The sequence below is a fragment of the Microchirus variegatus genome (genome assembly GCF_963457635.1).
Source record: "Microchirus variegatus genome assembly, chromosome: 2".
Classification (NCBI taxonomy): domain Eukaryota; kingdom Metazoa; phylum Chordata; class Actinopteri; order Pleuronectiformes; family Soleidae; genus Microchirus; species Microchirus variegatus.
Window position 1 is genome coordinate 16,520,970 of NC_139803.1, and position 122,221 is coordinate 16,643,190.

Here is a 122,221-nt window from a genome sequence, read left to right on the forward strand (position 1 = left end):
ATCCACAGAATCCAATGCAGCACTGAGATCCAATAATAAGACCAGATGTGGCCCTGTGGAAAAACAAGAAGACAAAAGTTGTTAATATTCATAAAAAACATTAATACATAATGTGTTTTTTAAAAAGGTACTACTTGATTATTAAAACTACTCAAATGTTTTGAATGGAATGTCATGTTCAATGTCTTGTATTGTGTTACCGGATTTAAAATGTATATTTAGTTTCTTTTGTATTAAGCCATATTAGGTTGGGAATTATTTTGAGAAAGAAATTCACATTTATGTTTGTTATTTTCTGAGCCAATGAGTAGCGAGTCGTAGGCATGGATGTATTAAATGAACTGGATAGAGCGGGTCATGTGTCAGGAAGAGAGGGCGGTGGAGAGCAAGTTCGACGTGACGGTTGCTGCGGTGCTAAATAATACAAGTTATCCGTGGAAATACGTAACCCACATATTTCCTTAAAATTGTTGCGGTTATATCGGAGTACACAAAACGTGAACTATACATGTTCAATGGAGGGACTGTTGTGAACACTTTCATCCCACAACGAGTCTATGTTCAGACTGTTAGCCACCTGCGTTAGCCTAGCTCTGCGAACAAGAAGCTAGCACGCTGCGATGCTAAGGGATGTATGTTCCCGACATTGGGAACTCGACACATCGGAGTGACCTCAATGAAGCTGGAGCATCATCGGGAAATGCTGTGAGGAGCTTTGTGGACACAGGGAAATGTGAGTTGCTATCGTTTGTTGCCTTCTTTTAACTCGGCAGAGTCAAGCAGCTACCTGTTGGGTTAGCCATTAGCTACTAGGTACGCAAGCTGCGCATTAGGCCTGCAATGAACTAAACTTTTTATAAGTATGTATTTATAAATATTTTGCCGGCTATTAACGACGTTTAAAGGAATCGTTATTTGAGTGTGTAATGTGAAGTGTGTTTTTGTTTGTTGTGGGTTCTAAAGATGTTAATTGGAACCCAATTGAACAACGCTGTTTTCTTTTAATTTGACCATTTACACCTGGTGAATATCGATTTGATTATTTGACTGCCCTGATTTAAATGTGTATAGAAGTAAACTGTCAGGTTTATTGGCATATTATCATAATCTAAATGTGTTTTACTGTTCTATTGGCCATTGCTCACAGTGAAAAGACTAATATTTATAGTTCGAGATAACTCTTTGTTTGATGAACCCAAGGCAGTCCCCACCACTTCTACCCAAAGTGACAAACTGCGGTCAAGCCAGCCGTGGTTCGCGTTAGCCTGGTCAAATCAGCCGCACGTTTTTTCCATGGATGTATAATATTATGAACTGGATAGAGCACCGCCCCCTCTGCCTTGAAGACAATTTTCGCATGGTGGCCACTGTGGGTACTGCAACAAAAAATCCCATGGAGACCAAAAAGCTATTTTTCCATTGACCACAATAGTAAAAGAGACGCCTGTAAGAGTGTCCACAGGACACCTCGAGACATGGACACGGGCTTTTATAAATCTTGATATTATGTATTTTTAGTTAATGGAATTTCATGTTTTAAAAACATTCCTAAAGGCCATAAAAAGCCCAGACAAATCTTATTTCTCAGAGTGACGTCACAGATGTGTACGAGCACAGCAAAGCGCGGTCATGTGGCGTCTCGGGAACAGCGCTGCTGTTAGTGAACCGTACGATATGAAAACTTCATGAGAAATGTGAATAAATGAAGACAATGAGGGGGTTTCGTTTACATTTTTTAAATATTATGACAAAGCAGGTTTTAGTTGTTGATTCGGCGCTCATTAACATTTATTTTCAAACGTATTATCGATGTATTAACGCGCTGCTTTGTGGATTCATTGAGGAGAGGAGACTGACATGCTGCACTTTATCACTGTGTTCAGTCCCGGACATCGTGACACTGATGACGGTGTGGACTGTGGAGCTGTGACCGTGTGATGCACTGAGACCTGCGGTCACTTCACCACTGATTCCCGGGGAGGATGTTTGTCTTATCGTCACTATCAGTTCATGAAGTTACTGTTAAATGTGATGAACACGCAAATTATAGTTGAATATAAACGTGTTGAGTGAAATAATCGGGAGTTATAAACCTACTTTAACACGTTGTTATTGTTACTAATAATAATTATATAAGTATATAAGGGAAATCAGACAAAAACAACACGATTCCTGTAACTGCATATAAAGTAATAATCACGGTCCTAACCCAAATAAACCATTTTTATTGATCGTTTTAATCTTTAACTCCGTCATTGTACTTTCAGCTTCACTATATTCACTTCGATATCGTTGATTTTACATTTATTTACAAATCCATGGTTTAAAGCCGAAGTTAATGTGACGCCGGTATTCATGAAATCCGCTAGCGCACGTTATTAGCATATTCCCATCATGCCTTTCGCTGTTCATGTACGCGCCGAGCAAGTCGATAACGCGGACGGCTCGTTCACATAGCCGAGAAGAATGATGGTAGGGACACTACTGCGCATGCTCTATGGGCCCCATAACCCGGAAATAAACGCGGAAGTCAAAACATTTTTTGGCATATGCGCTGGGTGAGCAGCTTCATAGGAATGAACGGAAGCGAAGGGGCGGTGCTCTATCCAGTTCATATTATACATCCATGGTTTTTTCTAGTGCGCGAATCTACTAACGTTTACGGTAATCGTAATGAAACGGCACTGTACACACAGTCACTCCCAGCTACATGTAGTGCAGCCCCGGAGAGCAACAACAACCTGGAACAACACCCCGGCGTTATGGACTTTTTTTATCTATATATCCAATCTATATCTATATCTATATATCTATATAGATATAGATATATATCTATATAGATAGATATATCTATATCTATATATAGATATAGATCTATATATATAAACTTTGTTTACACCCGAAACAGAGGATTCCGCCAGAAAACTCAAAGAAGAGGAACAAACTAACAGAAAACTACAAACTAGTGAACTAAATACTCCGCAGACTACCTGCAAGCATAATATGAAGTACTTTTACTGTGTACTTTTTGAGTAATCCTCTGTCAAAATCCTCTACAGAGGACAATATTAAGTCGATTTCACCCAACTTTAACATGGAATAAAAGGCTTATTTCCCATAAGTAGTCAAAGATTCATACACGACTGAATTAAGTTAAAGTGATAGTTCGGAATTTTGGACATAAGAACTATCCGAACTATCACTTTAACTTAATTCAGTCGTGTATGAATCTTTGACTACTTAAGATGTAATTTCAGAAAAGTGTTGCTATCTGGCCTTGAACAACTCATAGTTAAAATTACAAGGGCTTTGTTTGTAGAGGTCATTGTGAATAGTTTTTCTCCTGTTCTCCTGCAATCTTATTTCAAGGCCTTTACCATCGTAGTGTTTCTCCATGGTGTTTTCTGCTTCCTTATGTTTGTGCAATAGTATCATCACATTTGAGATTTTGGAGTTAAAATTATTCATCAACTGTCTCTGCACTCACTGGTAGTGACATAGTTATGGCCTCCTTAAAATTAACCCTGGTATTCTGTGGTATGTACCTTTTATTAAAGGTCACATAGAGTGGTCCTGTTGCACATATATGTGAGTTATGAGGTCTACTTACATATATTAAGTGGTTTTTATGGTCAAAATCCTCCTAGTTGATGTAAACGAGCCGATTGAAATCTGTCCTTTTCGAAGCGATTGTCAGTCGCGCTATTTCAGCCATAAATCTCGCCCGAGAAGACAGAGTGTGTTGTGATTGGCCAGCCAGCGTAGAGCCTTCCCACCTGTGTTGTGATTGGCCAGGTATCTGGAAGTGACGTAATCTATCACGTCAGCTCTCAGAAGCGCAGCTCCCTCTCTGGAGCGGTGGATGCATTGCTACTCATTATCAAAACATTGTTTTAACAGTGTTTAAAAATAGCTTCTTCACGACTCCCCGCCGCAGTCCCTTTATGACTTTAAACCGGAGTCAGACCCAGAGTCAGAAGACACTGTTGCTCGTGAAACACCTCCACAACGGACGTTATTCTTCTTCTGCGGTTCAATGTACGCAACCGGATGTGCCCGGACTACCGCCCGGAGCAGGACGATCGGTTGTTCAGGAGAACCGCTGCTTGCGTAACTATAACGGGATTTTCAGTGATCTCGTTGAGCCCCGAGATTACAATAAAACACAACGTTCTCAGCAATGGCTGAACTGTTTGTTTCGAACCGTCAGGCTTCATAAACAAGGTAATGACGCAGATACACACCAAAAAAAACAGCGAGAATAGGAACTTCCGGTCTAGTTCCGCTTTAACAGACACTGAGGTTAATTGGACATTTGGAATGATCTGTAGGTGAAAGTACACACAGAAATGATCAGAAAGACGCCATAAAATCAACAGAAGAATTGTCAACACCTTCAGCGAGAACCAGATCCAGAGTGTGGCCTTGAATATGTGTCAAGTAGAACAGACCTTTGGTATTACTGTCCATTTCATTGTCTGCAAATAAAAGTTGTAGTGACTGACAGCAGTTCAGCAAACTTGTCAATGAATTTTCTAGTGTGTCTTGGAGGTCTATAAATAATTAAAAATAGAACTTTGGGATCACCTTGTACTAGAAAACAGATTATTCACAATCCAAATCACCAAATGTAACTTCCCTTCACATAAACACAGAGATGGCAGCAACTCTCTCCCTCCACCTTTCTGGCCAGTTTGACATTGTGTTCATAAAACGCATACAGTTTGTTGGTGTTGCCTCACTCTTCCTCATTTATCAAATGTTATGTGCATACACCAAAAAAGTGGGTATGCACTCATTTCCATGCATATGCTGAAGAGCTGCATGTATCAATATGGACGTCGGCTTAACGATTAAATCTCACCCCATCTACTGGAGGGGCGCCAGACCAAAAATAAATAAATAATGTGTACGTGTGTGTGTGTGTGTGTGTGTTCAAAGTCTTAAGACACACAAGCTGGCCTTACTTCCTATCCTGTGGATAATGAGCTCTACAGGCCTCCCTCATTTCCCCATTACCCCTCACCCCTCCAGTCACCCCTGATCAACATTTTTCACATTGTTAATCACTTATGTCAGCTGCTGGCAATTAAAGCCAATTAATCATGTGGGATTCACTCCCTCTCTGTCAGCTTTGCGCTCCACGCTGCGTCAAGGTAAACGACAAAGGAGAGACGGCCTTTATTAAGGACGCGTGAACTCCCTGGTGATAAGCGGGATGTTGCAGAGCTTTGGTGTGTAGTTGTTTGTGGCAAATGATAGGAGCCAGGTGGAGATTAAATTTACATTAATTTCTTTGCCAGGAGCTCTGACCCACAGGCACTTACAAGATAATGGAGAGGTGTGAGGACTAAAAAAAAAAAAAATCAGGCTGATCATCTCAAGTCAACAATCGCACACACACACACACACACACACACATCTGTACTGCCTGTAATTTGAACTTGTGGTTCTGGTCTCTCAATCAAAACAGTAATAATTTGATTATGTTGTAGCAGGGTGGGATCATGGCAATTAATGGATAGTTGTGATCCATTAGTAGAAAATACACACAATAAAGTATATAATACACGCTGGCTAACTAACAGCACCAAATATTTCCTTCCTCACTCTGACGTTTGATGGAGCGGTCGACTCACACATAGTCAAGTGGATGACGTCATTAAAAGCTCTAATTATTAAACCGTCACTTTTTAAAAAAAAACAACAGGGTATACACACCTCGTCTGGCAAACAAAGATATGCAAACAGTGTGTTATCAACATTCACAGTATCAGTATCGGCCAGTCCGTTACCGAGCATGCTGTAGTCTTTCCTGCGATACTGTAATGTTTTAATCCTTTTAGTGCAAGAGTCACAAGTTTACGAGAAGCTCTGCACACCAACGTTTTGTGAAGATGTCCTCCATGTTGCGCTTCGTGGTTCTTGCTAGTGTGATAGGTAATTGCACTTCAACTACTTCCTTGTGTTTTATTAATTTATTTTAGTACAGAATCGTCTGACAAGTTTTTTTGTTTTGTAGGATGGGTCGAGCTGATCACAGTCAGGACGCCAGAGAAATTCATCAATGTGACAGTGGGTGGAAGTGTCCTCCTCCAATGCATGTTCCAGACCACTCCTGAGACCACCAGCCTCACCATTCAGTGGGAATTTGTTTCGTCAAAGCTTCAGCAGGTAGATACACATTACGGCTGCTCAAATCACAGCGTTGCACCAAGTGAGTCACCATCATTAGCCTTAAATGGACAGAAAATGTCCAAACCAACAAGGTTTTGAATATATTTTTTTCTTTAACATCATTTACAGCGACTTTCTTCAATAAAAAATGTGTATTACTTTTTATAATCTGTCCCTATACATCTGATTAAAGTTGAGTGTTATATCTCTTCCAAAACACATATTTTTGCAGATGTTGATTACTTGTCATGCCCGAAATAAACGATTCATTCATTCATTCATTCAACATTTTTTACTGTATGAGTTTCTTCATAATTAAATCAATGTTTTAAGACCATTACCTATTTTCCTGTGCATCTGATTAGGGTTGAGTCACTCCAAGTGTTTGGTTATTACTGTACAAGGCTGTAAAATAGATGTAAAAAATTAATATGTATCAGGAAAACGGTATGATTGACTCTTTTAAAACACATTGCTTTTTGTTTGTTTCATCTGAATTACAGTAATATCTTTTTGTCAAGGCTTGGACGTGAACTTTAGTTAATCTTATGTATTCAAACGCTTACCCTTGACAAACGTGTACTTGCTCTTTGCACACCGTTCTTCACGTTCAGTCTGGAGGAGGCACACCTCTCTGAGAAAACAAACGTGTGGCTGAGAAATCAGATAAGAGCCGGTTTTGAGCTAAATTCAACATCCTAATGGTGATTAATTCACACAGTCGGCTTACATTTCTTAACTCCATGGTCACTCCTGCACCATTTGTTTTTTTTGTTTGCCGAATTTCTATGTTCATAGTACGCAGAGAAATGGAAAACGACCAACAGTCGTATTAACATGCTTTTTACCACTCATGTATGTATTGTCAGTTCTAAGAAAGGGTAAAAAATGTTGTCTGAATAATCTAAAATTAACAATTATATGGAAATAATTGTGAGTCATTTATGTTTTTCCCATTCTTTTTTCAGGTCTATTATTATCAGGCAGGAAAGGAATTTATTCCAGACGCGTACAGGGACAGGATTCAGCCTCCTTCCTCTCCCGCTACAACCAGAAACGCTTCAATAATAATAAGCAACATGCAGCCAACTGATGGTGGCGTCTACACATGTGACGTTCACAACTTTCCTGATGTGGACGGACAGTCCCAGGCCAGTATCGTTGTAAATGTGCTTGGTAAGAGTCGTACCAGTTTGTGACCCATAAACACATTGAAATAATGGCTAAAGACATGAGGAAGGAAGAGGGTAGAAAGGTCAAATTCAGGTCAGTTTGCCATGTTGACACTATGACCTGGGATTAGTACAAAAACATGAGCTGCAGCCAATGTTTGAAACACTATTCAGATATCTCAATATATATAAGATATCTAGAATTATTTAATATGCTAAAATAAATAATAATCTGTGGTTGGTTGGTTTGATTATGCCTTGGGCATAATTTGGTTGAAACAACAGTAAAACTCGAGATCAACCCTCTACTTACTACTTCTTCCTGTGGTTGTGGGGGTGTGAGCATAGGGGAGCGCAAAAGCACAATCTAAGTAGATTAGCCCGTTTGTACGCACATTTCTGATTTGTGCATAAACAGAAATACAGAAAATGTGTATTTATGCAAAAAAGACAGGTTGATGCGTCTATAAAAGGTAAATAAGATGAATTATATGATCGAAACTTCTATTATACAATTGTGATCCACTTTGTGCCACCTGCTGCTCATTTTGTAGAACTAACCCCCAATGATTGCTAAGCAGCAGTGGATACAAACACATGAATGCACATTTTCTTTCACAGAATTTTTATATTTTAGGATTAAAATTTGTTTCTTAAAGGTCGAGTTGGAGATCCTGCAAAAACAGTTATAATGCAAATTTATGAGCAATGCACAGCATTGCTAACTTTCGGTACTTTACAGATTTTTTTTATTTCTGTGACAATGCATTAATGAATTGGTTGCAATCAGGGTGTGAAGAGGATTTTAAGCAATACAGCAAAAGAAATATCCAGAAAATAATCTCCCACCCCGCCTTTAAATCTTTTATAGTCGTTACTTTTGCTTGAGTTCTTTGCAGCATGGGTGGTTTTTGAACAAAACAAACTACTACTGCTAACTACTTTTTGATCTCCCCTCAGCACTCTTTATTTGTGTGTTCACCAATCGCCTTTATATCCATCTTGACCTGCTTTTGTGCAACCTTTTATGTTTCTTATCGGGCTCAACTTTGAAGTCACAATATTTGCTGGAACAGGAGTGGATGTAAACACACATGAATGCAATTTTCTTCCACCAAATTTTTAAAAATTCACTTCATATATGCAATACATTCTAATAGAAAGCTATTATTACTTGTTTGTAACTTACCATTGTGTTATTTTTATGTTTTCATGTTGTGTGTTCAAGTCTGTCACTCTGATGCATGTTATATGTGACGGCAATGTGCCTGCTAGAGCCTGTAAATGGTCACTTCCAAATGCTAACTGCTGTTAGCTCCCAGTAGCCTCTGCATGTCACAGACATGTTCATTAGGGAACTAGGTTAACTTGGGAGAAATAGGGTATAATATGGGACCTTTAAGTCAATTCCAAGTGTGAAATACAACAGGCTCAATTTAGAATATTTCAACATAAATCATTTCAATTCTTTTTTCCCCCACATGTGACATTATCCTGTGTATTAACAGTGCAGCGATATTAGCAGATTTTATTTAAATGGCTAAACCCTGAATATACATGAATCAGGAATTACATTCAGTTTGAAACCTCTCATTCGCCGAGTTACCAGGACAACATTGCAGGTCTTGGTATCCTCACTAGTTTCCATGGCTACTGTAGCAGTCTCCCTCATTGTCAGTGTGGAAAATTAGAGTTGGTGACTGTGACTGTGCATCCTTGTATTGCATAAATACTGTGTACCAGCTGAATGTTTAGCACATGTTTTGGCATCTAAGCTTGGTCGATATATGAATGGTTGCACGGCTGTTTTTTTCTACTCGCATAATCACAGTACATGCATGAGTTGGTGCTGTATGAATATGTATAACTGTTCTGGTGCACAGATGATTTTTATCCTTGCCAACTACACAGATACCAGAGTCTTGAGTCTGTCATAAATAACAAACAGGCACGAGCACTTCACCGCCTGCTGTTATATTGTATGTTTACAGTGAAGTGTCATTTTAACAACCAAACGGGAAGTTATTTCATGTCATTTCACAGACATTGCAGCAGAACTGAAACCCTAGTGAACGGTATAGGCAGACACGAGATTCACACGTCCTCCTTCTAGAAAGATGTGTGACGTCCTGTTTCTTTAACGGCAAGCGAAGGAACTCCCATTTCCTTAACGTGACGCTGGCAGACACATTATCATGCATGCATGCACACCTCCATGATTTCTGTTTGGTGTGACCTGTATATCCTGTTTTCACTGAACACAGCGAACTTAAATGATGACATCCTGTTGTTTTCACGTGTTTTAAGAAATGCCTTCATTTTGATTTCAGTGATTGTGATGTCCGGTACTAGTTTAGTACATTAACACACGTCCTGTCATGTATCTGTGGTTTTGTTATTTGCAACATTTGAGGAAGATCATTGTTTTTAAGTCGCTAAATAGGCCTGGAATGTCTACTTACTAAAGACTAGACTATATTAGATTAGATTAATAGTGATGTTAATGGCAGTTGGCATGTGTAATGTTGTAATTCTGCCCTCTTCTGTCATCTATTACTTCCTAATTCTTATTAGATTATATTAGTCTATTCTGGATTCTGTCATTGATTGCTTCTTAATTGTTGTTAGATTAGATTAAATTATATTAGATTAGCAGTGGTAGATGTCAACTGCTTAGACATCTGTAATGTTGTATTACTGCCCTCACCTGGAGTCAGTCACCCATTACTTTTAAATTCTTATTAGATTAGCTTTTTGATTTTGTTTATGTCTGTTTTTAACTTCCTTTCTAGATCTTAATCTTTAAGTAAATTGGAATAAATAAAGGCTCATCACATACGATCATGTTAATCATTTGACTCATGTTGAAGAGCACTGTTTTTAACTTTAGCATTATAAAAGTAGATTTAAATGACCGCATCCTATATAAAGTGACATTATAAAGCCTTGCATCTTCCGTTTCATCTGTCAGAGAGACCGTCTGCTCCTTACTGTTCCGTCCACGGTGACGTTGAATCGGGTCACCTGGTCACTCTGACCTGCCACAGTGAGCAGGGAAGTCCAACTCCTGTGTACACTTGGACCAGACTGGACCAGACAAAGACCAGAAGGCCTATACTCGGGATAAGTGAGTGATCTATTGGTTAATATGATATAAGTAGCTGCCTTTTTATAATTGTGCTCATGTTCCCTCAGCAACTACAAATGGAGTATTGAGATTCAGCAACATATCCCAGTTTGAGTTTGGCGAGTACCAGTGCAACGCAACCAATATGGTGGGCTTTTCAACTTGCTCAGTAGAGCTCAGTCCTGGTATGATTATATTTGTTTTTGTTTCATAATGCATGCGCTATATGGTAAACATATTATGTTTACCATCAAAAATACATGAAAAAGGGGTTTCATATGTTGGATACAAGATGTGAATTTGTATTGTACAGAAGTGGCAAATGGAGTGATAGTTGGTGCGGTGATCGGTGCATTGCTCGGGTGCGTCCTAATCATCCTGGCTGTGTGGTTCATAGTTCACACTGTGAAGAGGCACAGATACAAGGCAGTGAAAGCGTCGGAAGCCGCAGAGATGAAGTAAGTTTTCCTGTTTTAATCCTGGTGTTTTCCACACGTCATCGATTCAGTGACGTTGCGTCATTCCTCCCCTCCTTGTCCATTAGGAGGAGCTCTCACCAAGCCCAGGAAGCCGCAGAGATTGTTCCTGTGGCAACCGCAGCAGGAAACGTCCATGCTGTGGAAGGCGAGCCACAAGCCTAGAAAAGGCATGGTGGAAACAACTGGAGCAACGTCACTAATGTGAACAATAGCGTGTCCAGGAGTTTCAGTCTTTAGAATGTGTTATTGTCAGATTTGATGAGGCCTGTTGAGCATTCTTTTCTGACCTTTTTTTTTTTTAATCCAAAGGGCTCTTTCTGTGGCACAGTCAAAGTTTAACTGCTGGTTGACACATTTATGGAGCCAAAGGGTGCTTACACCACCACAGTTTGAATAAGTCTGACCAAAGGACTCATCTCAGCCGACAACAACTCCTGCCAACCTTATTTAGAACAGCATAAAACACCATATTGAAGCACAGCTGCAGTAGATGAAATAGAGATCGTAAAAGATTTGTCTAGCTGAATTTAGTGATAGTTTAATTTCCCGAGCAAGAAATCATTTTGAGTCGAGGATATAAATGCAGTTTTGGCATGTCATATTTTAAGTGATGAGCATGACTAATTCAAGCTTGGGTGATGGTTTTTATAATAAAAAAAGATATTGTGAAATTTCTCAAATAATTAATTCTCTATTTTCTTCAAGCTTCTCCTGCCCTGTAGGTGGTGCTGTGCTTCCGTCAACTTAAATCCCCTTCAAGTGAACCTCAAGAATTCCTCTAAGGGTAGGAACACTGACTAGTGTTTCTCAGTAAAATTACATTTTAGCAAAAATAAAGCAAACGAATTGAAAGGTACACAAACTGAAATGGATGCTGCATGTAGCTGTATACCAAAAATGCAGTCTGGCGAAAACTAGACGAAAATCTATCTGTTTTACTAGTGAAATGTATTTATGTACTCCAAATAATCCTTATGTACAATCTGATCTAATACAATCTACGTATGCCTCGTAAAAAGTTATAAGAAACGTTGATGGAATCAACTTAATATACATCGCCATGAGTAGCTATTGGTCAAAAGATGTTATTTTGACTTCTTCTGGATTCATTAATTGAATACTTAAAAGGAGACAATCTACAGTATATCTTCTTCCTGGTTCCAGGTCTCTTTTCTGATGTGGACAGATCCAGGCATAATGCCTTATAGCATTATTCCCTTATAGGGCTTAATTTGAAATTAAAGAAATGTGCCACTGTCTCTAAGCCGTACATCATAGCAGCTCTCACTGCTGCCTTCGAGACAAAATTAAGCAACGGTGGTTATCAATATGATGAAGATGATGATGCCACATAAGAAAGACATCACAACATAAAACGGCTCCAGCAAGTCGCAGAAGTACGGCCTCTTCTTATCAGGCTTCTTAGTGTGTGTCTGCATGCACACAGCGATCACAGCCTCTATATCCTGATACTGCTCAAGCAGCATGTACCTTACATTGTCGCCGAATTTCTTCCGAAGCTCTTTGATGACTTCCTTTGCCACCGTCTTGGCCTTGTAGATGTTTGGAAAGTGGCCCTCGACGTCAGTGAGTCCCATGCTCGTTTTGGTCACTAGACGTGATATGTAGAAGACCTTCTCCTCATCAGAGAGTCCCTCGAATGCACCGGTCCTTTGGAAAACATGGAAGATCGTTGAGGTGAGGAAGAGAAGGTCCCGCTCCTCTAATTTGACCTTCATGTCCCCTGAGGAACTTTGCTTTCCTTTTCCTCTGGAAAAATTACTGATTTTCATGGAGATCTGTTTTTGGCAAATACTTGTTTCTTGTTCTTCTTTAACCTCTGTAATACCTTCTGTATTCTTCTACAGTGAGATCAAAGTCAGGTGACTCATCACAATGATGATACTGTGCTGTGAGCCTAACCAAGTGAGATGATGTACACTTGTACATCATGGAGACAGGACGTGACCATGTGGTCGAGCAAATGTTCTGAATGTGTGGTTCCAGACATGTAAAGTCGGATATTTGTTAATATCATGACACAGCACTGACATGGAAATCTATCTATAAAGCAAATTGCGTCTGTGTGTCCGTCTGTGACAGGCATAGCTCGGTGACCATTAGTCATATCGCTCTAAGACTTTGGATATGGGTTGAGCATGGCCCGATGTGCATCCTTGATTTTCAAATCTTTTGAAGGAATTGGCATTTCCACTGATTTACCATGGTGCACTTTTGCCTATTCATCACGCTACACCAAGCAGGTAGCGGCTCATCAGCAGCAGCTGCGCTGTGTGGAGCGGGGGAGGTGGGAGTGAAGAGGTTGTCCTCACGGTGGGTGAGACATTTTCACACGGTTCACCGCAGAACATGGTGTTGCTACTACTTTGCGGCTAACTGGGCGAACCTGTTTCCAAAGGCAAGCTAGCGAGGCTACGATTAGCATTAGCGCAGGGCTAACATAATACAAACACTGGGCAACCTCATTAGGAACAACGCAAATTTTTTATTATGTTCATGTTGTGACTGTCAGCCACGCCAGTGGCTAATGCTCGAATTGAAAATGAAAACATTTGCGTTGTGCCTAATGAGGTTGCAGAGTGTTTGTATTATGTTAGCCTTTACATTCTTAATCGAACGAAAAGTCATGCAGTATTCAGAGCCTTTATTCTGAAAGAAGAGCAGTTTTAAGACGCAAACTGCTCTTAAATTTGCCATTTTGTACAATATTGAATAGTTTAGATCAGGGGTCACCAACCTTTTTGAGTCAGAGAGCTACCTTAAGGGTAAAAAATAATATGGAGGGCTACCATATAATATTTTTTTGTTTGTTTACCATTTAAATGATTAATATTATGCATTCAACTGCATACACATTCCTTCCAGTGCTTACTCCTAACGATTACCAGTTTTTATAAACAATATCAAAGATATTTTACTGACAGATCATAAGGATACATGCAAGTGAGGTGAAGTGAAGTGAGCCCGCGGGCACCGTATTGGCTGCCCGCGGGCTACCAGGTGCCCGCGGGCACCACGTTGGTGACCCCTGGTTTAGATTGTAAAATAAAAATGGTTTCGCCTGATGAAGCTATGATGTTTTTGGCCCAGTAGTCATTAATTGCTTAGAAAAACATATCTGGAATGTGATTTAAAAACAAGAAAGATTCATGAGAAAATGATGAGCAAGGATCAGCAGTCAGTATCCAGTCCAGGATCAGGCCTGCAGATCGAGGCTGCGTGCGGTGCTGAGGATATCGTCCCTGGTCAGGTAACATCCACAGAGCTGCCTCACACCAGTAAATGACTCTCTCCCATGCATGACCCTCCAGTTGTCTATGAAAATCACCTGATGAAGAAAAAGTACATTTAAACTTAAGATATACAGTAGATGTTCACTCGGGTCCAAGCTTGAGCACTGCAGGACATTTTTGAACGCAAAAATAACAAGCGTAACTTTCTTACTTTCCCTGGTGTCAGTTTCACCCACAGCTCGTTTTCTGGCCTCCTTAGTTCTGTTGTCAGCTCTCGATGTGCCACATACCATTTCTGAACAATGTCATGGGGGACGGTGTTAATCACTGACCGGTCGTAGTTGTTGTATCTGTTGTTGGGGAAGGAGGAAAAATACAATTTTAACAAGAATAGTCATTTTTTAATGGAAATAAACCAGTTCATTATAGAGACCAAATACTTAAACTATAAAGTAATACAATTATTGATGGTAAAATACAAATACAAATACAGCAAGTTTGCATAAATTGTAGTTTGTGCTGTGCTGATATTTTAAGGATAGCCGTACCTGATAAGATAGAGCTCTTTGTTCCAAGGGTAAACGTTAAGCACGTGGCCGACGCTTTCCATGTGATTGCGATGGGTTTCGCCCTTCTCGATGTACTCATGCCTGATGGGCACGTGGGTAAGCAGCTCAAAGTTTTCAGGTGACTGCTGCCGCAATTTTTCGGCAGCATAGAACCCATCCACGAGAAGTGTCCTCCCGCCAGTTCCCTCGTGCTTTAGGCAGTGAAAAACCTGAATACTACAAACAGTGGCAATAAAGTAAAAATAAAAAAGGTTTGTTACTAAACTTAGGGTGTTATAGTGAAAGAATGTCCCCTTTTTTGATTTAGAGAGGCTTCATAGCTCAATTTTGATATAACCCAATCCTTTCTTTCTGTAAATGTACCTTATAAAAGGGTGCAGGGATTTTTTGAGATTGTAAAAAATGGTTTCCTTATTTTGTGTTATAGTTATGGTTGTGGCATCTGATCACCCAGAGCGCAATAACACCTTTCTTTTCCATCTGGCTGAATGCTGAATTGTTTCCAAATGGATGATGTAACGTTTGTTTTTTCCACCAGCGCAGCTACGATTGTGTCCATCTGAACTGGTCTGGACACAAGTGTTTCGACTGGTTGTTGCTATGACGACGTCTTCCTTTTAATCTGGCCAGATGGAAAAGTGACAGGTAAGATGTTTATTGTTTTTCTATTATGTTTATTTCTAGTTAGATGTGTTTGTTTGTTATTTTGGACTATGCCCATCCTGATAACTATTTTTTTGAGTCGAGGAAGGCTTCAGCCTCCCCAAGACACACAAGGCACGGTCACATCCTGTCACTTTTGGTTGTGATGGTGCTTGTTACAAATGCCCTATTCTTCACGATTTACTTTTCTTTGCTTCAAAACACAAGACATCACTTTTTGAAATCCCAAATCAGTCCACCCATAGCGCACTTACCCACATGGTTCTTGGAAGTAAGAGGTGTCGGTGTGACGATCCAGGGCCAACTGGCTGTAGGCGGTGTCTCCCCTGGAATGATCTGAAGTAAAGCTCCACATTCCTCCATATGTTGTCTCCCTTATAAGTGACGCACAAAACACAAGTGTATTAGCAGTAGGGGGACAAGGATGGATGTCTTCTGTGTTGTTTGTAAAAGCTGTAATAGGTCATAAGAAGCCTGTGTTACCTGATGAGACTGACCCTCTTGGATACGGCCTCTGTGGCCTCCACTGTTGCAGGGACGCCATCTACAAAAGCGATCCCATACAAAACATAGTTCTGAAGAAACTTCTTCAGCTCGTCGTCACAGCTCATGAACGTCTCCCATTTGGCCGTGGGTACGTTTGCATTTTGGTAGATGTCCGAGTTCCACAGGATGCGTGGCTGGATGGTGCTCTCCTTCTTTACTTCATAGCTGTTGTCAGCCAACCAGTTGAGGCAGTACTTCGACACGTGTCCACCAGGCCCTGTGACACAGACAATGGAGCATTTTGTTATGAGGTGCACTTCACAGATCGTGCATTTAAAACTGTGTCTGACCTGATTTTCACTGATATAGTGCAGACCCCATTGTGCCCACAGAGCAAAAGCAGTGCGATTTCCAAGCTGCTGAATAGACTGATATGGTGTTAGCGACTTGTGGTGATTATGTTCCGATTATAATACTTGTTTTCAGGAATTGAATGTTTCAGGAATATAATTATCTTTCTGCTCTGTGCTGGAGCTTGGACTGTTAGGAGTGTACATTTCAGTAACAGTGAAACGCACGTTTCTCTTTATTTACCTGGCTGCTTAGCGACCATTAAACCCACCTTCCTCAAAACAAGACAAACTATATCACTAATGGCCTACTTTGCCTTTGCATATAGGAACAGGCTGCTTGTGGATACAGAATTACCATAGCCTATAGTTTTCCTGGTGCCTTGTGAAGCTAAATTAGTGAAAAATTAGCTTCTACTTGTCTGCTCTTCTTTCTCAACATGATATCAATTTTGTAAATTAGAGGGAAATAGACAATAAAAATATGGCACATATGAGTGGACACCATCAGTGTGATTTAAATTTGCAACTCCCAGCACCAGACAAGAGATTTTAGCATACTCGCTAACAACGTTTGAATGGGTTTGAAAGGTTAGAAAGAAGTGCTGTACATTGATGGGCTGTGAGTGAGTATGAATGGTTGAACTGTACTGTAAAGCAGCTTTAAGGGTCATCAAGACTGGAAAAGCGCTGTATAAACACAGACCAGTATTTTACAATGCATGTATTTTATATGAGGTATTAGAGTAAGTCAGTGGATCCTATTCACATTGCTGAGCACAAAGGTGACTTACATGTGAGGATGAGTTGACCATCTTCCACCGCTGTATGGTCAGGACGGATGTTTAGGTCTATGCTCCCAGTGTCCAAGTTCCTCTGGTTAGTTTTTGAGTTGTAGGACGAGGTGGAACGGCAGTGATCCCGCAGCCACACGTAGTTCAGGTGCATCACATTCCCTCCATAGTTGACCTCTGGAGATTTGTCAAAGAGATAGTTCAGATTTGTTTGAGGTCGGTGTGCATGAGATACATTTGCATCATCGGAGTTACACAAAATTAAACAGGAACACAATTACACTTTGTTTTGAAGGAGGACAACACATGATTTGTGAGAGAGTTTGCCATGGTGTTAGATAGCTTTTTTAGGCACCGGACATAAACACTGGCTTTTCATTTTTGATGTATATTCACTGTAAATAAAAACACTGTTATAGCATCAGCGTTACATAATAATCACATCTCCTCGTTCTAGTTGTTCATTTGCAGAATTTGCGTCAAGAGTCTGGGTGTCATCCTGTCCTTTACATAAACTATATAACCCGAAGCGCCTACTTTCATCGCCGCAATATAAACCGCCTCCGTCACTCACTCAAAATACCACTGGCACCCTGCCATTATAAATGGTTTACCTCGCAACTCTCTCCATAAACTTGCACTGGTTCGAACTCAGTCGCATCTCTCCCCCATTAGCATTATTAATACTACAACACTATTTGGAAAACAAAAGAAAATATTCATGATTTTGGCATGAAAAAGTAACTGTGTAAATACCTAATATCATCACTTTAATACAGTGCAGGGTCCGAAATCTATGGTGGCCCTGAAGTGCAAATCACCAACACAAAAGGAAAAACCAAAACAGCATTAACTGGAACACATGTTCTCCTGTATTATTACACTACAACATCTCCATACTTTATAAATAAAAATAAAATAGTGGGGTATTTTTCTCCCCCAAGTAGGTGTTGTTGCATAATCTAGAGGAGACAAATTAATTGTGTAACCATTTTAGAGACAATACACTGTATTATGGTGAAGATATTGAACATTTGCTTTGCGGGTGTTGCAATTTGTAGACGGTCCCTGTGCGCTGGCAACAGCTGTTCGGCAAGAAAAATCCACCAATAATAAAGACACTTGTTATGAATGCGTGGCCACGTGACGTCACTTCCCGGGCTCCACACACACTCACCGAGGTGATCCTGATGTAAGCGATGGGCAGCGGGAGTCGCAGCACAGCCGCGGGTCTGCAACGTGGGTGTTAATGGCGTCCGTGTGTTTCTCAGTGCGGACAGCCGCTGAATGTGCGTCAGCGCAGGTCGGACGTTCTTCAGCAGCACAGAAAACATATTGAGTAATTAAGGCACCCGAAAAAAAAGAAGCTAAAGCGGCACCGTTGAGCCGCACAACGGAGCTAGCGAAGGATACGTTGTCCGTCTGTGGTTAACCAATGATTCAGAAGAGTGGAGTCAAGTTGGACAGACGGTTTCGGACCTCCCTAATTAAAAAATGATTAAAATGCTCCATCGATAAACATTAACTGTGGGCCACTCAAACAACTCCGTCTCGCAGAGAGATAACGCGGTTCATCATGCTAGGTCGTAAACCCCCCCCCCCCCCTTTTTTTTATTATGTCATGAACACAAATTAATCCTTTTAAATACTATAGTAACGTTAATTTAAGGCACAATGCCAGTTGTGGGTTGTTTAAACGTCAATCAATGTGTTGTTTTTAAAAGTATTGCAAGATTACTACCCCCCTATGGTCAGTGGTTTGGTCCACTCTCTCCTGCGGGAGGGGCTCACAGCTCCGCCAAACTACAGTGCTGCAGACGGCGCGGTAAGGATTACGCTGCGCGTGGTATGCAGTGTTCAGCCATACGTTTATTAAAATTGTCATGAGTTAGTGGACAATAAGTCGTTTATCACTCCACTCTGCCGGCATGTTTTGCATAACCACATCGAGCTGCCTGGTGAAGCTTGACTGAACATGAGGGCTCATCAACAACTGAAAGACACGTTTCAAATGAGAGTAAGGTAGAAAGCTTAAAAAATAACAACAACAACCGTATTTTGTTAGGTCATCCACAGGACACATTTCACTGTTTACTGACTCTCCCTACAGTGAACAGGTTAGCAAATCTGAGATTTAATGTGAGAGCGGTAGAGTAATGTTCAGGGACCATCTGCAAAGTGCAACACCGAAAAGTCCATGAAAACAACAACACGTGCTCCTCCCAAAACCATGTCCTGAGACATTTGGGGGACACTCTGGGAAAGTCTCCACTGTTGTGGTATATCTTTCATTTTCTATACATTAAGGCTCTGTTTATTTATTAGTTTATGTATTTGATGGGGACAAAGACTTAATGATCCAGTGAGTATAATTTAAGTGAAATTTGTTTCACTTGGCAGAAGTTAAACATAATAGAATTATACTTTTTTGCAGTTCTTGGTTGGGCTTTTATGTATAAAATATACAAAAACAAAATTAAAACCAACACTAGGAATTTGAAATCAGAGCTCCTGTATTTCATTCTGTATGGGCTTGACATTTTCCAGATGTATGTTTCCAAATGGAGAAAGTTTTTTCTCATGTTTTCTCATGATTTCTCATGTGTTCATGTTGCAGCCACAGGTGGACATGTATAGATGACTCCAACATCTGCATAAAGCTGGCACTCAGAACAACGTAGAGTAAAGAGCAATGCCCCAAAAACTGAACTTTGGAATCTATATAAATCTACATATTGATTTACCAGAGTTATGCAGTGAACTGAGCTCCTCATTGTATGGGCTGTTAGTCATCACTTTAGATAACAAACAACGTTTTCATTCTGTATTTTGAGGTAGTCTATAGATTTGTTTTGTGACGCACAGTAAAGGCTCCTTCTTACTGAATACTGAAATATTCTACTCAAGTGAAAGTACCATTTTGTTACCTTTAGTTGTATTTGTGTTACAGGACCTTTTGTCCTTTGTGTTTTGTCAAACATTACTTTTCCTTATTAGAAAAAACAACTTATTTCCAAAAACACCTGGTTATTTGATGTTGCTTTCCTCCCCCTTCTCGAGCTGGCTCTAACAGTGACCCTGCTGGCAGCCATGTTCTTTTCAGTTTGTCTCAAGCTGGTTCTCAGTGCAGTGGGTGCACACTGCGCAGTCAGCGCTGACCCCGTGTCAGTGCAGTTCAAGTGCGTTTGTGTGACAAAGCTCTTTGATGTTGTCTCTAATGCATCTGCCACCTGCAGGAAATAACAAGGAAATGTTATTGTGGCTTGAATTATCTGAATATGACCCCCCCAACCCTCTCAACTACCTTGTTGGCAACCGTGCTGAATGTTAAATGCTATCATCCTCTGGTCACTTTTGATATTTTCATGAAATGTCTTTTGTTATAAATATATATTATCCATCAGTCACACATCAGCTGGGTGCGTCATCCCCAGTGAGCTGTCACAATCAGTGCGACTCCGTTATTTTGCTTTGTAGCCTGATTGTGCAGCCCTGCTGCGGTAACGATGCGTTCAATAACCATGGGAAATTTGAAAGCGTTGTGTCTGTTGCGCATACACTGCTTGAAATAAACGGATCTCAATACCGCTATACAGAGAAAGACGGAGTCGTGTGGAGCAGATAGGGTCAATCAGCATTGTGTGAACTAATTTGACATAGTTTTAATTTAACGGACATTTTTTTATTCTTGTGAACACGTATGCCCTGTCTCTATGTATTTAGCGTAAAAATGCGTATAAACTAAATACAATCCATGCTAATACGTGCATATATTTTGGAAATGGGCATGTATAAACGGCCAGCTAATTTATTGTTTTTTTAAAATGAAAGCAAGCCCCGTCGAAGAAGGGGGATGTTAAAGTAAAGGGGGTGTACAGGTTAAATTCCTTGAATATTAACTGCTGTTAAACACCAAAGACACAGAAACAACGCTGTTGCAGGCGCTAACAGCTGGAGTGCTGTGATCTCGGAGCTCAAAGGCGGTCCTTGAAGGCAGCACGAGCCTGCCCCTCTGAGCAGGCAGCTGTAGCATGTTTACTAGCTTTGTCAGCGGAGTCTCTGCAGCACATCTCCACTGTGTCTTCACCTGCTGCAGTCGCCGCAGCTCGTCACCTTGGACTTTTGCTCTCAGACACTGACTTTATCTCTATCGTCCTTATCAGCAGCCTCCGCTCCCGCAAGCGTTTTATTTTCGTCCCCACTTAATTTTTTTATTTCCCCTCCTTGCCTTCGCTTCTCGTGGACCTTGGGCGAAGGCACACCTGGTTTATAATTAATTTATTTTTCTTTCTGTTTTTTCCCCCCCTTCATCGTCTTCCCGCTAACAGGGAAATATGACGTTAAAATCCAATAAAAACGAACCCGCTGTCGTTCTGGACACTGTGAGCAGCGTCAGGACAGCGCTCTCCGATCTCTACCTGGAGCAGCTCCTTCAAAACAAAGCAAAGTCTGAAAAGGTAAGCTTCAACTTTCTCTAAATTACTTGTATATTTTTTTCTCGAGCCACCTCTGTATTTTTTTTCTACATTTTTCCCCTGTTTTGCCTTATGGTGTTCATGTTTGCTTCCGGGAAGGGGCGCATGACTGTTGTTTGTTCGTCGACTACGTCTCTAAAAATAGACACCGCAACTCTTATTCCAAAATAACAACTACGTGTTTTCCACCATCTTTACATGTAGGTCTTTCTCCGACCTTCTCCTCTAAACAAGGCTCCATACCACCAATACATTAGTTATCTACTATACAGTTGTTTACATTTAAGCTAAGCTTCAAAACACATTACTCTGTAACTAATATTCTGCTCCCATAAAGAAGAAGTTGTCTCCCCACAGCACAGTATCACATGTTGCTGATTCTCATGCATGTTTTTCCACAATTGGTGCCTCTTTATTTCACTTTTTTCGACATTTAATTCAGTGATTTTGACCAGTATTGTGTCAGAATGAGGCAGCATGTTACTCGGTGTCAGTATCGGTCTGAGAATGGCCATAATGATTGGATTGAATATCAGTGAACCCAGAGTATCATTTCAATACCAATATCAATGTTTGTCTCTACAGGATGTGAGAGGGGGCTGCAAATATCTACAACACATCATATGTATTATGTTTTTGAAATGTTTGTTTATAGCTACATGGTAAATATATCAGCACAAAATGTATTATTAACAGCAAAGGTGTCTAAAAAAGTACTACAATATTGTATATTATTGGTCTGATACTGAGTTTTATTCTGGCTCATCCATACCATGCACCTCTCAGTATTGCCGAGTCAGCATCTGCTGTCGTCCAGCGGCACTGGCAATTTCACTTCTGCATTTCCACCGCAACTCGTGCGAAGACACATGACAGAAGTGGAGAAACAAGGTGGTGTCCCAAGAGCAGGATTCACCGCATATAAGCACAGCAGATTAAATGCTGTATTAATAATATGACATATGTCATATACATATACATCAAACCACTGAGGGAAAAACAGAATCCTTAATGGATATGTACGAGGGTATAGATATTTAGGGGTTAGGATTAGAATCGAATAAGGCAAGACCTTGCTATTTAATTTCTGATTTACATAAATGTTTTTTTCATCAATGTGTTCCAAAACATATGAAATCAAACTTATCACTAACCCTCTGGCAGCATGCCATGTACCCCCCCTTTTTCAGAACCACTGGTATAAACAGGTTGCTTCACTACAGGCCCTTCAGTTTTGAACAGTGTGCAAAATATTATCAGACGTATGGAGGCTAAACAAAGTCAGTGTCATTCCACGTTAAGCGTGTCGGTGTCATTCTGCCTGCGGCTATGGCTGCAACTGTAGGAAAGAATGCCAACAGTGAGGGAGGCTGTGTCTGGTGTTTACGATATCCCACTGTCCCAGGCGTTTGTTCAGACTTGTTTCAAGTCTGATCCTTTTGTCAAACTGTCAAAACGGCGTACGCCTCAGGGCAGGGTTAAAAGATATTATGACATGTCATGGTGTTGATTTGCAATGTCATTTTATTTTGGTTTCAAGCTTTAGTTCAGCTGTCAGTGATAGATTTAAAAAAGAAAGACGCGTTACCACTTCACACTTAAATACTATAATTAGGGTTGTAAGACATATTGTTACATTCAAATATTGCAGTATCTCTTGGTGTGATACTGTATTCATTATTTGAAGTGCTGCGCATGGAAATGTTCTTTACATTCTTGAATATTAGTGACAGTTATCTACTGTATTTAAGCGCTTGATCATGTGTTTCCAAAACTTTCTATATTGGGGCTGTTACGACCCCAGTCTTGACCCCAAATTACATTCCAAATCAAGACAAGACCAAATTTGTGCAGAATGTAAAGTTACAGCCATATCTGCAATACCTGATATCAATTTTATTTCCAAGATATGTTTGGTAAATGAAATGAATGAAGGTTGGGAAAAGTTTGCATATTTTTTTGGGGACCCACAAAAAATCTCCTGCAACCCATCTGTGTGTCCTGACCCAGTCTTTGCGTATATTACTTTTACTATAGGAGCTTTTCTCAAAATCAGAGATAGATTTGGCCGATACAAAAGAAAAAATGCCTTCAATATATGAATTGGTTCCAAATGTACTTTGTATTTTTTTTTTATTGGGGCCAGGACTCCACAGTCACTGATACTGAGGGAACTCTTATTCACTTGTGTGAATGTGAAAAGTCAGCACTGAGCTCCTCTAAGGAAATGGCTCAGGGAGGAAACTCCTTTATTCTAATGTCAGCAGTTTTTGTTTTTTTTGTTTGTTTCTTTGTTCAAAAGCCTTGAGCTATGTGAACTTGCCGGCGTGTTCTTCTGATCACATGACGTGTGAGCGGGTGATGTGTACCAGGGGTGACTCAACTGTATTTTCAGGACGCTTTGTAGTTGCGATAAGATGAGTTCAGAGACATCTCCAAATGCCTCAGACTCCAGAACTGTTCAATCCATGCACACTATTTAAACAACACAGCTGCACGACACGGATGTCAGCAATGTTTTATTTCACTGGTTTCAGCTTTTCTTCAAAGAGCCTGTATAGCTGCTCTTTTAGGACTGTAATCTGCACTGTTTGTTCTCACATCGGTCAAATATTGATCTGCTACTGTGTTCCTTCAGGAGATCAATTCTCCTCACCCTGTTTCCACCCTAAACCCTTACAGGGGGACGGGTTTAATAATTAATGTATCTTGACTTGAACGGCAAAACATTTCAAGGGAAACAAAAGATAACACCGAGACAGATTGTACTGTAACGTAATCAGTCATATTAAGGGATTGTGCCAAATGTGAGTGGAACAAAAGGAACAAGTTTGAGGTATAAAGATATCTGAAATGTACTCATTACAGTCCATTTGATCTCTGTAAGATAAAGTGATGACTGGCTGTGCAGAAGAGGAACCACTGTTCTCTCCTCTGAATGCATTTGGCCTTTGTTTGTTGGATAAGCCCCACACCCAGAACTGGTATTCAGGTTTCTGAAAGGGTTTTCTTGGCCCCACTTTTACTGACACTGTGTTGACTGTTAACACACGAGTGTTAACAGACTGACTTGCCAGAGGAAAACCTCCTAAAAGTGTGTGTATCTTTTCAGTGCCAAGTCAGCCAGTCATCTGGATTAAACGGCCAATTTAATAACTAATACATATCTGATCTCTAACATGCAGTGGTAAAAATGTAATCTTATGCTGGGGTCAGGTTTTTGAAGTGTGGTTTTGAAGGTGCTGGCACCTTTCCTGCATTCCTGCACCAGGAACCAGCTTTACAGATTGCTTGCTCTTCCCGAAATCATCTCTGCCACTAATGCTGATTTGGGGATACAAGGGAAAACGGATTTAAGCCTCTTCATACGAGGCAAACCTAAAAAGATCTATGCCAGTTTAAGTTTCTGAAATTGTGAGCATATGTTTCCATCTTTATCTTGTTGTTAGACAGCCTTTTTCACCAGGTAACTTTGACCATGACACAGTACATTTGCTAATATACGTAGTTGCTTATACAATTATATAACAAGGCTAAGAAACCGCAATGAGAAATATGATCCCCGTATTTAATTACCTCATGACGTTGGAGCAGCTCTAAATTAAAATGATTTTGCTCATAGACTATAAATAACAAGCACTGCAAGTATATATTCTTGTGATTGCTTTATCTGTGGTGCTATTGCTCCACAGGGACCTTTCATCTGAAGGTGTAATTTCATCCATTCAACCATGGGGCCTGATTCAAAAGCACATTCCTGGATCAGCCCTGACATAACAGCAGTAAGTGCTGGTAAATAAATACTGTAACTAGGTCCGGTTTCAAAAATGAATCCATCGTGTAATATGTGCCATTGAATGTACCCTCTGCACATAATCTCTCAAGACTATCATGGTCGCGCAAAGACTCGACAACAGTTTCTTGAGACCGTGAGCTGTTATGCACGGTGGAGCTAACAGCCAAATAACAGCTGTTGCTTTTTTTTTAGATTGTTGATCTTGTGATTGTCTGCTCAAAGGACAGTAGGGCCGAAACAATTAATCGATTATTAATAAATTAATCTGCAACAATCTTTTTAAAATCTGAATATTTTGTGGTCCACACAACAAAGAAATCATTAAAACAAAACAAAAAATTTAGTGATGAGAACATCATCATTTTTAGGCTTTGGAAATACCGATCGACATTGTTACATTTTATGGACCAAACAATATATAGAGATTAATCATGAAAATAATTGTCAGATTATTGATTATGAAAATAACTTTCAGTTGCAGTCCTAGAGGCCTATTTAGTTGTGTTCTCCATTGTCATTGGCAAAACAGCATGATTGCACTATTGTCTTCTTAAGAATGAGGTTCTATTCAGTTACTTCAAACTGCCTGATGCGCACTTGTGCTGTATTTTCAGAAAAAAATTTCAGGTTGGAGTTTGAATTCAATTAGCAGCATCGTTTGGTGAGAATATCTTCCACAACCAAGCAACATTGGTATAGAAACTGAAAAAAATGATCTCTCAATTAATTAATAGTAAGTTCAATTGAAGTGAATTGCGAATGGAACTGTAGTGTAGGTATCCTGCTGGACACTAAACAATATGCTATTGACTTGACTTCAAATGTATAACTGGTCGACTGCTAATCGGAAGGTTATTTTAGTCCATACAGACAGTTGTGGTACATTCTCACTCTCACTCACCTTACCACACTGCTGTTATGAGCTGTATTGTGGACCTGAGGTGAAGGAAGGTGAAGGAGGGTGATAATGATATTTATTGGTTTATTGGCGTGCTGATGCTGGAAGATAGATCATTTTTTTCCCCCATTATTTTTGCCCAAGAACTGATGTGTTGTCATTTTTGGACAGACGTGTAGCGTCTTTGACACTATGCATCATATATTGCTTTGTTTTACAATACACACAAGTGCTGTGCACAGCAAGAATTCCTTCTATGGGCTAGAACTGCAGTTGGGCCATGAGGTAGTTTTATAGAAGGTAGTAAAATAAATTATTAATTTACAGTTTTGCAGATAAACTTCAAGAACTGTAAAATACTGAAATACTGCTGCCTTACCACTAGATGTCACTTATTCCTACACACTGGACCTTTTAGAAAGTAATCACAGATCATCAAATGAAGCCTTAGCACCCTCTGCTGAACCACATTGTAATTACTTCAGTCAGATGCACATCAAGGCTGTATATTTTGAATGTTGTTTTTTAAAATTTGAAATCTCCAGTACAGACACGCAAGTTTTGAATGGAAATCGGAATTTTGGATCAAAAGTGACAGCCCTAATATAGAGCAATAGCACAATAGTATAATTTCTGCAAGATGGTCCTGAGCTCCTCTCATCAGATTAGCACAGATGATAAGGTGTTCCATCCATCCCTGAAACCCTGTGCTGATACTGATAAGCATTCTATTGTGATTTTGTGCAACCCTTTTATATTAATTTCCATTCTCTTTCTGAACTGCCCATGACTCTTCTGATTTAGTTTTGAGGATTTAAACTGAGCCCAGTGATCTCCCTGATTTCTTAATTTACATTTTAAGTTTTTATGCAATTATTGATCAATAACGCTGGGAAAAGAAAAGCCCACTGACTTCAAGTTTTTGAATCAAAATCACAGAACAAATCCACAGTCAGCATTTGTGATTTTCTTTGCTTATTCACAATAATGTTTGACAGACATGGGACATTTTCGAAGCTGATTCAGTTTTCTTGCATTAATTGATGCGTCTCACTTTGATGTGATGACCTGATGGTCTGGTGGTATCCATGACCACATGAACCTGGTGGACCAGATCAGTGGATGAGGTTAATGAGGTGTTATAACACTGGGTTAATTTTCAACCCTGGACATATGTTGAAACTGCAACACATCAGCAGGCTGCAGTTATTGGGGATAAGATAACGATCTATTCTTCCCATGTTAACCCACTCTGAGCCTTTGAACCATTCTAACCCTAACCCAATTTTTATAATAATCATATAAAAGCTAATGTTAAATGTATTTTCCTGTCTTTCTTCTTTTTTAACAGGCAGCTATGCAAACCTATGAGAATAAGGGAGCTGAGCTTTACACCAATGGCAGTGCTGGACACATGACCTGCACAGAGCTGACCAGGATGAGAGAAGTTTCTTTTGAAAAGAATCCGTCAGAGCCGATGGTATATACTGTGTGCCTCAACACACACACACACACACACACACACACACACACACACACACACACACAAACACAAACACAAACACACACAAGGGCTGAATGATATGGGGAATATATCTACTTGAAATGTTCTTACAGATAATGAATTTAAGATTTAAAATGTAAAATTTAGATTTTGAAGAAAATAAGGTATGTTTATAGATGTGTGTTTCTGATTCCACCTCCCTGACTGTTCTTTCTCTTTAGGGAGTCACTCTGAAGCTTAATGACAAAAAAAGATGTGTGGTGGCCAGAATATTACATGGGGGTATGATCCATAGAGAAGGTAATAAATCTTTTTTTTGTTTGTTTGTTTTTGTTTTCTTACCAGTAGGATAATAGATGTTTGTTTTTATGTGTGTACATATTAAACGGATAGTTCAAGTTTTTGAAATGTGGTTGTTTGAGGCAGAGAGGTAGTTGGCATGATCAGAAATTGCAGATTTTCTCAATGGACCTGAGAGCAGAGAGTACGAGCTTTAAAAACATCAAACACAAACAGTTTCCAGTCAAACAAGGCTGACTATCGGTTCCATAAAACTTATTAATCGGGGTTCTCGCTAGTGCATGGTAGTGTATTTGGCTCGATTGAGGGCTGATTTTTAATCAGCATAATGGTATTTTGACTGTATTTACTTGTGTAATAATGCCAGATCAAATGTGCATTAGCAGCATGTAATATCTCTAAATTTCCCCTGCAAGCGAGTAGAACAAAGGCACTGTGATGTCAATCACTGCATAGCAACTACCAAGCCCATGGAAACCATTCCCAGCAGTGTTGCGCTTTCCATTAGATTCCAAGAACTAATCATGATGTTAGCATACATTAACCATATTTGGAAGGCAGGGCCGCCTAGACTGCTGCTTGCTGAAGTGTATCAACCCTTAGAATGGCCAATTCTCACCTTAAATGTTCAATATTTCCCTGGGTCGCTGCGCTCCCTCACCATTACCATTGTACTAAAATAAAATCCTGGCTATAACTGGTTCATGACATATCTTAGACTTAACAAAACATGTATTTTAACAAGTGTGCCTTTTGTTAAGTGGCTATAATCTGTTTTCCATTGTGTCCTCCTCACTGGCGTGCCAGTCTTATGCTGGATCTCAGCACAGGGGGACTTCAAAAACCTGAACTGCCACTTTAATAACTACAATTACAGAGACTGAGCTGGACATGCTGTGGTTTTGTTTTCTGCAGGCTACTTAAACGAAGGGGATGAAATAGTCGAAATCAATGGGAAAAGTGTAACAGACCACACTGTTGACCAGCTACAGAAGATTCTGGTTAGTCAATACCCTTTGTAAAGTTTTTTTGTGAAATAATAATTCAGACACTCTAATCGTTAATGCTAATTTTAATATTTATTTCCCCGTCTTCCGCTTCCAGAAAGAAGCCAACGGAGATATCACAATGAAGGTCATTCCCAAACAGCAGAGTCGATCCCGATCCTGTGAGGTAATAATGTGAGCAGAAGAATGATGATGGCACCAACATTAAATATACTTATTTGAAATATGTTATTGGTGATGCTTTTGCCTTAATAGATATGCATTCATTTCTGTCTTTGTTGTGAACAGTGATAGCAGTCTTACTAAAAACTGGTTAATTTGTAGGCTTCCTTTTAAAGAAAAATTTTGAATGTTGATTTCCCAGTGAATACTATTTTTGGTTACCAAAAATCCAGTGCACCTATTTTAAATTTTATACGGTGTAATTAGAGTGAACAGTCATAATCATTTTGTGATCTTTGATAATTTAGTAAGGCTGTGTTTGTAAGCTCTTTTTTCTTGTGTATTAACTTAGAAATAGTACAGATGGAGTTTTCGAAAAAAAATAAATAAATTAATGCTAATTTTAGCATCCAAGCTCATTTAAATCTAAGATATTTAAGGAATATATTTGATGCTTCGTCTTGCCGTGAGACTGCAAACTTTGACTGTTCACTCTCTACACCAAAGTCCAAAAAAATTAGATTTCCAGGAGTCAATTGTGTTTGTTTTATGATTTTGGTGTTTGAAATCCTTTGTTCAGAATTATTTACACGACAAAATCAATCCAAAAAAGGTAAGCAGTAGAACAGCAGCTCCGGAGAGTGAGTTACAACAGCTAGCTACGCTAATGCTAATCGAAAATTGTGTTGTGCCTTGTGAGGTTGCACAGTGTTTGTATTATATTAGCCCTGCGCTAATGCTAATTCTAGCCTTGCTAGCTTACCTTTGGAAACAGGTTCACCGCAAAATGGTGGCATGCTAATGCTAAATAAATATGTGCTTGCGTATTGGTGAATGGACACAGACTTTGTTGTTTCAATATAACACCATGAACCGCGTGAAAATGTCTCACCCACCATGAGGACAGCCTCTTCACTCCCACCACCCCGCTCCAGACAACGCAGCTGCTGCTGATGAGCCGCTGCCTGCCTGGTGTAGTGAGATAAATCGGCAAAAATTAAAATTACTGCAAAAAATGTACAAATCAAAAATGCACACCCTCAGGCCATGTTCAACCCATATCCAAAATCATAGGGCAATCTGACTAACCGTCAGCGAGATATGCCTGTCACAGACCGACACACAGACACAACTTGCTTTATCGATAGATAACTATATTGAGGTTATGTATTATCATTTGTTTCAAGTTCAAAAAGTTTTAGATATTTCACATTCAGAGTATGTGTTAACTTTCAGATGTACATGAAGGCCCAGTTTGACTATGACCCCTCGACGGACGACCTCATCCCGTGCAAAGAAGCAGGTCTGAAGTTTCAAACTGGTGACATCATTCAGATCATCAACAAGCAGGACCCCAACTGGTGGCAAGGCAGATTGGAGAGTAATGCCACTCACTTCGCTGGACTGATTCCCTCCCCAGAGCTCCAAGAATGGTAAACGCCGCAGTCATTTACATCCTGGAGTACTTGAAGGGATAGCACAGGATTTTCTGGATTGGTTGTAAGACGTACTGAAAGACAGCTCCTAGAATCAGTGTTCATTTTGACAGAAGATTTAATCAACTAAAATGTAATAGGTTTGTTTGTATTGTATAAATGTTTCTTTATCATCCTATCTATTAATGTTATTGTAGGGGTTTATATATTAATTATATAGGTTTGAATTTACAACACAGATATAACGGTTTTAATATGAGACATTTTTATTTGTCATGACAATTAAAGTGATTCAAATAGTTTATATAAATTACACTTGAGATCATTATCTAGCAGGTCAATTGACATTTTTATTTAAAATCCATAATTTTCAGCATTGGTGCTACATTTTAAATTTTGCAACGTCACAACAGCTGAGCTGATAAAATAAGCGTTAGTCTTTACTGAACCTTTGCATGGATTTGTGCTCCTTCAGGTTCGCTTTACTGCTTTTTTTCTTTAAATATGTCAGAGCGTTGTATTCTGATACATCATATGTGAAATTCAACCATATGTTGTCACTCCTCTTTCTTCTATCCAACTATCCTCTGTACCTTGCAAAGAGATTAGTCTGATTGGATTATTATTATTCCTCTCTTCTGATTGGTTCTCTCCCCAGTTCACCTCGCCTTAACATTTCTGTCTAGTTTTCATTCGTTGACGATTTGTCAGTGTCAGTAGATTTCGTCATAGTTTTTGTCAAAAATGTTTATTTTTATTTACTAACGTCTCGTCAAGGGTAGATGATGAACATATTTCTTCATAGTTTTCGTGAAAGAACGATGTGGCATCAGTGCTCGGAATCCTGGCTGGATAAACTGATTTTAGCCACTTAAGAAAATGCTCACTTGATAAAATGTATGCCAATTTTTAGTATATGATATTTTAAGAGAAAGATTGCTGCTTTATCTTGTAATTAGACAGCCTTTTTGGAAACTGAAGTTTGTGTCACTTGCAAAAATGCTCACTCTGGACGCCAAAGTCCATGGAAAAAATCAGCAATTTTACATCAGGCAACACAGGAGTTGTTGATCCACTGCTACCTACACATATACATTCAAATGTGTTTTGTGTTTTGGTGTCTTTGATGTACTCCGATTTACTTAAGTGGCACAAACTTACCATATGAGGCACCAGTAGACCAGCAGCTCCTTGTCCCCATGAGCTAAAAACGCTTGATTTTCTATATGGACTTTGGTCTGGGAGAATCAGCGGTTTACAAATGTAAGTTTCCTGTTCAAAATAGTTGTCTAATAGTGAGATTATGTGGCAAACATACTTTCAAGAAATTATCTTAAGATTTCATTAAATGAGTGGCTAAAATCTAGTTTTCCTTGTGTCCCTGCTGCTCCAGGTCTCAAGCTAGTAACTATGTGTCAATTCCTTATACAGCACACTGAACTATCACTTTTAACTTTCACACTAAAAACTTCGAACTATACAATCTATTCCCAGACTGACCTAAATCTCTGTTTCTACCACAGGAGGGTGGCAAGTAAAAGCAAGGCCAGAGGGGGCAGTCAGTCCTGCAGCCCATTTGGAAAGAAAAAGAAGTGCAAAGACAAGTACCTGGCTAAACATAGTTCCAGTGAGTGTAACTTTGTCATGGTTCTGTGCACATTCTCTTAAATGTAAACTGTTGTATGATTTTTGTGTCAAATAACATCTCTTGATTTGCAGTTTTTGACCAGTTGGATGTGATTTCTTATGAGGAGGTTGTTCAGCTCCCTGCTTTCAAAAGGAAAACACTTGTGCTCATCGGTATGCTTCCACTATCACTTGCTTTGTTGTTGTCAAATTCTTAAATTATACAATTCTGATCTTCCGTACTGATCCACATGTTCTTAATAAATGATTGCGTGTATTTGGATACCACTTTAAATCAACGGAAGTAAAAGAAATCTGCTTTTGTTTAGGTGCACCTGGTGTAGGAAGAAGGCACATCAAAAGTGCACTATTGACCAAATATCCAGAGAAATTTTCCTACCCTGCACCACGTAAGTTGACTCCACACAAGCATGTCGCTACAGTACGCTTTCCACGTTGTTTTTTGACTAATTTTTGAGTATTCATTCCAACTCAGACACCACTAGACCCCAACGTAAGGACGAGGAGAACGGGCAGGGGTACTATTTCTTCTCCAACGAGGAATTGACCAAAGGCATCGCAGAGAATGAGTTCCTGGAGTACGGCAGCTTTCAGGGATTCATGTTTGGCACCAAAACTGAAACCGTCCGTAAGATCCACGAGCAGGGAAAAATTGCTGTGCTGGACGTGGAACCACAGGTTAGAATAGCGAGAACATGTAAATTTACCCCAATCTGGAATAACTGAGGCATCCTGATAAATAAAGTAACGTTAAAAATAAGGCACTTAGAGCAAATAATCCAAGATGACAAATTCATCCTATTTATAATCTGGTGGAACAATATGACAGTAGTATGATTTTTGATTACCTGGTTTAGAACTAGCAAATTGGACCAAGAGCTACTTCCAATGATAAAACAATGTCTAAACCTCACATCTGTTTAATGTTATCTAAGATGCATGCATTATTAAAGGTATGGTTGGAAACCCGAGGAAAAACAGTCCCACCCGACTACAAAATGAGAGACAGGTTTTCTATCAGCCCAAAATTTAGGATACTATCTAATACGTTCAAAATGATCAAAACCCCAGACCTGCAACCTATACCATTCAAAATCTTACACAGAATTCATTTCAAAGGACAAAAGATGTTCAGAATGGGGTTCTCACGATCTCAACACCTGCACAAACTGCAGATAATTACCTGCGTGCTATATAACTGTCCACCTGTAAATACATTATGGTGTAGGGTATGTGAGGAACTTTCTTCGAGAAAGGGTTTTTCAGAAGCAAATGGCTCCAGGTAGAACCTCAGCCATTGTAGAAGGACCCCTCTAAGAGTTTCCCGGGTAATCATTAGCCTAAACATCGCTAAGAAAACTATCCTCATGAATTGGAAAAACAAATAAAACATAATCATAAGCCAATAAAGGAACCTATATCCTCATCTCTATGGAGAGAATGTCTGCTTACTTGGGGCAGATTGGGGCCTGCATCCTAGGGTCATAAACACAATGACATCTTGCAGTGTATTTGTCTGAATATTATCTCATTAAACGATTAAAGCTCTCCCTCTAGAATAACTCCAGAGCTGGGCATATCCATGATATGTATATATCTTTTTATTTCTTTTTTTCCCCCCATTTTAATGCAGAACCTGAAAGTCTTATGGACTGGTGATTTCGCACCCCTCGTGGTGTTCATCGCCCCGACCAACGTAGCTTCTCAGGTGCAGGTTCACTTTTGATACTGAATACACTCGAATATCGTCAAACATTATCAGCTCCGACATCGTCCAGCTGCTCATCCTCTTGTGTCTTGTCTCCCTAGACGGAAAACCTGCTGATGATCCACAAAGAGTCGGAAGCCATTCGGACCACGTACGGACACTATTTTGACATGGTCATCGTCAACAATGACGTAGATGAAAGTGTCAAAGGTGTGGAGGAGGCCATCGAGTGTGCCACCTCCAGCCCTCAGTGGGTGCCAGTGTCATGGGTTTACTGACGGAGGTGTAGCGCCGATGTTTGTACCCGTTAGTTTGATTAAAAGCAGTGCAATATCACACTCACTTTTACACAAAACCTCTCAGTTAGTGATCTCCCAGGTGTGGACGGGATTGTGTGGTTAATGTTAATTGTCACGTTGAGATTCTTATTGCACAAATGCATCCAAAAAAAAAAAAAAAAAAGCAATATATAGGAATATTTTAGAAAGTTGATTTGGTTGTTTGTGCTTTTGGCTTTTCGGGATTGTTCTGGTGCTGCACACCTTTTTTTGTTTGTTTGTGATTGTCGGGAACGTGGCGTGAGCGAGTGCAAAACTGGACCACGACTGTGAATGAAATCCTCGATGGGGGATTTTGTCAAGTGAAACATTACATTCTGGATGCATCCTCTTTAGTTTATTTTTTCCATCACTCCCGTTAGATTTGCCATATAATTGATATTCTGAACATGTTCGTTCAACGCAGCGTGTGTATGTAACTCCGTTTGACGATGATGTCAGTCAGTAACGGCCTTTTCTCATCAAAACTGTATACCTCATGGGAAACTGTAAAGGCACTTTTGATCGGAAAATAAATCCCCTGCTCTATTGCAACTGTCTCTCATGGAAATGTGTTTGTCAAAGCCCTTAATGTAAATTCTAGCGGTTAATATGTGAATATGAAATCCTCTAAACACAGATAATTGATATATAGAATTATAAAGGTTGATGATGAGTGACTTCTTTTGGTCTAGACTGTTGTATGTCTGTTACCTGTGTGGCTCATCTTTCATGCTCATTTTTCAGGCCAAATCAAAGCGTGTCCCTTTGATCAATAATAGATGCAGAGTGGTGCATCTGAGTGGTACGATATGACTGATGTTTCTGCCTCATTCCTATTCCTGCTTTGGTCAGGGTGTGGGGGAAATGGTTGCAAGTTGGACGCGGCATTAGATTTGTTGAGAGGTTCCATCCTTGTCTTATTTATTAAGTCAAAAATTCACAAGTCCATCAAATGATTGAGTCAGTGTGAATTTAATTGATTTAATATGTGGAAATAGCCACAGAAAGGGATGGCAAAATGTTATATTTGCAAACCAAGAAAAAGCCAAACAAATTTGACTTTTTGTTGGTAAAAGATTGATTTAAGATTTAAAAAATGATCGCAGTGCCTTTCAAAGACACTAAAGCAACACCCATATGGTTTTTAAGGGAGTGAAGCAATGAAGTAAAGCTCTCTTATGCTGCCACCTTGTGGCTGTGGAGACACAACTCTGATTCACTCACTCAAATCTGCATGTTTTTGGATTGTGGGGGTAAACCAGAGAACCTGGAGAAAACTCCATCACTCTGATGCATGTATCCATATGAAGTACCTAAAATGGATACTTGAGTAAAAGTATATCTTACCAGAAAATGACTGGTAAAAGTTCAAGTCACATTTTATAATATTACTTAAAGCATTATGTATTAAATCTAAAACAACTGGCCTCCTAAATCCTCATATGTCACAGAGACGTTAACATTTCTTGAAATGTTTTATGATTTCTTTAAAGGTGCATTATGTAATAAATCTAAAGCAACTGGCCATAAAATACTCCTAATATGTCACAGAGACTCGGGAATAATGTTCATATAACAAACTGAACTCACCAACAACAACAGTACAGACAAAATATTTGCATTAAAAAAAATATTTTGCTGTCTGCAAATCATGTTTTGGCATGTGCTGTCGCCTACCGCCGTCTACCAATCATTGCAGTCGGTAGAGTCTCAGCTGCCAAGCAACCACGGGTTGCCAGTTATGTCTGAGCTACAATGGCAGAGAAAACGAAACTTAAAAGACTTCGGTATTTTAAATTTGAGTGTAGTAGCCTTTTTTGGCCACATTCTTACATATGGCGCCTTTAACCCTGTAAGACCCACGGTTGTAAAATGACAACGTTAACTTTAGCCATCCCAAAAAACAATCCGTTATATTTTATCTGTTGTTTTTTTTACCACATGTACATAGTCATTGGGTCTTATTGTTCACTCTTACAATGTTAGTGGATGTTACATTTGTTTATAAGTCCCACTTTATGGCCATGAACGCATACAACTTTTCAAGATTTCCTCCGAACAAAATCTCTTTGTTTCATTGGACTGGATTCATCAAATTAAAGTAAGTAAAATGTCTTTTATATTTTTTTTGGATGTTATTATAATGTGTAGAGCATGTACATATTTAGTAATTGTGGAATAGATGCATCAAATTTCATTTAGAGCTTGTTACATATTTGTTGTAATTTTACAACACTGGGTCTTGGTGGTAGCAAAAATAGCAGGCTTGTTACAGTGGACACAAACAGGTTGTATTCCCTACACTACACCACAGCCTGAAACAGTATTTTCTTTATACATGAACAGTATACATTACATACATTATACCCTTGTGTTGTGTTCTGGTCAAATTTGACTGATTTTAAAGTTTTAGCTCTAAAAAATATATAGTTAATTTGATCAGACTGAGCTAAAATCCCATGTCTTTGTCCACAAAGAGGATATCAACAGACAATTCAGTTCTGGGAAAGATGTAAATGTTCATGAATGTGGGGTGTGGATGTAAGTGGGGATTTGCATGTTTTTCTTTTAATATGATAAGTAGAGACATAGACATAGAGTCATAGGCTAAGACAATTACATTTACATTTAGGGCATTTAGCAGATGCTTTATTCCAAAGCGACTTACAATCAGCAGACAGTATTGTCTGCCTTGAAAACATTTCTACCCAGAGCACTTGGTCCACCACCCTATCTATTCCTTCAGGTTATCTACTACAATACAAAAAGCATATTTATACATGTTAATTCATTGCTTTGTTTTCCAGAATGCCACCAGCAAGGAGAGAGCCGCGATACAGTGTGCAGGATGTGATTGATATCATCCAAACTTGAGAGAGTGAAGTTGAGATGGAACTCAATGACACTGATGAGAGTGATGAAGACTTAGATGAAGATGTCTGTCAACAAGTGGACAAAGAAAACCAACCACCCATGGACTGTCCAGCTGATCATTACGTGGACATCGAATCATCAAATATTTCATCAGTCGCAACACGGATTTTTCTGGTCTGGATTTCATCTTCAGGAAAAAGGAGCTCAGCAACACAGACAGTGACATCATGAAGACTCTGAATGCTCAGAAGAGACCATTCAAGAGATATGCACACCTGCCATTGGATGTACACAAGGACATGAAGACAGAGAGAGGATGCTGCAATAAAGATACACCAACACACAAATGCAGCAAGTGTGATGTTCACCTTTGCTTTTCAGAGGACAAGAACTGTTTTTAGGACTTTCACTAACAATGAAAGTTTGTCATGAAAAGAAAAAAGGAATGAAGAAGTTGCTAGAAAATTTTTAATAAATGCTTTCATAAAAATATGACTGTGTGATTATTTTTTAATGTTATATACATTGATGGAGCTAAGTAGGCAATCAACCCTGCAAATGAACCCTTAGTTGTTCAGACAAAGTGAGTACAAATACAGAAATTCTGCTACCACCAAAGCCCAACGTTGCAAAATTAAGTTTCTCTAAAAACGTACATAAACATTTTTTTTTCAAAAACTATTTGATTTCTGCATCTAAGGCTCCTACAACAACATCTGAAAATATTTTTTTTTTAGGTTTTTCTTAATTTGGGTCTTACAGGGTTAAGTAAAAGTCTGAAGGTATATGACATTTACTGTACTGTACTTGCATATCAAAAGTAATGTTCTGATATAAAATGTACTTAAGTGAGGGTCTAGTCGTCGTTCAATTCCTGACTCTGCTAGTCTGTGTCCTTGAGCAATAACCAACTCTTTTTCATCTGATTTTATTTGGTAATAAAGAGTAACAAAGATAGTTATGGGAAATGTAGTGGAGTAAAAGTATATCATTTATTTTGGAAATGTAGTGGAGTAAAAGTTGCTAGAAATATAAACAACAAAGTAAAGTACAGATACTTAAGTACAGAAACAAAGTGCTTTGTTACATAACAAAATATATATGTTCATATTTATTGAGTATTATAATAAGCTTCAATCTAGAAAAGTACAGTAATTTTCTGTTGTATACAATATAAATTGTAAATATGAATATAAAAACCATTGAATACAATGTATTCAGTATTTAAGCATACATTACTATGAATAATGGGCTACTTTTCAACATTATACAGTATGATGTATCTTTATAATTGCTAAACCCTAGTAATTAAAAACCTTGTATACAGTGCCTAAGGTTATATTACTGATAACCTGTCATCCTCATCCTCAGCTCGCCACACCCCCTTTCGAGGATACGCCATTTTGTTGACACATAGAGACTCTCCATCAAAACAAGCTCCTTCAGAAACAGCTTCTGAAGCCAAACGTGACCACGACATGTCACGAGTGTGAAGTAAAACAACAACACACACAGTCACATTAAAAAAAAACAGCCACTGTGGATCAAAACGCAGCAGTTGTGTCCAGCATCACAGCCGCTATTTGAAGCCTCCGGGGCGGACACTCATTTTCAACATGAAACTCTGCCGCCATTGACGTCACGCGGCCATCTTTGTGCAGCTCATCCAGGCGCCTGTTTATTACACCTTCATTACCCGCACGGATTCTGACAGCGCCGGGCGCCGCTATTACAGCATCCAGCTGGACAAGACGTAGACGTAGAAAGAAGATATATACATTTATTTATCTATTTTTCCCGAAGAAAAGAGAGGAGGTTTTGTCGCGAAGGGACGCGTCTCTGTGGGAGTTCTAGAAGCCAGTGCTCCTCCTCGACTATATAGGCAGGGAAACGCCACAATAACCAAGCAAAGGGTGCCAGAGGCTAGAGAGGAGCGCAGGAGGCAAGCCACATCCATCTGACACTCACTTTGGTCCGCGCTAACGTTTCCAGTTCCGTTTTCAGCCCAGCCGTCGAACCAGCGCTACCAGGAACATGTAAGTGAATGACTATATTGTTTAAAGCTCTTTATAAGACGTATTAATGCATTTTAATCCACGAGTGACGCCTGAAAGCCCCGTCTGTGTATGTGTATGGGTCTATTTCTGTCTCTCCATCAAAAACTGACTGTTTAATTTTTTTTTTTTATTTCACTGTTACTAAAAAGCGAGTTTCACTGCAGGTGTACCTTAATTTGATTTATTTTAATGTCACTGGCTGTCCTCTTCTCATAATGTCACCCAAACGTGAGGCTATAACGGCCTAACCTTGAAGCAGACACAAGCACCTGTTTTATTTATTATTTTGTTGAATTGTATCCGTCATTAAGCCCACATTTACCAGCATTTTCTTCGTGTTCACACGGTAAACGGGTCTCTTTCGTGCTGTCGTGTGCTAGTTTTCTCTTGAACCAAGCACGCACGCATTTTTTTTTTTAAGAATTCCAGTTTGGACTGGTTTGATTTGAAAACGACAGCCAGCGTCTCTGAACGGTCACACACGAGCTTATTAAAACCAGTTTATCACTGTTATCACTTGAATGTAAGTTAAATCCCCTTTTCCATTTCCGGGGTTTAATATATCTGACCCGCCGTTGACGACGAGGCTAATTCTAGAAACAGCAAGGACACCATGTTGGACAAAGCTGTCTCAGGTATTTTACATGGTGTAAACCCACTGGACCCTTAAAGCGTCGACATTATTCGACGAATTCGGTTTGAATGTTTTTCTAGAAGCTTCCTCTGTTGTCTCTAAATTGGGCTTACAGGCCCAGTTAAGGTGATATTTCAGCCTACAGCTGGGGGTGGGGATAGCCTAGCCTCCTACTGTATGTCGTCGATTGTCGTGCGAGGGCGGACAGCTGCATATCTCACCACATCCAGGGCTGTTGGTGCCCACATTGCCAAATTAATCCTACTAAAAATTACCTTATTTGCTCTTTCGACCGCATATGGTGTCCATTTTTCAATGTGGTGGACTAGAAGGCGCCACTTTGAGCACAAACAGGCAGCCATGACGTCGAAATAGCCACGCAACACATGACATATCATTGAATATAATTCCCAATGTTACCTGTTACAGTAACCTTTATCACCAACATCTTAAGTATCTTACAAGTGTTAAAAATCCACCCCTCCTCCTCTCGATAGGAACCTCCCCGCCCTGTGTTTAGTGGTAGGTACATGCACATAAGAGGCTTCCAGGGTACGTGACAGGCTCGTCATAGTCGTCGTGAAAGGCGAAATAAGGCTCGGCCTAGTGTGTCAGACACCAAAGTATTGCGGGTCAAGAAGGATCCCAACGCGGTTCAGTGGCGTCGAGCAGAGAATCGTGCGGAGAGGCAGAGCAGACGCTGCTGTGGCGCTGTCCAGTTCTGAAATGTCGCTGCCCAGTGCTGAAAAACAGACGTTGGGCTTTTCCATGACACAGTTCGCCCAAACACACATCCATTACACCCAAAGGAATGGAGGTGTGGACCCCAATTGTCATTAATATTATTATCATAATCACCATTATTGTTATTATTATTAGTCGTAGTAGTAGTCTATAGATAGAAATCTACCTATCCATCTGTCCATCTATCCTTACTTTTACAAGAGGGTTGAATTTTGATGAGTAGGTGTGGTAGTCATATTTTAAAGATCTATGTAGACGTAATTATTATCATTAATAGTAGAAGTGCGAGTTGTCGTAACAGTAATAGTATTAGTAGTAATAGCTGTCGTGGTAGTACTGAAAACATTTTAAAAAGAGTGGTAATAACACTCGTTTTAAAAGGTCGACATTGGTGGTGCACTCACATTTTGTAGAGAATGTTGTTATTGTTATTATTAGTTATAGAAGTAGTAGTAGTAGTCGTGTATATGTTCTTGTTTGAAAGAGGGTTAAATTTAGCTTTCACTGGATGTTTAACAGAGTTGTAAATCCTTACGAACCAATACCAGTTTTATTCTTTTGATTGAAACATCCATTCAGTCTCCTGTTGTTGTTTTTTAATTCAAAAACAACATGAAACTGAATAGCTGTCACCACATTCAAATGCACAGGAGTTAAAACCATGTTGTGTCTCAACTAAAAGTGAAGATTATTCACTAAAGTGGTTGATTGTAAGTATTTAGCTCACCTTACTCTGGAGCTTCCAGATCATCTGTCCATCACACACAGCAGATTGTATTCACAGGATGTGCAAGCTGGTGAGAAACCGCTCTTCTTGATTGTGATGTCAGGTCAGAGGAGAATCGTGTGAATTTCTTCACGTTACACTTTGTACAAATACAGTGGCAAGTAAGAAGAAGTGAGATCGGACATCCACAAGTCTTAATACTGAAACTGTATAATAATCAATAATCCCACAAAATAAAACATTATGGATATTTTACATTCATACACAATTTATTTAATATTAGTGATACTTAACATTTATATTTACAGACATCATAGACATGTTGAAGTGATATACAGTATATATATATATCATCAGTTTCTGTTGGCAGCTGATACCATCATGACCATTAAGCCAACTATTCAGAAGGATTTGTTGTTGAGGATTAGTCATGTGTGAACATGTAAAGGTGACCTTTATACAGAGTTTTGTTTCACAGGCGTAGAGTAGGCATATTTGTATAACATTTTATTTCAACACAACTTGCTAAAAATGCATTCAGTTTAAGGCTTTTAACCATTTTTCAGGAATACTTGATGATTTTAGATTGATTGTTCAGATTTTACTGATGTGAGCATATGTTAGCGTTGAAGAAGGTAAACTCATACCATTGAGTCGACATAATCACATTTGATTTCAAACAATATGAGGCCAGCTTGTTGTTCATTTTTTTGTTTCATGTCCATAATCAATTATAGTGTTTGTATGGTTGTTTTATTTATGTGTAATTGTAGCTGCATTTTAGTGAATACGTGCAGGATTTAATGTTCACATTATCTTGTTTAACTTGGACCTACAACTATGATTTTAAGATAGTGCTGTAACAACTGTGAGGTACAGTGATAGATTAAGTGATTTCTGGTGCTCAAGTGTCAGCTACCTTCCTGGTTCTGTAGGAAATATCATTAAGCAGGTGTCCATAGTATAGACCTAGGCTTGATTCCTGTACTGCTAACCATCCTAACATGATAAGGAACATGACTTAATGACTTCCCTGGTCTTTTAGTAACATATAATGTGTTTTAAAATGCATATCAAAGAAAAAATTGCCATAAAAGTGATCCTATAATGTTAATATGTAAATCTTGTAATGGTTATTTGCTGAATCTGAGTCATGTAGAAATTCTGCCAATCCTGTTTGTCAAGGTGGATCATTAACCTTTGTCTGCATGACAGGTGGTTTATATGGTTTTCAGCAGCTATCACTCAACAGAGGTTTTCGTTACTTACATTCTTCATCAATTATTTAAGATAATCACACTCAACAGTGTTAGTGTTTATACAGATACATAAAAAAGAATAAATACAGGCAGCAGAATCAATTTTGCCGAACAAGACTTTGTAAAATTAAATAATAATACTGATTTAAAAAAAAATTCGATTCAAAATGAATGATCTCACAGTTTTACACGTCACTGTAATTGTGATAGCTGATGCATCTGTGAAGGAGCTTTCACTTTCTCAGTGGTAAAAGACATTCTCACTTAAGCTCTCTGCTGCTCACAGCCATTACAGGTTCATTTTGCATCCAAAAGATGAAGTCTGTGTCGACCACAAAACATGACATGGCAAATTGGTTGACAAAGTGGATTCTCTGTGATATAGCACATATGTTTTTCAAACACAATGGATTTTAGTAGTTCTACAAATTCACACTGATCACAATGATTCAATGTCATTAACAACTAAGTCAAACATGACAAAAATTGACTTCTCCAAACCTGCGTTATACAGACTGCATTATTCCCTAGCTTACCAAGTGAAACAGAACAGGGTCATCAGTGACCAATTGAAAATTATATATCTGCATTATTAGATTTATACTCCCAATGTTATGCTGCTAAGTGTGCATTAAATTCATGGATTAATCATGTTGGCATATTGTAATGTAATCAAATGTCAAGAATGAAATTCCTAGAATGTGTTTTGTTAAAAGACATTTAACATAAAATGTTTAACATCTGTTAAGTGGAATGGCCAACTATTGATTTTCTATCTCTTATCCTTAACTTCACATTTATATTTTTGTTATTCATAGGTCTGCCCCAGCTGGAGCCCCTGCACCAGAGGGAGGGAATCAGCCCCCAAACCTCACCAGCAACCGCCGTCTGCAGCAGACACAGGCACAAGTGGATGAGGTGAGTCCACTCCTAATGTCAAACAGAATCATGTTGTGAGGCATTTAACAAACAGAGACATTTAGACATCTAGACATTTTAAAATTTTTGGTTAGATACTGAACTTGATCACATTTAGTCTCAGATGAGGGCTGATTGCACGTTTGCTTTCCATATACAGGTGGTGGATATCATGCGTGTAAACGTGGACAAGGTTCTGGAGCGTGATCAGAAGCTGTCAGAACTGGACGACAGGGCCGATGCCCTGCAGGCTGGAGCATCTCAGTTTGAGACTAGCGCTGCAAAACTGAAGAATAAATACTGGTGGAAGAATGCCAAGGTGAGGATATGCAGATGGTCTTATCCAAACAGTTAATATGTGTTAACATAAAAGCTGCCACTGTTTGTAAAGCGATGTTCACGTTGCATTACTCCTGCATTAATCTTGTTTGTATTGATTTGATCAGTTTTGTTAATGTGTGTGTTAATAGCATGAGTAACTTGCAACCACTCACCTTGTGGTTATACTCAAGTTATATTTTTTCATCGTAACTTGTGACATACACATGTTTTCAGAATTTACCAGGTACTGTAGTGCAATATAATTTCTAACCTTACTGTTACCTTTACACTTGATGTCCACATACATACAGCAACAATCTTCTGATACAACTCTGGGACATTGACAGAATCTCAGTACCAGTTGGCTTCTCCAGACATGTGACATGTGAATGTTTTACTTATTCTTATACTGTGCAAACGAAGGGAATGGCGTAATTGCATCAAATCCACTCACGTTGACTGTTCATGTAATCTTACCGCATGGAAAATTCACATTACATTCAGTGAGATTGCACCATCCCACTGAATCGTTAGCATACATTTCTATGAAACAAACTACACAATCAATAATATCATCATCATCATATCTAACAACTTCTTTTGAACATTTACTGACTACAGATGATGATTATCCTGGGAGTGATATGCGTGATTGTCCTCATCGTCATTATTGGTAAGAAAAAAACTTTAAACCCTTTGTTGCCGTGTGAATTAAAAGCTTATTTTAATGTAAAACAATATGAACATATCTCTACATACAGAGTATAAAGTGCTTTAAGAACAGGACTTATAACCTACATGACACAAAGCAAATTTCTTTCATCAAGCAAGTGATTTTATTTCCTGTTGTCTTTCTTTTTACAGTGTACTTCAGCACCTAAGAAGAGTCTGTCCTACCCCAGTCTGATCCCAACATCCTTGCCACAAAAAAAAACAACAACCCTCAAATTGATGACAAAATTAATCACAGATAATTAATTTACTCTATGTATGTATCTCCCTGATTAGCCTCGATATAACACCCCTCAACCCTTCAGGGCCCCCGTGGCTCCCCCACTTCCACCACCTCCCCCTCTGGACCCCTGTCAATATTTGTCCTGTGCGTGTGTGGCCCTGTCTCCTTTCTGGGTACTCTTGGCTTTTCTAACCTGCCATACCGAGAACCAAACACTTGTGACGATGCAACAACAGAAAAGGAAACGATTGGCGATAATTGTTACATAACTAATATAAATATATAGTTCTTTGTAGAGTTTTATTCTGATATATACTGTTTTGTAGGTGTGTGTGTGTGTGTGTGTATGTGTGTGTGCATTTTGTATTTTGTATTTTTTTTGTATTAATTTCACGTATGCTTCAGCGTTAACTACTGCCTATTAATCAACGTGTGCATCTTGCATGTTCTCACCATCTGTCGGGCCTCGGCTGATTCTCTCTCTTCTTTGGTGTGTTTTTTTATTTTGCACAGTGGATTTGGTCTCCATTTAATTAATGCTAAAACTAGCACATTTTTCCAATTCACCTGTGTCCACTAAGACAAAAAAAGGTCTAAAACTTGAAATGAAAAAATGAAGCTGCAGAAACTGGAGCGAATCCAAAACAAAGCTGCCGTTAAAATTTCCCACCTTCAGATTTCTGTAACTTTATGCCTCCAAATTTCAAGCATCTTTTATGAGCGAATGCTCATTGTTATTGGTCCACCGTACAAATAATGCATGAACTGTTAAACTAATCCCAACTAATCATCATCATTTCCAGTCCTTTCCATGCAACACTTCCATTATCGGGGGTTACTTCTCATTCCACACTTCTTTTTGACGAAATCTGTACTAACCTTCATCTCAAAGCTCTTTAACACCACAGCTCTTCTGTCTTTCTCCGCATGCTCCAACACCTTGATTTCTCGGAATAATTTCCAAACTGCCGTAGTTCTGATGGACCAATGTCTGTAGATTCTTTTTTTAATTTAAATATTAACGTAGTGTCTTATTTCGAAAACATTCCTTCATTGCAGTCTAGTGCAAATGCTCTTACTGTAGCACATGTAAGTGTAAGTATCTTTGAAAAAAAAAAAAATACATGCGATGAAACTTGTGTCCAAAATGTCGGTCATAACAAACCATAGGAGAAAAAAAGATAGCAAATAGCTGTAAAGGTTAGTCGTGGATAGACGGGATTACACCTGAAGTCTGTCCAAATTATTATTATTATTATTTTCTAATATCAGTGATGTTATATCTAACATTACACTTGCAGTATACTGTGGAGATGTCATTAAAGTTAAAAGGTGGATACGTGCTTACAAAACACCAGGGGAAACAGTCAGGGGCCATTGCGAAAAATTGCTTTAGTCTCCAGTCACTTCTGTTAAGAACTGTAGAGAGTTTCCAGTCAAACACACTCTCACCTCTTTTAGTTTGTATCCGGGGGGGAAGTGAGCAACTGCAGAAAAGGAATCAGGATTTTCAAAATTGCACAAATGACCTTGTTTTTGATGGCGCTTTCTGGCTGGTCAGTGGCCTGGCCAAAGAAGATCCTCCTGCAGAAAAACCTCTCCACACAAAGAGCACATTCAAGAATAATAAATAAAAGAAGAGAAAGACACTTTAGCCTTATTTGCAAATCCAGGAAATGGGGCACATTGACATTTAGTTTTAGCAGTCTGCTAACTCACCTGCTAACACGAGAAGCAATTGTTAACAACAACAAAAAAAGTAGCATTCCTAAGAAGAGTGTTTTGCTAGTGCAGTGGTTCTGTCTCAGTGTTTCTTCCCTACTTTCTTTTCTTTCTTTTTTAAAATACAATAGATTCTATTTTTTATTATAGTATATTTTTGTGTGAAACAGACCGGTGAAGAGAACGTGCGTCTGCCGACAGCTCCTCTTGACCTCGTGTCTGCTGTGTTTTTTGTAATTCAGCTCCATGTGTTATACACTGCCAAACAACAAAGGGACAGGCTTCTATTGTTATTGCGGTTATTTCTTTAATTCGCGACTTTGGCTAACTTGATGAGCAGGAGAGCGACCACTTTTAATCATCTGTCAATCGAACGCCTTGATTTAAAAACAAAAAAAACAAGGTCACAACTCTAATTAGGGGTCAAAATTGATTTAACTTAACACGGTAATGTCGTAAAACCAACTCAGCTCCAGCTTTGCAGGTTTAAAATATAAATTGAGGGCAAATTCTGAGCTCTCGAGTGTTTTACAGTCACCAGAGAGCAAGAAATAACCTGCAATATTTTTAATTGAGGGCGTGTAAAGCATTAGCAGCCTTCTCTTTGACATATCTTATATTCCCAAACCTTTACTGGACTCACTGATTCAGAATCCTACAGTGTGTGTGTGTGCGTATGAGTGTGTGCAGGTGCATCCGTTTGTGTGTGTGTGTGTTAGAATAGCTCTGTCTTGGGAATATCCCCAGTTTATCCTGACAGATTAGGCCGCTTAAATCCCTAAAGAGTGAGGGCGCGTTTGTTTCTTTGACCACTGCAAGTACACAAGCAAGAGAGGTTACAGATCTATCAGCCGCTACTATTAGAGAGGACTCCAACCTGTGCACACCCATTCTCCCTCTATGCCCCCCCCACCCACCTCCCTTAGATAGTTTTCCCTCAAAAGAAACGTAAATGTGTAAACTGCAGATTACCAAAGACCAGATATCCATGCTTACGCTGCCAACTGCCATCAAAAACAAGTGGAGAAAAAACAACAACAGGTTATTCAGTCTGTCCTGGTCTGCTCTAAATACCCACTATATCTGTAATTACAGGACTTTTTACGCACTATTTCGTTAGTCTGCCACTTTGACTTGTGAGTGTGCCATTATGCAAGTTAAACGCTCTCAAATGGTCTCCCCTCCGCGTATATTCAGGTCTGAATGGCTTCACCGGGTTTTTTAGACACATGATCCTATAACTAATAATAGCACAACTCTTGTTTTTTTTTTTTTTGTTCCTGTCTCCATAGTACTGCCAGGTTTTAAAGCGAAAAGACAAATTTCAGCCATATATATATATATATATATATATATATATCAATATAACGTCAGCAGACATAAATCAAGAAAAATATAATGAAAAAAAAAGCCTGCATTGTTTGGTGTTGTAATACAGGGGGTGTTTTGGGGGGTAGGGGGTCCTATATCCTCAGGTTTAAGGTATTAGCAATTTGACTTGATGTACATATCTATTATATATGTACATCAAGTCAAATATAAAGACAAAATCCATATTATCAAAGTGCAAAATGTGTGTTTTGGCAATAGAAAATCATGACAAAGGTGGTTCTTTTTGGGGTAGGACCTCTGTTTTCCATGAATCCAGTTTTTTGTCCTGTGAGCGCTCAACCAATTTGGTCACAACAGTGAAAATGAAGTGTGCGCTCTCTTTTTTTCCCTGTTGCTTTACGATCTGTATGAGAAGATGTGTGCATATGTTTGAACACCGTGGCACTTTTGTTTTTCCCCCCCGTCGATTTCGGTGAACACAAGTCAATGGAGACTATTGTCTTGCGCCATCCTCAAGAGTCATTCGGCGATCTCCGCTGCGTTCGGGTCATTTGGCGGTGATTGCACAAACATGCCGATGCCAGAATGTTTCAGAACCTCTTTTGAAGCTTTTAATTACAACTGTGATTTACAAAATTGGGATGATTCAAACTTGGGAGGAATGAGCAGAAAGGGGATTATTTTTTTCCCCTTGATACTTTACTGTAATTGTTACCCCCAAATGGGATGAACACAGCTAGAGGAGGGAACCTTATGAGTCGCTGAATGCTCTCTGGATGGCCTAAAACATACAATATTCAACTTAATATATGTTAACATATTTTATCTGTGAACCAAATATTGTTGCTGTTTTTTGTCATCAATTTAGTAATAACTCCAGATGTCACTGAATTGTTTGTGTGTAAGCACTGATGGGTAAAGGTCGAGAAAATGGGAAGTTAATGGGGGGAAATTTTTTTTTTTTTTTACCTTCAATTTGTCCAGAATGCTCAGAATGATTCTACAGTTTACATCAGATTTGCTGTTTGTATCTACAAGATCTATTTTTTTCTTTGAAATCTGTTTATTTTTGAGGAAAGATTTTTTTCGTTGGTGGAAAAACTGGGGGTTCCTGGGATGAAGGTCCACGTTGCCCCTGCTCATCTGGTCCCACATGGAGGGACAAGACCAGGGGATCACGGGCAACGTGTTCAGTTTATTTTATTTATTTCCTTTCTTTTTATTTATTGATAGATTTTATTGTGCTGTCATTTGGTATGGGATTATAAACTAAATAAGGTTGACTCAACGTAAAGGAGAGGAGACTGAATGGAAAAATTCAGAGTACATAAAATAATTGTAGTGTAAATCTATCAATGTCTTATTATATTGATGAACATCATGAAATATATGTATATTGGAAAAACCGTATGACAACTTGTACTTTTGTGTGTGCTTCGTGTGCTCTGTGGGTGTGCAACTATGGACAGATGCAATTTTGAATGCAATTCTGGAACCTTATCTGACCTGTGTGAATAAGTATAAATTTATTACCAACACAAAGATACACCTCTTTCTTTAATTAATTTTGGGTCACATGTTAGTCATTACACATAAAACCTCACTCACACTTAAAGGTAGAGTAGGGAGAACTTTTGGAGGCCTGATTGATCGCTAAAGAACCCTTCTGTTGCTGTACATAAAGGTAACGGATTGTAGCTCATGATTTGCATGGGAAAATGAGCCTACATCTCCCTTGATTTATAACAACCTTAAATATTTTTTTTGAGAAGTTATTGGTCTCAATCAATCAATCAATACATCTTTGGCACATAATGAGTATGAATGAGAGCTGGTATCATCCAGGAGCCTGGTTGTAGGTGACATCTCAGTTGTGTATTCGCGTACTCGTCATAGTATAGTATGTCATCCAAAAATGGTAAAAAAAAAAACGTCATAGTATGTCGTCCAAAAATGGTAAAAAACTTCATAGTATCGCATGACGTCCAAAATTTACAAATTGTATGACGTATTTGTCAAATTTCAACAGTTGAGCAGCCATGAATGTAATATCACGTTTGTCCACCGGAGGGCAGTTTAGATAAATCCATTTGGAATCTTCCACTTCCTGTTTGCCAGCAGGAGCCAGCAGGAGCAGGAGGAGGAGCAGTGAGGACAAACATGTGGTAACTGCTGCTTAAAAATGATCCACACATTTCTCAGATGTTCTATTGACGCTCTGTTTACATTGATTTCCATTGTTAACATGTGACTTTAGTGAAAACCACATTCACCTGTTTGCTGCTTTTTCAGGCTGGAGCCAGTCCAAGTCAACTGCAGCTGTTTGGAGCTCTTCAGTGTTCACTATTATTTGTCCTAAATGAAGTCTAATAAATGTGCGGATGATTTTTAAGCAGCAGTTACTGGACACCTGGCCCCCAACTGTCTGGTGGACTTTTCAGGGAGTGAACCCATGTCATTTTATTAAGTTTTTTTTTTGTCATGTCTGTGGGGGGCACGAGCTCAGCCCCGATCTCCCACCACTAGTGAGTAATCTCTTGGGACTGCGAGCCATCACCACACTGGCACAATGTTAAAGTTGCGAATGAAACCACTACACCACACATCCCTGATTCGATTCCCACTTGGAACAAGTACCTTTATGCATGCAGTATTGAAAGGCTTCCAAATTTTGCAAATAAGCACAGAAGGACAAAGAGCTCATGGGACTAAGAGAATGACTCAAGTTCCTGAGATTCGTGTGAGTATTGGTTCAAATCTTGCATGGACTGATTTTTAAATACAATATTCAACCACAAACAGTAAATAGGAGTTCGAAAAATGAAAGATAGAGCGTGGAGTTAGCTCAACTGGTTAAGGAACAGTCCTCAGGATCCTGAGGTTGTGGGTTCAACCCTTAGTTCCTGTGAGTATGGGTTTGAATCTTACATGGACTGAATTTTGAATACAATATTCAACCACAAACAGTAAATAGGAGTTCGAAAAATGAAAGAAAGAGTCTGGAATTAGCTCAACCGGTTAAGGAACAGTCCTCAGGATCTCGAGGTTCTGGGTTCAACTCCCTTATATGCCAACATTTAAGGTTCCACATCCAAAGTGAACAGTCAAAAGCAACAAGAGCTCCTGTATCTCTCAGGGATGTGTGGCGTGGTGGTTTAGTTCACAACTGTAAGGTTGTACCAGTCTGGTGGTGGCTGGTTCGAATCCAAGAGAATACTCGGTGGTGCGGAGCGGCAATAAAGTGGAGGATGGGTGGGACCAGGGGGGGCTTGATCCCCCCCCCGGCGTTTCGGAGACATGAAAGGAGAGGGGAGGCTCTTCAGAGACAAGACAGGAAGGGGTCATGCATGGGTGAGACATGAAAGCAGGGGGTTATGCATGGGGGACACATGAGAGGAGGAGGTTTTACTGAAGAAAGCGGCCTAGTAGTAAAAGTAGTAGTAGTAGTAGTAAGCGGCCTAGTAGTAGTAGTAAAAGTAGTAGTAGTAAGCTGCCTAGTAGTAGTAGTAGTAGTAAAAGTAGTAGTAGTACTTTTAGTAGTAAAAGTAGTAGAAGTAGTAAGCGGCCTAGTAGTAGTAGTAAAAGTAGTAGTAGTAGTAGTAGTAAAAGTAGTAGTAAAAGTAGTAGTAGTAGTAGTAAAAGTAGTAGTAGTAGTAAGCGGCCTAGTAGTAGTAGTAGTAAAAGTAGTAGTAGTAAAAGTAGTAGTAGTACTTTTAGTAGTAAAAGTAGTAGAAGTAGTAAGCGGCCTAGTAGTAGTAGTAAAAGTAGTAGTAGTAGTAGTAGTAGTAAGCGGCCTAGTAGTAGTAGTAGTAAAAGTAGTAGTAGTAAGCGGCCTAGTAGTAGTAGTAGTAGTAAGCGGCCTAGTAGTAGTAGTAGTAAAAGTAGTAGTAGTAAGCGGCCTAGTAGTAGTAGTAGTAAAAGTAGTAGTAGTAAGCGGCCTAGTAGTAGTAGTAAGCGGCCTAGTAGTAGTAGTAGTAGTAGTAGTAAAAGTAGTAGTAGTAAGCGGCCTAGTAGTAGTAGTAAGCGGCCTAGTAGTAGTAGTAGTAAAAGTAGTAGTAGTAAGCGGCCTAGTAGTAGTAGTAAAAGTAGTAGTAGTAAGCGGCCTAGTAGTAGTAGTAGTAGTAGTAGTAGTAGTAGTAGTAAAAGTAGTAGTAGTAAGCGGCCTAGTAGTAGTAGTAGTAGTAGTAGTAGTAGTAAAAGTAGTAGTAGTAGTAGTAGTAGTAGTAGTAGTAAAAGTAGTAGTAGTAAGCGGCCTAGTAGTAGTAGTAAAAGTAGTAGTAGCAAATCACTCAGGTCAGATGTTAACAACAGTTGTAAACAGAACATCTAAGAAATGTGAGGATCATTTTTAAGCAGCAGTTACCAGCAGCTACACCTCGTCCTCACAGGTGTCTGCATGTGTGGACCTTGTGAATATAGATTTGCCTCCGGTGGACACATGTGGGGACGTATTCTTTGTCTTTCTGTAACAAACAGACAAATGAAGCACATTTCAACAACACGCAGTTAAACTATAGAGTGTCATCCAAAATCTGTCAACGATGATGACATACTAAACTATGACATTAAATACTGAATTTTAAAGAAGTTTAAAAGTGTCAGGCATTGCTTTTAACCCTAATGCTCCAATTTAAAACACCGTCACTAACGCTGGGTGATTTTTACCCAATAAAAAGTACTTGTCATCAAGACGTGTGTGTACAGTGTTCTAAGAAAATCATCATGAGGGGACCTGGTTTTCATGAAAATCACATACATGGTGTTCTAGGGTTAAGGGGGTTTCAATGCATACAACTAAATGAATTATGCATCATGACGGAGGAATCTAAGTAATTTCAGCCAACCCTTAAAGAGGGCGAAAAGAAGTATGCCCACCACCATATAAGCTGTAGTTTCACAAAATTGACACCAGGTGTCATCATGACAACTGTAGTGAGCACTCACCCACTCACTCATCTTCTACTGCTTTATCCTCCATATGAGGGGGGTGCGCTGGCGAAATGTCCATCTCACAGGGCCACATAGAGACAAACAACCATCCACACTCACACCTACAGCCAATTTAGGTTGTCCAATAAGTCCTAATTCCCAAATCTACATGTGGACTATTTTGGACTATGGGAGGAAACCTGAGAACCCGGAGTAAACCCACACACACATTGGTCAAAAAAAACAACAATCCTGCAGTATTTTGGTACATTTTTTAGCTCTTTCAGTATTTAGCTCTGTAAGTTTGTCCCAAAGATGGGAACTGATGAAGAGAAAGGTAAACATAGTGGAAAAACATACACACAGGATGGAATTAATGACACATGCTCCTTTGGGATTTGTCAGATTATAAACAAGGTACCATCATTTCCAGTTAGTGGGAGAGTCCAGGTTGTTTGAGGTGTGGTTGTGGACACAACTTAGACAGTACCTTATATATGAAGCAAGAATATATAATACTAATCTCCTCTAATGCATACAGGCGCTAGAGAGATCAGCTGATCGTCAGCTTTTTCCTGTCTATCCAATAGAGCAACAAAACACTCATCATCTCTGCAAACACCATCATCTTGCTAATCCTAACCCCCTAATCACTGCACAGTCTTCACATTACATCACCATCCTTCTTTGGCAAAAAAAGGAAATCCATCACCACCAGTATTTGGAGGTGGTAAGGTATTCATTTGGTTGCTGCTCGGCCAGATGCCTTCAATCTCATCATCACCCTGCATGTATAGATTTAGATAAATTCTGAGCCTTAAATGGTTCTATCTGAAGGGCTAACCCTAACCCTTGAAGGACTGATCTTGTCTTGTTTTTAAAAAACTGCCGACAGTGAGGTTGGGAGAAGCCACAATTACAGAGAACATTATGAGTCCAAGCCTGTTATGAGTTATCAGTTTGGTTTCGTCACCTTCTCTCAGCAATTTCCAAATCTGAGAGAGTATCTAAGTGTAGCTCCGGGGTACATTCTAAACCACTTAGCTTTTTCTCACTGTTTTTCTGATTTTTAAACCATTTAAGTAAGTTTTTTATCCTTTTTTTTTTTTTTGCTTTCTTTAGCACCCATCCATCTTCCCACCTCTCACCAGTCACATACAGTCTGTGCTTCCCTCCGACTCCTCACAAGGAATGTATGTCCAGCCTGAAGGATTTGCCTTCAAGTTATTGCAGAAACTTACACCGCTGGCTTGGATTCCAGCTAAGTGTAAAGGTCACTGCTACTCCCACACGTAATGGCAATGACTCCACAGTTGCGCTCGCTCAGACCCCGTCCAATCCTCACTCCCCCACCACCCGCAGGGCCTGCAGATTACATTCCTGCCTCTGCTGCCTCTTATCAGGACTTCGGAGTTTGACACAAACAGAGCACAGCTGGACCACAGAGTGCAAAATTGTCAGTGATTGTGTCATGTAATACTTAATTGCAGAAGTCATGCACCTGGAAACATCAACTCTTTGTGAAAACTCTGCTTTGTGCATCCTGCACGGCCCGAGCTTTGACCAAATTATTGCATCTCTGTTGTATGTAACAAAAAAAATCATCATCATGATTTAAAACGCATCCCCTCAGCAGGCCTCAGTATAACATCGACTAAAGGCATGTCTCAACGGCGACTCTAAACTGAGATAGAAAACCTCCCCCCTAAAGAGTGTTATTCTTGCCTGACTCAGATGTTATGGAGCCAAAGAAGCCTCTGGTGCTTAAGCAGAGACTGTCAGAGTAAAGAGGTAGTTCGTTTTTATGATACTTTATTGTGTTTATTTGTGAGTAGATTTATTAAAGTATTTATTTTGTTCAGTGTATTAAACATCTCCACTGTTATTGTGGAACAGTAGAAGATTCCAGGCCTGCTCATAAAGTCTCAGGCTCTGCCCCGATGTGAGCATCAGCCAATTGTGGGGCAATCACTGATTCAAATCTTACAGAGCCAAAGACCCTGGGGCTTAGGATAAGACAGGCAGAGGAAAGAGGTAGTTTGTTTTATGATACTTTATAGTCAGGGCCTTTTGGAACCTGCCTGGGCTTTTGGTAGAAGTAGGGTAGTAGAAAACAGTAGAAGAGTTCAGGCCCAGCATGTTGACCACAAAGCCTCTGCCCCCTATGTGAGCATCAGCCAGCTGATGACCCTCCAGATCAAATTGCAAGCTTCTTTCACCCCACTGCACGACAAGCAAAACAAACTTAACCAAATGCTCACCTAAGAGATGCGATGTCGAGATGGTTTGGTCCAGAGGAGTACAGTTTCATCTTCAGTCAGAATTGGTGGCCTAATGATGACATAAAAAAACAAAAATACATATTTCTTAAGATACTGTAGAATTTGGTGGGGGAAACATTTTGACAGTTCAAGGTAGGTGTGTGTGTTTGTAACGCAGTCATAGCATTATCCAGCTATGACTGCGTCACTACCTCATGGAAAAAAAAAGGTACAGTCCTTTCTGCACGTCTTTCCTAACATGTCCCGACTGGTATATTGAAACCAGGGTTATTCTTGAGGAAAACATCTGGCTTGAATTAAAACCCTCTCCTTCCCTCCCTCCTTCCTCCCCCACACATTGGCTCTTTCTTACTACAGTTGTAATTCAGCATCTGTCTCACTCTCTCTCCTCCCCACTTATTCATTCTCTCCTCCCATTTCCCAATAGCTACCTCCTCCTTGGACCCCCTGCGTTTCACCTCCTATGCCCTGCCTCCTCCCTCCTCTCCTCTCGTCTCAATAGTGATCGACACTTTGTGTGTACACTGCATCATGATGCACGGAGGCAGCTTCTGGGGAGTTTCCTTGTTCCTGTCTTTGACTTTAGGATGGGCGAAGGCTCAGCAGACCAATTACACCAGGTAGGTGAGGTTGCAGTGAGTGAAGAATGTGTGTGTCTTGTCATTTATGGACTACTTGTTGGAGAACTTACAACTTAAGACTAAAGAAAATACTCTGAATTCCTTCCTCTGTTTGTTTGGGCAAAGATTTGTCATTCTGGCTCATAATTTCATCCACACTGAGCCACCACAGATGTTAATGCTTTTAGTTCGACTTGTGGGGTGAAATCAGAGCAACTTGGCTCTGTTTCTAGACATCTAGAAGCGAGCCGTCTGACGTTACTGGGGTTCAGCAAACTTACTTCTGTGTCTGACTTTCCAAGAAAGTATTTTTCCATCACGTGTAACTTAAGTTGTCCTGACTGGTGTTTACATCTCTCGATGGTATATGTTTACTTCCTCAGAGCTGGAGATGAAGAACACACATGTATCACGTGTATCATACTGTAACTGCACAGCAAGTTAAATTTTTGATGATCCCAAAGCAACATCCCACACCACAGACTAAAAGGACAAAGAAAAAAAATAACAGACTTTTATCTTGGCTCCAAAACATTACAATAAAAATGTCCAATTGGCAACAGTCTAAACCAGGAATCGACAGTGAAATGACCAAATCAGCCCTGTGAGGGTTTTACGCAATGGAATTTATGGGGACACAATACATATGAGGTTGTTGGGGGCTTAAAAATGTGCTCGTCAGCTTCATGTGAAAACTGAGCTGCAGCTTCGAGACGTTTCTTCACTGAACACACATTTCAGTGAAGAAACGTGTGTTAAAATGACAAACAGTAGTGAGTTCAAGTTAAACATTATTCAAATGCATAATTAAAAGAATGGTATTAAAATGAGAGATGAGAGAGAGCCAGACCTTACTGTCTGTAAGCCTACCTTTACTCTTTAAAGGGATATAGTGTGGTTGTATCAGCTACTGATAGAAAGCCTGGCTCCTTGCATCAAGAACCAGCATAATACAGACAGGCTCACAATTAGCGCTTTTCCACTACCCAGTCCCGGCACGGCTCGACTCGGCACGGAATGATTGAGATTAATTCTTTGCTTTTCCATTAACGATAGATAGATAGCACATAGTATAGTGTATGTAATAGTGTATGTAGTGACAGAGAGCGGCGAGCCGCATCACAAACCCCTGCTGGACAATTCTAATGATTCAGTACACTGAAAATAACTGCTTTACAAGTCACTTGTCACAAGTTTGCGTGTCGCATATAAATCAATGTCACAGCAGTTTCATGCAGCCGTGCTATGATGGCTCCGCCCACGTTGAGGAGTAATGGAAAACCCTACCAAACCGTGTCGAGTTGAGGCGTGCTGGGACTATGTTGTGGAAAAGCGTCATATCACTGCAAACATGGCTGACAAATGTCTCACCTATTCAATTGTATGTTTTCTTAAATATGCTATATATATAAGAAATCTATGATACTAAGTCATAGAAGGACCAAAATATGTCATCAGAGAGAAGGAAAAATGTTTCACTGACATAATAGCTTTACTGCTAACAATGCTACAGCCATTCAAAATGTATGTCTTTACATTCACTAGTGCAGTGCCCGTAGGAAGTATGTATTCCAATAGCGGGAGCTGAAGAAGACGTTTCAGTTATAGTAATGCAAGATAAGGAACGTAAAGGCTAAAATAATACAAATATTGTGCAACCTCATTAGGCACAACTCAACAGCTAGCTACGCTAATGCTAATCGAAAATGAAAACTTTTGTGTTGTGCCTCGTTTGTATTATGCTAGCCCTACACTAATCCTAGCTTTGGAAACAGGTTCGCCAAGTTAGCCGCAAAGTATTAGCATGCTAAAAGGTGAATGGACACCTCGTCGTTTCAGTATAACACCATGTTCTGCAGTGAACCTTGTGAAAATGTCTCACCCACCGTCAGCACAGACTCTTCACTCCCACCTCCCCGCGCCAGACAGCGCAGCTGCTGCTGATGAGCCGCTGCCTGCCTGGTGTAGCGAAAACTCAGCGAAACTCAATGTTCAAAAAAATTTAAAACTTAAGCATTCCTGTGGTTGACGTCACTAGTGGTTGTCACGTGGTCGCACCACCCACCAGCAAGCACCCAATAACACATCTCGTGCCAGCAGAATTAGTCAAACACTGAAGCTACAGCTCGGGTTTGATATGGTGGAACATTTCCTCACGACCCCTCTCAAAAGTGTCCCAATCCTCAACCAGAGGAGAAGAAGACACAAGTGTCTGCAGTGGAAATCTGTGAAAATATAGATGGCTGAGAGCACAGAGGAAGTTGAAGACAGATATGCGTGTGGATACATTTCTTATGGATAGGGAAGCCAAACAGGAAACTTCAGCCAAAGTTTGCGACCACTATCTACTTATCTCTCTTCCACTTGGTTATTTATGTTTTTACAGCCTGTTGTTGTTGCCTCGTCTCCCCTGGTCATGTGATTTCTCCACTGTTGTGACTCTGCTGCAGCTCAGGGACACTTTTTCACCTTCAATCTCTACCAAATAACTTGAATGTTTTTAAAAAATAAAACAGATGGCAGGAACGTCTAGGTGAAGTTCCAAGTTGTGGAGTCTTTGGCAACCGCTATTTTCGGGGCCCATGGCCAAGTGGAAGGGACTTGGGCTTGTAACTGGTTGCCAGTTTCTATCACTAATTGGTGTGTGTGCAAATAAACCTAAGTCACTGTTTTCTGCTTTTATCTTGTAAACGGCTTACTCTTTGCACCAAAGATCCCAGAGGAAAATGTGTGATTTTATATAATGCGTAACTTTGATGTTTGAAATCCTTCATTAGTATTTTCCTGTGAAATGTATTTACCAAAAGAGGAAGCTATAAGTCAGCAGGTTCCATGTGGAATGGATTTATTGAATGAAGTGTGTCTGCCTCTGTTTGTTGACATTAAGCTTTCGGTTTTGCTTGTGTTTTTTTTTTTATGTTGTGTGCCATTTGAAATCTTCCTACCATCCATTAACATTTAAAGGAAGGAGGAAGCATAAAGTCATGTACTAGTCTGAATTTCACCATGTTTTTTCCTCACAGTTGCCTTCCTCTTATGTTTATAATACAAATTAGTAATTTTGCTGTTGTATTTGTATTTGCATATATATGTATTTGTTTATACAGTATTAAACTTTTTTTTCATGTAACTCTTACCTCTGCCAAGTCAGCAACTGATTTTGATTAAATTGTCGGAAGCTATGTTTTACACAAACTGAGCATTTTTGGCCTCAGTTTGCATTCTTTTATAATAAATATTTATTAAATACTGAGCATGTCGTGGCTCTGTATAAAAAGGAGTAGAAGAGAGTCAACTAAACGACTGTCTGTGGGAGTTGAGATAGTTATTTATGCACTATTTTAATGCTGTGACATTCTCACGAGTCTTCCCCCGCCACCCATCTTCCCATCTCCTTTCTTACAGGCCTGTCTTCTATTGTGGAGGCGACCTGGTTTCAGACTCAGGCTTTGTTGGCAGTGAAGGTTTCCCAAGCTCCTACAAACCCAACAGCAAATGCACCTGGCGTATCACTGTGAGTCAGTCAGTGTTTGCATCTCTAAATGCTGACTGTCCTTTAGTCAGTCTTTCTCTGTCACTGACTCATGTACAATCTGGTTTCCAGGTCCCCGAGGGAAACGTGGTCATGCTCACCTTCCGCATTTTTGACATCGAGGCCGATTCGCTGTGTCGTTATGACTATCTCGACGTTTACAATGGTCATTCCAACTTGGTGCAAAAACTGGGTCGCTTCTGTGGAACTTTCCGGCCTGGTGCTCTCATTTCGACCACAAACACCATGATGTTAGAGATGGTGTCGGACGGGGAGACTCAGGCAAGAGGGTTTGTGGCCTATTTCAGTGGAACCAAACCATATGTGGAAGGTATGTCGTTACATTTTAGAGTGATGATTCATTTAAGACAACAATTATTGGCATGAGATCATGGACATTTTAGTTTTAAATGGTTAAGGGAATAGATCATGTTTGGGAATGCTACCCAAGATTTCCCAAAATGTTAAATAATAAGTATTAAAAGCTTCATATAGAATATGGGATTATATTTTACCGTATTGACACATCTATTTTTAAAAAATGTCAAGGATCTTGACCCAAAATGCACCTATATTAACAAGTATATTAACAGTTGTTAATGTGTATTACTCAGTGATCATCATAGTAAAAGGTAGGACAGATGAGGACCAGAATGTTCTCAATTTAGCTAATTATGCAATTATTTATCAATCATATTAATATTATTCATATTATATTATTAATTCTTAATAAGGAACATTAGGAATAAGTTTAATGTTTAGGCCTCGATAAAGTAGTACAGAGAAAATCATCTCTCAGACAATTGCGCAGCTTATATAATGGAGATCTATGATGTAACATGTGAAATGGCAATTTATTATAAAGTTAGTGAACCTACGAGGATTTGTAAACAACTGGTTGTTATCTGTGAGCAATTATCCTTAATGGAGTATTCTAAAACTGTGTCAGACCAACAGTTCTGTGGGGGGAAGATAACAAAAGCCCAGGGAGAGATCACAACGCCCAACTGGCCGGACAAGAAATACCCACTGGGAGCCAGCTGCTCATGGCTTATCACTGTGGAGCCCGATATGGTTGGCTGCAAACTCAACATGCTAACATTTCATTTACCAAACTATGAACACAAAACACATGGTGAAACCACTCACACCTTTTTGTTTTTGTTTATGAACCAGGTAATCCAAGTGAATTTCGATAAGTTCGTCTTGGAGGCCGACACCTATTGTCGGTTTGACTACGTGTCGTTCTACAATGGTGGAGAGAAAGATGATTCGCACCTGATTGGAAAATACTGTGGTGATCAGACCCCAGAGTGAGTTACGTCATTTTTGAATAAGTATGATAGCCAAATTAAAGGTTCAGTGTGTAAAAATTAGTGACATCTAATGGTGAGATTGAATACTACGATAAACGCAATTCTCCTGTTCGCCAAGTGTATAAATAATGTCGTTGTCAGCAAGCACGCTGTGTTGCATGGTTTGGTTTGGTACAGTATGGTACAGTTTGGAATGGTAAAGACCGAGTATGCAAAGGACAGTATGCGAAGGACGTCATTGACACAATATCAATAGTTTCCATCCGTTTCTCCGAACAAGATGTCAAGTTTTGAAAGAGAATAAATTGCGGGTGTTGAAGAAACATCGGTCGCAAGAGAGTGACGGTTTTTTGTCACCCAATCAGCTCTGGTATCCCCAAGGGAAGGGAGCCAAAAACGGAATGGTAGGAGTTGTTTATTTTGGTACTATTCCTAATGGAAACGCTAAAGAATACATATACTGACTCACCCATCTTCTACTGCTTTATCCTCCACATGAGGGTCACGGGGCTGGTACCAATCCCAGCTGATATAGGGCATGGTACACCCTGGACAGGTCATGTTTTTGGACTGTGGAAATAAACCAGAGAAGCTGTTGAAACATGATGGCACAAAATGGCAGGCATGTCTAAAATACACATAAAAAACGTATTCTCAGGATTGTTTAAAGGTGATTATGTAGTGATATAAACATAAATATACTAATGTTACACAGTGAACTTTTAAAGCAGTTTTGAATCAACAATCCATCATTTCACACCTTTTCTGTCTCCTGTGCAGACCATTTCTTAGCAATGGCAACGTGCTCCTGGTCCAGTTTGTGTCCGACCTCAGTGTCCCATCCGACGGATTCCTAGCCCGCTACACCAGCGTCCCTCGGGGTTCTCAGATCACAACAGTTGACTCAGGAGCTGGAACAAGAGCCATCCCCCGAAAACCTGCAGTGAAACCTCAACGTCCAGTAGCGACTGTGAAGCCTCCTGTAGCCACCCCCAAGTATGTACCACCTCCACCCCCTGAGCCCACCGAGAGTCCTAGACCAGTCAAGCCTGTGAGGACCCGTGGACCGGACAGCACAGGCCAGGACAGGAGGACGCCAGTCACTAGACCAAATGGAAAGAGGCCTGGTGAGTGTGTATGTGTGTGTGTGTGTGTGTGCATGCACTGGTTGTGTCTATAAACATATGTTAATATCTAATGTACCCTTTGTGTGTTTAGTGGCTCAAAATCCACTGTGTGCCAAAGCCTGTAAAAGACATGGAACCATCAAGACCAGTTTCTGTGCAAGTGAATTTGGTAAGTTTCCTACTGTTCACTACTTTTTCTTTTCCATTTCGGCCCCTTCTCTCTCTCATTGGATTGGAACATATTTGATTTGGCAGAGATTTTAAGTCAGATTCCTCTCCTGTCACAAGTCTCCCATTTATCTGGGACTTGGAACCAGCACTAGGAGTACACTGGATGTGGCCTCATGTGGATGGGATCAATGTAGAGCAGGAGCGTCAAACTCAAATGACCTGGAGGCCAATGAGCATCTAGTCTTGTCAAGAGAAAAGAAAAGTGGAGAATAAAACAGCTGTTCAGTAGCGGGTGTAATATGAGCTTCAAATTATATCACAATATTCCATCCAATATTCCGTCATAATAAAGATATTCATGATGATATTTCACTGAATTTTAAAGTAAAAGTGCTTGATATTGGAATGATGCTAAATAAAACAATTGATATCCAAAACAGGGCTACTACTTTTACACCTATAATTTAGAGTGTCCAATTAACCCCATCAATTATTTACATTTGTTTCAAGCCAAGCCAATTTCACTAGTCCATGGGGTGCCCACAAGTTTCCTATTGTTCGCAAACACCATTATTGTCTAAGTTCTTCTATGAATTTGCAGTCTTTTCTGAACCAACCATTGTGACCCAATAAAATGTGATCATTTTTGCATGATATCATGTTTCTGACCATTTTACTGCCATTTCTGCAACTGTAAAACCTTCACAGTCAAGTGATATCCATCCATCCATCCATTTTCTACACTCTTAGAATTAAAAGTGCTAAGTAGAACCACATCAGGTTCTTCGGCTTGTCCTCATAGGAGAACCCTTTTTGGCTCCAGGTAGAACCTTTTATAAAGCTTCCACCTGAAACCCTTTTGGAGGGTTCTACCTAGAACCCAACATAAAGGGTTATACTTAGGTTATACCTAGAATTGTGTGTGTAAGGTTCCACCCAGAACCCCCATGAGAGGTTCTACAAAGAACCCATACTGGGGGTTCCACCAAGAACCCTTTTAAAACCCTTTATTCAGGAAAGGGGTTTTAAAGGGTTCTCTGGATGACAATGGTTCTTACTGGAACCATTAGTGTTACCAAGAACCCTTGAAAAACCCTTTCTTTGGGAAAGGGTTTTTCAGAAGCAAATGGTTCCAGGAAGAACCTCAGCCCTTGAAGAAGAACCTATTTGGAACCCTTACAACTGAGCAGGAGTCCAGATGCTGGCTTATATTTTAGAGAATGTGACGCTCCATGCTTGTAGTGAATCCTTATTCTTGGCAATTAAATCATAGATAGAAACTGTACTAGAAAAATAAACAAGCTCCCCCATGTGGATTAGAGAAGTAATGGAAATATAAGATCCCAGAAAAAAACAAACCTTCAAAGAAATTTGACCCATCTGTGAATGTTGAGCCAGTGTCTGGGAATGTCTGATATACAAAACAGTCAGATATTCAGATTGTGTGTTCTGACTGAGCCTTCCTTTTTTTCTAGTGTTAACTGGTAAGGTGACCTCTCTGGCCCCTGGACCCCGTGGGACTCTTAATGTTGGCCTCTCCATTATTAGGACTTACAAGGCAGGTCGAATGATAATCACGCAAGCAGGAGAAGCCATGTCCGTGAAGCTGGTGTCACAGTGCAAGAAGTGCCCGTTGTTCAGAAGAGGTACGCACATTTCTTGGAATCACAAATGCTCAAATTTAAAATTGGTATATAACTGATTCTTTTTTTTTTCTCTCTCCAATGAAGGTGGCGACTACATTATCATGGGTCAAGTGGATGAGAACGGACAGGGTACCCTGCAACCTGGTGCATTCACAGCTCCCTACAAAGCCCCACATCATAAACTTTTAACAAATATCCAAAACCAACCCTGTTAACCCTGCACATCTGACCTGACCAAAACATATCATTCACACACACACACACAAATCCAGAATATTCAATGTGAAATACACATGTACTGAAGCACAAACAATCGAGTAAAACATAACTTCATTTCCCCCTCCATCATTTTAAAAGGTATACAAGCACATCTTTCCATTAAAACACCTACCAAACCTTATGTTTGTAATTTATACATGAATAAAGGTTTTATATCTCTCTTACATGGCGTGACTGCATCATTATTTACACACTATATCAGTGTCAGCTCTCTCACTCCAATTGTGAGAAGTTAAATATGTGCCTCTGTCGCCACCAAGTGGATTGGATGTGTTGTAGCACTGTAAGTAACCAGGACATTTTTTTTTTTCAAGAGCGGATCAAGATTAAAATTTCTGACCATTATTGGCGACCTCTCTCAGAACCATTTCAAAACAATATAAAAAGACACAATCCTAGATGTTTCATTATCCATAATGGCCGATTACCTCAGATGCACATTTTTACAGAATCATCTTTTAAAATTGTCCCCCAATTTCCTGAAATTCCCAACAGAATTTGCCTTTCGTGCGCAAAAATGAGAATGCCCTTTAGAATTGCAAATAACAATTTTTTAGGTTGAATCGCATCTGTCAATATAATCATGGATTATATCATATCATCGTGGTGTTGAGTACATTTATTCAATTACTGCAAAAGTCAATGATATTCCTCAGGTGAATTAACTTAACCTGGACATTTTCACTTTATGACACTCTATAAATCCTAATACAATTGGAAATAATTGCAATTTTTTACTTCACTACATTTACTGACAACTTTATTTATTATCAGTGATACAAATCACAGGTATGTTACAATTTACCACGGTCAAATTATTCCATCACTGACACAGTATGTGCTTATGGCTTTACAGTAAATGTAATGGTGAGGGTGAATAAATAACCAATAGTGATAGTATAGGGTGAAATGACAGTTGCAACAAAAAGATACAACAGAAGACGCATATGTGTCTGTTTGTGAGCATCAAGTTAAGATAAGATTTTGATCAAAAATATCCATGAACGTATGTTATGGCTAATTGACCTCCGCCAAGGAGGTGTATGTTTTCGCCGGAGTTTGTCTGTCTGTCTGTTAGTGACAAACATAACTCAAAAAGTCACGGACGGATTTGGATGAAATTTTCAGGACATGTCCGCAATGGGACCAGGAACAAGTGATTAAATTGGCCGTGATCCGTAGACGATATAACTGGTTACAAAGCTCGCTGTCTGACTGACCATAACGTTATCACTGGTTACAACACTCGCTGTCTGACCATAACATTATCACTGGTTAAAACACTCGCCGTCTTTTTACAAAACATATTATAAACAACCTGAAATGTCTTGAGAAAAATAAGTGCAATTCCAACATTTTTATGCCCTATACGTTAACCATTAGTGGATTTCCACTCCTTTTTTCACCCTGCAGTTGAGACAACAAAATGAGTCTGTCACGGAACAGGACTCTGGAGGAGGCCAGCAGGGTGTATTTCGTAGGCACTGAGCCTGCGCTCTCCGAGTGCTTTTCTAGTTTAAGCTAGTTTTTTTGACAATAAATATACATCATTTGTTACTTTTAAAATGTCAGTACAGTTTTCAGAAAAAACATGCAATTGCATCTCACATGGGTCTATGAAACTGGTATTTATTAGTTTGTTTGAAATCTGGATCAGGACCCCGAACTGAATCAAAAAACATATTTTTTTAAATATAGGTTTCCTTATCAGCGAGTGACCTTGTTCACTTGTTCACCTTTGAGTTGTTTGCAAGAAAACGTCACTGTGTGGGAGACCGAATGTGGGATTGTGTTTTTGAGCACTTTCTCTAGTTACTCATTTGAATGACAACTTTATTGACGAATTGTAGTATAGCAAACTTAACTGACAAGTATAACAAGGATGTTTCATTACAGCAAGGAAAAAATCACAAATTTGCAAAGTGATGCTCGATGGACATTTGTATAGTGTATGCACACGATACATTTCTTTGAACTCCACTTCCGTTTAACGTAAAAGAAACTGGATTATTTCCATGGTTGTCGGCAGCAGTTTTGCAGGACACAAAATTCAGCTTGAGGTTGAGTAACAATATAAGTATAAAAAGGTTTTTTTTTTTTCTATAGTATAAAAAGTATAAAAATACACATGGAATAATATAAAAAGGAAACACTGGTCTCTTTAACAGTCAGTATAAATGATGATGAATTTTTACAATGCAAGTGGATACAACTGCAATTTGCAATAAACAACCTGACTTTGGGGATACATATTACAATCATAAATCCATCCATCTTCTCCTCACACCCATATGCTACCCTTCCCCTCCCTCTCTGAAGACCCCTGCTGGCCACAGCAGCCTCCTGCTGCGTCGGGCCTCTGGTTACGCGAGGCGGGCAGGTTCTTGTAAACGGCTCGGCTGTAGGGGATGAAGCACATGCCGAGCTGCAGGTGTCGGGCCAGGCGACAGAAGGCGGCGAGTGCCAGGACCAGCAGAGGGGTGAGCAGCAGAAAGCCCACAACCAGCAGAGCCACACAGCCGGTATCATCCAGCACGTCTGAGCAAAACACTGACGTTCCGTGGGGCTGCACCTGGACAGCAAGACGAGGAGGAAAACTGATGAGTAATGCCAATAACAGGACACACAAAAATGTGTTATCAAAGATATGATATGCACCATTTAGTGTCAATAAATAAATAATACATTTAAATGGTGTTAAATTGGTTTCCAACACTTATTAAATCCATAGAAATCTGTATTTGTAAATCTGTAAACTTCTTGATCAAACCCCTATTAAACATCAGCGTGAGGAAGGAGCTTTTGGTATGATTAGTTACAACAGTTTGTATTTTATTGCGTGTATTTGTCACTGATGGATCGTTATCCACCATGTTCTACCCTCAAAGCGCAAAAACAAATCTCCCGATCGCACACTGTTTCCTAAGAGACCGCTATAGAGTCAGAAATTACATAATTACACTGAAAAATTTAAATAGTCGACAAATGGAAAAAACCTTTAAATATAACCACCACACACATATAAGCTTTCTTACTTTAGTTTGAAATAAAAGCAAAATCAACCAGTTATATGAGAGAACTGGTTTACTTTAGTTGGAATGAATATAATTAAAATGAAAAGGTCATAAAACGTGGGTTATATAAACCAGTTATATGAAGAAAACTTTAAGTATTAATTCAATTCAATTCATTAAATTTGTCAACCTTTTTTCTACTTGAGCCCCACACACACACACACAATATTGCACAATTATTATTGTTACGACATTGACGGCATTGACTTCCATTCATTATATAGCCAGTTAATACCTTCACCTTCAACAAAGGCATTGCACAAAGTCACTGAAGCAGTGTAGTCACAGCTGGCAAAAATTAAAAAGTAAGTGCATAGGAAATCCAGTACAATTTTGTAAAAACAGGGTCAAATCTCTGGAAAAACATTTTTCTTTTCGCCGTATGTAGGTATTTCACAGCAGGGCTGGTGGGGTGAGGGGTGTGTGCGACACAGTGATTGACATACTAAATCATAGTCAATGTTCGGTATGTCATTTCTGTGAGAAGGGGTCTCTCAGTCAAAACAATAACAAAAGGATCTAGTTCAAACATCTGGAAGCAGCGAGTATTCTTGTTTTGTTTGATTTCTTGTTTTTTTGCTATATAGGGAGCACTTCTGGAGCAGAATGCACAAAACAAATGAGTAATCATGATCCATTAGTGACAAATACACACAATATAATGAAAAAACTCGACAACACCCTCGCTGGTTGTGAACATTTCCTTCCTTCCTGATGTTTCATAGTAGCCGCAGACATTATAGCAGAGACGGTAAAGCGGATGACGGCATTACATTTTACCGAAATAAAAGGTCAGTTTCCTTGAATAGAAATAAAAATAACCTTATGGAGAATGTCGGAAATGTTAAAGCTAATGTAACTAACTTCATCCAATCTCAGTCATAAACCACTGGTGAGCATTACCGTGGAGTGGCAGAGGAAGCCAAAAATGATCATGGACAGAGCAGGGGTGAGAATGATGCCGAACAAGACGGTGGCCAGCACGCCGTTCATCAGTGCGATGACCAGATTCTGTGCGGTGACAAGCACAGAGCACGCCCAGCAGTCCAGAGACCCCCTCAGTTCCAGCGGGGTGTCAGCAGCCTCACTGCTGCCCAGCGAATAAGGAGGGGGCACCACGACCCCTGACCCGATTCTGGAGGGGGTGCGTGGCTCAGACCGTTCAGACATCGCCTTCTCCAGAGTCCCGTTCCGTGACAGACTCATTTTGTTTGTCTCAACTGCAGGGAGGAAAAAATAGTGGAAATAGTGAATCCACTAATGTTTAACGTATAGGCATAATATTGTTGGAAGACATTTCAGGTTGTTCATAATATGTTTTGTAAAAAGACACTTAAAATACAGGGAAACATTTTCTGTGCTTCTTGTTGGCACACTTGAGATCAAATTGTTCTGCATGTGGCCACTAAACTAAAACGAGTTTGACACCCCTGCCCTAGATCCTTTGTTAGGGTTTAGCGAAGTGACCCAAATTTACTAAACAAAGTAGCTGTAGCTCCTGTATTTCTACAACTTTGGTGCAGGATAGTGAGCAGTTTACAAACTTAGGTTTCCACCTCGACAAGCCAACATGTTCTTATTATATCAGGAGTTGATTTTATTTTATTTTGTCGTTTAGTGAAATAGAATTAAACTAGAAAAGCACTCAGAGCGCAGACCTCCGCCAAGGCAGCTCAGTGCCGACAAAATGTTGTAACCAGTGATGGCGTCTACGGGTCACGCTCAAAATTTATTCACTCGTTACAGAAATTTCCTGAAAATTTCATCCAAATCCATCCATGTGAGCACTAAGGGTTAAAATGGCATGTTTTGTTGGATTTTTATGACAATACTTCTCTATATTACAAAATACTAAAACTAATAAAAAACAACAAGTCGAAATGAAATGAAAACAAACTAATGAAAAATCCAAAACTAATATAACCTTGGTGCTTGACTGTGTCAGTATCTCCTACATTCACACTTAAAAAACAAACCCTGAGCTATCCATTTAAAGTATTTTACATGGAATCCATATATAAATTAAATCTGTAAATATATTAAAAATACAAAGATTGCTTATCCATTAAATAACGGCCTCCTTTACGTAATGTTGTGAAAGGCGTGGAGAGTCAACACAGATAACAGCACAGCTTTAAGTGCGAGGAAATGGGCTCCACTGACCCCACCTCCAAACTCCAGGATAACCACGACCCAGAACAATGAGCCTGGAGCATCTGGAAAACTCTGAGAAAATCTCCGGATAGTCAGTGACCGGAGCCGCGTCACAGCACTGTTGAATAAATATTTCACAGTTTTTTTTAAGTGTGAGCTCTTTATGAGATTTAACTGACCTGGACCTTTCCCACATGTCACAAAGTTGATTGGAAAACAACAGGGGAACATTCCACCACCTCCCCCCACAATTTCAATAGTGTTAGCAGCCACTGTGCTAATAAACTATTTCTTCAACGATATTTTTAAGACCGTGTATCGCCTCTTTCCAGCATCAGATTTAAATCAAATCATTGATTAGATCAAATAATCTCCAAGAGATGTTTGGTAAAAATTAATCAAAACTTAATTTTATGGATTCCATTTTATACATATACACATAAATCTTAAGTAAACGTGTTGGGGGACCCAAACATATTTCCTGTAACCCAAACACTGGGTCAGGACCCAGTGTTTGGGTAACACTTGTCGAAAGGAATTAAATGCTAGTTACTTATGGTTTTCTTTTTGATACATTAAGCAATTCAGTGTCATTATGTTCCTGCAAATTTACTAATGCTTCCCTCCAATGTCTTTCTTTCATGTATTATTACATAATTTTTTTCACATGTGCGATAATGAAATACACAAACAAGTTTTGCCTCCTGTAGGCGTACTGGACATGTTTCGTATTACTTTAAAAAAAAGGTTCTCTTACTAACACACTCAGCCTTGCGCACTTGCCCTTTGATGACATCACCAATGCAGCCTTACAATATCCAAACCTGCCCTCCAATTTTTTCCATCGCCATAATAAAAGAAATTCAGAATGCTAAATTACACATTAAGTTGAGTAAAACTTAAAATTTGTGTTCAGACGATTATCAACACATTTCTGATCTTTATAATTCATATATTCTTTTAAAAAACAAACTATAAAAAGTGTTGTACTTACTGTGCGTTAAAACCTGTATCCTCTTGCAGTTGAGTGGTGGAGGCAGTTGATGGGACTCAGAGTCCAGAGCAGTGGTGAGAGGTCCCAGACAAAGAGAATTTCAAGAATTTCCCTGTGATGTATGTCTTCTCTTTAGGGAAACCCAGGTCTTGAAGTTGGTATTTGATTTAAAAAAAGAGTTAGGTTTATAAAAGTTACTACCTATTTTGTTGTCTATCAAAAAAAAAAAAAAAAAAGGGGGTAAAGTATCCTCAGAAATGTGCCCGTTGGTATGAAGCAAAAACTTCAGAAAAGAGCAGTGCAGACTTCAGGCAAACTCTGCTTTCCCACTGGCTTCAGAACTTCCTCTCCTGACATTCTGCTTCCTCACACGAACTCCAGTTTGAGATATGATTGAGTGAGAGAGAGAGAGAGTATCCTGTGTTGCCTTACACGTGAATACACAGAGAGCAGGCTGCACTGTGTTAAAGACGGCTGTTTCTGCTGGGCAGGGGAGCAGTGGGGGGGCTTTTTTCTGTGATAACCTCTGGAACCAGGGGGAGGGAGGAAGAGTGTTTGTTTGGACAGATTGTAGAGGAGTCAGGGTTTGCTGCCCAATCCTCTTTGCACTTTTTCCTCTCTTTAAAATAAAGTTAAAGTATGCAGAACTTTCCAATTGATTTAAAGTAATCCTCGTCAATCATCCTTAATGAGACACTAGCAGTGTGTGGGGGGGTATATTCTGCAGTGCTGGTATTTACGGTTTTCTTTGCTGTGTTTCGAGACATTTCTGCCCAGTAATAATCGGGCTAAAGTGGGTATTTGAGGCTTTGGTAAGAGCGGATACATTACCTAAAGAAGAAGGATCAATCTGAAAGGCCGAAGGTCACATCTGGAGGTCATTCGGCCCCTGAGACGAGCCCATGTTATGTCTTTCCTGCTCCTCCATTGAAACACTTATTCGCACTGCACATCAAGTTAGCACGCCTGTGAAAGAAATAAACAACTTTAATGTGGACTTTGAAAACACAGAGGGGAGTTATACAAGTCTAGTAAAGATGATTGAGTATAGCAAATTATTATATTATAAATGTGACCGGTATGTGCTTTTCTACTGGAATACAGCTGAGAAAATCAGGTGAAGCACATGGAGATTGCATTACTATATGGTAAACGGTCTTCTCTAGTCTCTCAAAGCAGGACTTTTCTTTCTTTCATACTCGCTCATACTTCATACACGCTGCAGACACAGCTGTCAGGAGCTCCACCACTGAGCTACTGTTACCCTATACTGCTGAATTCAACGGAAAACCATTTGCAGTGTGCAAAGCGTATATATACTGAGATCTACTTCTATAGTTGTCTATAAACTTCGAATTTAACAAGTCACAACTCATGCAAGCTACTGTGTCTGGGCTTGAGGAAGTGTGATTAATCACATCTGTTTACATGAAAAGTTGTCGCTGGCAGAGTTGCAAGCAGCCATTGTTGCCAACTTTGCCTCTGCATCAGCCAACAATTCCAGCATATTCTAACTTTAATAGATTACCACTGTGGCGACCCCTAATGGGAGAACCTGAAAGAAGAACCACCTCCCAAAATCCACAATTTTGAGGTTTCCCAAACTGCCCCATATTCCAGAATCGTCATCCCAATATTCTCTCTGCTGATGAGGGTGTGACCAATGAGACGCCACAACTCGGCAAAAGCGCTGCAGAGCCTTGTTAGTGAGGGTTGTTTGAGAGGCAGAAATGGCAGAGAACTGGCCCCTTTGACCTTTTGTGATGAAAAACAGAGCTTGGCTCTCAGAGAGCTGAAGGAAATGAGGACAGGGGAGAACATTGACTAATTTGGTGGGGCAATAAGCATCTGTCATGGGACTGATAAGAAAACCAGAGGGGCTCAGTTCAAAGGGTGAAATTAGTATTTTGATATGAAGTCTCATTTAATTTCATCTCACTCCGGGCATCTTTGTTTATTTGTTTCTGCTCAGAGGCAGATAGATGAACTCCCCAGAGAAAAGCAGGACATTGGAACGTTCGGTACAAGGAACAGGAGCTAATGCCATTAGGTCTGTGGGTAAGAGGAAAAAAAAAAAAAAAAGCGGGAGCAATAGATGATTTTCGCGATTAACAGCCACATTGTATGTTGTTTATATGTGTACGTCAATGTCTGAGTGGGTTGGTAGAGGAAGAGCAAGCCTTCCTGTCCTTGAAACCGGGATATCCGCTGCTGTGTCCACTACAATGACAGTCCCTGCATCTCCACGTTTGGCAGCCTCATGTCCTTTATCCTACTGGGACACAAATAAAAGTTAAATGTAGCAACGAGAGACTGGCTCATGCGCGATACCTTAAAGATAGTTTTTAAATGCTTTTAATATAACATAAAAAGTAAATATCCAAGTAAACTAATGATGTATCTCAGTTTTGAGGGTCAAACTTGATAAACGTTACACTTTAATCCTTGGTACTTTCCCCGAGGCTCTTCTCCTGTGTGGCTGTAGGAAGCATACACACACACACACACTCTACATTTCAAGTTCAACTTAAAACTTGATAAAGCTTCTAGTGTGGGAATATCCCTTTAGTAATGCTGCTATAGGCACAGACTGTTAGAGCAGTGTTTTTCAACCTTTTTTGAGCAAAGGTACATTTTTTTCATTGAAAAAATCACGAGGCACACCACCAAACAAAAATGTTTAAAAAATGATACTCGAAATGATAGCCTATATTAACAATCGAGTGATTCTTATCAAAGTGTCTTGAATATTTATATCCATATTATTTGCAGATAATTATTTGTTTTCAAAAAATGTTTTTAGACCAATTAGGTGAAATTGGATAATTTCCCACGGCACACTGGTTGAAAAACACTGTTAGAGAAACCAACAGGCAAATTACTGATTTCCCTACATCTTTTTCCCCTGCAAATCTCATCATGACATGGCACTCACTTAACAAACAATCTCTTTTTCTTACGTCATTCTTCCAAGGCACATGCCACCGCCCACTCGAGTCTGGTTCCAGAGAATTCTCCTTGTTTTTACATTTTCAGGTTGTGGTTTGGTATAGAATGAGCAACTGTGATATCAGTGATATGCTGCAGGCAGCTAAAATTAAGTAAAATGTTCGAACTGTGGAACCACACAAGTAAAAATTGTTATAAGATCACAACATATATGTATACTTGATTTACCAAGTATACATATATACACCAGCTAACTGCACTTCTGTTTACCAGCATTGGTTCACAGGCTGTGCTCTATAAGTGAAGATGGCAACACATGTCTACATTGGTTAACTTTGTTCCCCTGGCACTTTCCATACACTACTCTCACATTAGACTGCATCATTGTGTGTGAAAAGAGAAGAAGAAAGGCTGTCGAGCAGTGCTCACACAGTGTGGCACATGATGATCCATCAAAATGATGGTTGATTTGTGTACGTTACGACCACCATTTAGAATTGAGAAAATAAAATGTCTTAATTAAACCTCTTCTTGTTAGGTGTAAACAAAAATGGACCCAAATGTAGTATTTGACCTTCTCTACCACTAGCACACATTTAAAACGGTGGAAAAACACAATGACGAGTGGCAAAGGATCACAGTGAGTGGAAACTTTACTTCAGGGAATGTGGTCAGTGGAAGATGTAGCTCCATCTTGTGGTTATATGCAGTCTTTACAGTCTTAATATGCAAACATTTTTATGGTCATGTGAAGTCCAGGAGCTCCTGAAAGCTTCCTGCTTCTCAAAATCAACTATCAATATGTATAGTAGGTTTGGGAAACAATGATCAACAGTTTCCGGATGCAAAGCAAACTGGTGAATTGATTAGAAAATACAAAATCATCATCACAAAAACCAAAATGTCAGTCACCTCTTCTTCCCGTCGGAGTCATGATGCAAAGGAAGCCGAGACTGGAAGAATCATCTCCTCGTGCCCCTCTCCATCTTAAATTCTCGACGCAGAACACCAGTGATGGCGGCAGCAACTCTCCTTTGCAACGAGCTACTCCGACTTCTTCGTCTACCACTCAGTGGTCCCAAACCTGCTAAATATCATGTACATCTGTGCCTCACACATTGGCGTTTTACAGATTTTTTTCAGGGTTTTATTTGACTGCTGGGTATTTTCCTGCACTGATGTGTGGAGCGTAATCTGGCTCTGATTCCTCCCATCACCTTCTGCATCTGGGGCTGAGACAGTCAGAGGGTGACAGGATCAGAAATATTAACATTGGATACAACCACTATTGCAACTAACTGCATTTGTGATCATCGTTTGGTTCAAATGCCAGCAGTTAAACTGCTCCTTAGAGTCGACACAACTTCTATCCTTAATATTAATACACAAGTTGGCATTTAGAGTACGTCAGTCAACCATACAGTTAAGGACAAAAGTTTTACTTGATTATTGAGGGCAATAAATACAGGTTTTCAATGTCAATCATTACAGGCTGAAAGTATCTGTGTCTGTATTTTAGTGTTGTGATGCATGCACAGTGTTTTGTCAAGTGTGGTTGTGGGTCAGTGGGAGCAGGGGGGTTCGGGCTTTGGGTGGTAAAGTCCATTTAAAAAATAAAATAAATAATAATAATAATAATCTGTTATGTTACAAGCGATCCACTCACTTCGTGCCTCACTTTGCCAGCAAGAGACAAAAGACCACTTATGTTTACAAGTTTACATGCTCAGGGTTAACCACAAAGGTCCAGACACTGTCAGACACCGTCAATCCAAGAAACAAATCACAAATAATGAAAAATAAATGATTTAAAAGCTGCAGCTGCTCACTCCTGCTACAAGAGGATACTGTCACATCAGTCTCAACACTTTAACATGAAGCCAAGTCTATCTGATTTTCTAAACATCATGACTCCTGGAATTCAGCCCTTAGAATAAAGGTTTTATTTAAATTTCTTACATCAAAAAATAAAGATTTTAACATTTTGCGTAACCTTCAGTTAAATAATCTGAGTTGTCCCTCTGTCAGGTTTGTTTCCTCCTAAAGACACGGCACGCGCTCTAAACCTGCCACCTACAACCCCATTTATGAAATAAACTATGCAGGATATCCCTGAATCCCTAAGACGAGTAATGCAGAGTTTTGCAGGGGAACATGGAAATCCCCTGCTGGGAGGCAGGACACGCAAAAAGACTATGAACACAAAAAGGTTCAACCCCAATCTTTAGAAGGAAATCAGCAGAGTCAGTATTAATATTGAATTACATTTTAGTTATAACTACAACGGTTGACTGCGGTGCATAAAGTTTAAGACTTAAACGGATGTCAAAAGTGTGCCAACGAATGCCAGATTTAACATATTTCATATTATCCATGGGCTCAATAACACCTAAAATCTAATATAATTACACTTGAACATGAATCAAAGTTTAGCTTCATAATTAAATAAGGAACCAGTTATCTTATCAACGCAATTACCAGTTTAGAATAAAGGAATAATTTTGACAAGCTACACACTTTGATGCATTTACCACATGATTTATCAACTTCCAAATTTGTAAACAATCCAAGTTGCAACTATGAGAACAGAGATTCAAGACCATTTAAAAGGTACCAGAATTTACAGAAATCAGACAGCATCTTGAGGTCTTAAATGCTCTTTAAAATCATCCATTTAAGTTGAGACCCCACAAAGGACAGACAGACAGACAGACAGACAGACAGACAGAGGACAGACACTAGAGATGTACAGACAGGAGACCAGACACACAAGACAGAGAGACAAGCGAGAGAGAGACAGTGACACATGCCATGAATGCAGTCTTGGCATGCGTCGGTGTGCAAGTTAAAGGCCTTTTCACTCGGCAACGCATAACAAAAAAATTGCTTATTTTAATGCCAATTTGTCAGGCTGCTCAGGCATTGTAAATGGTTAGACGCAAAGTTAGTTTATAAATTGAAATTAAATCATGACCCCTAGTATTTGATTATTATGAAGATCAATCTGGGGGGGAGACAAAAAAATGTTTAAGTCCTGTTTCCAGCCTCGACAATGTTCCTGCCGTTAGAGGTGTAAAATAACTAGGTCAGGTGGTTGTACAAACATGGTTCACCCAGCCTGAGATATAAAGACTCGCTTTCATTGAAAACATTGCTGCCAGCAAAAATTCTATACAATCTTTAAACCTGGATATAAAACATATCAACAGTAATAATATGGTTTGTTAAATGTTTAATGCTCTCTCCCATGCATGTGTGTTACTTTGCAACGAGTATGAGGCACTATAAGTCACTTCTTTAGATTTATTTTGGCAACACAAACTGAAGTGATTGTAGAATAAAGAGGACTGAGATTTAAGGAATGCCTTTTAAGTAGTGGTGGGCAAGTGAAGCCTTATGTAGCACTGAGACGTTCCCAACATGTTGAAAAGGATACAAAGCTACGACGACGGTGATAGCTGGTGCTGGACAACTGAAGCCATATAAACCTCTTAAACACCCACACCGTTTCAATCTCATGTTAGCAATAAAACTGTGCGGTCATTTACGAGTTTTGTTAATTCATGCGATAAAACATCCAAGATTAAGGCAAAGAATAAATCTACATGATGTGAAGGGTTAAATGTTGGTTAAGGGTTTATTTATTTGATCAAGTAATGTGAACTCCGAAAGATCGTTTTTGTATTAAGTGTTTTACACCAGTGTCCAGATTATAGTTTGGCATAGGAGAACTTGTATGTTCGAGGAGGAATGTTTAGTCACAGATGCAGCAGGTTATTTGTCTTTTAGGTTTTTATTTAGAAATATATTTTTTTCCAATGTGGCAGGCTTCAGTGTGCTCCTCTTCTGGCTCACGAGCTCCCCAGCTTTGGAGAAAATCCTTTCGCAGGGAACAGATGCTGCTGGGATGCACAGATACTTGCATACAAGTTTCCACAGAGTAGGATATACAGTCATACGTGCCATCCAGCACTTGAGGGGATCCACTGCTCTCGACAGAATTTGCTCTTTCAAATGTCTATGACAGACAGAAAGACAATGAATGACTGAATAAAATAAAAATAATGTTTCAGCAGTAATCAACATGCATACCTCTAGATATCCGCTGTAGCACTGGCAGATGCACTGCTTGTGCGGTGTCGAGACTCGACATAGTTGTCCAGCAAAGCCCACAAGTTGTAGTCGTCTTCACTGGCACTAGTAGATGTTGCAGAATCAAGTGGCACTACTTCCGTTGACCCATCAATAAAGGCTGGCACACTCTCGTGTTAGTCTTTCAACAGCAACCTGAGTCAAGTCAGCCTGTATGAACCACGGATCCAAGATGGTGGCCAAAAATAGGGAGGTCACCTTTTGTGGAGCTTTTGAGTAGTAATGATGCATGACTTATAACTTGTATGGCGCCAAACCACTCAAATCTGTCAAACCTGTCAAGTCGTTATAGGCCCACAACACAAACACTACGAGCCAATGTAAAACTCTGGCACACTGAGCCAATGAAACGCTTCGAAACGTTTTGAAGCAAAGTAGCACTTAGTGACGCTGGTGTTTTGATACAAGCTCCGACACAGAGGTTCGAACCACTCCGCTTCAGGAAGAGCTACACAAGCTCCAAAGCCTGGGTATCATTTGCCCATCACTACTTTTAAGTGAAAGTTTAAAAATGTCAGTACCTCATACAGCCACACTCGTTTTAAACATAAAAACCTTTATAAATTATACATTTGTGATTAAATTAATGCCATCAGTTAAATACATGATGTTAATTAGTCATAACGTTTTCATTGGGGTAGTGAACTGTGCCACACCATTTTTGACAGTCTCTGGCTTTTGAATACAACGGTTCCGACCAGGTCTCCCGTGAGCAGGAAGCAGAAGATTGTTCCTTTAAAAAAACTACATTAAAAACATTTGAATTATATAAAAATCATGTTTTGTCCATTTTGAAAATGGATTGTTTAAAGTGATTGAGTTCTGAGCATAGACCATACATGAAAATAAATCACAGATTAATGAAAATAAAAAATAGTTGCAGCCACTGTGGGAAATACACATCAACAATCGAGACCCCCTGAAAGACTCAAAGGAAGGTTCTAAATACTGCAAACAGTGAGACAATTCAGATTACATTGAGCCAAAGCTGTAATTGAGCATATTAGCAAACAATAAGCCTAACTTGAACCAACCAAGTATGAGGCACAGCGTGGCTTATATTAAGCGAATTTTGGTGTATGAACAAACACCAAGACAAAATTGAGATTACAATGATGCAGCACAGCTTAAGCAAAAGATGATGAGAAGATAGCTAACATTAAGGCAGAATTGGCCTGACAATGACGCACGGTTTGGCCAACACTGAGCTAAGGCTAATGAACAAATGAACACATAATTAGCCAAAATAAGCTTCAAATGAATCCCAGTTCAAGCAAAAGCTGAAATTGTGCAAATAGCTAAGATAAAGGCAGAATTGGGCTGACAGTGAAGGGTTCAGTTTGAGCATATAATTCAGCAAACAGTCACCATTTAGATAATTGACAAAAGTTACTCACCATTCTGGGGCCACCAATCCGCACCAGGTTGAAGACGCCATCTTGAAACTCCTTGCGGCGTTGCTGCTGCACGCGCACCTTTTCGGCGTCTGACGTCACGCCGCAGTAGTTTGTTTTTTCTTCTTTTTCTTTTTGAAGGTTCCTTCCTTCCTTCTTTTGAGGTCTTATGGCGGCTGGTAAACAACGGTTTGGTGCGTTACCGCCACAAATTCCCTCCACCTGGACCAGTTTCTGCACTTTTTTCGCGTCCGTTTATGCAGCTTCTCTTCAAGGTAACAGCACGAGGCTGTTGTGCTGGAGGAAGTTAAATAAGAAGAGGAGGAGGAGGAGCCTGGAGGAAGCAATCAGCGGTGATCAGCTGATTGGGGGAAAAAGAAACCTGCGTGAAAATGAGCAGGTGTGTTGTGTCACCAATCAATCAGTCCCCATCTTTTTATATATCCGCTTTATATCCACGGTGTCTCTTATTCTGAAAATTACTGTTGAACATAAAAGAATAGATACTTTTATTTTGAAATTTTCGCCCCTCTGCCTTCAATACAATTATGTCATGGTGGCCACTCTGGGTACTGCAACAAAAAATACTCGTGGGGCCCAAAAAGCAATTTTCCCATTGACCACAATAGTAAAAGAGACGCTTGTAAAAGTGTCCACAGGACACCTAGAGACGTGGACACAGGTATTTTATAGAGCATTTTGAATTCATGAAGTTTCATATTTGTAAAACCTTCCTAAAGTCCATAAAAAGCCCAGAAAAACATATTTCCCAGAGTGACGTCACAGGAGCAGGTTTTCTGGCCTCACTTTATTTGAATATTTTATGATTATTATATTAACCATAATAGTATTTATAACGATGAGTTAGCTTTATTTGTAAACAACCTCTACAAAAGCAGAGACACATTTGAACCTTGACATTTTAACCAATACAAAGCATAGAAATGAGACCAAAAAAATCAAATTCATGGTTGATAGGATTTTCATCACAAAAGTACTTAATGTCAGCTTCCAGTCTTATTTAATTTGGTTGGAAACCCAGGGACTACAGGACAAAAATCACAGGCAAACACCTCATCCTCGAATAATTTATCAAAACATTTTTATTTTCTTGAACAACAATACAATTTAAGACAGGTCTGGCTCAGGTTTTTCTTCTATGTGAAACAATAAGTGCAGCATAAATCAAAACAAGAGGGGAAAAAAAGAGCATTATTACATCCTTTAAAATAATAATAGAGGACAAGACACAAAAAAAAATACCCAAATCCCACCCAACGCCGAAAAATGTCACATCCCTAAAAGTCTCTGCAAAAGAGTCAAGAATTACAACTACATAAAACCACTAATGCTCCACCAGGTTATGGATTTCATACAATGGAAATGAAGTAAAAAAAAAAAGATAGAAAGAAAGAAAAAGGATCTTTTTATTCATCTGTTTGATACAGTACAAAGACATCATTCCATTTCGGTTACCAGTAAACTGCTGAAATGGTTCTAAGCACCATCTGGTTGGCTTGAGCTGAATCAGTTATGTTTCTACATCATTATATGCTGTTTAGTGAGGGGGCACTGAGGCAAGGAGGGGTCAAGCACCATGATAATCAAACCGCCCCCTTGATTGCACTTCCCCCCATCCACACATCATGACCACACCACACTTTTTTTGTTTTTTGTTTTTTTAAATACCTTGTCACCCCTTCTCAAGCAAAGTACCTATTGAAATGCAATAAATATATAAGAAAACAACAATGTACAGTATAAATAATGTCACAATTTACAATTTTCCATTTTCTGCGGCAGAAACATAAAAACGAAAACAAGAGGTATAAAAGTGGGAAGACGTTCATTCCCTTTGCAGTAATTTGAAGAATAGTGAAACAGAATATTGTATAGTTATAATACAGCAACGACAACAAAAAAACAAAACGACTGAGGTGGACAAATTTGACCATTTACAAATTAGATTTCTTTTTGACTGAGAAAAAACCCCAAACATAAATCTTCTCGGTGAACATGAAAACAGATACAATATGTACATGAAATGGTGTGCACAGAGGGGAGGGGTGAGATCTGGGATTTCCCATTCATTTGAATGGCTTCATCGCACGACAGAGGAACACCCACTGAAATGCTAAAAAAATAAAGCAATTGAAATCCCAATTTGTTTGCGAAAAACACAGAAACAAGGAGCTGTATTTCAATTTCCTTCATCTCTGATAACGTATCATGGCCATTTAATGAGTTTTTATAATACATTTTAAAATATATCCCCTTTATATTTACCCTGGTCCAAAGACTCATCAGATATTAGATTATTTCAGGTAAAATAGTAAAAAATAAAAGATATGCAGTGCCAAGTCAAACAATGTCGGTGGTCATTTGGTGTCACCTTTATATTTATGTTGATTTTCCACCAGGGGGCAGTGTTTTGTCAGCTTTGTACGAATGCTGGTCATAAATCTTCAGAAATGTTTAATGTGCTGCATTTGTATAAAGAATAACTGATATTTTTGTAGTTTTTATAACTAAAATGCAAAGTTCGTAAATTAACCAATTCAGCTCATGCTATAATTAATTCACCAAAGTTTGGACTAAATTAAATCTTTTATTTTTGAGTGACTGTGTAAAATTCTAATTTAAAAAAGACAATATATTTTTTTACAGATTATATTAAACCCACTGGCAGTGTATGGAGCTGAGCCTAACAGCAGGGTGTTTGAAACACAATGAAAAACCTCCCCCCTAAGAACCCTATCTATCCATCTATGCACACCACGTGTTCCATAAATTCATTCACAATTTACAAGTATTTATTTCCTCTGCCGTCTGGAAACGAGAACATTGAAACAATCGAGGTATAAAAACACATTGTTTTCCTATTTCGACAATAAAAAAACAACACTAAGTCTGCTTTCTGAGTGTATCATAGTAACAACGACGACGACTATTCAGCTGGACCTGTGAAAAACGGATAATAAATTCCCAACTAAGAATGAAATCATATTAGTCCTCTAGTAAACCCGTATTTTAGAGAAACTGGAAAAAGTTTTTGATTAGTTTTTTTTTGTTTTTGAATACTTAAATAACACCTTTTTTTGTCTCGGTTTATTCCTCTAATTACCTCTCTTCTGAATACAGTTCACAAGGCCAATGTGGTGTACTTCTAGGCTGGTAAAACATTTTTTTTAAGTATCTAATAAGAATAAATAAAACTGCAATAGCACCTCAAAGAGTTTAGAGACAGGAGTTACACATGTCAGAGTTTCACCTGAATAATAAAAAAAACAGAAACAGGAATAAATACAATGCCAAATGTGACAATCAGCTACTTCTCCTGTGAAGAAATTCCCCTGCTGGTTCAATAGAATCACAGCAAATTCATGGACATATAGAATAACTAGATTGGTGTAAAAAAGTTCTACCGATTTTGCATAAAAGTACCTGAATGAATACACAGAACTGGCTACTTGACGCTTTTGAATCACAGCAGTGTCCGATAAATATATATAACCTGGTTTTCAGTGTTAGCAGTGCTCACATTATGTGTGTGTGCATGTGTGTGTGTGTGTTTTGTACACATCTGAAATGCTTTTCATGAGAAGTACCAGTCTAGTCATTCTATTTCAAAACACACGTCCAATCAGCAGCTGGTATGGGGAAGACAGTGAGCTATAGTTGGATTGGCTGAGTATCCATACCTTATTGTGTGATGTAAACAATACTGAGTAAACATGATTGGCTGATTCAGAAAGTGTTCGCAGGAATAGATTGCCTTGGAGAGACAACAGTTGTGCTGCCATTAGAGTTTTGGTTATGGCTGAAAGAAACCACAGAGGAGTCCTCACTTTGAAACGGGTGATGGAGCCTAAAGGGGAAGGAAAGAGGAACAATTAAGTTGATCATGTGTGATTACATTAACTTAAAGGACTCATATTATACCCTATTTCTCCAAGTTAACCTAGTTCCCTGGTGTGCTAATGAACATGTCTGTGACATGCTGTGGTCAAAATACCATAAGGATGAAGCACCACAGCAATTCAATCACCCTGCCAAAACAGCCCTGTTCGGAACGCTCGGTTTAGTAGTATCTCTTTAGGTCCACCTTAAAAAAAGTAAAATGAAACTTGAGGGACAGGAAATGACATCAGCCACAGAGGCTACTGGGAGCTAACAGCAGTTAGCATTTGAAAAGTGATCATTTTTAAATAAAGAACGTATCAATTAAAAGACAATCTATTTGCAACTTTGTTAAATTAAAACTTTTTCTCCTCGTGTCCTTGAGTCGGCATCCATGTGTCAAGTCAGGCATGCAACCTTCATAAATTTTTAGAAAAGGAAAGGCAGGAAGTGCATCACACTAGTGGTAATGGATATTGAAATCAGTCATTTAGTGGAGGGCGGAACATTAGCAGTGAATTCTCATGTGCACTTCAGGTGCTGATTGTTTAAGTGAGTTACATGCATTTAAGCTGGCATGTAATGTGATGGAGGCCTGTTACAAAACCTTACCTTTGTGACAGAAACATAGAAAGGTAAGTTGGAAGTGGCACGTTTAGCAACATATTATATAGTTTATTTCTACTGATATTTCCAGCATTTCTTAACCTCAAAGTCAGCATAGATCATTGCTGAATCCAAGATGTCAAATCTGCCATTACCTTACTTAAAGCCCTAAACCAGGGAGGAATAGATAGACAAAAGAGGTGGAGAGGTGTAATTTCCGCTGTTCCACTAAACATAGGAATGTAGCACAGCAATAAAAGACAGAAATAGAGCATTTAGATTTTGAAAGGACACATAATTATAATAATCTAATTCTATGTAAGAGGAAATGTAGCAAGGAGAATTATAAAACAAGTGTAAGTTGGCAAGGATTCTGCAATAAGACAGGAAGAACAACTCCTATAGGAAATGGGAGTATTACTTATATTACATTATAAGGGAGTGGCAGTGGCAGTTACAGATAAGGATAAGTGAGAAATGATGGTTAAAGATTTTGTCAATGTCATGTGTCAGCAAATGTGACTGGGGAAGGGAGAAGGAGGAGAAGCTATTAGTAAAACAGAAATACACCATCAGGCAAGGACTGGATACGCTATATATTGTTAAGACATCTGGGCAGTGGGGCATGAAAGAAACGTTTGGTTCTCTACCATCAAGTATGGGAGGAAGGAAGGCTGCCAAGAAGCTTAGAAGGAAGTGGTAATTATTCCTATATACCCATCCAAGCCATCCATTTACAGTCCAATAGCTCTTACATCAAATATTTGTAAAATTATAGAGAGAATGATAAGGTTGACCTATTTTGTGGAAAAGAGAGGCCTATAAACATTTCATCAAAGTGGCTTTAGAAGAGGAAGAGGAACTGTGGATCCAATTGTCAGTTTCAAGTAACAACTGCTGCTGTATTTTTTTTAAAGTATATGACATGATGTGGAAGGATAGGTCTTGATAACAATTAAATATGATGGGTATAAATAGGAGAGTATTTAACTGGAAGCCAAAAAGATTTGCCTGAAATGAACCTCCAATTGCAGTGAATGCTTTTTAAATTCCTAGGAGTTCTTTTTGATACTAGATTAACACAGGCAGAACATATAAATAAAATACATGGCAGAAAATAATCAATATTTTCAGGTGTCTCAGGTGATGAACTTTGTCGTCCCTGTGATTGTGTATGATATAAGAAATAAGAAAGTGAGACTGACCAGAGTGAAGCTGTCGTAGGTTCTCATCAGCTCCTCTATTCGATACTGTTCCAGCACCACTACTCCAGCCAGAGAGTGACTCTTGGCTCGGGCACAGTCCTCACAGTGCACCACGTACGTCTTCTTACTGCTGTTCTCGCTGGTCACAAACAACAGGTCAAACACCTCCACCTGCACAAACACAGTTGCGTCGGTCATTACAAATATGGACAGCAGAATGCACGGACAGAGCAAAAAGGTTGGTGACGGGGAAGATTGACTCACATCACACTCATTACAGTAGTAAGCTGGCTCATCTTTCACACGGCCCTGGTAGCTGATCTTCTTCCCTGCAGCTATCAGCTGGTCTCTCAGAATCTGGATGTGCTTGATGGACTGCATAAGGCAGTGTCTGGAAGCAGGTGGAACGGAAAAATGAAAAACGTATGTAATCCATGCAGAAAGGCCCTTGTTCAGACCGGGTTGCGAACCTAGTCTTTTTGCTGCAAGGCAACAGTGCTAGCCACTTCCCTGCCATGTGGCCACATATTGGATGCACATCTGATCCAAGACCACATACTAAAGTAACACAAGTATCACTAGAAAATCGGAAATTGGCTATTGCATTTCTGTCCACACAGCACTGTAAAAAATATTGCCATATTAACAAAACAGACAAGCAAACACGATGCACAGCGATGCACAAACAGACACCTTACTTGATCATCTTGAACGTATCCTGATCCACGATCTTGATGGTGCGAGCCACGTTCCAGGAAACATGGATCATGGGAACAATTGATTTCACCTTCTTCACTAGGTTCCACTCAAAACGCTCCAGCGCGAGTTGATACTGGTACGCTGGAGGAGCAGACAGCATATTTGGGGTAATAATTAGAGAGAAAGCGCAACTAAATTATATCATCCTCTCAAACTTTTCACTTTCAAGCCGATTTTCTCCTGGTTCTTGCTCTGACTTACCGTTGAGTGGTCCCACATTCCATGCGATGTTGTTGCACCAGCCCACTGCCTGGACCCAGTGCACAGTGCCTGCGTTGATCCACACCAGGTCACCCGGCCTCTGGATAAAGCGGTACACAGGAATGTTGGCGCTGTAGAGGTCTTCCAGGACTGGCCACCAGGACCCTGTGAGGTAGTCTACTTTATGCCTGAGGGAAACAGTGTTGCCAGATGAGCCCCAAATATTATTGCTATGATAATTTACTCTGTACTCTATCCTTTAATAATGATGACTGATTGGAGACTTTGGTGAGTTCAATATTACCTATAAAATGCATGTTTGATGTTGAACCAATGTTTTGTCCACCCACCAAAACCAGATTTTACCCACACAATAAACAATCTAAATCAAAACAGTCCAACTGGACATGAACCCACCGAGTCCTATGAGAGGCGCTCACGTTACATCATAGTCTCTTACAAACAGTACTATAGTCACGTACATTTACTATCATACTCTCTCACAAACAGAACTATAGTCACGTACATTTATTATCGTATACTCGCACAGAATGAGAGAGAGAGAGTATGATAGTAAATGTACGTGACTATAGTACTGTTTGTGAGAGAGTATGATAGTAAATGTACACGACTATAGTACTGTTTGTGAGAGACTATGATGTAACGTGAGCGCAAGACTGAATTATTTCTCAAACGGCCTCTCATAGAGTCCGACTATGAAGACGCTGACGCTTATCGCTGCATTCTTTGTTAAACCAAGCTGCCTCTTCACTCACCTCTCACAGAATTTGTTGATTTCGTCCCAGTAGTGGCCATGGACGGCAAACCACTCGCAGTCGCCGGGTCCGATATTGATGTTGACGGAGCAGAAATTGTTGTTCTCTTGGTGACCTGAGGACAAGTGCAAAGTTTGCAAATTATAAAACCTATGTTATTTAAAAAACATTTAAGTTATAGGTCTGTTTTTTTAAAGGCACTGGCTTAATTGTGTGCACCTCTGGTGCCATAAAGCAGCACAAAACATGGAGGTTTCCTCACAATGAGAACATGGCACAGGAAAAGTAGCAAGACGTCAGACTTTCTCTAAGATATCATACTTTCTCGATGGATATTTGTCAGATTATGGGCAGAAAAAGCTGTCTACCTGTAATATTGAGCAACAAATATATTCTTAAAATACCAAGGTGATACATAGGTGTAGAATTGAATTAGGTGACACTTTGGTAAAACTCTGTTTTCATCAAAGTTTTCACTGAGCATGAGCATGCCTGTCTCATGTGATTCTGTTAAAGATACAGTATGCAATTTCTGCCACTAGTGGTCTCTCAATCACAATAAAAGAAAGTCTTAGTTTGATGACAAAGGAAAGCAGCAGGGAATCATGGGAATTGTTATCTTGCTGTCTGTAAACTAGTAAAAGTGAATATTTCCTCCCTCTGATGTTGTCTGTTACAGATTTACACAGAGTTGGAAACGTTTTGGCTAATGTAAGCACCAACACTACCCAACTAAATATGCAACATACATTTTGTTGGTTTTAGATATTTAAATGTATACATATTATATCTTTAAAGTCAGAACCTACTATGTGTCAGTTCCTCATTCATTGTACAACCACACTTCCTTTACTGTCCCTTTAAAATAGTCCTGCATATAAAAGGTCATGGGATTGTTGATCCCCAGTCATGATGCGAGACACATACTGACCTGGGGTGCGGCTGCCTGGCACCTTCATGTAGAGCTGGACAGTGTTCATGCCCAGGATAGTGTGACCGACATGGCTGAGCATGTTGTTGCTCGACTCCACTCGCATGAACGACGGCAGTTTGAGCAGCTCCTGTAGCTGGGGTTTCCACCTTATAAAGAAATCATGAGTGTGAAATGTGAAACAGCAAAGCACCCTTGGGGGCGCTTTTGTCCAAGTAGGCAGATTGCAGGATTCTAAATGACATAATCTCACCTCTTTGGGTCTGAGAGATCGATATTGGTCCCAAATTTAATGATCTTTCCAACCATTTTCTGGTCTGAGCTAGGGGAAGAAACAACATCTGATTTGAGTATTGACTTCATGCATTAAAAGGAAATTAATTCAATACAAATGGATCAAGCTTGAGCGCTAACCTGGGTGTGCTGCCGGACTGAAGAGAGTGGGCTTTACTGAGAATGGGAGAAGAATTGCCTTTACTGTTGGCTAACCACAGAACAGCTTTGGAGGTGGATGATGGGTCTGAGGTCTTGGCTTGCTCTCCGTCTTCCTCATTCTCACTCTCCTTCTCCTCCTAGAACACATCTGCATGAGCTTAGCTGACAGGATGACCAAGACAACACATCACACAACACCATTTTTTTCTCCTGAGATCCTGGACATTGAAATAAATCATAATTTACTGCTCACAAGTGTCCTGTGGACTTAATATCAGCTTTTCTATCTCTGAACCAGATAACACACAAGGCCAGTGGGATTTCCTTGTTACGAATAAATTTAATTACTAATGCAGGAGTCATTATCCTCAAGAATCCTCTAAATGCGTTGGAAGCCCCCTGCTGAAGCCAGTCTCCCTCCGTGAGAACCTCTTGAATGAGGCTTATCCATCATCATCATCATCAGTAGTAACAACAGAGAATGGGGTGCAAGTAATGAGTATTTTCATAATTGATTAATCTTACGATTATTTTCTCTATTAATCTGTTAGTTATGTAATGATGGCTGTTTCCCAAATCCCAGAATATAATTCTAACAAGTGTTTTTTTCTACATTTCTCTCACTTTTATCAAGTTTAAAGGACAATGAGGCTAATTGTGATATGAGACTTATGGGAAATACAAATAAAAAGGGGGTTGTAGGCTTGAAACTGGCCCTCTAAAGTCTGGCTCGGTTTTGAGATTAGATTAGTTGTGGTTGTTGTTTCAAAGCAGCTTAGAGCTGCACTTGTATCATGAACTGATACATTCAAACACCTAAATCATAGTAGCTTCTTCTTCTCATTCATGTTGTGTTTTACAACAGTTGGGATCTAGATCTACAGATGACGATGATGAATGCCTCTTTTGATAGGACTGTCTTCAGCAAATGGAGCCAATTAGCTAAGCAGCAGTATTAATACTCAAGTTTTAGTAGGTGACCTGTATGCAGTGTAGGTGTAGTGGAGCAGCCAAATGTTTACCTCCAAGCTCTCCTGGAAGCTGGAGGCCTGGTACTGGGCATATTTGGCAACAGTAGTGTGGGAGCGACTGCTTTCACAGGGCCATGTCTGTGCCGAACCATTGGCATCCCAGTTCTCATCGGCAGGCTGCTGAACCTGAGTCCTCACTTCCACCGCATGGTCCGCATTGGCCTCCACCAGGGATTTGGTGGAGAATAGACCGAGGTCTGCAACAAGATCAGCAGAAAACAGAGATGAGGTGATCGAGAAACTCATGTTCTGCACTACTGTTTGACTGAGCAACCACAAGTTAGAGAATGAAATGAATTAAGGAGAATGAAACGTTGCAGCAGGTGGAAAAGGTTTATAAAGTACACAGCTCTATGAGAAGCTAAATTAGCAACTGGAATCATTTTGTTTAATTTCTTGCTTTAATATCACTTCATATCATCAGGCAACATGGGATTAATTATTCTGAGAAATCAAGAGAGTTGTGTGGAGCTGAGAGGCCTAATTGGGATTGGGAACAATGATTTGAATCTGACGTCAATGTGATTTGTTTTTTTTTAAATTATGCACTAAAGCTTTAAAGATCAGAATAAATAGAAGTCTGATGGGCTAAACAACTTAATTGAGAGCAATGAATTATCTGTGATGAGTGCGATGGATAAACCTACTAAGGCGGAGGGAGCCGGCAAGGCCTCTGATGACAGTGACAGCATTTTTCGGATCAGTGCAGAACTGAAGCAGAACTGGGGAGAAGGCATCTCTCTTGCTCTCCAACTATGAACATAAGATAGTGGACATTATAAATACAAACATCTGAGAACAGCAATAGCAAATAATGTATTAGTCCAACTAAAGAAGATGACTATGACCTGAATGACTGAGACTATAGAAATGTGTGTGTGATACCAGGGAGCTCTCTCTGCTGCTTTGAACATTATGATTCACCAAGTACTTCAATAAATCAAATACTTTTGGTTAATTTTAACAGGTTTGCTTGACTGCGATAAACAAAAAATTATACTAGTAGTCAGCGAAGCATGAAACTGATTGAAGGTTGGTGGTGGTAGATAAAAACATGAGGCTCTCTGTCTCAGTAAACCAAGGACATGTTTTTCCAAGCAGAAGCCAGATCAAGCCACTGCTCTTGAGGTTCTGCTGCTTGTCAGTCAATAAATGCCCCACCTACTCATTAAATGCACTGACAGAATGAAGGAGGAGGTGAGGGGAATGCTAACATCTATCTATAAGTGTCTGTCTGTATGTGACAGGCATATCTCGCAGTCAGATCACCCTAAGACTTGGAAATGGGTTGAGCATGGCCTGATGGTTTGCATCCTTGATTTTCACATTTTTTGGAGGAATTTTAATTTCCACTGATTTATCATGCTGCACTTTCGCCAAATTATCACATTACTACACCAGGCAGGCATCCGCTCATCAGCAGCAGCTGCGCTGTCTGGAGCGGGGAGGTGGTGGTGAAGAGGTTGTCGGTGGGTGAGACATTTTCACACGGTTCGCCGCAGAACATGGTGTTATACTGAAACGGCGAGGTGTCCATTCACCAATACGCGAGCACATATGTATTTTGCATTAGCATGCTACTACTTTGTGGCCAATTGGCGAACCTGTTTCCAAAGGTAAGCTAGCGAGGCTACGTTAGCATTAGCGTAGGGCTAACATTATACAAACACTGTGCAACCTCATTAGGCACAGCGCAAATGTTTTCATTTTCGATTAGCATTGGCGTAGCTAGATGTTGTGGCTGACGGCCACACCAGCCTAATGAGGTTGCACAGTGTTTGTATTATTTTAGCCTTTACGTTCCTTATCATGCATTACCAAAACTGTAGGTGGTAAATACATCAGCACAAATGTGTAGCAAACAATACTGTATTGGACTGATATTGATATCAGTAGATAATTAAGGTTGTGATACCGGTATTGTATAGGATATGAAAAAGTGATATGGTGCCATACCTTGCTGATACCAGCTTTAAGGTATCACCAAAGTTGAAATGACTCATCCAAAGGTGGCCATGATCGCCTTTTCCACATTTTAACCATAAATAACAAGTGGGTCAATGCTATAATGGCTAAAGACACAATTTTAGGTATTTAGTGATTGTTTTTAAAACTTCTTAAGCTTTATTGTCACTCTGCCAGTGTGTGTGAACTCACATAGATACTCGGTGTAGGTGGGTTAAGTTTGTCACGAGGAATGGGTATCTTGATGTCAATGTTAGGCTTGACCGAGAGAGTGGGGAGCAGGTGCGACTCCTTGAATTTCCCTTTCACCGTTGTCCACCTGGGAAAAAAGGATGACAGCAATAAAAATAGAGAAGAATAGCTTGGTATTAATATTAATTCATTTATTGCATTTTAACGGATGTATCTTCTTAAGGGTTGTGTGAAGAGCTGGAGCCAATCAAAACTGACATAGGATAAAAGGTGGTGCACACCCTGAACAGGTCACCAGTCCATCACAAGGCCAACAGACAGCGACAACCATTCAGTCTCACATTCAGACCTACAGTCAATTTAATTTGTCCAATTAACACAATCCCCAGTCGGTTCATACCTATTTATATCCAAATATCCAAAGCATCCTGAATATAACTCCAGATTCAATCATAAAAACTTTGGGATTTGGACCACCAACACATCTGATGACCTCTGACCCATTGCAGTTTCACACTGAACTGAAGGTTTCTTTTTCTAATAAAATTCATGTTACAGCTGTGTGAGTAATGCTTTGATTCATTCAGCTCCTCCCAACAAGTTGGATATTACCAGGTCTGAAGGGCCATCATTATAGTACTCACTTGCAAGCTCTGATCACTTCTGTTGCCGTGTTGTTGATGTCGATCTTGGAAAGCGACACTCTTTTCTCCTCCATCTCTGATATGTTGAATGTATGTCTTCCAGCGCTCTCCACTTTAATCAGCAGGATCTTTAGCTCCTTACACAAGCCCATGGACAACGCTTTCAGTTTCAGTGGATCGACAGGTGGTGATGAGCTGGGGGATTTACTTGCTGGTGTAAAGACACTCAATGTGGATGTGTTGATTGTTACAGTTGACGCAGATTTGGAAGTCCTTGCATCTGTGTTTGTAGCTGCTGCTGGTATCTCATTTAATTCTAATTCAGCAGCTGCATCCTTCTTCTTGGTTGCTACTGTTACCTCAACATTCCCAGTGTCCTTCTTTTCTCTCTGGATGTCCTTGCCATGGGGAGAGTGCTTTCCCTGAGAAGTCCGGCCCTTCACATTGTTTTTGAGAGGTCTGGGTGAGCTTTTAGTGATGACTGGCTCTGAAGATGAAATGTCTTTTTCTTCTGAATCCTTTACATCTTTTACTTTGTTTCTGGGACTGATGACACTGCTTTCCTTTGTCTTTATCTTAATGTTGATCTTCCTTTTTTCTCTCGCTCCATCCGTTTGTTTTCTTTTTCTCTTCGCACACCTTTTTGATTTTTGCTTTTGGCTGTGTTTTTTATCTTCCTTGGTGGAAACCTTGATGAGTTCTGTGAACGAGGCCGAGTCAGTGGTGGTCAGTCTCAGCTCTGCACTCAGTGACCCGTCCAAAAAGGACGATTCAGTTCTCTCTGGGAGGAACTCTGTGTCCTTATCCTCCTGTTTTACTTTCATATTATTCTCAGTTTCTTCCGGCATCTCCTGCAGCAGAGCTTTAGTGACAGACTCACTCAGCTCAATCTGGGATTTCAAAGGTGTGTCTGATGTAGCCTGAGTTTGTGATTGAAAACTAGGATTGGAGGATGTGGTGGGATTTGATTTGCAGGAGAAATCATGATTCTCATTAGAGCTGATTTCTGGCCCAATAACAAGAGAAGAAGAGTACTTCACCCCTCCTGCAGTGCTGTCTGGAGGCCCACCAAATGGACCACCTCGACATGAGACCCTCTTGCCTCCAAGAAACGAAGCCAGACTCTTGAAGACATTGTCCAACCCTGCTTTATCATGACTTAGCTCACTCAGCAGAGAGCCAGAATGTTCCTCACTGGAGTCTGCATCTTTTGTTTCTTCCTCAGCAACGTTGGTTGTATGAGGCAATTCGCAGAATTCAGACTTGTAATTTTTATCAGCCTGTATCGTTTCACTGGGTTCCTCTTCCATATCCTCATTGCTCGTGTTGTCTTCAGGAGGAGGAGGTGAAAAACACTGTGTGGGGCTGGGCTGAAGGACAGGTCTACTAATCACTCCCAACTCGTCCTCATCCTCTCCCAAAACTGATACAGGAGAGCCCTGCCAGCTCAGAACAGGAGGAGTGTTTGAAAGGTTGTCTCCCATTTCAAGCACATTTCCCATCACAGCCACAGGCTGGAGGTCTGGAGCAGCGAGAACCTGCCTCCCGTCTTTGCCTTGGACAGGCTGCTCTACGCTAACAGAACATGCTTCACTGAGAGGTGCTAAGGCTTGAATTAAAAGTGAAGGGAGTGTATCTTTTGGTCCGTCTTCTGAATCGGATGAGACGGGGGTTAGATTTTTGCTGATCTGGTTGGGGCTGGTGTTCCTGTGAGAAGACGTCACTAGTCGATTCTTAATGAGTTTCCGGGGACTGCTTTTCTTGTTTTTGACCGTTTTGTGTCTTTCAGATTTGGAGGATGGCTGTGGCGAAGTGCAGCTCGGATGCGGAGTCTTTTCAAAGTGTCTGCTGATGCCCTCTGCTCGTTCACTCCTCACCCTGTGCTTGTGTTTGGGTACTGACTGGCTTTGACTTTCCTGGGTCAGACTCGCCGTCACCATTTTACTCACTTTGACATCTCCCGAAGAGATGGACGCAGATACAGGGCTGGACATATCCTTCTTTGTGATTTTCAAGCCTAACTTTCTTGCTTTTTTAACCGCCTTGTCTCTTTTCCTCTTTTGACTACCCGAACTTCTCTCCTCTTTCTTCCTCCGCTGTTTTCTTTCTTCACTGTTTCTGGTCGGCTTTTTCCCCAGCTTGTCTTTTTGTTTGCAGTCAGGCCTTTTGTGGTCTTCCAGGCCCTTGTCAAGTTTATTTGCTCTTGATCTGTTGTGGTGGAACTGTTGGGAGCAGAGGGGTTGCGGAGTCTTTCTGTACATGATATCTGAAAACCTGATTTCTGGACTGTTTGGCCTGTGAGGGGAGTTTCCCTGGAGTTGATGCTGTCCTCTGAGGCCAGGACTACTCTCACGTGTGATTGATGGATCTTTTCTTCCAGTGGCTACATTGTATGACGAATGACTGGGAGGAGGACCTGGACTGCTGGCAGTAGAAGCTCCGTCTTTAGGACTGCATTGAAGGGATGTCAAGGGAGGAGAGCCTGCAGCAGAAGACCGGGAAAGGGCTGGATCCCTTGAAATGCTTCGTTGATGAATATGTTGAGGTTCCTGTAGAATTAATAATATATATTCAGGTATAGAATGTTTACTGTACATATTATATTATTTTTTCAAGTATATGCAACACCGTTTGATACATTGATTGTCAAAAACGGTGAAGGGTACTAAAATAACAAAGCAGTAAAAAGTAGAAATATATAAATCCACTAAATATACTGTGCATGATGACATAGAGGAGTCGAGGCTATTTGTAATGTTTTTTTTATCAATAATGTCAGCACACAGCATACGTTTACCATGTTTATTTCTATTGGTGGTCTAGCTAGTGTGTGGCTAACAGCAAATGCAAGTCAGTTCAGGGTTTACAGATTCAAACAGTACAAAGGTGAGTGGAACTTTTTCATTGTTCAACTGTGCTTCAAAACCCTGAACTAATCCTTTTCAAATCTTTCAACACATGCTGCGCTTACACTGCAAATCAGCTTTGTGTAGGTGATTCGGTAAGATTAAAGAAAAGCAAATGACTGGATAAGTGTTTCTTTCTTACTGTGCTTTGTTTGTGGTGATAGCTGCGCGAGTCCTTTTCCTCTGGAGGGTGTAGCGGCAGGTTGTGCTGAGGGGACCTGGGGTGGCCTGTGTGCCGTTGGTAGTGGTGATGATGGTTTTGGTGGCTGTAAGGCACACGGGTGTGGTCTGCTGGTGAAGACAAGATTTTCCGCTCAACCTTTCCTCTGCTTCCATGATGAGGCGGCCTGCTGCCGCAATTCTGGTTTGAAGCTGCCAGGTTATTGTTACTGAAACCATGTCCTCCTGCTCGCAGTTTAGAGGTGTCCTGCAAAGTTTAACGCACAGAGTAGAGATCGACAATGATTAACATTTTATATCAGTTTTAATATGAAAACTATATAGTCAGTGACTTTGAATATAACTATATATAACTATATAACTAAATATAAACTAATGTCCATGATATCCAAACCACTGTCAAATTAGTCCACACAGTGCTGATTAAACCTATCAGCTCCACATGACTTTCTCTGTGTTTCTTATTGCAGTGGTGTTTAGTGACATTCCTGCCCTGCACACAGGAAGTGGCTTGTTTTAAATCAAGCTAAACAGAGGCAACAGCAAAATTGCGCGAGTAAAGCTTCAAACAGAATGACTGAAAATACAAATAAGTGTCCATGAAAGGTTTGAGAAGTTAAAACCCCAGTCATACATTGGTTTGACTGGATGAACACACCTTGTCTCCACCCACGCCTGCACTTCTGCTGTACACACACATTATGCTCCCTCAGTCAGGTCTGACCCAGCATACAAATCATATCCCATCCTTTTTCTTCACAAAGACCAAACATAGGCAGAATAAGGACATCACCAAAAGTAATGGCACTGCAATCTCTCAGTGTTTACAGTAGTTGACCTGTTGCTGTGTGCGACTTGAGGTCCTGTGGTCAGAGTGGTGGCAAGGACCCGTCCTGTCGTTGAGAGGCTTCCAGTTATCTTGGTGACTGCGGTGGCGACGAGGTGGTGATGGGGCAAGTAAAGGTAAATGTCTTGCTCCAGGATGAGATGACTAAACAGAGCATACAATAATATTCAATCACACTAGGTGGGGTTTTGCCAACAGGTGGTGCTGTTGTCATAACATAACATGTCATAGTGCTGTGCTTTGAAGGCTGTGTTCAACAAAGTAAACAGACTTTACCTGATCAGGACCAGAGTCCCTTCTCCGCTTAGCAGGACACTCCTCCCTTGGGGATAAATGGTGCTGTGGGGGTGGACTGTGCTGGTGAAATTGGTCTCGTCGCTGGTGGAGGGCTGGTCGTTTCCAGGGGCCTGGCCTGTTGTTTATCATTCTGTCTGGAAGCCTCCTGCTGCATTCTGAGGAGGCCCATCTCTCTGAGGGGGAATGAAGCTCTCTGGAGTTGTTGTTGTTGCTGCGATGTAGGTGAGGACCACCATGCTGAGTACAACAACATAAAGTCGTCATCAAAATGTCAAAGAACGACACATACTGTATATAACACCTACAGCAGTAAACAACACCACTGAAAACAATACTCTCTAAACACCTCATAAGCCTGGCTCACCACAGAGTTGCTGACACCATTGTCCCAGGTCACATATCGCTGTCCAGATCCTGTTGCATAACCACTGTTGGTGGGAGCTCGTTGCTGGAATGAGCGTGTGGAGTTGTGATGCCAGTTCTGGGCCTCATACGGTTGCTCTTTATCATCCCATGGACGTTGATGTACTCTGTGCCCCTTTGAGATGCCTTTATCCTGGACATGGTTACCTGTTCTCTCCCCCCTGTGAAAAAAAAAACAGATGAACATGACCACAAGTATCATGATTGAGGTTGAGTAACAATAGCTTGAGGCTGTCATTTCTCATATGACCAGAGTTTGTAGTGTTATTAAGTTATTAAAGTGGACATATTATACCCTATTTCTCCAAGTTAACCTAGTTCCTTGATGTCCTAATGAACATGTCTGTGACATGCTTTGGTCAAAATACCTTAAGGATGAAGCACCACAGCAGTGCAATCACTCTGCTAAAACAGCCCTGTTCAGAACGCTCTGTTTTGAGTGCCTGTCTCTTTAAATGCAAATGAGACACAGGAAACTACGTCAGCGTCACTGAGGCTCCAGCAGCTAACAGCAGTTAGCATTTGGAAAAGCCATCATTTATCGACTCTAGCTGGGCACATTGCCGTCATATATAAAATGTATCCACTGGACACGTAAATCCTCTGATGCTGGAAGTTTGTGTAGAATAGAACACTTCACAGACTTCTGCTCTTCCGGATACCTTTGCCCGTGCCTGTACTCTTGCGTTTTTTTTTTTAGGGACAAAGCTCTGCGAGACAACAATTCCAGGAATGTCTCATTGTGAAGTCACAATGAGTGCTGAAGTCAACATTGCGTGTTTTATCTCACGTACTTAGACTGAGGCGGACCACAAAAACATGAGTGAGTCATCTTTTTGCACACTTTGCCTACTCATAGGGCCAGAGTATTAAAATAATTAAAAAGTTGATTTGGCATAATATGTCTCCTTTAAGTAATTCATTACTATTAATTTCACTGTTTATTTATTTACCTTTTTGCCACAAGAAAATACAATCTGCAATCTTATACTCTTAGCAGGCAGGAAGTCTTGACTGTAAAACTTGTATGTTTTTTCTGTTGCTAACGAAAAGTTATGTAAAGGCTTAATTTTTTCAGTAAGCAACGCTTTAACGTTACAAGTTTTAAAAACAAATTTTTAATTGCAGAATTTTTATGTTTTAACATTTCCCATGGCAATGCCATCCAACCATCCATCCACCCTGCAAAGCTGAGTATGCAAATAATGTTCTCCGTTTCTCTCACCTGTTATAAAGACGGCTTGGTGGTGGATTATGTGATTGATTGCGTCCTCCTTGGCACCTGGAGCGATAAAAAAGTCAATCTACTGTCTCAAGGTAATGATGCAGTTTGTGTGATGATACAATAAATCTGATAGCCGCTCTCACTAGTGACAAGAAGTCAGGCTGCAGCCAGATTTGCTTGGCCTCTGGCCATTCCCCTTGTTTACTGTGTGTTTGTGTCTTCACCTCACTGTCTTTCCAGCTCAGGGGGAGATGATAGCACTCAAGAATAAGACATGAATTCAAGTCATATAAGTTCAACCGAAGCAACTTATTAAAGTCATGCACCCTTTTTCACACTTGGTGGGTGGATTTGTCAGTTTAATTGCATGAGATAAGTGACAGACATCTCTCTATTAATTAAAAACTATAAAAAAAACAACACTTATGTTACCACGGCAACCACGTTTCTTTTGCAAATGAGACGTAGGCCTATACATCTTTGACCACGCTGAAATGGCATGGCTTGCTAACTGTATGTGGGCTGTGTTGTCATGGTGACCCTATTGAACATTTTAAATTGACAACTTGATAACTCAATATTTTATATCAGTTCATTCTCTTTGAATGAAACCTTGAATATTGATGATTGGCATACAAAGTCATCTTTGTAACTGTCAGAATAACTTATTATTTACGAGATAAGTCTCCTTTGAGTCATACATCCTAACCAGATTCACAAATGTCTCTATTCCCATAAGGAAGAAGCAAACACACATGAGCCATATTTGGGTTATAACCATATAATTAATAACTGCTGGGCGAAAATGTTTAAAGAAGTACCATTCACCACAGCCATGCTTTTTAATTACAGTCTATTTATGCTCACTGCAGCAGCTGAAGAGGGAGCTTTCCATCAATAGGCTCATCACATGTTAATCAGTCCTCCCCAAGTGGTGTTCATTATAAATCAACCCAGACAACAAAAACAGGGGTCCAACCCCCCTCTCCTGCTGAAATGACCCTCACTGTGGGCAGTTCAGCTCTCAAAGTGATCCACTCTCCACTCCCACTGACTTGAAATTATTTTCAAGGAAACTCCTGCCCTTTTAGTCCCTCAAAATGTTCAGGTGGTGTTGATCATGATCAGTAATTAAACGCAAAATACTATGATATAGCACCTAGACTGACCTGTTTGTGTCGCTCCAGAGGTGACTGTTCACAGGAGCCCATTGTCCTCTGTTAGGTCCTCCAGCTGGATAGGAGTCCCATGTGTTACGGCCAGAGTACAGCTCTGCTGGGTGATACATGCAGCCTGAAACAGATGCAATTCCCCATTTTGAATAAACTGCGTACTTAAGACTGATGACATAAAATGCATGATGTTGATGCTACCACAGACAGCCATGATTGAAAAGTATTTTAAAAACAACTATTTTTCCATCAGTCCTGCTCACTGCAACTTTAAGACAATGACAATCTATCTATAAAGCAAGTTGCGTCTGTGTGCCGGACTGTGACAGGCATATCTCGCTAACCGTTAGTCAGATCACCCTAACATTTTGGATATGGGTTGAGCATGGCCTGATGGTGTGCATCCTTGATTTTCATTTTCAATTTTTTGGAGGAATTTCAATTTTCGGAGGAATTTCAATTTTCACTGATTTATCATGCTGCACTTTCGCTGATTTATCACGCTACACCGGGCAGGCAGCAGCTCATCAGCAGCAGCTGCGCTGTCTGGAGCGGGGAGGCGGAAGTGAAGAGGCTGGGTGGGTGAGACGTTTTCACACGGTTCACCGCAGAACATGTGTTATACTGAAACGACGAGGTGTCCATTCACCAATACGCAAGCACATATTTATTTTGCATCAGCATGCTACTGCTTTGCGAACCTGTTTCCAAAGGTAAGCTAGCGAGGCTACGATTAGCGTTAGCGTAGGGCTAACATAATACAAACATTGTGCAACCTCATTAGGCACAAGGCAAATGTTTTCATTTTCGATTACCATTAGCGTAGCTAGATGTTGTGACTATCAGTCCCAGTGTACTGTAAACTATTTAATTGTTAAAATAAACAATTGTTAAATTGATTGATAGTTTATAGTTTAATTTAGTTAATATAGTGTGTAATTTCACCACAGCAAATTCCCTGTATCGATTCTAGCATACATGGCAATAAACCTGTTTCTGATTCTGATTCTAAATTTCAACTAATAAAACCAATATATTGGTTTTTTTATTAGAATCTTTAAATTGCAGACTATGGCTTTAGGAGAAGCTTTACACTGATTCAAAAAAAGGCACATGCACAGTTACAATTGATCCAGTGTATGCACTGTAAGAATGTGTGAGTGAATGGGTATGAATGGGTGAATGGCAAAGTTGTCCTGTAATGCACCTTTGACTGGTCAAACACTTGATAAATAGCGATGCCTATATATAAATAGATGATGTTATCAGAGAGAGAAACAAAATGTCTAGTTACCAGTCTTGGTCTGTGTTTGGGAGGCCCTCCACTTCACACCTGAGAGCAAAAACCAGCCTGTGGAAAAAACACAGGGTTGAGAAATAGCATCTGTGGATGAATAGAGAGAGAGAGAGAAAAGGAACATACTAACTAATCATAACAAGCTATACTACTGTCTTTATGTATAGTACATTTGATTTCCTGGTGCTGCATTTTTTGGTGCACTGTGTCTGTTCAGTGGTCATATCACTGACAGCCATATTTTCATTGTGCACTCAGTCTCTCTCTCTAATCACCGTTTCCCAGCAGACACCAGCAATCAGAGGCATCTAGTGATGAAAACACAGGGCAGACTAAAACCCCTCTTTAAGAACAAGGGCGAAAAAGGAAGTGCTGCTATAAAATCACCACAGACGTCAAGATTACTTACAATATATATTCAGAGAGGAAGGAGACACCCATGTTGTTTCGAAACAGCATCCATCTTAAATTTTCTACACCTGTGTAACCTTTTGAATTGTTTTTTTTTTCTCCTCAAGAACACAAACTTTCAGAGGCACAATCAGCTTCCCACTGAGTACTGAACCATTACAACAGGTCAGGTGTTCGAGTGATGCTGGTTGTGTGAGAAATTCAACTTGTTCGCTGTGGGCTGCAGTTATTGAACAGAATTAGGGCTATGCCGGTTAAATCCTTTGGGCTAAACAAACAAACAAACAAAATAAAAGGCAGATGGTGAGATGGAAGTCAGAGAAAAAAAAAGGGACAGATTGTGGAGTTAAAGTAATTTTGAGATAAAAGTCTGATTTCAGAGTTTATTTTATCAATATTTTCCAAAGAAAAATCCCATAGGCCCTCTTCCGTAGTGGGTGCTGTTGCCACTCATTCATGCCTTTGGACAGTGTTAAAGGGACACTTCACCTATTTGCATGTGGCTTTGTGTTGTTAGAATGCTGTTAGTATTATATCATTTATTTCTAATTATTATATTCTATATTCTAGACAATCATCCTGCTTGCTAAGACTCAATCTTCAGAAATGTATCAAGTCCACTGACTGCATTTGAGTTATAATAATAATTTTTTTGAATGTGTTTCTGAATGAGTAGCCATCTTGAACATCAGTTTCCAACCAGTTGCTAGAGCAACTAAAGCCAGACAGTTGTTACTGTTGTTGCTTAAGGCTCTTTAGAGTCTGCAGCATTTGAGTACAAAGAAGACAATGGATGCCTTTAAACATTAAATGCAATATGAGATATTTCTTTGTGTATTTTATGTTAAAGTCTTGCAATCCTGTAGTTTAGGATAACATTGTGTTGCTTTAATTGACCATATGTGACATTGCTGCGAAGAAGAGCTTGGTTGAGTGAGTTTATTCTTAAATTTGCTTGGATTTATGCCCCATCACATCACTGTCGATACTTTCACCCTCATTCATTCTTAGCAACATTTGTCGTGCCGTGTCTTTAACAGCGGTCTGTACTGAGCCACGTCACGCACACAACAGATAACCATCTACCACAGAGCCTCCTTGTCAGTCAACAGCAGCTCAATTCAGACTCTACACAACCATGATTTAACCCATGTGTGCTGGGGTCATGTGAGACATCTGGAACTCAGCAGTCATGTGCACGGGGTTTCTGTTGTTTCTGTTTGCTTCAGAGTTAGAAAACATCTCAAAAATTGCAACACATACACCACAGTCAGTAGTGTATTGTGTAGACCTGTGATGCTTAAGGTCAGTGGTAAGCAACTGGCGCCCATGGGCCAAAACTGGACAGCCAGCAATAATATCTAGCCTGGTAGATGAATTCAAATATCTGTTGTTTTTTTCTATTATTATTATTTGCTAATCTTCAAAAAAAGTAATCAGTCAAACTGAGTCAAAGAGCAGTTTTAAAAAACAAGTCTGGCAAATTTAAGTTACAACACATCTCTTCTTGTAGGTGGTGCTGTATCTCTCTATAAGCTAGTGTGTATTGAATCAAATCAAAAAACAGCAAACAGCGAGATGAACAGTGTGATTATTGATCATGTATTGATCATGATTCCAGTCCGACTAAGTGTATACATGCAGGAGTAATCAGACTATGAATCAGCTACATTCATCATTATCCAGGTACATTAGTCCAACTAAGACCAGCTCGATGTTAGTTGGACGAACACGTTAACATGACATTAAGAAAACCGACGTGCTGTGTGACATCACAGGACCGTTATTCTGGTACCCATCACAACTTTTGACAGGGGAAATGTAAATAACTGTGGACCATAATGAACCACTTGGAGGAAAGGGGCTCTAGTGGCAGTAGGGCATTATAAAGCATACTACGTGGTTTTCAGGCCAATACATTTTGTTCGTCACTTAGGGTGAAATATTCACACACGGCCTTCCTGGCACATTGCAGACCACCATGGGGTGATGGTGGCCAAAACCCAAACAGGACGACAACACGGAAAGAAAGAAGAAGTGGGGGCAGGAAAAGGGAGCAGGAAATGCAAAATCGCATCTCTGTATGTCTAACAAGCAGAGCATGTATGCATTGTAAACTCTGCAATACTGTTTAGAAATAAGATTCACTGAGTGTGCAGGTACACAAATTGTACCGTACTGGCAGTACCGACCCATTCCAAGCCCTGCTCCAGCATTATGTTACTATGGCAACTGGGCAGTGATTCATTTAAACCACAGTGATGGAACGGCACTTCCGTTTAAATTAGCGAATCTTATCGAAATGAGCAAAACTTTACATTAATCTTGCCCGGTCCTGACCCTCTGCTGTTTTATACAGCGTATGGCATATCTTCCTCCAGTTTAGAGGGTGTGTTTTGCTATTTGCAGTTGTGTTTAGTTTGCGTTTTGTCGTTGTTACTGGTGCTGATTTGCACTGTAGGATACACATTCATGAACATATAAATCACATAGGGAGTGAGGACATTTTGGGAAAGTGAGGATATTTTGTCTGGTCCTCTGCTTTTAAGGGTTAAGGTTAGAATTATGTTTAGGTTGGGCTGATGAGATTCCCTTTTTGGCGTCTATTTTGCATTGGCCTACAGACTGAGCCCTGCACCTCTCCCAAGGAAGACCAGGAAAGAGCAGATGGAATTGATATGTTTATTGAAGTTCTGATACCAGATGTCTCTGTGTTCAAACCCTAGAGAGGCACCCACAGGGAAAAGGGGCAGACATCTCTCTCCGTAAACCATAGTGAGTGAGGACATTATGAGACCATATCAGTGTGTTTTTCTTTTTCCTCCTCCTCAAGTACAAAGCACTTAATGATTAGGCCCCATCATACCTTTTAAGAACTAGTTTTTCCTTATCTTCCCAACAGATCACTTTGGTCTCAAAATACAGGCTTACTTGTGGTTCCCAGAGTCTGTAAGACTAGAATGGGAGGCAGAGCCTTCAGTTACCAGGCTCCTCTCATGTGGAACCAGCTCCCAGTGTGAGTGTAGGAGGTGAACACTCTCTCTGTATTTTAAGTTAGACTTAACACCTTCCCTTTTGAAAACGCTTAAAGTTTTCAGGGAAACCTGGACCATCTCTTCGTTATACTGCTATAAACCTAGACTGCTAGGGAAATTCTGTGGTGTACTCAAATTCACTCTCTCACACTCAGGATATGAGTATGACTTTATTATATGTCAATAACCTTGTTCTTTCTCTCCCTAGTTTGTGCCTTTCCTTCCTGTCCTCTCTCTCGCTATCTTCATACTGCAGGCTGCAGGATCCAGATCCAGTTTCAAGGCTATTATTATCATTACCAGTAGTAGTATTGCCATCATTTTTTAATATAAAATTAGAATTGATATCAGTTGAATTTTTATCAACAATGCTACTGCGTGTATCAATGACATTGTAGTGCTATATGAACATGCCATAGGCCAGTTGATTTTTCCTATTGAGAGTTTTTTTTTTTTCTCTCCACTGATGCCCAGTGCTATGTGAATTGGGTTTCTCTTCGCTCTATAATATTGTACAGGTTTCTGCCTTACTATGTACAGTGCCTTAAGATGTAACCAGTCCTACCTTGCAATGTGTGCTGAGAGAAAAGCCGGGGGAGACAGACTCTCTGGTCCAAATTTCGATGATGTTGTCAGTTCGAGACAGTAGACCGGTGAACTCTCCGATCCCTTTAAATAGACACGCTCATCCTACGCACACTGGCAAACACACAGAAACACACAGAGGAGACAGTGAGGGAATACCAGTTATTTGGTGCCTACATGTACAAGACAGAAGGGTTTTATTGTTTTCAAATCAAGGACAGCATCTCAGCTCCATTCCTCAGGTATTGCTGCTATGCTCTTGCTCTATTTTTGCCTCCCATCTCCGACAACACATGCTGTCACATGCATCCCACATGCACTGTTGCAATTGTGAGCCTCTCTAGACAAAGAGAGTGTAGTGAGATGCGAGACAGAAGGGAGTGAAAGGATGGGCCAGTAACCTTTGACAACAGACTTTGGCAGGCTATATTTTCTTCTGTCTTTCCTCTTCATGACTCTCCCCCAATGCACATGCAGCCTTCACTACTTTTATTTTTATTTGACACCCAATATACAAGCATCCTTCTCTTCCCTCTCAGGCTACGTGCACAGCTCTGCCTCACCCTCCCTTTTCTCTGCACGCTGTGTCCCTGTATCCCTGGCAACCGATGATATCATTTAGTCCAGAGCTTGGAGCAAGGCCTCAAGCGAGGAGGGGAGTGTTAGCGTGTGTGAGCCAGCAAGAGGAGGGGGGAGGAGAGGAGGGAAGTGAATGGAGAGAGCTCATCAGATTTAATGTACATTTCCTCATTTCTTTCTTTTTTTTTTCTTCTTTGGATTGGGCACCATTTGCATAACAGTGCTGGGAGCTGAATAAAAACACTGTCTGAATGGTGAACTGCCTCAGATCTTCAATCAACAGTTTGTCACATCTCACACGTCGACATGTGTGCTACAGCTGCAGTGACCCACTGCAGATGTGTATCCGCTTGCTGAGACGTCATAAATGCATTCGTGTGTCTATGTAGGAAGGATCCTGCTTCCTACACCATAACGGAGAGACCGAGCCTGTTCTGCTAGTTCCTAATCTTGCTAACAGGAGGGGCAGAAGCATGCAGGGAACAGATGGAGGGGAAGTGAGAAGCGTGCAGACAGACACATACTGCTGGGGCAACCCACCATGAATGCATGCACGTGCATGATTTTATTGGATGCAGGCCTGAAATAGCATCACTATCACAGAGAAAGGAAAGTACAGTATGAGCCGGATATCAATCACATTTCTAAAAATAGTATCCCTGCAGCCCCACTTCTCTCTGCTCCTCTATCCCCCTTCTCCCTCTCAGCTTCTCTCGGGGTATACTCCATAAAGCACAGCCCTGTGAGGGGGGAACTGGAATGTACCAAGGCAAGGTCATGGACAAGATAGAGGGGAGTCATTTACAAAAAAAAAATCTAACAAAAATAACAAACTGTGCATCCCTTTTCTAACAAAGACAGCTTGAAAAGCAATGGATGTACTTATATGTGTGCGTGTGAGAGAGAGACCTGGCATGTGTGAGGAATGGTAACCGAGAAATTATACACCAAGTTATACAGCGTGCAGTAGTGACAGTAACCAGGTGTTCTTTTGTTTTCTTCTCATGAGTCTGTTTCGTTTCTGTCCGCGAGTCGAACAAACATTTGAGACGCTTTCAAAACACGACAAAGTGAAAAGGTCTCTGGCTGAGTAGGAACGTGTCAACGAACTGAGGTGAACTTAACAGACTGTATGTGACACAGTCAAAGGCGTCACTCTGAATCTCTGAGTCTTTGCACTCTGTGCACCGAAGCCCCTCACTATTGTACCCCTCCCACCAACACACTCACACGTGAGCACCCTCCTCCTCACTCACACTCTCTCAAACACTCAACACACACACACACACACACACACACACACACACACACACACACACACACACACACACACACACACACACACACACACACACACACACACACACACACACACACACACACACACACACACACACACACACACACACACACACACACACACAGAGAGACCTGTAGTGCTCACGTGCAGACCGTGCAGAAATATGAAACGGTGAATGTAGTGAAGGGGAACTTGCTTGGTTTACAACTGTGGTTACACTCGATCTGTGTGGAACTCGCTCTCTGTATGTGTGTGTATGCATTTCATGCATTAACAGTGCAGCACGGTCTGCAGGAACACACTGCAGCATGTTTGGAGCATTCTGTAAAAAGACACAGAAAATGCACATACACACACACGCATACACGCACACACAGACATAAAAAAAAAATCAACAAATGGTAACAAACACAAACAGCTGGAGGAAGGAACACACACACACACTTCTCTAACACTCTACAATGCATGCAGTATATTTCCATGCAGCCATGAGCCACAAGGCACATGAACTTGCTCACCTCAGCTTTTACCTCTTGCTTTTGTCTTCTCTGCCTCTGCTCCACACTCCCCTCTCTGCTCCCCTTTCTCCTTCCTTTCACTCCTCACCACCTCGTCTCACCCGATTCCTCTCCTCTGTCTCCTTTCTTCCCTCTTCCTCCTCTTCCTGTTTCCACACTCTGCACTCTCCCCCTGATGCTAAGGCTCTCATCGCAGACTGATCCATGTGCAGAGACCAGCAGGGGGAGGGGCGGGCTGACGGGCTGCCAATCACAAGAAATGGACCAATGAGTGGGCAAAGTGGCTTATCTCTCGCTCTCATTTTGCAGTGAACAAGAAGAGGCAGGAGGAGGGGAAAAATAGCAGACAGAGAGCAGTGGAGGGGGTATTTCTCTCTCACCCAGTGTGTATGTGTGTGTAAGTAATACTTGGAACACATCCAGTACAGTAGAGAAGATATTTTAAATCTCTCTCTACAGCTGTAACAGAATATCTTCAAGCTGATACATGTGTATTTTACTGTCGGTTTACACAGATGTTTGCACATTTTCACTGTGTCAATCCCTTACTAAATCCTTAGGACACATGTTATTTCATGACTTAAGAAAAAAGGTTGTAGAGGCAAAATAAACAGCAAATAATCAGTAATAAGTGTGCACATGTCCCCTCTTTTTTCTTCATGGAGCTGGATACAGTGGTTTATGCCTGTGCCTTGACTAGGAAGTGGGTGAATTGGTGACAGACAGGCTGCAAGTGTTGGCTGAGCTCAAATGTCAAATGACAGGATAACAAGTGGAGGTGGGGCTAAGCTCTGTGTCGATGAGGGAGGGCCTAGTCTTTGTGGTTCACAATGCAAGAAAAAAAAACAAAAAAAAACCACCTCTCACTCACTCTGCTCATTTCACTCTTCAGCAGCCAATAACAAGGAGACAGAACTGTGGACCGAGTGCACAGTCAGAGGTAGACACTGACAGAGCGCTGATGAGGAGCCACAGGAGTGTGAGAGGGAAATGGAGGAAGCAGACTGCTGACAGATTGTTTTCCCCCTCTGAAGTGCCTTAGCAACAGCCCCTGATCAGCTGAAACTCTATTGGTCACTGCTCAACCCCATGTGGGAATGTGGGCCAATCAGCAAGCTTTGGTGCAGAACTAAAGTGAGGAAACCTTCCCAAGCCAGAGTGAGGTGAATCGTGCCCCCTGGTGGTTGAAAGAAGGCATTGAAAGTGTCCAATCTAGTTTTTTAAGCAAAGGAGAGCATCATGCCTAGTTTGAGCCTTCGCTTCCTGTGTCCTCTCTCTGTGTCCTCAGCTTGTAGGCTGCAGGATCCAGATCTAGTTTTGAATCTAGTATTCTTATTATCATATGATTAAAATTGTTATTAAAAATATTATATATATATACTTATATATAAATATGATAACACAATACAGCTGTTACAGCACACATATGCTCCTGTCTCACCCCTCGTTCCCTTTCTTTCCCTCCTTATCTGTCCCCCATTTTTCCTTTTATCCCAACTGGTTGAGGGTGATGGCTGCGCAGTTTTGAATCTGGTTATTTCAGAGAATTCTTCCTGTAAAAAGGGAGTTTTTTTTCTCACCAACCGATGCCTCGTTCTTGCTCATTGTGTGATTTTGTTTGGGTTTCTCTCTATAATATTGTAAAGGTTTCTGCCAGTGCCTTACTATGTACAGTGCTTTGAGATAATATCACTCACTGTTATGCCATGAAACAGAAGCTTGGAATCAGAAACAACTGGGCCTACACTGCCTCCAAGTGGGCAACATATGTTACTGCTGGAAGAGATACAGGATTTTGTCAGTGGTAATTTGGAGTCTCCACTTAATCTAATCCTCAATCTGCAGAGGAAGTTAGACAAGGTTGACCTACACATTAAACCAAAAGGGGCTTTTATGACATCCCATCTTAAATATATTGCCATTAATCTTGAATTGAAATTGTTATGGCAAACTACATTGCTAGTATTATGCTTTTATAAACGTGAGGCAATAGAACTGTATTAAACCCCAATTCAGTGATTAAGAGGTGTGGCCCAATACCGTTATCCATATAGTGTGCATTTTATGGAATTTTAGTATACATATAATTCACGATTATGGGTTGTGTCCTTAGAAATCAATTTAAAGGACTTGTTTCAGATGGGTCAGAGTTAGATGTCAGTCAATCTATATTTGACTCTCCCCATTAGGAGAAAGAAATTAAGTAAGTAAAATGTATTTTTACAACACCTTCCACAGACGACAAAAGAGTCACACGCTTTAAGTGTTTTACAGTGGCAGGATAAATAGATAATACAAAAGCACCCATAAAACATGGACATACAAAAGTCCAATAAAAAAACAGGTGATAAAAGATAAAAGTTTATGTACAGGAGGCTTGTTTAAGAATCAGTGAGCTCTTTAGAATGACTCGTTCTTTCACAAATGTTTGTTAAAATGATCAACATATACCTATACAATAGGACGGGATGAAACCCCAATTCAGTGATTAACAGGTGTGGCCCAGTACCTCACCACATTTTAAAGGGATCTAGTCTTAGAATGTATATAAAGTCAATCAGGAAGTAAGAATATACTGAATAGCCAGCCACACTAGCTGCAAAAAAACTTAGCTTGAAACTTTTCTCTTGATTTAAACTGTGACTAAAAGCTGGTTTTGTCCATCAGCTGGTTGCAGGTGAGGGCAGCAACATCAACATGGTGCAAGCCAAACTGACATAATTCTGCAGGCTTCCAAAATGGAGTTCTGATTCTCATGGTGCCATCAGAAACTAATTCCGAACAGATTTGGTATGAGGATAGCTTTTAACCATAGATTTAATCCAGCTAGCTAGCTCTTTGTGAATGCAGTCTCTATGCTAAATTGTTTAACACTGATATCTAAAATAAATTGTTATAGGAGTAATTTTGACACATATTTGAAAAGGAAACCCCCAAATGAAAGCTTAAAGGCACCATATGTAAGAATATGGCCCAAAACGGTTACTACACTCAAATTCAAAATACCGAGGTCCTTGAGGTTTCGTTTTCTCCTCCATTGTAGCTCAGACATAACTGGCAACCCGTGGTTGCTCGGCATTTCAAGACATAAACATGATTTGCAGTCTGCAAAATATTTTTTTAATGCAAATTTTTTGTCTGTACTGTTGTTGTTGGTGAGTTCAGTTTGTTATATGAACATTATTCCTGAGTCTCTGTGACATATTAGGAGGATTTTATGGCCAGTTGCTTTAGATTTATTACATAATGCACCTTTAAATGTGGTACACGAGAAGGCATTATATTTACAACTAAAGATGTGATGAACATGAAAGTCAGCAGCAGTGGAAAAAAGAGAGAGAAAGTTTTGTTCTCCGAAGACAGAGCAGCAGGGGGCACCAACCCCTGCACTTGCCCAGAATTAGTGATTTTAATTGGTGAAAATGCTGACAGCTATAAATGTCTGTTCACATACAGTAACTGAATCATTATCATCTGCAACCACATAACTTATGACTGTCATAAGCCATTATTAGATCAGAGAGGCAAGCCGACCCCTCGATGAATAACGACGATCAGTCACTCCAATTGACTGCTTAGAGAAGTGAAGGATTGTTGCTGCAGCTAATCTAACGGTTACCATTTGCATATGAGAGACACTGAGCAGAGGGCAGAGAAAGACAGCCACTGAAGCTCCGGCTACGTCTTCTTTTTAATCAGTAGCGCACGCACGCACGCACGCACGCACGCACGCACGCACGCACGCACGCACGCACGCACGCACGCACCAGTGTGGGGGCCTCAGTGTGAATATAAGGGTGATTTTCTTTTTTTTTTTATTCCAATTCAAAACTTTGGCGATGATTTGGAGATCAATATTATTTAACTAGAAATATAAAAATGAAGGACAACAGAAAACAAACTGAGCTTGGGTGACAAATTAATTCCTCTGTGGATGGAGAGCTGCCAAATATTGGGCAAAAACCTATTTTGGCAGAACAAAAAACTCTGAAACACCACGACCTCACTGCAAATACTTGATCATCAGTCAACTGATCCTAAACAGTTTTCCTATGTTGCTTCTACGCATCCATCGTTATCTTTTGCCACTACCTTTGCCAAGAATGTTTTGTCTGTTTCACTTATATTAAAAAATATAAATTACTGAACCAATACATGTTGTGTAGGGGTGGTGCATGAACCACTGCAGAGCCTATTACATTTTAGTTTTGTATTTGTTTGGCAGATGTACAGTATGTCCTCTCAGATGATATTCTAGTTATTGTTTCATTGTTCAATAAAACACTTAACAACTCACAAACATGCACTAATGATGCTTTCTCCTCCCTGCACTCTAAACCCCATCTGTAGAAAATCATATAAAATCATAGACACTATGTAATATATTTCATATTTAATGATATGATATAATGTAATAGAGGGAGACTGCGCACACTGCGTGAAAATGTCCAGTTAACTCTCTGTCAATGTGATAAAACCTTCATGCTTTATCTCTCCTTTGCTCTGCGTCTTATCCTCGACTCATTCATGGGGAGGAGCATAGTACATCTGAAACACACTGGTCACTGAAGGTCTTTTGTTCACCACTGGGAGAGATTAGAAGGTTTGCATTTTATCTTTACACTGGCAGCAATTATCCACCAAAATTTGAGTGACCTGACTGTGTTACACAATACAGTATGTTGTCCTCCACTGAGTTTCATGCAAGGTCAAAATTTATTTGCAGAATGGAGGATATCTAAGTGTCACTATTAAATCCACCGAGGAGGTTTTATTTTCTTGTGTCTGTATTTGTTAGTTTTTTATTTGTTACACATAAACTGCTGGAACAAAAAATCTGTCCAGGGAAAAATCTATCAAATTTGGTGCCATTTGAGGGGATAGTTAAGGTTTTTTTAAGTTTGGTTGAATGAGTTAGTGACATTGACCACTTTTCCACTACATGGTCCTGCCACGCCTCGCCTCCACGCGGTTTGGTTGGTTTTCCATGACAATATAATTAGTGCTGGGCACAGCGTTAACCGCGTTACCAGCGTTAACAGTGTCATGGTTAACGCATGATACGTTTCCATGACGACTGACCAGAAAAAGACGCATACAACGTCATGTTTATGTGAAACGGCACTGGAGTCCAGGCACTGTTTACCAGTTAGCTCCTTTAACGCCACGAGCACGCCTACAGTCGAACTGGAGCAGTCCGTTTATGAAACAAAAAGGGCAGGACTACAAATAACTAGCGTACCTCTGTTTTTAAGTTTAGCGTTTCTTTAGAGACTCATTTTAACAATCAGGAGTTAAGTAAACATGGTGTCACACACATCTTTTTCCGGTTAGTCGTCATGGAAACGTGATGTTTCGTTAACGGCGGTTATTGGCGCAGAATGGCCCAGCACTAAATATAATACCTCCTCAACGTGGGCGGGGTCATCACAACACAGCTGCATGAAACCCCTGTGATTAGAGACTAGGGTGACGAGGGACTTGTAAAACTGTTATTTTTTAATGTGTTGAATCATTAGAATCAGTTCATTGGAAAGATTTGTTCGGTTTGATTCCTGTGTCAGATATCACTTGCTTATGCCCTGGCACGCTGACCAATAAGTGGCCGGCAGTCTGACGCATAATATCGGCTCAGCTCGCTTGGATCCTCGCCAGAGCAGGTACCAGGTACCATCATTAATGGAAAAGCAGAAAAAACATGCCCAGGCAATAGTCAGCACTGACTCTGTTATGCATACACTCAGGCATCAGTAAGAAGCTTGAGATATGGGTGCTTGCTCTCACTGAACATGGCTTGCATTCACACAGAAAAGAGAGATGTGCAATTTAACCAAGGGCTCACCAAATAAAATGATATCTTAAGAACACATTTGCTGCTTCATCTCACCATTAAACAGCATCTTGCACCTGCAAACTGATTTGAAAACTGCTCACTTCCTGCACGAAAGTCCATTGACAAAAACTGGCCGTTTTACATCATAAGGCTGCTCTAAATAGTTCAGATGTGATATTTATATTCATTCAGGATTGTAACGGCGAGATAAAGCAGCAACCTTCAAAGACTTGAGTAGGGATTGTTTCCAAACCTCAGAATTCCCAAAATATACCTTTAAATATATGTGTCGATGGAGATTCAATTTTTACCATCTTATATGACAGATATATATATATATATATAGATATAGATATAAATACTTCACAGCCCAATATTTATCATTCATATTTGTAAGAATATAAGAGTGCACTGGAAGAACTCAATCATGCATTATTCAGGTATGGCAGAGATATGCACTCCACTGCATGAAATTCAAGCTGGGAATATTGGCGAAAACAGCACTGAAATTGAACCTACATCTAGTTGTGTGCCCACTTTAATAAACCATTAGTGTGACAATATTGGCCTAAAACATTAAGGTCAAACCACGTCCTCATTATGAAGTCACAGGGGCAATCTTGTCAGTGTATTTTAAATTATTAATTAATTGTTACAGCGATGCACTGAGCCTGCACATCCACACCTATGAGTCAGGAGGCCTGTCTTTGGGCTTCACTGTCCCTGCTTTGCATATCTGCTGTGTGACATTTAAATCATAACTGCAAACATTTCCTGTCACTGTTCTTGTGGAGGAGGCTGCAGCAGGACACACTGACGGGATGTCATCGACCATGACGACGTTAACGCCATTCGTTTTCGCTTTTCTCCTCAACAGTTTTTTGCCTTCAGTGTTGCCAACGGTCGTGCAAGACTTTAACCACGTGGAGAGATGCAAGGACTCCCTGTACATGGGCACACCACCGAGGGGCATCGTTGAAACGGTGCTGAAGAAGATCTGCCAGAGATACGCAGACAAACCTCGTTATGTGACCCTGTACGATCCTCACAAGAGGATTCCAGTTTACTCAGCGTACACCTTCAAGAAAACAGAAGGAGACAGACGCGTGGACTACCCTTGGATGTATGAGCCACAGGTCTGACAATCCTACTTTGATTATATAATTTCTTTTTTTTTCATCAAAACGGACAAATATATGTTCCTACCAGCTCTTGCAACCATTAATTCTTCCATTTTTAAACATAAGTGTGAGCAGGTCGCATATGCTAAGTAAAATACAGTATTAAATTTCCACATTACACCGGTTCAACTGCTTGTGAAATGAAAATATATATATGATTCTAATCAGCCATATGGCAGCATCTTCAGCAATTTAGACATGTAAGCAAGTTAAAACCAACCATCACAATGAGAAAGAAAGGTGATTCAAGTGACTTTGAACATGGCATGGTTGTTGGTGCCAGATGGGCTGCTCTGAGAATTTCAGAAACTGCTGATCTACTGAGATTGTCATGCACAATAAAAGGTCTAGAGAGCATTTACCTAATTATGTGGCCGGTGATATGGCATATATAAGATACTCCTTGTGCCTGGGGTCCCAAAAGTTCCTTCAAAGAAATAGAAAACTGATACTGTCTCAAGGCAGGACAACTGGGTGCTTTCAGTATTATTTCCCAGCAGATTAAAGCCTAAATTCTCTGTCTCCTCAGCTGGCAGAAACCGATGGCAATGGAAACATGCTGCCATTCCCCACCGACTACCTGCACATGAAGTTTGAAGACAGCCAGGCCGTCCTGGACGACTATTCTGATGTGGTCCTCTACGAGAGAGGTCACCTGAACCCGGACCAGCACCAGTCCACCCCACATGACCGGGCTGCCACTTACACCCTGACCAACGTTGTCCCAGCGATAAGGGAGTTCAACATTGGCCCCTGGCGCCAGTACGAGGAGCGGATCAGGGTCCGCCTCAATAACTTCTGCCGCGGAACTGCCTTCATCGTCACCGGTGTGACCACCAGGGGCAACATGATCCGTCGCAACAACCAGGACCGCGTGGCCATCCCCGAGGACGTGTGGTCCGCCTACTGCTGCACCGAGTATGACCGCAACGCACCGCACAATGTTCGCATTCGTTTCCCCTCCCACGCAGCATTGGCCAAAAACGCCAAAGAGAGCAACAGCGTCCATGAAATGACGGTCCAGGAATTGGAAATCCATCTGAAACTCAACATGGATGTCGACCAGAACCTGCAGCTCTTTTATGACAACTGCATCTCTCCTTCACCACTTCCTCTTTACTTGCAACACACCATCTAAAAGCTCTTTCAGTTATATCTTCTGTGTGCATATTGACATGTGCTTGTTGTGCCACATAAAATCTGATCTGTCAGAATTTACTGTAAAATTTCCTCATGGCTTAATAATTGTTGTACCTCTTAAAAAATGTTTGAGTCTCTGATGATAACCTTTTCACTCTATCTTCTTATTTCATTCAAAAATAAGCAAATTTAAGTATGTTAAGGGAATAATATGTGTGGCAGGTTATGCAAATTGGCTCATTTAATAAAATATCTTACTTTGCAGACCTGTACGTCTGTTGGTGTTGGTGGTATTTTCCCATGTGTTTGCATATTATACTAAATACTAAACTTGTTTCAAACATAATTTCACTGATGATAATGTATTTTATTTTACATGAGTGTGTGTGCATACATGTGCCTCAATGTTGCCCACTGAAGACAGTGTAAAAACATGCATGCCCAAAACTTTTAACCTGTTTGCATTCACTCACAAGTCAGAAAGAAGCAGAGGGAGGAGAAATTATTTTACAGCATAACTTCCAGATTATTCAACATTTTTTGCCCTCATTTTCCATATGTTTTCCATGCCTGAAAAATTGGTCAATAATTCCAGGATGCGCAGTAACCCAGAGTATACATTTACTCCAGACTGTGATTGCACTCCCAGTCACGAAATAATGCTTTCGGAAAAAAACTAGTGGTCTACAACTGCAGGCCTCAAAGTGCTGCATTGGCACCCCCCAGTCACTAAGTGGCGCTTTCTTGAAAAAGGAAAGAGCCTAAAACTGTAACTGCCTGTGGGTCGCAGTTGAATACTATTGCCTGTAAAGCCCAATTTATACTCCTGTGTAAAGTGCTCTACGTAGGTTGCGCAGGGTCCTCTGCGTCGACGGATAGCCTGTCGTAGAGCCTCTGCGTCGTCTCCGACTGCACAAAATATTTTTTAAGTGTCCGTCACTCCATCAAAGGGACAACGGAGACGACAAGGGCTGCGATTGGTCCTCAGGACAGGCCGAGCTAAGCTGCTCTGTGCCGGCCACAGTGCGCACCGAGCGTCCACAGAGGCGGAGCTGATCACCGCCGACAACGTCGCTGCCATCCTATAAATATGTCATATCTATATACACACAGCACATGTTTAGACTCTCTCTCTGCCCAGGTTTTGGGAATCTTGGCTGAAAAGCACTATGTAATCTTGAAAAAGTGCTGATTTCTTGAAAAAGTTTTTTTCTTTGTACATCTTATTATTATTGTTATGATTATTATTAGAGTATTATCATCATTATTATTATTATTGTTAATAATATCAAATATTAACAATTAGAAGAGAGAATAATCAGGAAAGAAATACTACCTTTGTGAATAGAGAAAGATCTTTCCACTTATAGCTTCAAAAATGAAGATCCTTTCCTACGCACCCCTCAAACTGAAAGTAGGGGTAGCACAGCTGATTGCTGCTATTTTCCAAACAGGAATAAGGGTTATATAAGCAGAAAGTTTCTGCGGCAGCAGGTTGACCTTTTCTGATCATTATAGTGGCAAACTGCTGCCATCTAGTGAAGGAAGTACAGCATTTTCTGCACTGATCTGCAGAGGGGGAAGCCAGTGTTGTCATCTGCAGAGGTAATTGGGTTGAGTGCCGAAGAAAAATGCAAAGGCATTACAATGTGCATCTGTCATCTTAACAATAGTGCATCTAGAGCACAATGAACCTGCTGAAGCTGGAACAAAGATGATGATGATTAATACAGTCCATATCCACCAAAAAAGAGTTATGAGCCTGTGGGGGAATGATTTTCTTTCTAACTGTTGCAATATTTCAAGCCAAGGTCTTGCAAAATTTGGAATTTGGAAGAAGTACGAAGAGATGTAATGTTGTTTTAAAGTGCTTATTTATCAGTGAAAACAGAATATCAAGTTAAATCCAGAAGTATTGAAATAGTCTTTTGCCTGTGCTTTTCTTTTTTCTTTTCTTTCCTCTTTTTCTTTAAGTGCGGTTCCAGGAAAATATTGACATACAGTCAGCACCACTGACTTGCCTCCTGTGCCGAGGAACAGCTTGAGAGATGAACACTTGTTTTCACTGAAAACATGTAGTATCAGTTAGTATAAGAATAAGTTTGCTGCTTTATCTCACCACTAGACAACCCTTTCAGAGGTCTTAGCCACATAGAAACATAACTTTCCCTATAGGATCTTTTTCTTTTACGTTCTCAAAACGTCTTTCAGCAACATTTCACCCCCAAAAGACTAAATATTGCAATATTTATGCAAGGCCTGTACGTGGTACTGCTACAGAAATACACCAAAAAGAAAGCAGAAGATGTGGAGCATGCGCTCCCAAACCGTTGTGTCACTTTATAAACTGCTCAATCCCCTGCACCAAAGTTCATTAAAAAATCTGCTATTATTAACATCACAGTACACACCTGCATCCATCACTAAATTCAAATGTGCCATTTTGTGATTTCACCATTTAAGCCACCATTACCTAACAGATGCAGGGGTAGACGTGCAACTCCACAAATGCATACTTTCTAAATAATATTTGTGTGGGAGAGTGAGCATAAACCAGTTTTCATCCGGAAAGGTCGTGTAACCACTTAAAAATATACTCTTAAAATATTGTAGACAAAAGACTGCATTGATTTGATGAGGTAAATCTAATTAAATGGCTGAAATTTGTTTTTTTCTTGTGTCCCCACTGGCAACAAATTGTTGACCATGGAAAAACCAGGAACCTGGTCTAGCTGTCACTGACATCTGTTCGCCAACAGGACATAAACTATTGTAGTAGTTTGGACAACAGTTATCAATAACAGGTCTAGGGACCTAAAGGTTTCTATGAAGAAGTTCCAGGGAATTCCCAGAGAAAAATAAAATGTGAAATATACATTTCATAAAAATGAAAAACAAGAAAGGTAATATAGTTAAGACTTAGAAGGATCAAATATAGATACATATTTCTAATATCAAATCAAATAAAAATACATTTAAGTGGCTCTGTGTTGGTGTGGATAGTTCAGTCTGATACTGAATGAGCTGAATGTGTTTCTGGCTGGTGTTCAGAGAGTCAATACTTCATACACAAAGCTGTGCTATTCACACAATATTCAAGCACATCAGGTTGGTTTGTCCCGTTAAAGCTTATAATACATTCATCTGATCGAACGCAAGTTTCGATGTGCGGAACATTTGCATTTTAAAACAACAATACTGAGCTAGCCAGAGCCAGCCTGAGGCCCCCGGTGATCGGGTGTGGGAGGACAAATATTTTATAATTTGAAAGTAATGTAGATATCTTTAGAGATACCTGAATAGTTTTAATTTAAAAAAAAAAAAAATTTCAATTCAAGTGCAGTATCACCACACACAGTGATTCACTTTGAATATGAAAGTGCAAATTAACTTTCATAGTTAATTTGTACATTGGAGTAAATAACACAGCTATAATATCATTAATGCAATTTATTGAGGTACATTTCAAATGGTGGGAGAGCCCCCTCCAAATCAAATTCAGCTTAGGGCCCCATAAATGCTTGAGCTGGCCCTGGAGCTAGCAAATAACAATGTAGCCGCATAGCACAGTGGATTATTAAAAGACAGTGTCTACCGTGAAAATACATTTTTAATCCCTGTATATGACTTCGAATTAACACTAACAACATAGATTAATGACGTTAATTAAAACTCACCCATTAAGAAGAGGTTCGTGTGCTGACATCATGTCATCATCTGAGAAGTAGCTGTGTCTGTTCGCTTCAAGTTGTCGAGTTATTCTCATGTCCTGCTCGCTTTCGGCCGCTAAATAATCCACCCGTTCGCCGTGTATAAACTCTGGAGAAAGTTTGTGACGAAGAAACATAAGTCACAAACTTATGCTAACACGTTAGCATAAGTTATGCTAGCAAAGTCCGCTAGCATAAATTCTAAAGCGTTAGCATAAAGTCCGCTAGCATAGCAGAAGGGAGATCGACGTAGGCATGACCAGAAGCCTCTGTCAACATTAAGAAATACAGCCACGATTTAGTTTTTCGGCGTTTTTCCTTGCCCATCTTCTTAAAATTGTGAACACACACAGCTTCTCGAAGCACAGTGACAGCGAGCAGCTGCAGCAGCGTTGCATATTAAGTAGCCATGCGTTTCCTCTGTGAGAGCAGCTGATTGGCAGCAAAAACAACAAAAGCACTGATATCTCCGCACCATAACTAGGAATCGATTCACAGCAATCGAACAGCCCTAATTCAAATAGTGTGTGCTTTTAAGACCCACAATACTGTGATTTGAAGCATCTCCGAATGTTCAGAACAGTGTTCATATAAACAGTCAATCCAACATGACTTCCTGGTTTGGTGCTATCATGCGTCTAATCCACCTAAATGTGGCGTATTTCCATTATCTGCTGTTCTTCCATTCCAAAAAAGAATAAAGAACAAACACAAAAATCACAAGCGTAGAAGAGAAGGAAAATTATATGATAGTGTTACTTGTTTCTACAATGACTTTCTTATCCAGATACTAATATTAATGTGAGAATCCCAGGCAATCTTTCGTACTGTGTTGTCTGTCAACCTAGTGAAGCAACACAACACAGCAAGAAGCAATAATCCACCACTCTTGTATCAGCTGAGCTTCCCTACAGCTCCTCTGCAGTCATTTGGGGGTTTTGCTTTTGTCTTTCTCTCCGGATGTACACTGTAGTCGGAAAGTTTTCTTGCAGACCTTGTCTTGACTATCACAGTTTCTCCTTAACTGACAATCCTAAAAAAAGTCTCGACTCCCTTAAAAGTCACGAGGTAGCAATTTTCCACACTGTGTTGTCGTTTGGATGAGCCCACATCCATACATCCCATAATGAATTATTTTTTATTATGCTGTTGAAAAAAAAGTGTTTTCATATTTAAAGACGGCCCCATTTTAATACCACTCATGCTTCATTGGTTGACTTGTTCTTTTCATCTTACAAAGCAACATATGTAATTCATCCATTCTGCAATACAAATATTTCTATCGAAGAAGAGTAAGCAGTTATTTTCAGGCTTTGAATGAATGAATGGGCGGCTGTGATGCTGTGCATTTGCACCCCCCCACCCCCACCAGCACCAGTGCATCACTGTGTTCCAGTAATTTTTTTTAATGTGAGGCAGATTTATTGTGTACTGCAGCTGAACAAATACAGATCAGAGGACAGTTTCCCAAATAAGGCTGCCCCTGCCAATTTATATTAGACTTTGAAATGAAAATCAAAGATCTTATACAAGAATTTCCACAACAGTTGCTTGGTCAGTGTGTTGACAAAATCTAAAGGGATGCTGTGTTACTTTTATTTTGTAAATAGATGAGGCCTTTCTGAAATACAAACACAAACCTGGGTTAGTTTTTTAAATGTTACATTGTTCCACTGTGTTTGTATTATGTTACGCCCTACGCTAATGCTAATCGTAGCTTTGCTAGCTTACCTTTGGAAACAGGTCTAGCACTAACAGGTTCAAGTACTAGCATGCTAATGCAAAATAAATATGTGCCTGCGTATTGGTGAATGGACATCTCGTCATTTCAGTATTCGACACCATGTTCAAACGTCTCACCCACAGTGAGGACAGCCTCTTCACTCCCGCCTCCCCGCTCCAGACAGCACAGCTGCTGCTGATGAGCCGCTGCCTGCCTGGTGTAGCGTGATAAATCAGTGAAAATTAAAATTCCTCCAAAAAATTCAAAAATCAAGGATGCACAACATGGGGCCATGCTCAACCCATATCCAAAGTCTTAGGACGATCTGACTAATGGTCAGCGAGATATGCCCGTCACAGGCAGACAGACAGACGCAACCTGCTTTATAGATGGATTATTTAGCAATGATTTCCATAACAACATGTAAAGCATCTTAAGTGTTCGAGTTGACCATAAAGAAAATCTAGAACAACAAAATTGCCAAATAATATTTGTTTAAGAATGTCTTTTAATGTATTTCCAGTTCAGATACACAACATACAGTGTGTAATAGCCTCTATTTGAAATAGAAATATTAACTTTAATTCTTTCAAAGCCTTCCGTCATATATGCTCTTTCACAGTATCTCGAGCATTAAGCAGGTTACTGAAATCAGACTAGATAAAACAGACAAACAGGTGCAAGCCATCACTTTACCATTCCATCATTAAAGGTTGTAATAATAAGCTAGTATCTGGATGCTTGTTTGTTTTTTTAAAAACCCATTTTGTCCCTTTCAAGCCAACAACAAAACTGTACTGTAAACATGTAAACTTGGTGAGTGTGCTTCCATTATCTGTTGGCTGTCCAAACCTGTTTCCAAAAAACAAACAAACAAAAAAAAAACAGTTGTAGTAGTAATACTGTCAAATATCTAATATCTGGGTCAATAACATCCAAACAAACAAAATTGCAAATAGCAAATCAATTACCATGATTAGAGTCTCAATAGGACCAGAACAGTACAAGGGATTTCAGTTAGCAGTTATATTGTGTGACAATGGTCAAGATGGTGTGAGACACAAACAATTATATCCGACAGCATCACAAGTACAATGCCTTGATTTGTGGATTTTTCGAGCACATTCGACCCATCTGCTCTCGCTTGTCCTTCTGCCTCATTTCTCCAATCCTCCACATTTCCCACTCGCCTCATCTGTTCTCTGCAGCTGCTCTTTGGCGTTTGAACCAATCCAAGGACTTGTTTCATTGAAATCCATCGCTCATGATTCATGAGATTGTGCTAGATGTGTATGGCATCCTTTAAGACAGCCATTTATGCAGTAAGACCCCCCCCCCCCACACACACACACACATACACAAAAAATAAAGAATCACCACAGTATCAAGGCTACCCTGAGCTGTAAGCATTCCTTTTCATATTTATGTTGACTTCAACCATGCTGCGGTTTTGAATTTTTTAATTTAAAGGTGCATTATGTAATAAATCCAAAGCAACTGGCCATAAAATCCTCCTATTATGTCACAGAGACTCAGGAATAATGTTCATATAACAAACTGAACTCACCAACAACAACAGTACAGACAAAATATTTGCATTAAAAAAAATATTTTGCAGACTGCAAATCATGTTTATGTTTTGAAATCATGTTTTGGCATGTGGCGCCACCTACCGCCGTCTCCCAATCATTGCAGTCAGTAGAGTCTCAGCTGCCGAGCAACCACGGGTTGCCAGTTACGTCAGAAAACGAAACCTAAAAGACCTCGGTATTTTGAATTTGAATGTAGTAACCGCTTTTTGGCCACATTCTTACATATGGCACCTTTAAATAAATCATTAATGTATGTTAACAGATGCATGTGCCCACAACCGATCCTCCTTGAGATCTAGGAATTAAACATACAAACAAACGCATGAGTGCTAAACTTACAATCTAAACTTGCACCTGTTGTCACAAAATAAAGATCCGGCCAATCACGCAAAACCAAACGACAAACATAATATTTACAAATTCCAGTTTGTTCTCTTACACTTAGAAAATGTACAGTTTGTTTTTTGAACATGTTGTCCTCGCAGCTCACTCCAGTCCAGCGTGAGGGATGGCAGTCTGGCTCCATGAGTGACGTTGTCCTAAGCAGACAGGATACAGGAGATCACAAGGAGTGGGAACTAGTCCCAGCTTGCCTTGCTTTTTAGTGATATACGATGCATGAGTAATGTCAGTAAAGTTTTTTTTTTTTAAGAATGCATCCTCCAGGGTCTTGTCAGAATTGTCCAGAGTGCGACCCGACTCTGAGTTCAGTTGTGCGAAAGATGTGAAATGAGCATACTAGGCTTTTATTCTCACCTTTGGCCATCACATATATATATATATATATATGTATAAATATATGTATATATGTGTGCGTCTATATATATATATATATATATGCACACATATATGTCTATATATATATCATCCTTTATCCCACCTTACAGAGGAGAGGATCATAAAATCATAAAACAACAAAAGAGCAGGCATAAAGATAGGCATCAGGCAGTCTCTTGAAGCATGTGGTTTATGTCGGTCACGGACAAAATCCTTACTTAGGCTAAGTTTTTTGTGTAACTTAAAAAAGGGCCTTTCCTCAGGTGGTGATTGCGAGACAGCGAATGTGCAAACAGCACAAGAACAAAACAAATTGGGAGCAGAAAAAAAAGGCTCTCGTCAGTCTTTCTAGTAGATTT

At 40.0% G+C, this 122,221-nt stretch overlaps 8 protein-coding genes across 8 annotated transcripts; 5 read left to right on the top strand and 3 right to left on the bottom strand.

The window, feature by feature from the left end:
• Nucleotides 1-5,897: 5,897 nt before the first annotated feature.
• On the top strand, nt 5,898-11,117 carry LOC310943869 (V-set and immunoglobulin domain-containing protein 1-like; the record flags this gene model as incomplete). The annotated part of the gene is made up of 7 exons (XM_083909546.1): nt 5,898-5,940; nt 6,023-6,174; nt 7,146-7,353; nt 10,321-10,476; nt 10,545-10,661; nt 10,790-10,934; nt 11,021-11,117. 7 exons carry the CDS (start codon nt 5,898-5,900, stop codon nt 11,115-11,117), a joined length of 918 nt encoding a protein of 305 aa, XP_083765672.1.
• A 2,903-nt stretch (nt 11,118-14,020) lies between these two features.
• tmlhe (trimethyllysine hydroxylase, epsilon) lies at nt 14,021-18,412 on the bottom strand. Its single transcript, XM_083910717.1, has 7 exons — nt 18,249-18,412; nt 17,072-17,248; nt 15,925-16,204; nt 15,696-15,815; nt 14,758-14,994; nt 14,421-14,559; nt 14,021-14,304 (listed from the first exon to the last, which is right to left on the bottom strand). The coding sequence occupies exons 1-7, from the start codon at nt 18,403-18,405 to the stop codon at nt 14,173-14,175; spliced, it is 1,242 nt and encodes a 413-aa protein (XP_083766843.1). The 5' UTR covers nt 18,406-18,412; the 3' UTR covers nt 14,021-14,172.
• Nucleotides 18,413-21,127: 2,715 nt separating this feature from the next.
• mpp1 (MAGUK p55 scaffold protein 1) lies at nt 21,128-34,972 on the top strand. The gene is made up of 12 exons (XM_083908550.1): nt 21,128-21,528; nt 27,592-27,720; nt 27,966-28,044; nt 28,960-29,045; nt 29,149-29,217; nt 30,450-30,646; nt 32,173-32,276; nt 32,369-32,449; nt 32,605-32,685; nt 32,772-32,974; nt 33,930-34,004; nt 34,106-34,972. The coding sequence occupies exons 1-12, from the start codon at nt 21,406-21,408 to the stop codon at nt 34,280-34,282; spliced, it is 1,404 nt and encodes a 467-aa protein (XP_083764676.1). The 5' UTR covers nt 21,128-21,405; the 3' UTR covers nt 34,283-34,972.
• Nucleotides 34,973-38,676: 3,704 nt separating this feature from the next.
• vamp2 (vesicle-associated membrane protein 2) lies at nt 38,677-44,739 on the top strand (the record flags this gene model as incomplete). The annotated part of the gene is made up of 6 exons (XM_083905238.1): nt 38,677-38,685; nt 38,860-38,951; nt 43,438-43,537; nt 43,698-43,856; nt 44,480-44,531; nt 44,723-44,739. The coding sequence occupies 6 exons, from the start codon at nt 38,677-38,679 to the stop codon at nt 44,737-44,739; spliced, it is 429 nt and encodes a 142-aa protein (XP_083761364.1).
• Nucleotides 44,740-55,587: 10,848 nt separating this feature from the next.
• pcolcea (procollagen C-endopeptidase enhancer a) lies at nt 55,588-63,927 on the top strand. Its single transcript, XM_083910787.1, has 9 exons — nt 55,588-55,698; nt 59,104-59,212; nt 59,303-59,561; nt 60,180-60,304; nt 60,407-60,543; nt 61,327-61,673; nt 61,765-61,842; nt 63,320-63,490; nt 63,575-63,927. The coding sequence occupies exons 1-9, from the start codon at nt 55,610-55,612 to the stop codon at nt 63,703-63,705; spliced, it is 1,446 nt and encodes a 481-aa protein (XP_083766913.1). The 5' UTR covers nt 55,588-55,609; the 3' UTR covers nt 63,706-63,927.
• Nucleotides 63,928-64,619: 692 nt separating this feature from the next.
• Nucleotides 64,620-70,269, bottom strand: tmem88a (transmembrane protein 88 a). The gene is made up of 3 exons (XM_083902915.1): nt 69,992-70,269; nt 67,747-68,063; nt 64,620-66,341 (listed from the first exon to the last, which is right to left on the bottom strand). The coding sequence occupies exons 2-3, from the start codon at nt 68,047-68,049 to the stop codon at nt 66,051-66,053; spliced, it is 594 nt and encodes a 197-aa protein (XP_083759041.1). The 5' UTR covers nt 68,050-68,063; nt 69,992-70,269; the 3' UTR covers nt 64,620-66,050.
• An 11,793-nt stretch (nt 70,270-82,062) lies between these two features.
• Nucleotides 82,063-103,497, bottom strand: kdm6bb (lysine (K)-specific demethylase 6B, b). The gene is made up of 21 exons (XM_083885861.1): nt 103,490-103,497; nt 99,476-99,532; nt 98,179-98,302; nt 97,010-97,066; nt 95,726-95,945; nt 95,341-95,598; nt 95,056-95,208; nt 94,180-94,464; nt 91,132-93,680; nt 90,488-90,614; nt 88,978-89,083; nt 88,322-88,527; nt 87,279-87,436; nt 87,118-87,186; nt 86,865-87,013; nt 85,934-86,048; nt 85,158-85,345; nt 84,896-85,037; nt 84,462-84,588; nt 84,198-84,368; nt 82,063-82,354 (listed from the first exon to the last, which is right to left on the bottom strand). The coding sequence occupies exons 3-21, from the start codon at nt 98,295-98,297 to the stop codon at nt 82,331-82,333; spliced, it is 5,223 nt and encodes a 1,740-aa protein (XP_083741987.1). The 5' UTR covers nt 98,298-98,302; nt 99,476-99,532; nt 103,490-103,497; the 3' UTR covers nt 82,063-82,330.
• A 9,075-nt stretch (nt 103,498-112,572) lies between these two features.
• LOC310940311 (endonuclease domain-containing 1 protein) lies at nt 112,573-114,058 on the top strand (the record flags this gene model as incomplete). The annotated part of the gene is made up of 2 exons (XM_083905249.1): nt 112,573-112,875; nt 113,450-114,058. The coding sequence occupies 2 exons, from the start codon at nt 112,573-112,575 to the stop codon at nt 114,056-114,058; spliced, it is 912 nt and encodes a 303-aa protein (XP_083761375.1).
• Between the last annotated feature and the right edge of the window lie 8,163 nt (nt 114,059-122,221).

Bases quoted from the DNA above. Each gene is read 5' to 3' on its own strand.
- tmlhe (XM_083910717.1), bottom strand. From the start codon at position 18,405: ATGTTTTCTGTGCTGCTGAAGAACGTCCGACCTGCGCTGACGCACATT. The intron at 14,560-14,757 runs GTACGGCTATCC...CCCCAACAACAG, and splicing joins AAAGAGCTCTATCTTATCAG to ATACAACAACTACGACCGGT. The intron at 14,305-14,420 runs GTAAGAAAGTTA...TTTCTTCATCAG, and splicing joins TGAAACTGACACCAGGGAAA to GTGATTTTCATAGACAACTG.
- mpp1 (XM_083908550.1), top strand. From the start codon at position 21,406: ATGACGTTAAAATCCAATAAAAACGAACCCGCTGTCGTTCTGGACACT. The intron at 21,529-27,591 runs GTAAGCTTCAAC...CTTTTTTAACAG, and splicing joins ACAAAGCAAAGTCTGAAAAG to GCAGCTATGCAAACCTATGA. The intron at 32,686-32,771 runs GTAAGTTGACTC...ATTCCAACTCAG, and splicing joins ATTTTCCTACCCTGCACCAC to ACACCACTAGACCCCAACGT.
- pcolcea (XM_083910787.1), top strand. From the start codon at position 55,610: ATGATGCACGGAGGCAGCTTCTGGGGAGTTTCCTTGTTCCTGTCTTTG. The intron at 55,699-59,103 runs GTAGGTGAGGTT...CCTTTCTTACAG, and splicing joins CAGCAGACCAATTACACCAG to GCCTGTCTTCTATTGTGGAG. The intron at 61,674-61,764 runs GTGAGTGTGTAT...TTGTGTGTTTAG, and splicing joins ACCAAATGGAAAGAGGCCTG to TGGCTCAAAATCCACTGTGT.
- tmem88a (XM_083902915.1), bottom strand. From the start codon at position 68,049: ATGAGTCTGTCACGGAACGGGACTCTGGAGAAGGCGATGTCTGAACGG. The intron at 66,342-67,746 runs GTAATGCTCACC...CTTGCTGTCCAG, and splicing joins GCTTCCTCTGCCACTCCACG to GTGCAGCCCCACGGAACGTC.
- kdm6bb (XM_083885861.1), bottom strand. From the start codon at position 98,297: ATGTATCACCCAGCAGAGCTGTACTCTGGCCGTAACACATGGGACTCC. The intron at 94,465-95,055 runs GTCAACTACTGT...TAAACTTTGCAG, and splicing joins CAAGTCGCACACAGCAACAG to GACACCTCTAAACTGCGAGC. The intron at 90,615-91,131 runs GTGAGTACTATA...CTTTTTTCCCAG, and splicing joins GAAGTGATCAGAGCTTGCAA to GTGGACAACGGTGAAAGGGA.